At 29.1% G+C, this 144179-nt stretch overlaps 3 protein-coding genes and 1 long non-coding RNA gene across 8 annotated transcripts; 3 read left to right on the top strand and 1 right to left on the bottom strand.

Annotated features, from left to right (window-relative positions):
- Positions 1–17418: 17418 nt before the first annotated feature.
- On the bottom strand, positions 17419–21056 carry LOC136080595 (heat shock protein HSP 90-alpha-like). The gene is made up of 8 exons (XM_065797445.1): positions 20870–21056; positions 20482–20778; positions 19976–20206; positions 19657–19806; positions 19213–19528; positions 18398–18957; positions 17888–18278; positions 17419–17775 (listed from the first exon to the last, which is right to left on the bottom strand). The coding sequence occupies exons 1-8, from the start codon at positions 20999–21001 to the stop codon at positions 17684–17686; spliced, it is 2169 nt and encodes a 722-aa protein (XP_065653517.1). The 5' UTR covers positions 21002–21056; the 3' UTR covers positions 17419–17683.
- Positions 21057–21242: 186 nt separating this feature from the next.
- Positions 21243–33168, top strand: LOC136080596 (uncharacterized). Of its 2 annotated transcripts, none has more exons than XR_010638552.1 (3): positions 21243–21320; positions 30460–31374; positions 32888–33168. It is a non-coding gene; the product is annotated as an uncharacterized LOC136080596 (long non-coding RNA). The 2 variants fall into 2 exon arrangements; XR_010638551.1 differs by lacking the exon at positions 21243–21320 and adding an exon at positions 21766–25164.
- Positions 33169–34277: 1109 nt separating this feature from the next.
- Positions 34278–119552, top strand: LOC136080597 (uncharacterized). Of its 4 annotated transcripts, XM_065797448.1 has the most exons (14): positions 46727–47213; positions 48677–48774; positions 56529–56643; positions 70912–71106; positions 77522–77718; positions 85131–85435; positions 85825–86069; positions 102227–102268; positions 102537–102685; positions 107824–109670; positions 111521–111969; positions 112283–112366; positions 117244–117410; positions 119270–119552. In XM_065797448.1, the coding sequence occupies exons 2-10, from the start codon at positions 48682–48684 to the stop codon at positions 107833–107835; spliced, it is 1353 nt and encodes a 450-aa protein (XP_065653520.1). In that variant the 5' UTR covers positions 46727–47213; positions 48677–48681; the 3' UTR covers positions 107836–109670; positions 111521–111969; positions 112283–112366; positions 117244–117410; positions 119270–119552. The 4 variants fall into 4 exon arrangements, with proteins under 4 accessions (XP_065653519.1, XP_065653520.1, XP_065653518.1 ...); XM_065797447.1 differs by lacking the exons at positions 46727–47213; positions 107824–109670; positions 111521–111969; positions 119270–119552 and adding an exon at positions 34278–34348 and having other exon boundaries at positions 117244–117299; XM_065797446.1 differs by lacking the exons at positions 107824–109670; positions 111521–111969; positions 119270–119552 and having other exon boundaries at positions 117244–117299.
- Positions 119553–123404: 3852 nt separating this feature from the next.
- Positions 123405–125027, top strand: LOC136080193 (tigger transposable element-derived protein 4-like). Its single transcript, XM_065796807.1, has one exon. It carries the CDS (start codon positions 123405–123407, stop codon positions 125025–125027), a length of 1623 nt encoding a protein of 540 aa, XP_065652879.1.
- The last annotated feature ends 19152 nt before the right edge of the window (positions 125028–144179 follow it).

The raw sequence follows: 144179 nt of genomic DNA on the forward strand, positions 1-144179 counted from the left end.
TGAATCTAGTATTTTTCAATTGAAAATTATAAAATATTTTTAGTTTAAAATTTTGATGCTTGAAGAAACAGTGAAGAACATTTTACTCTATTTACGAGCTGACAAAATAATAAAATTAGAGAAAATACTTAAATAGTTAATAACCAGCTAGCATACTTCCCAGCTAGCACACATACATTGAGAAAACGTTAGAACAATGTTGTGCGTTGCGTTGGCCCAACATCGACCGCCAACGTTGTTTTTATATCATTTTGGTTACGAATGCGACGTCGCAAACAACCAAAAAAGCAACGTTGGTTCTACGTTGTATTTTAAGAATTTGATAACACCTCGGAGTCGGTCAGTGACATCTCTGGTCCTGATGTACTTAAGCGAAAGCATACATACAACAATTTGATTTATGTATTTTCCAGTCCACAATGCATTAATGTGTATCTTCAAGGCGCGGCGTTTCTGAACTTGAGCATGTCTTCCAATCTCATACTCAAAACAGGTAATTCATTCATCACAATAAGTCTGAATGACACGACCAAAGCAGCAGCCCATCGTATGTACGACATTAAAACCAATCATACAACTATAACCGATCCAAATAAGCAAAGAAGAACAGTCACTACCGGCTACACAGAAAATGCTAGTTATTCTGGATCAGATGGAGCAGCGTCGTATCGTTTCGGACTTAAACGCATAGCAGCTCTAGCTGACGTTACTGTAGATGATATACTTGATTTCATAAACTTCTTCATGACTGATCAAGCTGGAGATAACGCAAATTTACTAGAAAGCTTAGATGTGGGCAGATGAAAATCATCATATGCTCCGCACATGTGATTTTGGATGCGGATCATGCTGTAGACAAAGTATTAAGAAATGCGGAACAACAAATTGATGTTCATAAGTTTCTGCATCTTTCGGCAGGTAAAAAGTGTTCAGTTCTCCTATCAACAGCATTTACACTCTTAAGCGAATCGCTATTTCTAAGCTTTTGTCGCCAAGCCATGCGGAAAGTTCTGTCTCTCTCTACAACGAGTATAAACAATGGCTAAACGCTTAGAATGAGATCGACGAGTTCTATGAAATTGAATTTCGAGTTGATTTGGAAGATTTGCGAATATTTCCAAACAGTTCATAAAACAGAGAGAGTTAATAATGCAATTTTTCAGCGATGTGGTTGACATAAGTTTTAATAAGTTAGTGCTGGCAGTATCTGTGAACATTCAAAATCATTGGTTTTAGTTGTGTGCCGAAATCTATGTTGAACTCGGCGATATATTAATACTTCCGATAGTGGATCTTCTTGGGGGGGGGGGGGATGACCATAAAATCTCCACGGATGATGAACGATCTTGGGGTGGTGTACGAAGATTTTTTGAAACCAAAATTCGTGAACTCAGAAACCTAAAAGCCTAGAAAACTCAATCAACCACTCATAAAAACCTTTCTTATCGGTGCTATTCTGGAAGTAGTATTAGAAACGCTCAATAGACAGTTATCTGAAATGAATTTCTTCAAAAATCCAGATATCGCTGGCAAAAAGTTTAAACTAGCACCTCTCACAAGTCTAGGGTGTGAATCAGAATTCGCAAAATTGGACAACCAAGTCCACATATGTGCAAGTGGAACAGAAAAGACGTGTGAAATTGGGCAACGGACAAATCAAAATGCAAAAGTTCACTCTTGATGAATTGAAAATTTCTATAAAAAACATTCTCAAGTCTGTGAATGATCTTGTCGACAACATTGATCGATTACTGAAAATTGTTTTAACTTCTGAATAAATACTCAATAATATATTCGGTTCGTGATGAATATATAAGAACAAACTGTGGCTTATTCATTTTGCCTCTGAATCACTGCCACTCGAGTTACAGATCAATACATTAACTTTTGGAATGTCTTAGAATTGCAGCATTTTATTCGCATAGAAAATAAATCATTGTTAATACGTGAATTTTACATTGAACTTTGAATTTCTTGATCCGGAAAACCATAAAAAGGACATATCACAAGGTCTTATTGGGATCAAGATGCAGAAGCCTAAGAAAAAATAGTCATTATAGCGGCCATTATAAAAAATAGCCGCGATTCGACATCAAACGAATTAGTACAGAAAAATGCTTGGTGGATTCATGTTCAGCATAGAATTCGGCCTCAGAAAACGTTTCTTTCAGTAAGACTAACTCAAAAAAAAGTTCTTATGTGCCCTCCCCTAATATTACAGGCAGTTTTATTCTAGTTTAACACGTGTTTTTTGAGGTTTTAAAGTCAAATTAAATGTCGCATGTTTTTATCAGTGGTTACACATTCCTAACGGAAACTCATTATTATATAATACTACGTTTCCATAAGTGTGAAATCATTAATATTTTAACTAGTGTTAAAATAGTTTTTCTTGTGAATAATAAGAGAACAATAGCACTTTGAAAACTTTATAAACCAACATCATCAGTGTGGTAGTGCCTATATGGTATTTTGAGCCTCTTGGGCAAAGCAGGAAGGGAGGATCGCGTAATCTCCATTGAGAGACTTGTCTTTAAGCAATTTATAACTGCTCCGTAATTAATGTGCCAGTAGTGTCGTAAAGCGTTTACATTCGTCTCCAAACCCACCATTATCAACCATTTGTATCAAAAGTCAATGGGGTGAATGTACCATGTTTAACTTCTAGAACTCGTTCTGAGTACTCACGTTTTTTCACTTTTTCGAGTCTATGGAATATCTGATTTGTTGGTTGTTTTTAAGAGGATTCGAAATTTACGTGCGTTACTCTAACATCAAATATGTCTTTTTAACCTTTCTTTTGTTTTTCTCTTTTGCTTCATTTAGGTGCCCCAAGATTACATATCACAGAGCACAACGGATGAGCATTTAATTGGAAGTTACGCCTCCTTCCAAACCGATGTTGCAAAACTTGTACATAGGTGGGGTTTGAACCAAAATTTTTAAAAAGCAAAATTTTTGAAATGGACTAAAAAGTAAAAAATAAACTTTTTCTCGGGACATAAGGTCTTTGTGTAGGTACACAACCGTACACAAATGGAAATATTCATTTAAGTCAATGACTAAAAATGTTGGGCGCCCAAGGTTTTAAATGGTAAAGATATTTTATGAAGTTATGAAAAAAAAATTCCCGCGGCGCCCGGGGCAGCTTGCTCTTCCGGTTGTCCCTCTCCTCCTAGGGACGGCCTCTAACAACACTATGTCATAGGTAAACGATTTTTGATAAATTAACGAATTAAACCAAATAAAAACTTTGAGTTAATAAACCTCCTGAATGCGGTACCAGATGCAATTAATTTGCATCTGGTACCACTTGTATCAATGCAAACAATATTTTGCTATAAATAAACGGCTTTAATAAGGCTTTTATTCCATCGTTCCATTTATTCTTAAATTTTGCCGCCATCTTCGTAAGTTTATTAAATACAAATAATTAATTTTACGGAATGAAAACCGTTCTTGGCACGTGTTATTCTTTTTATTTTAGAAGGTTTCAAACACAAAACAGAAACCATGCGTAACTTTTTTCTGAGTTGTGCCGGCTGGGTAGTTTGTGAACGTAGTTTTTCTCAACTGAAAGTTATAAAATACTTTCAGTTTAAAGTTTTCAGTTTTAAGTTTTATAATGCTTGAGGAAACAATGAAGAACATTTCAGCCTATTTACGAACGGACAAAGTAACAAAATTAGAGAAAACACTTAAATAGTTAATAATATTTATTAGATTGTAAATATTATGTTTAAATCTTTTAATGTATATTTCCTCATAATAAACATAAATAGTTATACATATGATAAATAACAATTTCTTTAATTGATAATTAATTAAAACAATATTTATTTTTTCGAGGCCGTTCCACTTAGATTTTCCCACCTGCCTAAATTTGCTAGTCCACTACTTTCTTCAAATGAAAAAGTATAGTTCACTTAGTTTAAAAAAGTTAAATGTTTATTAGATATTTAGATGTTATTAGACATTTATTGTTTTAATTTGATTTTTTCTGATTTGTCTCAAAAAATAATTAACTAGAAGAGTCCTAAAAAATTTTATAATCCACTTAATGCTTTCAATAGACTCAATAGTAAGATTGGTATTTTGCAGTATTGGAATAATTTTGAATGGAATCGGATTTTTTGTCTTGCTTAAGTTTAAAATGGGTTTCGATATTACACAACGTTTTATATTACTTCAGCTTTGTTTCATTGAGTTTTGCTTGAGCACTATTTATCAACTTGAAGAATGCCTTTATGTATCAAAATTAAACCATATATCTGAAAATACAGTTTTTGTTGTGGTTAAAAGAATTTTTACTACAGAATTTTATTTTAATACTTTTTGGTTTCTACAGGTACTTGCATATAAAACTTAACATAAAATACGTCCTTTTCTGGTCAAAAAAAAAGAATATAGTTTTTGCATCACTGTTATGGAGTAGCGCTGTTTTGATTGGAGTTTTTATTAGTATCTATATAAAGAGAGACAGCGCTCTCATTGATGTTTGCTATGATTTTATAATAATATGTTTTTCCGTCTTCGTTTACAGATATGCTTTAGTTCTTTATCGCAAGAAAAGTGACGTTAGTTGTAACCGACGTGGAAAAAGTTATTATGTATATTAAAAGGACTGCTAGTGCCAAGTATACTATTATCAATCGAGTTTGTATTAGTTGCTATTCCTGATACATTATGGGGATTTTATGTCAGAGGAATCTATAAAAATCCTTTAATATGCATTTATGTTAAAATTTGTTATGGTTTGTTTTTATGGACTGATACACTGGTATACATATTTGCATCACCACGTGTCAGATCTTTACTAAAAAGAAAACTACAACTTTTGTTAACAGAGGAAACAATTAAAATTAAAAATGAATCGTATTTTATAACATCGGTATAAAAATACTATTTTTACTTTGTACTAATTATATTGTTTAAAATAATTCTTTCAAAGTTGTTGTCGATGTTTCTGCTTATGAGATATTTATAAATTGACTTTCATTTTTGTTACAGTATTGAAATGTATGACTGATTAAACTACATTTGTTCAACGATTAAAAGATCGAAAACTTTACAAATTGATAAAAATGTAACCTAAAATTTTGTAATGTAAAACTTTAAATAAAAGTTTTAAAATGAAAATCATAAAAGATGTATTACGAATATTATGTTATGCATCATTATTACGTTGTTCGGAGAAAAAAAGAACGGTTGAAACTTATCAGAATTTTCAACGGAGTAGTCTATTAGCTATAGTATTTAGCTGAGGGAGAATCCTTCAAAATAACGAAGTGGAATTATTACTAAACCAGTATCTTATTAATAATCGTTCAAATTGAAGGTACACTGCCTGATGACAACCAAGCCCTGCGTAGCGATATTTTTCCAAAAAACTAGCATAATTAGAAATAAATTTAAACGCATTTTTTTTTATTCTAAAAAGTTTATTTTTATAAAACTTTTTTATAAAAATATTTTTAAAATATTTTTGTCAAAAACATTAAAAAAACTATTATAAATATAGTTTTTTAAATCATCTGTTATTCCGTAACTTTTTTTAAAAAACTTGATAAAATGAACGACTGCCTTTATTGCCAATAAATCTTTAATGAAGTCGAGACTTAAACTTGCGACTCTAAGATTTCCAGTTCTGCGGTCGTAATTTATACAAAGATGAATGAGTTATTTTCAAGTGGTATCTCATTCTGGATGTTAAACCCTTAGCAAGTTCGTAAACTTTTTGGCGCCTTATGCAAATTGCGTTGGCAACTGCTTCACCATCTTTATTAGTTTGTTCTTTTTCAAAATAATCCCAAAGAACAGAACAGATTTTTGACATTTTATATACAATAAAGAAACTAATATATAAAAAAAATGTCATAAACACCATTACAATACAGATAATATGCTTTACTTTTTATAATAAAAAAAGGACATTTCGAAATTGAAAATGAAATAAATTTTAAATTATCGCAACATTATTTTCTATTTTATGTTATATTTCTAAAACTCGACTCAAATATCAACCCTACAATTATTACTGGAGTTTTTAAAGGTTTCATATCACAAGCCACCAAATTCTGCTCCGAAAAATACATTAACAACGAGATTCATTTTATAATAGATATTTTTGTTGAAAACGGTCATAAAAGATCAAATTCAGAAACAATTGCCGCGAATTACCTTTCAAGTAAAAGCAATCCTAACAACAAAGTTGCAAAAAACTAGAAATAATGTCGCAATAATAAAGCTACCTTGGCTACCAACACTTGGACCGAAACTACGAAAAGCACTAAAAACATTTTATGTCAAAGTTATTTTTACAACACCACCTACTTTAAAAACAATTCTCGGTAAAAACAAATCTAGTTTAATGCCAAACAGCGACCCTGGGGTGTACAAGCTTACGTGTTCGTGTGGGGGAATTTATATTGGGGAAACAAAAAAGAGAACTTTGCAAAGAAGCATAGAACACCAAACTAATAGCATGAGTGGCAATTAGCATACTTCTGGAGCAACTGAGTATTGCAAAGAATGCCATGGGATATTCGCGTGGCTGCACCCAAAAACTTTATCTATAAATAACAACTATCATGAAAGGAAAATAAGGGAATTGCTTGAAATTAAGTATGCACAAACATCTCAGGAGGTTAAACAATACCCGGTACTGCTTAACAGAGATAACGGGGTAAAAGTTGCTTCAAATATTTGGAGACCACTATTTAAAAAAATCATAAAGTAACAAAACAATTTTTATTGACGTCGTCTTTGTAATGGCTTCTTTATGATTTTTAAAATTTTTATTGTAACGGTTTTTAAATTGTTATTTTACGTCCGATGATGGTCTATACAAACTAGACCGAAATATCACAAAAAAGAAAAATTGGTTAGTACGATGCTGTTTTTGATGTTTTATAACTTTTTAGAACAGAGCAATAATAAATTAGTAAAAAACACTTATCTAACTTTTTTCTTCTACTTGAAGTTTCACCATTGCTAGATCATCAGGAAGAGTAGAACTTTTCCTGATGATCCAGCATCCCGTAGAACTCTTCCTGATGATCCAGCAATGGCGAAACTTCAAGTAGAAGAAAAAAGTTAGATAAGTGTTTTTTACTAATTTATATATATATATATATATATATATATATATATATATATATATATATATATATATATATACATATATATATATATATATATATATATATATATATATATATATATATATATATATATATATAATATCAACTTTATAACAGGCATGCGCTAAGGGGTATTTCATAACAAGCATATAATAAAATCTCAGTCCTGCAGACAAGGAAGAAGAATGAATTTTTTCCTGCCCTTATCTAATAATTATTTTTTAAAAAAGTTGATCTTTAAAAAATAAATTTTTAATTATATATATCAAGTGCTACTTAAAAGAAACATTCTTGGTATTTCGAATTTATTTTTACCTATCCAACTCCTGTTTTCAAACTACATAGTCATACACTGTATGATTATCACTGTATAATATGTATACAGTGATAATCATACAGTGTCCTGTATTACAGAACTGTAGCAACAAAACATAGATTGGGTGGGCAATAAAGCTTTCTATATGCTCTAAGGCAAAGCCTTGTAGAGGGAAAATAATCATCTGCTAATTTTTCATCTCTTTATCAAGCTTGACACTTTCTTACTTTGGATTCTATTCTCTATCTCTATAAATCTCAAATTTGTCCTTGTATGGAATACTGTTGCCATATCTGGGGCGGATCTTCTAATGATACCCTTTCTCTTTTAGACAAGGTGCAAAAACGCATTGTAAACATAGTTGGACCTGCTGTTGCAGCCAACCTCCAACCATTATCATATCGTCGTAATGTTGCTTCTCTTTTTCTTTTCTATAAATACTATAATCGGCATTGCTCTAATGAGCTTGCATCTCTTGTGCCATCTACTAAAATTCATTTTCATGTTACTCGTCATTCATTTAAGTCTTATCCTTTTACTGTGACTGTTTCTAAGTACTCCAAAAACTCTTATTCGTCTAGTTTTCTTCCTCGAACATCAGTTCTTTGGAATTCGCTTCCTTCATCTTGCTTTTCTGATTCATATAATTTTCAATCTTTTAAGTCGTCTGTCAATCGTTATCTTGCTCTGCAATCTTCATCTTTTCTCTTCCTGTAACTTCCAACTCTAATTAGTGGTTGCTTGCAGCCTAGTTGGAAGCGAAGATGTTTAAAAAAAGAAAAAAAAGTTACATGAAACTTTTTCTGTTAAAACAATACCAAGCATAATTTGAAGAATTTGGGTACAATTTTTTACAAAAATATCTGTGTGTTTTTTTGTGGGTAGCACTTTATATTAAATATTATTTAAGATTAATTTTTAAAGGTTTTTGAAGTATTGTTAATTTTTTTTTTTGGTTTTTGAAGAATAATAAAATATTATAACTAAAAAGTTAAATAACATTACTTGTATGTTTAAATATTCATTTTAGCTTAAAAAAAGTTCATTTTAAAAGTAAAATAATTTTTGAATATTTAGTTGTTAATATCTTAAATAGAAAAAACACAGTACAAGGTACTCAGTGAAATAACTCATTTTGGAGTTAATATATAGTTTAAACACTAAAAGAATAAAACCTCCACTTTGGTACGATAAAGAAGATTGCAATTTCTTGAAATGTGTCACGATAAAATTACTCAGTTTTGATATTTTGATCCGTTGGCAAAACTCTCCGTTAAACTAACTCCGTTAGTTTAACGGAGAGATGTGAATACGGCTGCCAATTGCAAACCAAAGCTAGGATAACCACAACCACCATCATTGAAACATATCACTGCGAATGTTACGGCTATAACAATAAATAACTTTGCTACAAAAACCTCTTTAGGGGACCGTTTCCATATGAAACTATGCAATGCTTCATTAACGTTGTGTGTTTCACCAGCATTTGAAGCATTTTCTAAACAGTGATGAATAATTGCAGCTTTTGCCTTTTTCATGCTATATATATATATATATATATATATATATATATATATATATATATATATATATATATATATATATATATATATATATATATATATATATATATATATATATATATATATATATATATATATTTATTTCATCCATTGAAATAAGCTTTATAATGTTTTACAAAATAACAATAAAAAGTTTTGAAAATTTCCGACTGGAGCTGGCAAAAGACATGGTCTTATCATCCAGCCCCGTTGTTACAAATTTAGTTATAAGTTTGTATACAAGACAGATGCATAAACTTTTTTATTTTTTATTTTAATTTTTTTTATTTTTTATATATTTTTTTAATTTTTAATTTTTTGTTTAGTTTTTATTAGTTTTAATTTTTTTTTTTCAACTTTTTTTTTTACGTCAATATTATCACCTAACTTTGAAATCCATACATATTGAAGAAAATACATTCAGGGTGGATGCTCGAAATCCGGACAATTTTAAATTTGCAGGCATTTTTTTGTTTTTAAATTCTATGTTGCGAAATTCAAACATTAATCAAAACAAACATTGTACTCTCGGGAAAAAAAAATAAAAATTGCAAATTTAGCACATCATGTCAAAGGTATATGACCGTAGAGTTGCAGTGGTTGAGTCCCTCCGCGCCGGGCACTCTGTCCCAGAGATTATAAAATGGTTTGGCTTCCCAAAAAGCACAGTTTATGATATTGGAAAGAGGTTTAATGATGGTGCAGAGTTTGTAGAACGAAAAGAAAATACTGCTCAAAAACCAATCAGGAATAAGGCCTTCATCAGCAGAGTACAGAATTCATAAACAAAAACCCCAGCACCTCCATCAGGAAACTGAGCAAAGATATGAATGTCTCATTACACCATGAGAAGAGTGATCTGTGATGACCTTAGGTACAAGTCCTATGTCCTGAAAGTCAGGCAGATGCTGTCTGCTTCAATGAAGGAGAAGAGAGTGGCTAAGTGTTCCGTTCCGTTCAGTAAAGCTCGTTATTGATTAAAGTTTGTTTTATACTCAATTATATAAACATAAATTGCTTAAATTAAAATTTTTTCTTTAAATTATTATGAAATTTTTTCATAAATGATTTATGTTTGATTTCAGAGACAAATTAGAATTAATACTGGGATTACATTATTGCAAAGATAGAATGAGAGCTAAGGGTTTTAGATTAGATAAATAAGAGAAATTTATGTGTTGTAAAGTGAAGAATAAGCAAGTAAAAAATACTGAAGAGTGACCATATGAAGTGTGTAGAAAGAGTGGTAAAGAATGCTTTTTTGTTTCCTAATATTAAGAACACAATGTGCTCCTAGTATTATTATCAAATTATAATGGATTTTAACATAACGTGAAAGTTAGAAAATAGATTGAAAATAAATAGTGAAGGAAAGATAAAGTTTTTTTAATCTTGAAGATGATATTGGATCAGCCGGTGGAGAAATGGTTTCTATGACAAGAGTATGGGCTAAGTTTACAAAACTATCTATGTTTCTTACATTATGAGGTGCATTATTGCAGAGTAAAGGAAAGCTATATACTACATGAATCCAGAGTATTAAGATAAGTGATAGTGAAACACTGGTAGAAAGTTATGTACTACATGAATCCAGAGTATTAAGATAAGTGATAGTGAATCACTGGTCGTGAGGGTTGATGTTGTATAGTATCTGGAACAAACAAAGCTAATGGTCAAATTTATGGTGTGAATCTAAATGATAAGAAAAGAAGTGATGACCAAAAAAATATTGGAAATAGTAAGTGTATCTGATAGGATGCATCAGGAAAGATTAAGGTGGTTTAGGCAAGTAGAGTGAAAAGATATAGATATTGGCTATCATAATTTAGAGAATTAGTTTCAGTAGTCGAAGTTAAAGAGTTAGTCAGTTTCAGTAGTCAAAGTTAAAAGTTAATTTTATTTATATATATATATATATATATATATATATATATATATATATATATATATATATATATATATATATATATATATATATATATATATATATATATATATATATATATATATTGATCCTTTAGCATTTTTGGAAATTAACCAATAAAAAACAATCAAAGTTAATAAAAAGTGAAATTGTCGAAAAAAGTTGAAATAAAAAGTTAAGGTTAAATGGGTGGGAAAAAAGTTTAAAGTTGTTAAAAATATAAATGAATTTTACAACTGCTTTTGCAACTGTTTTTATTTTAATAAAAAAAGTCTGGTCAAAAGGCTTATCTACAGCCTAATAACATTTCTTTGGGATTCTAAAATGGTTTGTGCTTCAGAATATGTGTCATATATATATCGTCAGTGTATACAACCTTGTTACTATTGGTAAATATAGCTTCAGCTTTGGCAAAATCTTGGATTCGGTACATTCTTAGATAAAAACAAAACAAACAAAAAAACTATTTACTTTTCCAGAACATTCCGACAAAATTGCAAAGCATGCATTAACTTTCAACTGAGTGATGATGGGAAGAAACTTCAAGTTGTTAAAATGATTGAAGAGCACTCTCATTGTATCACAGAGGTAATTTACTTGTAATAATTTTATAAAATAGTGATATAATGTATTACAAAATGATTTTAAATAAATTTGTTGCAGGAATCATTTATGCATCTCCCACATCAGCGTCAATTGGATGTAGATGAAAAAAATGAAATGACTCATATGCTTGCTGTAAAAGCTAACAAAAAGTTGATACAACAACATATGATAAAATCTACTGAGAAAGTTATTACACTTAAGGATATTCAAAATATAAATCAAGCTTTTAAAAATCAGGATGATAACAATTTGACAACTCTGTTAAGTGAAATGCTTAAACAGAAGGATTCTGTGACAGAGGTTGTTATTAATGATGACAATCAACTTCAGGCATTGTATTATCAGGAAAACAAGATGATGAAGTTATTTGCATATTATCCTGAACTGCTTCTCCTTGATGCAACATACAAGCTTAACAACTTGCGTATGCCACTTTATGTTTTAATGTGTGTTGATGGAAATGGTGAAGGAGTAATTGTTGCACTCTGGATTGTTGCTAATGAGGAGAGAGTAATCATAGAAGAGTTAACAAACATATTTAAAAAATATAACGATACCAGTGGTGTTCAAGTTGTTGTGACAGACAAAGATATGGTTGAGAGAGATGTGATTAGTGACAAAATTCCAAATGCTTCTCTTCAATTATGTCTTTTTCACACCTTGCGCACATTTCGCAGGGAAATAACTGTTGAAAAAATGGGTATAAAGGCAGAGCAGAGACTTCTTGTCTTAGAAATTCTGCAACAATTAGTTCACTCTGATAATGAGGTTGCCTATGATATGCATTATGATGACCTTAAGGCTCTTAAATTGGAGCCTGTCATAGACTATTTTAATGTAAATTGGCATGGCATAAGAATGCAGTGGGTTGAAGGTTTAAAAAAGGAAAAGTTGAATCTAATGACCAGCACAACAAACCGTGTTGAAAATGTAAACCAGAAGTTAAAAAGTGTCATATCCAAACACTCTGGGATGGTTACATTTTTTTCGGATTTGATTGTTATCATAAGAGTATTAGAAAATGAGCGCAGACATAGAGCCATATGTGTTTTTCATAAATCATCCACTAGTTTAATGTCCAGTTCACAGGAAGAGTATGCCGCTTTAGTAACACCTTTCGCAATGACTCACATAAATGCACAGTTGTTAGCTGCAGAGGAGTCTGTTTTAATTCAGCAGGAAACAACCAGTATTTCATGCAACTGTGGTTTTGCTACTTCAATGGGCTTGCCATGCAAACACATTTTTAGATTCAGATTGAATAGTGGAGAGAGCTTATTTAAAGAGTGCCTTGTTTTAAAAAGGTGGAGATTAGATTCTTTTCAAATGACCCAAAATTTAACCGAGTCCACTGAGTATTTGCAGTCAAATTTCATTAGTGTTTCATCAGCAAGATTGTAGAAAGCCTCTGTCACAACAGGCAAAATATAGAAAAGCGTTCTTGATATCTCAGAGAATTGCTGCATTGGTTAGTGAAGCACAGGGAAAGCAATTTGATAATTTGCTATCAAAATTATTAGAATTTGAAAATTCTTTACAGGTTTTTCCAAATAAAGAAGTAAATGATATGGTGTTAGATATTAGTAAAGCTGATGACTTTCAAAATCCAATAGTTTCTAGTGATGAGTTGATTTCCAATTTTTTGGTTCAATCTCATACACAATCTCCATCTGTGAGTCAAAGCAAAAAAATCAGCCTATCAGCCAATGAGTCAAAAGTAAATGTGCTTCCTCATTTACATTTACAAACTCCGTTATTGAATAACAACACTGCAGCTAACTCGCTATCACTTGATGAGTCTATTCTAGGTGAGTATTTTTCCTCATTACGTTATTAAAATTTATAATTGTTCATTTTTTTAGAATTGATTTTTTTCTGCCAGATTTGGGTAATCCAATAACAACAGTTATTGGATTACCCAAAAGGAAGAGAGAAGCCACTTTTAAGTTGTTGTTATTTTTAAAGATGTCCCCAACAGATAAGGATACAAGTACTAATAAAAAATATATGATAGAATAAATAATCCTATAAGATTTACATTACCTAATTAATAAAAAGATTTATATTACATAAATATCGTAATCCTTAAAGTTTTTTAAATATTGTGTATAAACTAAATATGTTATACTTATTTATATATTGCTTTTATAATTTTTTAATTCTGTTTCAGTGCTGCTTGGGTGGTTAATAAAGTCAAATATCTTGGTATCAGTCCTCAGTGGTGAGCAACTTGTTGAGATTGTTTATATTCTACCTTGGCTAAAAATTCCAACAAAAGTGACATATGAGCCAGTTGAAATAAAAAGAGTAAGAAAGTATTTTTCTTCGGTTTCTTGGTCATATCTGACAAGTAAGCTTGAAATAATCAAGCAAAGGAACCTTTGGCTGTGCCAAGCTTGTGACAACCAACTCTGTGACACATTTGTGATATGTTGTGATCATTGTCTAAGTTGGTTTGACAGAAAATGTGTCGGTTTAAAGGCTGCTCCTAAGAGCAAATCGTGGTTTTGCAAAAGCTGTTTAAATAATAAGTCTATGAATTTAATATCCAATAAAAGGTAATCAAGTTTTATGTAAAAAAACTGTTTAATGATGCGTGGTTTATAAAAGACTACAATGTCAGTAAAGTTTTGCAAAGAAAAAGTGTTTTCTTTGCATTGTATTTGTAGGCAGATATGAATGCCTTTAGGCAAATTTGACAAAAAAAGGTAAGTCAGTTGGTAATTAATCTAAAGTCTATTTAATCAGTCATTTAAGTCTCATGTATGGTTTAATGTTTTTTTAAAAATTACTGTCTCATTAACAACTAACTATATAATAGTTATTGAATTAAAATTTATCATGATTGATTTTAAATATGAAATAATGATTATAATAGAAAACTGATATTAATAGATTTAGGGATATAGTACAGTGTAACAACTGTGAAGATTGGTTTCATGGTATTTGTCAAGGCCTGCTAGAAAATGTTTCCGAAAATGAGATTTTTGAATGGTCATGTCCAGAATGTTTAGTAATGTACAGTTTGTAGTTGCTATTAATAATTTTGTAGTATTTGACATGATTATCTAATAATTCTTCTTGTCTTTTAACATTTTATTTTCTTGAAGTTTTATAAAATGTTGATTACAATAATAAGTAAAATAAATGTAACAGTTGTAAAAATGATTATATTCATATAACTAATTGCAATTTGAATAAGATTAGAATTAGAATATTATTTAAGAATATTATTTATCTAAGATTAGATTATTAGTGTAGAACTCATTAAAATATGAGTTGAGAATTTATTAGAATATAAGTTTAGAATCCATTAAAATATGTTTAGAATCCATTAGAATATGTGTTTAGAATCCATTAGAATATGCGTTTAGAATCCATTAAAATATGCGTTTAGAATCCATTAGAAGGAGTTTAGAATCCATTAGAATATGAGTTTAGAATTCATTGGAATATGAGTTTAAAATGCATTGGAATATGAGTTTAGAATCCATTATAATATGCGTTTAGAATCCATTAGAATATGCGTTTAGAATCCATTAGAATATGCGTTTAGAATCCATTAGAATGAGTTTAGAATCCATTAGAATATGAGTTTAGAATTCATTGGAATATGAGTTTAGAATGTATTGGAATATGCGTTTAGAATCCATTAGAATATGCGTTTAGAATCCATTAGAATATGCGTTCAGAATCCATTAGAATATGCGTTCAGAATCCATTAGAATGAGTTTAGAATCCATTAGAATATGAGTTTAGAATTCATTAGAATATGAGTTTAGAATGCATTGGAATATGAGTTTAGAATCCATTAGAATATGTGTTTAGAATCCATTAGAATATGCGTTTAGAATCCATTAGAATATGTGTTTAGAATCCATTAGAATGAGTTTAGAATCCATTAGAATATGCGTTTTGAATCCATTAGAATATGCGTTTAGAATCCATTAGAATGAGTTTAGAATCCATTAGAATATGAGTTTAGAATTCATTAGAATATGAGTTTAGAATTTGTTAGAATTGCAGCAGCTTTAAATTTTTATATTTGCTTACATTTTTATATTTGTATTTTAATGTTTTGAAAATTCTGCTCTTAAGAGCAGAATTTTTAAAACAAGTCCTAAGGCTGTTTGGTACGTAATATTTAATAATCTAAGTTTTTATGATATGAAAGAGGTATTTTAAAAAATTTTTAAGTAAATTTTAACAGTTTTCAAGAAAATCGATATAAAGAAATTTAATTTAATTATAAAAACATATATGACACCTTTTGGATCTTTAATCACCCTCTACAACATGACAAGAGCCCTTGTAACATAGTTGCATGGTGAACGGCATATTGTGTAAATTCCGTATGATCCATTAATTAGGCAATGTGAACACACACATCCTAAGGGTTGCTTTTGTTATGGTTTTTATGTGTGTAATTGTGTTGATGTAAACTATGCTCATTACAGCTAAAGTCTGCACATGCTGATTTATTTTACTTTTTGATCAAATAAATCCTTTTTCTCAATAAATTAAGATTACAAATTTGCAATAAGGTACAATATAACAATCGTTAAAGAAATCAATTTTAGTATTTTTAGAGTGCGTTAAACGTTTATAACTGCCCTAAACCTATTAGTGAACATTATTCTGCGAGTGTATACATATCAGTTGCTGAATGTATTATAATTTTTACGTTTGCTATTTTGCCAGTGTTTGCAAATTCTTTTGATGCGCTATGCCGCTTGTTTATACTTTTCGCCTATTGCATTTTCAAATTATGTTGCAAGATATAACATTTTTAAAATAAAATTCTCATCAAGTAATAAAAAGGTTCCCTTACCCTTGTCTTTCGAGATAGATAGCTTAGCAATAATTACCTTCCGTAAGATCTTTGAAAGAAATTTGAGAACTTTCCAATTTGAATTTCCGACTATCATTTATTGGTAGTCTGCTCGCATATCGTTATAAAAACTTCCGTAACGAAATACTGAAAATTTAAGTAACTGAACCAAATTAAGTCTTTATCGGCTATCATTTTCACCTATATATGGTATTTGTTTTTAAAATTTCGCCTGAGGCTGTAAAGGTAAGGCCAAAACTAATGTTTGATCATAGTCCAAGGACTTTAGTTACATACAGTTTTATGGACAAGACATACGTATTGTATGAGACATTATTCCAGAGCTATTTCTTCCCTCAAATTATTCAATTTTAAGCTATGTTGTGTAATAATCTTTACGCAATCAATAAATAAGAAAAAAAGGCAAATCAATTTCAGATTTGTGTTTTTTTTTTTAATAATGCTTTTCTATTAACTCTTTATATTCTGAGCTTTATATTCAGTAGATTTTTTATTCAGGATAATATCAGCATCTGCCCGACAGTGTTATATCCGCCAGAAGAATAGCTGTCAAGTTTGTAATCCGGCAAGTGTAGCTAGACGTAACCTAACGTAAATACTCGCCGGACGTATATCCCTATCACTGTTTGTCCGGTTGGTCACGTGGTACGCTCGCCGGACGAATATATCCGTTGCTATAGGTCCGTTTAGTCACGTGATACATCGCCGGACAAATAGTGCAAAAGATATTTGTCCGGTCGCCGGACGCGTAGACACTGCCAATTTTGTTTGGATAGCAGAAACCAAGTGAAACTTGCTGGAATTTATGTTCTTTATTTTTTAAGCATCGCGATACGTGCTGGTTTAGGTCAGTAAATTTGAGCCTTAAGCAAAAACGTTAAATACATACGAGGAGTATAAGGTTTTCGCAAATTTTAGTTAACAAAGCTATTTTTTTCTGCTAAAATAAACATTACTGTTTTGCATTGAATTATACCGAGTTAACTCGATACCGAAATAAAAAAGTAAAAACAAAATTAGTTTATAAAAATATCTTTCGTTTTAGATTTTTACATTACAATATAGAAACAAGATTACAATTAGATACAATTTAGATACAGGTTGATTTATTTGGTAGTGCAATGTATCGGTTGGTTTTCTGATTATAAAAACATCTATTTTATTTATTTATTTACACGCGAAACTAATAAAACGAATTATTAAATCTCGCCTTCAGGTTAACTTAAAACTGTATCTGAAGTTAGGGGACCAAGTTAGAATTACATTTCGCAAGGCAGCGTTTTAGTCAACTTCTTCCATTCTGGCTTTATCTTCATCCTTTTCCGAATCACCTTCGAGAGGTGGCACATCGTCTGTTGCCATTTCCTCTACGGCTATAATACAAAAGATGAATTATAATAATCGAATAATGGATTATATCAGTCTACTATTATAGTTGATTACAACTGCGTTACACACTAGACAAAAAAGCCAAAAATAACTTACCACTTTCGTCTTCATCAACACCTAAACCGAGTTTGACCATGCGATGAATGCGAGCAGCATGATTTTGAGGATCCTCAAGCGAAAAACCTGACGACAGAAGCGATGTTTCATATAACAAAACGATCAAGTCTTTTATTGATTTATCATTTTTATCTGCATCAACTTTCTTTTTAAGGGCAACCATTATACTATGCTCTGGATTTATTTCAAGATGTTTTTTAGCTGCCATGTAACCCATTGTACTTGTATCACGAAGCGCTTGCGCTTTCATGATTCTTTCCATATTTGCTGACCATCCATAAGTACTAGTAACAATGCAACATGGTGAATCAACCAAGCGATTAGAGACAGTGACTTTTTCAACACGTTTATCTAATATATCTTTTATAACCTAAAATGCAAGTCAATGCCATCAACAAAAAATTAAAATCAATAAAAACATACTTTTCTATAATATTTTGTAGTTATTATCTCCTTAATAATTTCACAAAACAAAATATCAATAAATACCTTGCATAGCTCCTCAAAACTAGCTTTTAATTCTTCTTGTCTCTTCTTCTCATCATCACTAACTGGTAATTCTAATCCCTCTTTAGTAACACAAACTAATTTTTTACCATCATATTCTTTAAGTTGTTGAACAGCATACTCATCTATTGGATCAATTAGATATAGAACTTCAAAACCTTTCTTTTTAACTTTCTCAACAAAAGCAGAAGTTGAAACAATTTCCTTGCTTTCTCCAGTTATATAATAAATGTCTTTTTGATTCTCTTTCATACGAGAAACATAGTCCTTTAGGGATGTCATATCATCACCAGACGCTGAAGAATGATATCTCAATAAATCAGCAACTTTAGAACGATTTTGAGAGTCCTCGTGTATACCTAACTTAATGTTTTTACTAAATTGTTCATAAAACTTTTTATAATTATCTTTATCCTCTGAAATCTCAACAAAAAGTTCTAAGCACTTTTTTACAAGGTTCTTACGAATAACTTTTAATATTTTACTCTGTTGCAACATTTCTCTGGAAATATTAAGAGGCAAATCTTCAGAATCAACCACACCTATTATACAATATTAATCAATAATTAAAACAAAACTATTAAAACATGACATTTATAGATAGAAACAAACACTAAAGTAATGAGGAACATTTAAAGTGCTTACTTAAATAAAAAAATTTAACATCATATTTACTTAATTCAGTTAACTCAGATATATTGAAGATCATTAGAGCTAAACTCTTCATATATTAAGCCTCAATTGTCATCAATGTTAACAGAAAATTCAAAGAAAAAAACAAAAAAGTTTTTAAATACCTTTGACGAAGTTGAGCCATTCAGGCATTACTTCCTCGCAATTTTCCATTATAAAAACTCTTCTGACAAATAATTTAATTGAATTTTTTTGTTTTTTATTTTCAAACAAGTCAAATGGAGCCCTCTTGGGAACAAATAAGATTGCTCTAAACTCAAGTTGACCTTCAACAGAGAAATGCTTTACTGCAAGATGCTCCTCCCAATCATTCGTCAAACTTTTGTAAAAATCAGCATACTCTTCAGAGCTAATATCATCTGGGTTTCTAGTCCACAGGGGTTTAGTTTTGTTGAGTTGCTCCATTTCAGTATAATTTTCCTACACAAATAAAAAGTTTACCAAAAAATTGAAAATAGAAATTAAAATGTTTTTAGAATATAAATTCAAGAGATTTTTAAAAATTACAATCATATTATTAGAATTAAGAACTCATAAGGTGACTGTACCTTTATTTTCTTTTTTTTCTTTTTGTCTTTTTTTTCAGCTTCTGCATCATCACCAACATCTTCTATTTTAGGTTCATCTTCATCTTCATCCTCCATTTTTTCTTCAGATTTATCTTTCTTCTCTTCATCTTCAGCTTCATCATCAGAAACCTTAGAAAAAGAAACAATTATTTGACAAATTTTAAAACTAAGAAGTTGGATAATGAATTCTAAATAGAATACGTTTCTAATATTTACATAATTTACTACATTTACTTAAAAAAGTATGTTTTCTAGCTAAATTTAAAAAAATATATTTTCTAGCTAAATTTAATGTTACCTCCTTGTCTCTAGTTTTCTGAACTCTCAAATTGATTGGATATCCAATAAACTGACTGTGTTTTTTAATGATATCTTTTACTTTTTTTTCTTCAGAAAAGTCTAGCTGATCTTCTTTCATGTGCAGTATAATTTTTGTTCCTCTACCAAGAGGTTCATTGACTGTGTCTCTTTGTACAGTAAATGAGCCACCAGCGGATGAGACCCATATATATTGCTCATCATCATTGTTCTAAAGAGATATGTTTAAAATATTACACTATGGCGTAAATATCATAACGTAAATTTATAGCACTCTTTACAAATAACATACAATAACATGTACACAAGGCAAATTGAAACTTGTTAAACAGAACGTTAACTTGTTAAACAGAAACTTGTTAAACAGAACGTTAATGAAACTTTTTAAACAGAACGTTAAACAAAACAAAACAGAAAAACATGTGAAAATAAAAAGGTGCTATTTTATAACATGATAGAGACTTTTAAAATTAGATTAGAAATTACTTTAGTTATCACTTCCACTTTATCAGCAACCAGATATGCTGAATAGAACCCGACACCGAACTGTCCTATCATTGATATATCTGCTCCAGCTTGAAGAGCTTCCATAAATGCTTTTGTACCTGATTTAGCAATTGTGCCAAGATTGTTGACAAGGTCTGCTTTTGTCATACCAATACCGGTGTCAAAAATAGTAATGGTTTTTTCTTCCTTATTTGGAATAATGTCGATCTTTAATTCACTTCCAGAATCCAAAACAGCCGGATCGGTTAGTGATAAGTAACGGATTTTGTCTAACGCCTACAACATGAAAGCATAATATACGAATCTTAGTATTGTGAAATGACAAAAAAAAATCTAAGAGCATAGAAATAGCCATGATAAGACTTACATCTGAAGCATTAGAAATCAACTCTCGCAAATAGATTTCTTTGTTAGAGTAAAACGTGTTAATAATCAAGCTCATTAGCTGAGCTATCTCTGCTTGAAAAGCGAAAGTTTCAATTTCACCACCTTCAACCATTTTTTAATGTAGAGCGTATTTCACAAGAAGTCTTCTTAGAGCACTTTACAAGTTTCGAAGAATTACTTGATCTGCTACAGAGTAAAGACAGGTAGAATTTATAGGTTTACCAAATGGCACCGTATTAACGCTTCCTCGAGAAACAAGTCATTTTTGATTGGTTTATAAAAATTCTGCTTGTTATGATTGGATGAATTTTAAAAATTGTAGCCTATCTGGAAAGTTCTGTTGCATAGATCATATATTCGAAACTTCTAGTACAACTATGGAACGCAAAAAATTAGGTCATACGTCAATGGAACTTTTTGATAACTTGAATGTGTGACATGGTTATATTATTTAAAAATTTGCATTTCTTACATTTTCATTTTATTTAATACAAAAGCATGTCTTAAGACAATGAAGATCTTCATTCTACTAGAATGAAGATCTTCATTCTACTACATCTAGTTTTATTAAGAATAAACACAAATGGAAATTTTTATGGAAGTTAAAATGCAAGTTAATATTATTATGCTTCCATTTGTGTATATTCTTAATTAAACTAGGTGTAGTAGAATGAAGAAATATATTAGACTAAATTTTAGTGGTTTTAGTCAACTAAAATTTAAATGCTGCTTTCAACGGTATCGTGTTTATGTTTTGAAAAATATATAATACATCAATTATTTAATTATTAGTTTTTTAGAATGAAACATTGTTTTTTATTATTATCAACTTTCTTTGTTTGAAAATATTAAAACTTTTTGTTTTTAGGAGTCTAAAATAAATATAAAAAGTTAAAAATACTGAAATAGTAATTTAATTTTATTTTTTTACAAACACAGTACCCAGCAAGCACCTACTGTTATTTCAACATTGAGATTTGTTGATATTTAACTATCTAAATTTCAATGTTGTTTTAATGTTAAAAATTACAACCTTATGTCAATGTTTTTTTTTTTTTGAGTTACTTTCTTACATTAATGCTTTTTAGTACTTTCTAACATTTAGTAACATCTTTTATCTAACATCCATCGATTAACATCCGTATATCTAACAGCTATTTAATACTTTCTAACATTTATTAACATCTAAATTCCATCCATTAACATTCATATATCCAACAGCTATTTAGTACTTTCTAACATTAATCCTATGCAGTAGCAATTAAAATTTTATAGACCCTAAAAAGGTCTTCCTAATTTATTTATTTTTAGGTTTTATATTTTAAATAAAATAAACATGGCTTGCGTAATAGAACAGACCGAAGATTTAAAGCTTATAGTTATAAAAGCAAAAAATAGACTAGGGTCATTCCAAGTCAAATGGACCAAAATTTTAGGATTTCAACAGATTTTGATGAAACTTAGTGGGTTTGTTAATATCAATGAGAAAAGCAATTCCTAAAAATTTCAGCATAAAATCTTTTGTGGTTCATGAGATATGGTCATTTGAAATTTCTGATTTTTCCAAAAATAAAAACTTTAGTAGCAAAAACATGATTTGTTCATTCTTTGAAGCTCTATATTTTAAAATCAAAATTTCAGAAAAGCTTCTAGGTTATTTTATTGTATACAACTCTAGACTTACTTTAATAAAACTTTGACATTAAATTCTTGAATGTCACATTATTTCCATAATGGCTACCTAAAAAACCGAAAAAATTGTTTGCAAGTATAAAAATTTGATTTTTGATTAGTCAATATACAAAACCTGCAGTTTAAGAAGTGAAAAGAAATATTTTTTTATTTTCTAAATATGGTAGGCTTCTAAGTTTTTAGAAATTTACTGATAAGATGCAATTCAGTAAAAAATTATAGACCTCTAAAAATGGCTGCAGCTAAAACTTAGGAAAATGTGCCTCCACTTCAAACCATCGGTAACCTAGGATCAACACTCATTTTAAAAAGATTTTTTTTTCTTCTAATTTAATAGACTTTATTACAGTGATTTCAGAAAAAAAAAATTGTGAGTAATCGTGGGAAAGTTACAAAATCAGAACAATGAAAATTACCAAAAAATGCATTACAAACAATAAAAATAAAGTTATTGTTGTACTTTAATTTGTATTATATATTGTAATACAAAGTATGTATTCCTGCCCGCCCCCCCCCCCCCCCTCTACCGATTATTAACTTTTTAACATTCACATTTTTTCCCAGAACTTAGAAAACAATTGTAATTGAACACTTCTCCTTATATGGTGTGTCTGGTTTTATGTCTGATGTATTATGTGATTATGTCTGAAGTGCCTTTATGCCCAAACACACCACTAAACATGCACATATAAAAACTGAAATTTAGTTTTTAATGTTTTCACATAAAACTTATTAGTAGCCTATTAGGTAAAACTGAAATGAAAGTTTTGAAGTCTAATTTATCAAATATTTAATATCATGACTATAAATTTTATAACTTTTTTTCAATACATTCACGATTCCACCCTTCCTCATTAATTTGACTTATTTGATTATCATTTTCAAATTTAGATTACAACTTATACCAAGTTATAAGAGTTATTTGACAACATAATGCAATGTTGATTATGTAATAAATAATATTATTATGTAATAAACAATCAATATAAACGTTGAATCTTTGAAATAATTTTTGCTAAAAAACTTAGACCAAAGTGGTGTATTCCTATTGGAGGTGCTTCAGGTCTCCATTAAGTATGTGTTGTGAGTACCACCAAAACGCAATACTTTTAGCATTACAAATACCAGATATTTCAGACTATAAAGACCTCTTGACATTAGTTGTATGTGACTAAACAAATCAAGACTGCATGCTGCACAGTTGTAATAACTGCCCAGATACCAACACACTAAAAGAGTATCTTACTGCTTAATTTGATAGACATAGCATGAAAGATATCATCTTTAATCAGTGGCAAAAAGCCAACAAAAAACATGATTTAGTTCCAGTCACTCTTCCTATGTATGATTTTATTGAAAATGCTTGTCAACAAATAGACCACATAAGAGACCACCATTATATAGCCAAAAATGAATTACCAAGTAATCATATTTAATCATTACCAAGTAATCATATTTTACATAAAATGTAAAAGTGTTTGTATCATTTCAGATCATTTGCAAAAAACTCAATTCATCGTTTCATTTATGAAGTAATAAAACAAAAGAGTTGTTGCCTTACTTTAATTATTGCATTTATTTTAGTGATGGTGCATGTTCTCAATATAAAAAATTATAAAAACCAAAACTATTTTTTTTTATGAAATCACTGTAATAAAGTCTATTAAATTAGAAGAAAAAAAATCTTTTTAAAATGAGTGTTGATCCTAGGTTACCGGTGGTTTGAAGTGGAGGCACATTTTTCTAAGTTTTAGCTGCAGCCATTTTTAGAGGTCTATAGTTTTTTTGTAAGAGTCACTATACAATAAAATCAACTTTAAATGTATCCATTTTGTTATGTCGTATAATATAATACTTATATAATACTCAGGCAAAGGAAGAGGAGCCAATAAATAATGATCTCTAAAAAACAAAAATAATTTTATTATATATTTATTGTTAATGCCTAGTTGTTCAACTGTAATGGAGTTTAAACATAAATAACGAAAACACTATTTGGTTATAAAATGCATATATTAACATAAATCGTTATATGAACATTATGCAAGTAACAACTAGTGTATGTTTTTTTTTAATTTTTCTATTTTGCTGTCATACATAACTGTCTTAGATATTTCAGTATTGTACCATTCATGGCACATATTTCTGCAAAAATATTTAAACACTATATTATCTAAATTATCGAGTTGCTTAGTTGTTAAATTGTTGAATAAATTTTTTATTTCAACAATAATTAGTATAAACAGCTTTCTTCCAACTGTCTTTTTTCTCAATTTCTTGCTGTTTTAAAGTCTGTTTTTACGAAATATTATTTCGTATTTGAGCATGCTGTTAGCAATTCTTGATAACTCTTTCTTTTTTAATGTGAATAATAAAATTTATTCTGAATAAATCAAAATATAAAGACTATATTACAAAATAAAACTTACAATATAAAGATTACATAATTGTCAGTCCTATTTTTTTTAGTTCTTATTTAATAAGATATGAAAATTGCTTCATTAGGGAAATTTCATATCATTGAACATCAAAACACAGTGCTATAAAGATCTGCGACTCTCCGCAAGTGGGTTGCAAATTTTGGTAACACCCAGATTTTTATTCTTTATTATGCGATGCAAACTCTAGGGTTTTTTAAAAAGCTAATAGTAGCAGTTTTTTTAAAGTTATATGTGTTTCGAGGTATATTTTATTCATTAACATTTAGGGTTATCATTTGATAGCTAAGGTATGATTCGTTGAGTTTTAGTACAAACTTAGGCAACAGTTATTTGCTCAAGTTTCTGTCCAAATAAGTTTTGGCTTATTTTTAAAAAACTAATAAGTTTAAATGAAGCTAGCTAATGTTATTTTTCATACTAAAGAAAGCTAATAAGTATTTAGCATATAAATTTATAACTGTTGTTAAGGAAAACTGCATTGTTTTCAAAATTAAAAAAAAAATATGTTGAAATCATCTTTCTTTTAATGATTTTGAGATTATACTTTCAGATATGATTTTAATAGTTAAATCTCTGTCAGATGTTTACTATTTAAATCATAAACTAAGTAATCAGGCATATCAAAACCTACATATTATAAAAGACAGTTTTACAAAATCAATTTAGGCTAATAGTAATTTTTATTATAGTTTAAATTGCTTATGAAATAACATGTTATATATAAGGCTGTCAACAGATACCCAGGCAACCAGATACCTGCCTATTGATTACTGCCCAAGCAGTAATCAATAGGCAGGTATCTGGTTAAATGAATTCAATGAATTCAACTTGAGCAATTTTGCTCAAGTTGAATTCATTTAATCAGAATGTTGTGCTTGGTCCACTGAAGGTTCAAGTTATCTGGAATTAACTGTATGTTTATATGCACACAACCCTTTGAGTTAGGAAAAATAATGTCGGCAATAAATTGCCGACATTAACTTAACTGTTAGAGGTCAGCAGAAAAAATTTGGTTGACCTCAAACACTTTTAGTTCAGCATTGCCGAATGACGACCCTATTTCGGAGGGCCGTGTATATAAATGTGTCTATATATATATATATATATATATATATATATATATATATATATATATATATATATATATATATATATGTATATATATATATATATATATATATATATAATTACATATATAAATATTTAAAAGCCACTTAATTAATATAATAGTGGCGTCAGTTAAATTTTGTCAAAATGGATCTCCAAGTTTTTTTTTTAACATCATCCCTGTCATCTTGATTTAAAACAGCTTGCCCAATATATATCTGCTAAAGCTGATGTATTTTACATGACCCTGATTGATAGCACGTAAATTATATTTATGTATTTGCCTAACGTTGTATAAAAGTTATTAAATAATAATTTGTTATAAATAAATAAACATTAAATTCTTTTGTTTTATACAAAAAATATAGACTAAATCAAAAACATATTGTTTGTGCTATTTTTCTTTTACAAATGTCTAAAAAAATAAAATTAACATATTTTAAAGATAGTCGTGTTTTGAATTAAGTTCATGGATATGTAAAAGTACAGTGGACACTCAAGCAAGATGTAGTCTTTGCAAAGTTGATATAGCATTGAGCAACATGGGCATTGTGGCCTTAAAAAGTCATGTAAAGAATAGAACTCAAAACTTTTTTGCTACAAAAACTAAAGATGCCACTGAATTATCAATTGAAATATGCAAGACACTCAATTAAGTAGTTCACCAGGTGCAGGTGCAAATAAAATTTCCTTGTACACAATCTCAAACAACAGTTTCATTTATAATAAACAACAGGGGCTGGTATTTGACTGTGGCCAAGGCCTGTTCTAGGGACGGGACTGCATAAACATTGGTGCATATTGATATATCATATCAATATGCACCGATATTTATATAGCCCCAGCCGTAAAACCCGGCTTTTATTTATCATGGAGGTAAACTTATTGCAGAGATTCAATGGATAATTGAGCATGTTGTTTGTGGATACAGATACAGCTCTGTTACCAATAGTGTTTCATTTTAACATTTTAGGTATGTTTTCCAGACAGAAAAATTACATCTACCATGGAACTTGGCAAGGTAAATTAAAATACATTGTTAACTATGGAATTGCACTTTCAGAGAACTTTTAAATTTACAAATTTGTGCATCAGAATGGCTGGGTAACCAAAGTTTGAATAAAGTCATTCAAGAATCTGAGATGGATTTAGTAGTGAGATTTTGTAGTGATGGATTTAGTAGTGAGATTCAGATTTTAGGACTTTAGGATTTTAGGACAAACTTAGTAACAAAATTAAAGTGCGATATTGGAATAATATGTCTCTTGGACATGCCACTGAACCAGACTTACTTAACAAAATAAATCAGGGGTTCCCAACCTTTTTGTACTCAAGAGTACATTCTTAAATATTGGTAGGGTGGCAGGCACCACCTATTTTTAATCAGGACGGTATGAGCACTTCAGGTGTGACTACTTCAGGTTTTCTGCATGTACATGAAGTGATGTGCGAATAGCACTCCCTGTTCTAGGCTAGCGTCTGGCTCGCAACTAGACAAGGTGCAACAAGTACTGTCAGCAAAGGAACCACTCACACATACAATATCTCAAACATATGAATGTATTTAATAAACCTAGGCATTAAAAAAATAAAACTCTAAGAAATACATCAAAATGTTTAATATTTTTAGTTAATATTTATGAAAAAAAATTTCACTGTCAAATAGTGGGGGGCACATACAAATCATTCCTCAGACACAATGGTGCCTGCAGGCGTAGGTCTGGGAAAAAATGAAATAAATAATGGTTTATCTGATTTGGATTTATCTAAACAAGTACAACTATCAATGGATGGTCTAAAGTGAACTGGAAAGTTTTCAGAGAAATGCAAATGAAAAGAGATGAAGCTGTTCTGAGTAAATTAGTGTATATTGGCAGTTGTAACCTCCACATCATTCATGGAGCCTTTCAAACTGCTACAGAAACCACAAGTTGGAGGCTAAAGGCTATCATGAAAGAATTTTTTCAACTTTTTAAGGGTTCTCCTGCTAGAGGTGAAGATTATATTTCTGTTTCAGATTCTAAAGTCTTTCTCCTGCTGTTCCACAAGGTTTGTGAATGTCTTTTAAGGTTCTAATTTTTTATTTTGTCCTTAAAAGTTTTTATTTAGTCTTTAAAATCTATATTAGTAAGAGAACACAGTTTCAAATAACTTTTCAAAAACACTTACATTTTCGTGTCAGTCTTAATAATGTCTTTAATACTATTTTTAGCATTTTAGATGGGTCGAGAATTAACAGGTAGCATCATGATTCAAAGGATATGGCCAAGTATAATAAAGATAGTTGATTTTTGGCAGAATCTACCAGCTTTTAAAAGGCTATCTTCAAAGAGTTATTTGGCTGTAAAAAAAAGCAGTTGAAGATGAACTACTTATAGTAAAGCTTTTATTTTTCTGCTATGTTGCAAACCTTTAACAGCCATATCTTGAAAAATATCTAACAGATAACCCAATGTTACCTTTTCTGGGCAAGGATCTGGAGCTATTGTGTAGATTCTTAATGCAGCTGGTTAAAAGTGATATTCTTCTTAAATGAAACTCTGTTGTTGACTTATTACAGCTTGATCTTACTGATAAGGGTATTTATCTAAAGATAAAAGATTTGCATTTTGGATTTTCAACTTAAGAAAAACTTGGGAATTTGTTACGTAAAGATAAAGTAAAATCTGCAGATGTAAAAAAGTTTAAAAAGGAAACTTCAAATATGGTAATTGTTATATTGGAGATATAATGGTAACTGTTATATCGGAGAAAATCACTCAAAAAAAATTTCCATCACATCACTGCATGGTAACAAATGCAAATGTATTTGATCCAAGTTCAATATCCCCTATACAACTGGTCAAATTATGAAGCAAGATGAAACAACTCTTGACTCATCTAGTATCATTGAAGATTATTAATGCAACTTTAGCAGATAAAGTTTTGCCATAATGTTCAGATCTGTTGGCAGTGCTATCTCAGGATTTTAAAAAGGCGAAATCTTCAGTTGCGAAAGCACTAGACTAGATTAATTCTTTTTTCATAAATCTATCAATAAACAAAGGACTTAAAATCTGTTCTAATACTCTAGTTTTGGTTCTAATTACAAGTCATGGTCAAGCAAGTGTGAAAGGATTTAATGTTAATAAAATGTGTATCCAAAAATGTGATTTGTATTTGTAAGATGTGATTTGTATATAAAGTTAATTAGAAAAAAAGATCTATGATATCAAGAAAGATGATAGTAAATCATATGCAAAAAAACAAACCAATACCTTCAACAATAAAACTAACAAACGAGTTTATAAGTTTAAATACCATAGGGGTTTATTATTCATAGAATTTTTAAAATATAATACCATTGAGGAGGAAGAAAAAAATGATATGAGATTAGTAATTAAAGGAAGCCGTTTGAAAAGGAAGAGTAAAGAAAAACGCGTTGAATTTAAAACTTAAAAAAATCTACTCAAAATTTAAGAAGAGAAAAGGAAGAAAATGATGCGAAACTTGTTTTCTTTATTTAAAAATATTACTTTATTGTAGCTACTTCTTTACTTTAAAAAAGAATTTTTTTTTTTATTCTTTTTTAGCAAAAAGGTACTTAATTTTTTGTTTGTGAAACTTTAAGAATACTTAGTCATAAAAAGGAATATTTTTTAAAATAGTTTAAAATATTAGAATCTAGACGTGTAAGTAACTAAAAATCTTTAAAGAACTTATGATCAGTCATATATACTCTTATATGTGTATGAAGTGTCCAGGGGAAAAAACGGCATAGTCACATTTAAAAAGTTTTGAGAAAGTGTTTATGAATCATTTATAAAAGTTTTAGTATAAAGTTAGGAAAAAAAATTTTTTTAATAAATTTATAATATTTTATTAAACATGTAATTTTCAGATAAATTAATCAAGAAATAATTTTTTCTAATTTACAACTTATTTATATTTTCTAATTGAAAACTTTTATAAATGATTAATATATACTTTCTCAAAACTTTTTAAATGTGACTATGCCGTTTTTTCCCCTGGACTCTTCATATATATATATAAATGTGTGTGTGTGTGTGTTATACGTGTGTGTGTGTGTATATATATATATATATATATATATATATATATATATATATATATATATATATATATATATATATATATATATATATATATATATATATATACATATATATAAATCTTGGACAGCAATGAAGTAAATTAGATGTGAATCAGTAATGAGCTGGTTTTTTTTTCCACTTTGGATCACATAATGTTCACATTCGCTTGTGAACAATGTGAAGTATAATACTTATAAAATGTACGAATACCTTACTTTAAAGATGTTTTCATTTAGATGCAGTTACCCGATGTTTTAAAATAAAGTAATACGATGTACGAAAATATATTGCAGACTGTTTCAAGTTTGCATCATATCGATTGGATGGTGGAAAACGTGCATTAAATCAAAATGAAGATAAAGACACAGATGATTTTGATATTGAGGATAAAGATAACGATGACATGATTTTATTAAGATTGTTTTGAAAATTATTTTAATTTTGTATAATTTTTGTTTTAAAAATGTTTAAATAATTTTTTTGTTTTTATTTGCTTTCAATTATAATATAATTAACAGCGTTTACAAAATGACAAAGGGGCAGATTATTTGTAAAACTATAATAACAAATAATATAATATAAAATTAACTATTATTATTAATAATAATAAGTGAAAGCTGTCACAACAGTTATTTTTTGTTGTTGTTTTTTTGGTAACAAGTTTCTACATCTGTGCAACAACATCTGTGGAGTAGGCTAATATCATCTGTGCACTTTTGTTCGAGTCATCTGTATTTTTTTTTTAATCTAACAACATCTGATTACACTTTGATGATTTAAAAGATGTAACTACATCTGTAGAATTTCCAGATGTAGTTGCACAGATGTTGTTATACATAGATAATTAAAAAGGTGTAACTACATCTGTAATATTCATTTAATTTTTGCACAGATGTTGTTAGACATCAATGAAATTTCAAATATTATTATACTTCATTGTATTTATAGATGTTGTTGGACAGATGTTGTTATACATGGTAAAAACTGATGTTGTTACCCTGACCCGTTTTTTTTTGTTTATTACAATTAATAAGATAAAGATGCAAATACGCAGAAAAAAAAATACAAGAGAAGATATTGGTAATGAACACTCCAAGAAGACAAGTGTTGTCACAGAGAATCAGATTTTGGCTACAATATCACAATATATGGTATATGATATCTATTATAAGTTTTTGAAGAATTATTGTTTCTTAATGATATTTTTCACCAACGCTGTATTGTACACAAAATAAATGTTTTGCGGGTTTAAAGAGTCAAGGCGCAAAAAGCTTTTAAGGTACGAAAACTCGCATATAAGTTCAACGCTAAACCAACGTTGATTTTTGGTTTGTTTTCAACGTTGATCTAACGTTTGGTTTCAACGTAGATTTGCGTTTTCATTTCAACCAAAAATCAACCATTTTCAACCTAAAACTTCAACGCTGATGTGCTTGCTAGGTATTTGCTTTTCTTCATATGAAAGTGAAAGAACTCAGTACCTGTATTTATATTTGCATATACAGTCTCTTGCAAAAGTTTAGAATCAGTTAAGTATTTCTAGGTAAATCCTTAATTTATTGAAAATGACATACTCGAAGCTAAGATTTATGTTGTGTACATAGATGTGTATGTATATAACATTAAAATGAATATTTTGCAGATACTGTGTCTTTATCACGGCAGTATATTGCGCTAAGTTATAAATTAAGATCTTATAATAAATAGACCCTATCTTCAAGCGAATACATTCGGGCGTGTGACATTTTTAAAATATGTGTATGGGACTTTTGTTCCTATCGAAATGACGGGTTGTATCAGAAGCATCGTAGTTATAAAAAAAATTATGCTAAAATGTTAAAGGAGTGACTTTGTATAATAATTACATATGGATAAACGTGTTTTCTTTCAAAATCTCATTTCAAATCAAACGTTAATGTTGAAATATGTTTTTCTAAATGCTTTGCGCACTAATGTTTATAAGTAGAACGTGTTTAATATGCGGAATCTATTGTAAAAAAATCACAGGTTTTAATGTATCGCTCCCAATCATAGATTGCTGTGTTTATTCTCTTCTTATTGCTACGTTTGTTGTTTCATTGTTTTTGTGCAAAGTTTTTTATTTATAATAATTCAGTTCCTAGACTAATTTAATAGTTTTACTTTTATCTTAAAAATTCAATTTTAAGATAAAAGTAAATTTATTTATTTGTGTTATGTATACATAACACAGTACAAAAAAACAAAGAAACGCAAAAACAGAATACAAGGAAAAGAACGCAAAAAATTAGAATAAAGGCCGTTAGAATAAGTTAGACCGTTTTCATTATCTGCTATTAAAAATGTAGGCTTAGGTTAAGGTTTTGTATGATAGTGAATGTTAATTAGTATTGCTAGCAATAACATAAAGGAAACAATTAATTGAATAAAGTATTTTATATTGCATTCATCCTTTGACCAATAAGTTACCAAATGCAGAGTTTGTACAATATATTCCTTTGCAATTTTACGCCCTGCTCGGCATAGGACGTATAAATGTAATCTGTAATCGATAAAAATATAATAGGGTTCTTTTGTTTTTTATAATGATTAAACTTTCGCAAACAGCTAAATATTTTGCAATATACCTTAAAAAAAAAACTATTTTTAGTTAAATTTATACTATCTATTTATGAAATGTTTTAGAAAGTTTCTTCTGTCGAACACAGGTTTCGGAAATTTTGATATTAGCTGGCATCAGAACCATTAAACTTTTTATAACTGTAAGCTCGTAGTAAAAAGAATTACTTAGCCGTTATTAAAGAAGTGCAAGCAAAGACCAATGAGTTGAGCTAAGAAAAATCAGCTTTCGTCATCCTAGCCAGAAAAAATATTTCAAAGGAACGCTCTATTGCCCCATTGCCACAATTACTTAGAAACTTTAAAAACTCGACGAATTTGTATAATCTCAGATCAGTTGTAGTAAAGGAACCACAAACTTTTTTTTTCCTTAAATATTGTTAATGTTTCTAAATAAATTCATTCAACAACAGTAGTTGTTTTTCTGCAATTGTTTTCAATATAACTCCAATAGTTCCAACATGAATAATAATAATTTAGTAAATTATTATTAAAATATGATAAATCCAAATTAAAAAAAAGTTAACGCTTTTATTTTTTTTTAATTGGGATTTATCATGGTTAAATTTATTTTTACGATAAATTATTTTAAGGGAATGCTTTTGCCATAAAGGGACATTAACTTATTTTATTATAATTTATTATAATTTACTTAAAGATAAAGGAACATTAACTTAATTTTGTGTGCGATTCTTCATGCTATGTTAATGTATGTAGTGATCCATAAAGATAAAACTTGAGAAGTTTTTTTGTTATAATATTTTCTAGCTTCAAAAAGCCAGTTAGCTAATTTAGAGTTGATGGCGTTAATGTGTGCATGAAATGCATCAGACGATATTTCGTCTGACTTTTTGAACTTATGGAGGTCAGACAAAAAGTCAGAAGAAATATTATCTAGAAGCGTATTTTTCAATAAGCACAAAAAGAAATTTAGGTGTTTGGATGTTTCAGTTTTTGTGAAATCAATACTTAGTGAGATTCATTGTTTCTAGACAGAAAACTCGGGTAAAAAGTTCAAAATAGAAATGATTTTTAATATGATATTCTAAACTATTATAATAAAAAAACATCTCGGTAACAAAGACGTCAAAACTGCCCTCAACTGGCTTAAACTGGATTAGACTCTATATATTGTTTTTTCATAAGGTTCTTAAAAAGAAAAAAGAAAGAAATTTATTTACTTAAGATTATTAAAAAAAGTATATAAAAATGACTGCTTTAATAAAAACGAAATAAAATAGCTTTCCATTGCCAGTACACTGTGTAAATAGTGCATCGAATTATTGCAAAACTTTGTTAAGGATCAGCAAGCATTTATTAAATTATTTGTTGCTGCATATCAACACTTCATGTGTTTTCGTAAGGTTTTTAAGTTAAACAATCAATTTTTTTTAAACACCAAGGTTTTGCAAAATGTTTACAACATGCTCAAATGATTTCCATATAAAACATTATAGCAACAGTATTTGAGTATTAATGTGTATTAATTTCCAACTTTACTGTAAAGGCTGATTTTCTTTAAAACCGGTAAGTTTGTTGAAAAAATTTTGCATTTTATGGTATCATTATTTTCTTAATCACCTACTGTAAACATTGTTACAAGGTAAAAAGTAAAACCGCAAAGCGGATTCTCTTTTTTCGTTCTTAAAGATTTCAAAACTTATTTTATTACTAAGGCATACTTGTTGGACATCACCTAGGGGAAAGACGCCTAGGATGGCATACTTAACTTAAACGCTTGATAATTTAATATCCTGATTACCTAAAATTAAATAAAAATTTTGATATTGAGGCATTCCTTTCAATATGTATAATAATTATAACACTCTGAGTTTTTCGTTGTTTTGCTTTTTAAGAAGTTATTCCTAATAAAAAAATTTTTAGTATGCCTTCATAGGCAATCAAGTGCTCTTATGATGGCATACTTTAAATAAACTGAAAGAAAAATAATTATTTTTGCTTGTTATCAACAATAACACAGCAACTTTGTTCACATATAAATCTTTTTCTTTTTTTACTTATACCTGCACATAAGCTATGCCACCTAGAGTTGCATTTTTGAAAGTGAATCTAAGGTTTTTTAGAGTAAGATTGTAAATAAAGTTCATCCCAAAATAAACATCCCTTATATCAGACACAAAATCAGTTACATTGTTACGTATTATTTTTTCACTGCAGTATTTATCAAGATATAATTTACTTTTAGTTTTTCTAACAATTTTTTCCTTTTTAACTACAATATCTCATTTTCCTTTTAAGTCATCATTTTTTTCTTTAGCATTGTCTTTTCATTCTTGAATATTTGGAGTAGTTTTCAGATACCCAGTTTTTTCTCGTTTTCGTGTTTTTTTAAATAAAGTTTTAAGAGTCACTATAAGCAAGGGAAACAACTCCTGCATACTCGATCTTAGTCCTTGCATCGAAAGAGAGGTTTTGGCACTGGTGAAAGCATATGTGGGAGAGCTGATTTCTAAATGTGTTGATTTTTCAAGCTCTTGTGTTTTATCAATGCTATTAATTCGCTCAGCTTATTCTGTTGTTAATCAGGATGCCAATATCCATTCTTCAAAAATATTTGGATCTTAAGGATATATTTTGGTTTTAGCAAAAGCATGCGCAACTTTACTGATGTTGCATTTATTAAATATCCATTGTTTAAAAGACCAGGAACCTGAAAATGTGTTACTCTACCTGTATAATTCCTTAGCCATGTCTGAATCCCTTGATTGTAATTTATCAGCCAAAGGACCAAAAAAAATCCAACATCAAGTGGTTAAACACGGTGCGTACAGTGTGCGGGAAAACAGAACTTTACAATGTCACTTTCTTTTGCATAAGCCAAAACTACCAATCTTTCATAACGAATATGGCCATTTATTAGTAGAATTTTTTTGTTATTTTTCAATGTTTTAAGAAAATCTTACTATTCATCCACCCTTTTTCTTGGAAAAATGCTTTACTGCCAACTTATTTTGTGAATCTTTTTTATGAAAAATAAAAACTGGTTGTAGAAATATTCCTATTGCATTCATACAGCATACTACAGTCAATTGTCGATCATGCTTTGCACTACTAGTGCCCCTATTTGTTTTCGTCCTTTAGTGGCCAATAATTTTTCGTTTTTTTTTTTTGCACAGTACTTAACCCTAATTCATCAAAGTTAAATATGTTTTCAGGATAAAACCTTTTTTTTTCTTTAACATTCATGAAGGCATTTTCCATTGCTGATTCCTTCAATCGGTTTCTTTTCATTTTATTAAAAACCATAATAATTTAATAACAGAACTATCAGACCTTTTTATTGACAATATAGTTATTAAACGAGAGAAAATTATAAAATTTTTAGGAGTATATATTGATGAAAATCTATTCTGGAAAAATCACAATGACAGTACCTCCTTAAAAATCTATTGGTATTATATATAGAGCAAGAGACATTAAATAAACAACAATTAACACAGTTATACTATTCCTTTGTTAATTGCCAAATCAAGTATGCAAATATCGTATGGGGTAGCAATAATAAAATAAAACTTAAATCTCTTTATCATTATCAGAAACACGCAGCTCGCGCAATAAATTTTAAAAACTGTTTTACGCACTCTAAACCACTTCTGAAAGAAATGAAAGTCTTAAGTATTTACCAACTAAACATTTATGGCATTTTATGCTTTAGGTTTAAATGTAAAGATAACTTATCTCCTTGTGTATTCCAAAATCTTTGTATTTTAAAACCCAAAATTAAATATGATTTACGTACTGTTAATTATCTCAATGCTCTTTTTTGTCGAAATAAGTATAATCAATTTTGTATTGCTTTTTGTGGTCCTAAACCTATGGAATAAAATAGTTATTCGTAATATCAACTTTTCAATTAATTTTAAACAAAAATTGAAAAAAATTATTTTTTCACAAGAAAAATCTTTATCTATTTCTAAAGATTAAATATCATTAGTTTTATTTTAAATCTGTTAATGTATTTAAATGTATAACTTCACGAAAATTGTAAAATTATACTATTTAAATACTGCTGAAACTATAAATTGTATATATATATATATATATATATATATATATATATATATATATATATATATATATATAGTCCTAGTAAACTGAGTTTAAGTAAACAACGCTAACTTTTTGTCAACATTTTAATTTCCAACAGTGAACTGTTGATGTACTTTTTGGAAAACTTGTTGATTAGAAAAAGTTGTTGTTGATTTGATGGTTAGAGCGCTTACTTTATAAGCAAGAGATCCGTGGTTAAAAGAAAGCTCTGGACATATTTAGCCTCATTGGTAAGGAAGGAGGCGTGAACTTCCTATTTAAATGCTCTACCGTGATGTTCTGTGACAAGACCGTAAGGTCTTCTTGGCGCACCTAAAACAAAAATGAAAAAAAAAGTCCAAGTGAACGGTTTGCTGTAACACTTAGGTTTCTAGTAACAAGAGATGCTCAGTGTAATATTGCTGTAAGTTACAGAATCAACCCTTCTACTATCAGTTGTGAAATGGGTGCGTCATTGTAAAAAACGTTTCGAAATGAAATATGGTTGTGATTGAAAGAGAAAAATTTTCCGTACGTCTCATCAGAAAAACAAGAACTCTTGATAAAATTTAGACAATTACTTTAAGACAATTTATTCAAATATAATAATATTTTATATAATTTATTTTTATTTGTAAAATTCTGTATAAAATAGATGAAAATAAGGCATTATCAAGTGAAAAAGTAAATAATTGATATAAATAAACTAAAGCATTGTTAAATGTGACAAAAAAATCATTATAGGTAGGTAATGAGTTTTAGGGTAATGGCTACTCAGTTACACAAACTTCAGGCAAAATCCTGAGAAACATTTTAACAACAGTCAGTTACTTTATTAACAAAGTTAATAAAGTAACTGACTGATATGATAAAATTAATTTGCAAGGCTAACGTTCAACTGGTGGCACATATACTTTCAATAATATATTAATTACATAATCTCACTTCAACAATAGCGTAAAATCTTGAAGTTAAAAATATTATTTTTTATGTTATTCTAAAAAGATTATATACCTACCAATATATACCTATATATATACCTTATATACCTTATATATAAAAATATTTTAAAGTAAAATTAAAAAGTTTTTATACTTGGTAAAAAAGAACTTAAGATATAAATTTCCAATGTTCTTTAAAACTGGAAATAAAAACATTTATAAACCAAAAAAAAATATAATAGCAAAGTATAATTAACAAATATATATATATATATATATATATATATATATATATATATATATATATATATATATATTATATTAACTGAAGACAATATAGTATTTGTGTATTCATTTAGTAATTTTCGTATTCATATATATATGAATACCATAATTTAAAAATCGAACTAACGAAAAGTAAACCAGCAGTTTTGTACTAAGCAACTCACGGGTACCCTGAAGGTAATCTAAGACCTTACATCTTATCCCATGAAATTTTTTTTTTTTGATTTTGGTAGCAGTCCATATACACATTCCAAAACTTTCAAAATTTAAATAATTTGTTTATAGCTTTTTGAGAAAAATTACTTGCAAAACTTGTTTTAACTAAAAATTTAGCCCCTCTGACCCACCTTCAGACCCTAACGAGGAGATCAAATAGCGATAAGTAATTTGTTTGGTTGTTTGACCTACTATGTTTTTTTAAATGAGGGAATTAAAGCAATTTTACAGAAATACAGGGGTTTAGCTTATAGTTTTAAATTTGGGAGTATTTTTTTTAACTAAAACTATAAAGTATATATATATATATATACATATATATATATATATATATATATATATATATATATATATATATATATATATATATATATATATATATATATATATATATATATATACACTTTATAGTACTCTTCCTGATGATCCAGCAATGGTGAAACTTAAAGTAGAAGATAACAGTTAGATAAGTGGTTTTTACTAATTTATATATATATATATATATATATATATATATATATATATATATATATATATATATATATATATATATATATATATATATATATATATATATATATATATATATATATATATATATATATATATATGTTGTACATACAGACAGCTTCACAAAACTTTATTGAAATTGGCGTTGTGTAATCCTCCCTTGCATTTTTACCAAAACTATTTCCCAATGATTGCTCAATACAATACCCTAAACCTTCATTTAAAGTATTTAAGAAAAAGATTTTTATAAGAATAGTTAAAATATAAACCGTTGATTTTTTAAATACAAACTTTTCTCCTTCAATAACAATAAACTTTTTGTCATGCTGCTCCACTATATAAACTTTAGGAGTAATGTTTGAACCAAGATCTCTGAAACTTAGTATAAATCTTTTAGTAAATCATAGCAGCTTGGGTTCATTCTTTCAAATACATTTCTTAAATCTCTCAAAGTGTTCAAATACTACTTTTGAAATTATTGTGCTCGTCTAGATAAATATGCACTTCATTCTATTTTTACAAGATGGTAAGAACTGTTGATATATCTGGTAAATATATTGTAGACAGAAAACTATTTACAAATAGAAACACCTAACTAGTGTTCTCAAACAAATTTTCAAACAAATTCTTTGAAACTTTACATTCATACTTTTTAGAATATTCTGCTCTTTTCATTTTAATTAAATGTGGATCTAGCTCTGACTTCAAAGTAGTTTATAAGGTAACTTTTAGATTAGATTTTGAAGATAGATTTAGAAAAGTTTTGTCTAATGCCAAAGCCCGCTATTCTCAGGTCATCTCGTATTTCATCAAAGAAATTAGGCTCTCGTGACCTCAAGACAATCTTTAATAGTATCAATAATAAGGGCAAATCTGTTATTCCATCTCTCTTATATGGTTCAGACTTAGTCACCTTACCTAAAGACAAAGCTGAATTGTTTGCTGAGAACTTTTCATCAATATAATCTCTTGATTCCACTAGTTGTGTTCTACCTGATATAGCCAACAAACAGGTTGATCCATTGCTTGACATTCGCATCACTCCAGATTCTGTATCTAAAGTGATTTCATGCTTAGACTCTTCTACAGCCGCTGGCCCGGACAACATACCTGTTATAGTCTTGCAGAAATGTTCTCCGGAGCTGTCGTCTATACTTTCAAAACTATTCAACAAACACTTAATCTCTCATCTTGATTCTAATAACTTACTTTCTGATCATCAATATGGATTTTGATCTTCTCGTTCTACAGCTGATTTGCTAACAATAATAACCGATAGGTTTTATTGTGCATTAGATAAAGGTGGAGAGGTTAAGGCCATTGCTCTTGACAATTCTAAAGTTTTTTTCAGCCAAACTTTATCGCAACAATTTAGATCTTATCATATATTTATATTTATGAACGGTAATGTACTCGATGAGTCATCCACTTTTTATCATCTAGGATTAACTCTTAAATCTAATCTTTCTTGGAAACCATATATCAAACCTATTGCAAAATTAGCATCTGCTAAAGTTGCATCTCTTTATCGAGCTTGACACTTACTTACTCCGGATTCTATTCTCCATCTCTATAAATCTCAAATTCGACTTTGTATGGAATACTGATTGCCATATCTGGGGCAATTCTTCTCTTTTAGACACCTTGTCTAAAAGAGAAAAGGCATCATTAAAACAATAGGTTTTTTTTTCCCCTTGCTTTATTGCGTTTGGACTAAACACACTTCAGTCTAAATGCAATATTATAACGATATAATGTAACGTTATTCGTTTTGACAGCAGTTCCATAACTTGCGTTAATGCGTTTTTAATCGAGAGAACAAAAGTTTGCTGTAATTACATTTTAAATATAAAAAATAAACTTGATTATGGTATTGCAATAACCTAACTGTATTATAAAAACTATATTTTTTATAATTTTTAGTCACATTTTTACAGATATAGTTCAAAACACGCGCGTCACAACGTGACATTGGTTAGTGACGCTCTTGTTTTTGACGGTTTTTGAATTTTACGTCGTCACATCTGACACCATATAATTTTAGTTATAGCGCAGCCAGTATTTTAAATACAAAAAACCTTGATAACATGATTAATAGCACACACCACCATTATTATCAATGAAAGTATATTAGCAAAAACTTCTTTATTTCATAACAAACGACACTTTTAAACATGTCTGAATGTCACGTCCGACACCATGGAATTGCCCCAATATAATATAAACTATAAAAAAAAATTTATAAGCATAGATATTATAAAACTGCAATTCCTCAATAAATGCAAAACAGTGGCTGTGGAATTGCTGATAAGTTATTGGTATAACAATTTGAGTTAAGTTGTTTCCTTTTTTCAGACATAATATAGAAATGATCTTAAAAACTCCATGTCCATGTTTTAGTAGCAGAGGATAGTTTTATTGCAATAGTTATCGAAAAACTGACGTAAGCAATTATTAAAGTATTATACAAAATACTAGGGTTGAAAATTTCCGGAAATTTAAAAAAAATTTCGTTGCAATAAACTTATAGATATTATATAGTTTTATGAAATTTATTTCTTTGTTTTAAAAATATGTGTTTTATCATCGTAGTATTTAGGTATTCTTTAAATATTTCAACAAAAAATATAAAATAATAAAAACCCACAAGCGAAAAATGCACATCTTTTAGTCAAATTTTTATAGTCAATTTTAGAGTTGCGCATTTTTTTAAAAAAGCAATAAAAAACTCAAGTTGTTATATGTTACTTTTACTTACATTACTTTTGTGAAACAACGAAAAGTAGATGTTTTCCGAGTTAGCTAGTCTTTTGAGCTTATGTATAACATATTTCTAACTTTTACTTCTCTCAACTACGATGTAAAATATTCACAAAATACAAAGAATAAAATCTTTTTTAAATTAACAAGTTTTATTGTGTATTATTTTTCTAGAGAGTTTTAAAGAAACAAAGATTTTTTTATGTGTAAAGATTGCATAAAAAGACAAATTTAGGGGAAGGGTGTGTAGAGAAGAGGGTATTCAACCCCCACGAAGAGGTGATTTTCAAGTTATAGTCGGTTTTTGAACGAATTTAGTCGCTAGTCGAATATTTGATCCAGTCGGGTGAATTTTAGTTTTTAATGATTTTTTTTTCTTTTAAAGAAACCAGTCGGTACTTTTTACGGATTTACCCCCCCCCCCCTCATTTTTTAATTTATTAAAATTTTTTTGGTAATATTCAATCAAATCTTTTTATATATAATTTTACAGTTTTCAGTACTTGTAGGCCAAATTAATGGATATTGAAAAATGCCCCATCCCCTTTAGGGATGGAGGTGTACATTATGTTAAGCCTTAAACAAAGCTTGCTATGGTAACGAGCATCAATATACTTCGCAAATAACGGGATAAAACAGTTTTAGAATATTTTGAAAACAAATTATCACGGTTGCTACTTGAAGTTATAATTAAAAAAACTGAACAAAATACCAAAAAAAGTGTTTTTCAAAAGGGGCTTTCTAAAATTTTTATAGTCTGCTTCACAATATTTTACCATTAAGTTGTCCATAACAACTCGTCCCAGCAGTATTATCTTGTTCAATCACCAATAATCAATGTAATAAATAAAATGTTTTGTCTAATACATAAAATAAATACAAAAAAAATTATTTTTTAAAAAATACAATCTTTTATGTAATATAATATATTATATCAGGTAGAACATTGTATTTATTTATATATACTTTTTGTATTTATTTTATATATTAGATGAAACATTTTGTTTATTACATTTGTAGATAGATCAAGATAATACTGCGGGGACGAACTGCCTGAATAAGACATAAAGTTGTACCCGTTAATTATAAAATATTTTATCTTTTTTTGAAATTTCCTCAAATTTTCAACCCTGCTAAATATTTTAACAAAACAACATCGAATCGTGATTAAAACGTGATCGAATATTTATATATATATAAACAATACGTAAGGGATTGTCCATAAATTACGTAGCACTGAATTTATTTTTAAAAAAAGTGTAGGAGATCTTAAGCTCTTTTACGCGGCGATTTGAATTAAACTTGTTTTTGTTTTTTATACGACTTGAGACTCTGTGAGGAAAAACTTATAATCTGCAATTTATGGACGATCCCTAAAGAAAATTACCAGATTTTTAGAAAAGTAAGGTTCATTTTTTCTTGATTTTGAACTAGAACTAAAGATAAAAAGTATGAAATTAGAAGATAAAAACACTGCTATTTTATCGTTATAGCCACTGTTTTTATATTTAGACTTTTGAGGCAATATACCATTTACAACAACTATTAGCGAATCAGAAACCACTAAATATTGCTATAACCAATCGCGTTGTAGCAATTACAGAAGATAGACAACTATAATGACTGACAAAAAATATTATTTTTGTACCAAAAATTGTTATTTATAAAACTTCTGAGCAAGTTTTCTCAAAAAGCTACCAACAAATGATTTAAATTTTTACAGTTATAGAATGTGCAAGTCGACTACTTTTAAATTCAAAAAAATTTCATAAGATGCAACATTAGATCTTAGGTGACCTTCAGGGTACCCGTGAACTGCTGAAGTTTTGTGAATACGAAATTATTAAGTTTTGAATTTACGCCAAACTTTCGCTTACGAAAGTTTTGTAAATCCGCACCCTAATCATCTTATGCAACCTTCCCCTATAGGGAACTTGTAGAAGATTGAAATAAGTCTTATCATTGAGAACCTTAGGGTAATACCAAAATACGCATAAATATTTTCATTCTTATGCACAAATATTTTAAATGTTATTGTGGTCAAATTTTGTTTTGTTTTTTCTAATAATATTAAGATTTGTGTGTATGTGTCTTTATTTATTTATTTTTTTATTATTATTACTTTTTTTTATGTATTTTAGTTTTTTTGTGATAAAAATGGTCTAGCTTTAAAAAGTAAACCAAGATTTTCAGATATTTGAGTGTTGATGGCCTTTATGTGGGCTGTCCATGAAACTTAATTCTTGTGAGTGGGAGGGGGAGGGGGAAGGTTGAGAGGAAAATCGATTCTTACTAAATGCTAATTCTTGCGTGTGTGGTGTGGGGAGGGGGGTAAGGTAAAGAGGGAAGCGTAGAACTGGGATTTGAAGAGATATCAATAGCATTGAACTAATTAAATAACTATAACTATTAAAACTTATTATTATTATTATATATATATATATACATATATATATATATATATATATATATATATATATATATATATATATATATATAAATATATATATATATATATATATACATACATATATATGTATATATATATATATATATATATATATATATATATATATATATATATATATATATATATATATATATATATATATACATACATATATATATATATATGTATATATATACAGGGACTATCAGAGGTTTGGAGAGGCCCCGGCCAGTTAAAAATCGGAGGCCCCAAAAGAAAAATTTGCGCAAAACGCGACGCAAGATAATGCAAAGCCATTTAAGTCTTCAGATAGATCAGGACCAGATAAATATCTAACTTTAAGACTAAATGAAATAAATTAGACAGACCGTCACACACAGATGTGGCGCTTTTTGTACGTTTTATCAAGCCAACTAGCCAAGAGACGCTCTTGTCTACTAAAAGCGCATTTTTGAGGAGGCCTGGGAATTAAGAAGGTACAACGTATGAGTGGAATGTTACACTGTTACTTTATTGAGAATGTTAGAATTCAGATTTCACAAATGAATGATTCATGCATGAATAATTATTAATTGGTTTTTATTATTTGGTTTTTTTCGATATGTAATTATTTTCAAATCACTATAAATGAATAGTTAAATTAATGTCACATTTGAAAAATGAAATCTAAAGAAATTCACTAAAAGTAACTAAAACAGAATGAGTTAGTTTTAATTAATTTTTACAGCAATTATATTTGAAAAATCTAGTTTTCGTGCAATACCGCAATTTATATTCAACATAGCAAGTCCATTCAACCGTTCCTGCCCCATAGTTGAACGATGATAATTTTTTATCTGCTTTAAAACATTAAATGTGCGTTTGCCCGAAGCCGTCGATGCAGGTAAGCTAATAAAAATTCGTAATGCAATTGTAATGTTTGGAAAGACACCTGAAAGACCAAGTCTAAGTATTTCTTCCAGCAATTTTTTTGGTGTGCAGTCTAGTTTAAAATTAGCACCATAGACTCTTTTAAGAAATAAAACCTCATTTTCAAGTTCTTGTTAGATTTCTTTGTCGTATTTGTGCTGAAAATGTTGAGCAGCCAATACAAGATCTTCGTCATTCAAATTTTTAAGCTGCCAGAGAAATCCAAAAAGTTTACAAATTTCTTGTAACGACTGAAATCGTCGCGTGAGGCCAGATTGAATTGAGTCAATGATGACAAAATATACACTGATTTTGAAATACAACTCAGCATCATCTTGACTTGGAAAATGACGATTAGTTAAAAACTCACATGAAACACCAATATTTCTTGCAACAAATTTTGACTCATTTAAAATCTTATCAAACTGTTCACGCAACCTTTGAATGCCATTACATAGATTTTCAATGTTATCCTTTTCAATATCAAGAGTGGCTTGGCGTGCCTCAATTCAATCATTGTGAGTAGCTTCATCCAGATAGACCACATCAAAATGCAATCAAATTTGGAAATAAACTTTTGAATAGCATTGAGTTCCATTTTAGCCTGGGCTGTTAAATGTAGCACCCCAAGTTTATTTAAAGCACTTCTTACTGAGTTCAAATGTGTGCAACTGGTTTAACACCATCAATCCGTGCTGACCATCTTGTTTTGGACATTCCATGCAACGAAACAGAAAGATGTTGTTTTAAAATTTCCCACCTTTGAGGACTGCTACTGAATAAATTGTAAATTTGCTGAACTGTTCCAAAATACGTTACTGCTTCTTTGCATGATTTAGCGCAATCGACACCAACTAAATTTAATGAGTGATCTCCGCAGCTAGAAAACATACAGTTTGTATTTTGTTGTATCAAAACCGCTTGCGCCCCGTTATACTTTTCAGCCATATTAGCACCGTTGTCGTAAGCTTGACCAATGCAGGCTTCGAAATCCAGCTTCAAAGTTTTCACTATTTCTAGTGTTCGAGCAGCGATGTCTCTTCCAGTTTTTTTTGAAAAATTGTAACTACATCTGTAAAATCTCCTGATGTGGTTGCACAGATGTTATTATAATTAGATAATTGATAAGATGTAACTACATCTTTAGTAAACATATACTTTTTACACAGATATTATCATACATCAATGAAACTTCAGATGTTGTTGCACAGATGTTATTATACCTCAGTGTATTTACAGATGTTGTTGAACAGTTGTGGTAACACCTTATTATATTTACAGATGTTGTTGGACAGATGTTGCTAGTCATGGCAAAAACTGATGTTGTTACCCAAAAATATGTTCATGCGCCTTTACTTTAATGTTATAAAAAAACAATAGAATATTGCGTAGTATTTTATTGTTTATTTTTGAGCCTTTTAAAAAGGTTTAAATTTATTTTAACAAAGTTTTTACAGTTTCGTTATTAATAAAAAGAAAGATGCTTTAGAGTAGGAAATAAATTAAGTTTCTTTTAACTCGTACATTTTTATTTAACTTTTTACAAAAGCAGTTAAGTACTCCTATAATTAAACATGTTTAACAAGTAGCTTTCTGCATGATTTTTTAACCAAAGTTTTCTCTTCTGAGACTCACAAGTTCACGGAAAAACAAGTCAGACGAAATATCGTCTTAGAAAACGGCTGCTTTGAATCCTTACTTAAGGTTTAACCGAAATATTGACGCATGATGAGCGGATTTATAGCCTCCTGGCTAAAAAACAGAATTTTTGGAAAAGCGAATGATGTTAGCGAAATTGCGATGAACCTGGAAATGCATTTTTTCCCTATAAGTTTACCGAATAACTTTAACATTGCTCTTTATCATTTCACTCAACAAATTCAATTTAAAATTAGGATTATGTAAACTGTTTATTTAAGATTCTCATTCATCTAGTTGAAAGATCAAGAACTGGTAAAAATTAAAGCTTGTGAAATAGAAGACAGCACTTTTTGTCGCAGATATTTTGCATCTTAATTGTTTAAAAGAGTTTTCGTTTTTTATTTCTGCAAACACTTTAGGCTACCTCAACCAAGTATACTCGAAGGATCTATAGCCTATTTTCCAATTTATATGCATTCTAATTTGAATTTTTTATCGCAAGGCCAACCCTTATCGCAGAAGGTGAACAACAATTAAGTAAATTGAAATTGATTTTAAAAATGATCTATCGGACCCACGTTGAAAATGAATACAACTCTGTATTCAACTCTGGATACAATTCTGTCATAAGGTAACATAATAATAACAAATATAACAATAATAGTAATAGTTTTTGCCAATAAAAAACCAAGAAAAAATAGTTTTCAATATTAATATCAAAGAATCTGTTTCAAAAGATGTATTGCTTAAGTAATATTTAATCCTCATACAGTTCATGAAAATATAGGTGTAAATTAATGGTTTTAGAAATAAAAATACAGTCATTAACTTGTATAATTGTAAATGCTTTTAATTTATAAATATGTATGCTTATAGGGGTGCCTAATTGCTGCTATGGCATAGCAGCAATCAGGCACTCCTATAAGCATGAATGAAAAATAAAAACTCCTATTAGGCACCCCTATAAGCACCCCTAAAAGCTTCATAGCACCCCATAAGCACCCCTATAATGCCTAGAACATAGCCTATGCCCTGGGCATTGTGAAAGCTCTCAGCAACCCTGGGTTCCAAGCTGGCTGTTACTAGGTAGTTTTGATTTGTATTTTTATGTTAATAAAGATCTTAAATTTGGGTTTAATATTTATATATTGCTCTGTATCCTGCTTTTCAGTAGTTTTTGTACCTGGTAATGGTGGTGAAGACACTAATTATGCACTCTGATGGAATTGTATTTTTATTCTTTGAGAGGAGAATACAGTGCCAAACCTGTAAAAATAAATTTTTTTACTGTGTTCTCCTTCGCAAAAGCCAGACATCTGGCAACCCTACAACAAATGATTGCCCTTTTCCATCTACTACTAACGGTTTACCTTTTCTTACTAAAACAACTACAAGTACTAAAATTGCACCACCCATAACTCAATACCCTAGTGATACTACTAAGAATTTACTGGATATTACAAACCATCCACACTGTATTAGAAGCCCTTTTTCTAAGCTTAATTTGTAATAAAATTTAACTAAACAAGTCCTAGCATAAATATACACACACAAAAAAAATATTTGGAGGTTTGAAGACTGTGATATTATGTTATCTTATTTTATATTATGCAATTATATATGATCGTGTTACTGTTTATTTTAGATATATAATAATAACCTTACTAATAGCGTACAACATTTTTTTTTTGATCAGGTTTACAACAGTTTAAATAAACATTTGAATTAAAGTTATATGGTATAAAAAAATAAAGTTAAGTGCTATAAACAAAAGTTTTAATTGTGTCAAAAAATTAAAAGTATCAAATTTGATTGAGAATTTATAATTCTTACCTTTGTACATTTGCCGTTTTTTTATATTGTTAAAATTGTTTGTTACTAAAAACTTTAAAACTAAAAGCTGTTGTTTCTGCTTTTATTTGTTGCTAATTTCTGCAATATTTGTTGCTAATTTCTGTTGCTAATTTCTGCAATATTTGTTGCTAATTTCTGTTGCTAATTTCTGTTGCTAATTTCTGCAATATTTGTTGCTAATTTTAATTTTTTTTATTTTTTCAGTTTTTTGATTCTAATTTTTTATTTATTTTTATTTAGCTACTATGTTCTTGCTTCCACTGTTAACGATTTCTTTAACTCTTGCCATAAAAACAACTACTGGCAATTTTATGACAAGTATGGCTAAAGTAGCAGAGGTATTTTCAGAAATAATTTGTTTGTTATTTTTAAAGTCATTTTTACGACCAATTTTTAAATGTCAAAACTAGTTTAAATTTAAAATACTTTAAAAAATTTTGAAAATAGAATTATTGATCACCGATTTATTGATTTTTTTTTTTGTTATTCACCTCCCCAGTGCCAAGACAGCCACTATGTCAAGTCATTAACTCTGAAACAGGAACCCTGATGAACAAGGCCACTGTACAGAGAAACAAGTTGAGCACATTACTACCAGAGACGTGGTGAGTTTCAAACTCAGAATTTCTTGAATTAAGAAAATGTTCTACCACCACACCACTACTACATTATTGATAAATCATCATCACCATTAATTATCTTTGTTTAAGCATCATTTTAAAATATGTTTGCATAGGTCAGACAAAATATGTTTGCATAGGTCAGTGGTGTTAATAAAAAAGGAAGTGATTTGCCAATGAGATGTCTTTGTTGTTTTCATTTAAAGTTTTCTTGTTATTTAAAGTTTTTTTGCTGTTACACATGTTATACCCTCAAGTTCAAAAATTTCATTGAAATTTGAACTCCTTGTTTTTTTCAAAATACCTTTTCAGATCATTTTATTTTTTATGAATAGTAACACTCTTTGCGAATCATCTACTTTAGATCTTCTCAGATTATCTTTCACTACTGACTTCTGATAACTGTAACCTGATACATATCTTTTTTTTGTTATAATAATTATATTTTTGTGTAATTTTTTAACTTATAGAAATTAATAATAGATAAAGTGAAATAATAGTACCTCTTAACTTTTAAGATTTTAACTTCAAAGGTTTTTATCTATAATATAATGAACATTAATAATGTTGTTTTTCAATAGTAATTAAAAACACAACAGTTATTGCATATTTACAACCAATCAAGAATGTCAAAACTAAATTTTAGATTAGAATTGTTTACCAACAATGAAGGTGATATTCTTCCAAAACTTATTTCATACCTTTCAGAAAAAAGTATTATAGTAAGAAATTACTAATATTCCTTTGCAACATTATTCACAAATCTTTCTAAAAACTACTGCGATTCACTGTTAGGTTGATTAGCATACAGATAGCTGAGGTAATCAGCATCAGATAGCTGACTTGATCAGCATATAGATAGCTGAGGAAAATATTAAGAGCTAACAACAATGTTTACCCATTCCGGAACGAAGTTCAAGACTTTAAAAATCACTCCTCTGAGAACAATTCTCCTTGTGCTATATATTGGAGTTTACTATACTTTTACAGACTCTATCAAAATCAAAATGTTTTAGATTCTGAAGCTTGAAGATATCCATATCACATCTAATACTCAAATCATAACCAAATTCGAACTCAAGAACTAACAAACTTAGTTTTTGAGTTCAAATTTGGTTATGATACAGCTGGGGACATTAAGTATATAACCAGCTTTATCAATGTTAATGCTGATCATATAATAATGGCAATATTTTACCCTCTGAAAGTTTTGAACCCTGATGCTGATGAAATTAACTTGATATAGGAACAAAAAACCCCTAACTTTTTTTTAATGCAGATGTTAAAACATAAAAAGGAAGTTATTATTATCTTCAGTGACAAAAATATAAAATTGAATGTTGCATACAGTTTAGAAAATCATCAAATATATATCAGATTTTTGGAGGTGCCTACTGTGGTTTTTGTGACTTACCTTAAGGAACAATGTGTTAATATTTGTTAGAGTGGGTCACTTTTAAAAAAATTTCAAATTTAGGTTCGGCTGGGCATTTTTCTTATGTCTTTGAAGATATGATACTGAGAACTTTTACTTATTCTCTTTTTTTTTTGCTTTTAATGTTTAGTCAGGTAGTTTTCAGCTTGAAAATATTAGTTTTATCATAAATATGCAAAGTCTGCAATGTGCTTTGCTACTACTCAACATAAAGTCTCAAAATAAAGTCTAAACAAATTAGCTTTAGTTAACCTAGTTAGATTAATAATTTATTTAAGTTACATCAAAAATTACAATTTTATGGTATATTAAGTCCGTACGCGTAATAAGATGTTAAAATACTGATAACAGCATTTTCAGCATATCTTTTTAAAATAAATTGTTTAGTCATAATGAAAAAATACTGATTACAAAAATTTCATATCTTTCTTTGATTGGCACACATGCATCAGCTCTCTATGAGCCATTGTAGCCCTTATAAACCCATCTCTTCTCTCTGTCCCATACATCGATGTTGAAGCCCTGGTGACCTCTTTCACAATGTTTTCAATAGTTTGACCATGAATAGGAAAGTTTGGTACAGTCATTAAATTATTAATATACTGTATAATATCATCTTTCATCAAATAACAAGTAAGAATCGATTCACTGATCTCCTCTGTTCTTCAATTGTTCTTCAATTAGACTATTTGATTCGGTGTTTATCAATGGTATTCTTCTATTTTTGTATTTTCTGTCTCCAATGTTGTTATTTTTTCTTATATCAAATATCTTCTTTATCTGAACTACAGGGCATTGTCTAAAAAATACATTCCATTCAGAGGCAGAGAAGCAGACATGCAGTAATACAATATCCTTTACGAAGTTGTTTTGTTTTTTTACTATGACTAGTTGTTTAAGGATATGACGTGGACCCTGAATCCAGCTATGTTTAGTCTTAAAATTAAGTTAATTTAAAATTTATTACTTTTCTTTAGCATAATTTTAATGTATGTGTATAAAGGTTTATCCTTATATTAATAGGTTTAATGTATGTGTATAAAGGTTTATCCTAATATTAATAGGTTTAATATATGTGTATAAAGGTAATATCCTAATATTAGGTATGCAATTTGCATATATGAGGTTTGCCTATGCACCAGTTTGGTTTGGCTTATTAGCCAATGCTGATTAATCAACCAATGTCATCATCCAATTAATCGGCCAATGATTAGGTCGATTGATTGGTTATTGGTTACCAATAACCTACGCTAGTAGGTCAAGTTACTGCTGATGTATAGGTGCATGTTATATATGTAATTTACATCCTTAATATTATTATAATTCCTTTATATAAATATATTAAAACCTATTATTAGCCATACAACATGTACAATGTTCAAAATCTAAAGAAAATGTTTTAAATCTTGACAATGGCAATTTAATGATGACTCACCATTGGAAACCATTTTTTGTAAAATTAAAAAATGTTGAATATCTGACATTGGAATCTGCCTTTGCTATCGGTACATCGCTAGTCAAAATATAAAGATTTGTTGCTATGTTAATTAATTTTCCAATGTTTCCTGAGATAGGTATTTCCAATGTTTCCAATATTTCCAAATAGAATGTTTTCATCTAAAGCTAACATTAAATGTCTAAATAGCAACTCGTTGATATGTAGCACACAAATAATCCAGCCTAGTTTGAATCCTAGTTTCTTCTCTAAATATTGAATAACTCCACCCTTCCAGCCGATAATAACTTTTTATTTTCGGTAAAAAATATATAAAAAATAAAATTTTAAATTACCATTTAAAGAAATCAAAATAAAACCTGTGTTAAGGTTGGTTGAATCTTCGATCAATTGCAACTAATTGGTTTTTTATTGCTTTTTAACGATCTTTTAAAAAACATGCATCCTTGGCTGCTTTTAATTTTGCAGTGCCTATTGATACAGTTGCTCTGTTACTTATACCAAATCTTAATGCTGACAAAGCAATGTGATTTACATTTAAGGTTAATAGCTGAGAAACTTTTTGTATGTCTGATAAATAAAAATTGTCATTATAATCATTCTTAACATGGTCTGACTCCAAATCATTTTGAGATAATACACCTGAATATGTACAGTAGACCAAAATTGTATATAAAAAAAATAATTTTTGAACTTTATTTGGGCTACCCTTTGATTTGATGTGGTTTGTGGTCAGGAAAATTAGTTCAAAATTGCAAACTTAAATAATGTGTTTAAGGGACAGTTAACTTTACTTTTTAACAGGTCCCTATTATTTTGAAAAAAGAAGTTTTTTCAAAAGTATGTCATGTTGGGTCTTAAAAGTAGCGAAATTATATAAAAATTTCAAAAAAAATGATAATTTCATACTACAATTATTATTTTAGATTTAATTGCACAAAAACTATGGTTTTTTAACTAGAAATAAAAAATGTACATTTTCAGAAGTTTTTAATAAAAATAAAAAATTTTTAATTTATTTTTTATAAAACAATTATTATTTTTGAAATTTACATATTATTTTGCTTCTTTTGAGTACCAGGTTGACCTACTTTTAAGGAACTTTTTTTTTTTAATTTTAGGACCCCATTGAAAAGTAAACTTAATTGAGCTGTTACTAAATATTGGAATAATGCTTTGAAGCTTTTATGATTTACTTTTTTCATCAATTAACAACATTTAAACATCTAGCCACTTAATTATTAAAAAATATTTTTTTTGAACTGGTCTAATGTACAGTTTCGATTCTAACTCTCTTTGATTTAATTTGCTTTCTTTAATGGTATTTTTTTGTCTTGATACTTCTTTTTTATGACCTGAACCTATTTGCATTCCACTTTTAGAACCAACTTTATCCCTCTGCGACTTTAAAAATCTAGGTTCAATATTAGAAATTTTATTTTCTTGAAAACATTTGCAAAGAATATAAAAAATCTGGTTGCAGCCATTACAATCAGATTCTTCACATGATTTTATTGAACATTTACACATAACTATGTCAAACAGTTTATCTAAGATCAATTTATGATCAGAAAGTTGCTTAAATGTTCCCCTATCTAATGCCAGATTATATGCTTTTTTTCAGTCATATACGACTCTTTCTTTTCCTTATTTATCTGAGATAATTGGTATAAGTGGGTTAGCTTTTTGCCATAAACTTTTTACTGAGGTCCACAATTTTTTTAGAAGTTTGCCTTAAATCTTTGTCATTTTCTTCAACCCTTCTAAAAAAGAAACCATATTTTAAAACATCTTTAAAAGATGATAGTTCTGACTCTAATAACGTTTTTCCTGTACCAATTAGCTTTGTTAATTTACATCTAACTTTATCACAAGTTTTTATAACTTTACACTTATTTCTATACAATAATTACATGCGTTATTTTTTCTTCTTTTTACTAATTAACAAAACTGTTACTTGTGGTTTGACTTTAGCATATATAAACAAAAATTTGTGGAAATGCGTCATCAATACGTCGTACAAATATTTTGATTACCTATTTCTATGGTAAAATACCTCCTTAGTTGTTATAATTTAGGATCATATTTTGACATGTTTATTGTTAAATAGGAGACGCTGATTTGATTTAGAGTGGTTTGAAGATAATAATAGTATAAAAATTGACAAAACACTGGGAAAACGAAATATTTATGATAAAACATGTATAAAATCATTTCAAGCTGGAAATTTTCTGACTAAACATTAAATGTAAAAATACAGAGAATCGGTTCTCAGTATCATATGGTCAAAGACATAAGAAAAATGGCCAGCCAAACCTAAATTCAAAATTTTTTTAAAGTTTCTCATCCTAATATATGTAGTGTTAAATAAGGGTTCATTATAAATAGAGATATTAAAACCATTGAGCGGATATTTTTTAACTTAGTTCAAGACGATGGTTCTTCTACTAGTATTTCAAATGATGATGTGTCTTAAAACAACAAGAACAGCAAGCCTAATAGCTTAATTTAATGTAAGATCTTTACAAGTACTCCATGCATTACTTTGTAGATTCTAATTCTAATAAAGATTCAACCACTTCATAAAAGTAGTTGTTCATATTGCTGCAGGAGTGTATGGATTCCTCAAGTTTTAGACAGCCTGTAGTACTCATTTCCTTGAAGAAGAAGAATATTCAGGAGTTAATTAGCAAAAGACAGGAATTAGATGAGATTTTGCAGATTTATCCGGTCAAGTGGGTAGTATTACAACTGGCAATCTAACTAGATGTCTTCTGTACAATGTAAAAAATGTAGAAAACTGACTACATTTCAAATCAGCATGACAGTATATTACCTGAACGCTATGGTCTCTTGTTGTCTACTATTATTCATGATATGTCAGCTAATCAGAAAATTGACAAAAAAATAAACAGACATTGAAAAGATTACCGTTTTTCTTCTATAAGAGATGTCCTGGGTTAACTTGACACCGACTATTCATAAGCTATTAAGACATACTTAGGAGCTAATTGAGTTAATAACACAGAGCTTAGTTCATGGAATGAGGAAGACATAGAGGCAAATAACAAATGACTGAGAATGTTCAGAGAAAAATTATCAAGGAAAATCAGTTGCAGGTTTTGAATAAATGTTTTAAAAGAGGCTGAGTGGGTTCTGACTCTTTAGTTACTGAGTGAAAGAAGGCCAAATACAATGCAAATCATGTGATGAGCTGGGACATAAACAAACATGTTTCAAAGTTCATGAAAATGACATAGTTAATCCTTTCTTTATATAAAACATGCAATAAATATTAGGATTATTTCTGAATTTTTTTAGTTATACAAATTCTCTAAAATATACATCACATTTCTTTTGCTTAAAAAAAAGAGTAAAACATAGTTTTTTCAATTCAAATAATTAAAAAACCAAGTAATTTGTAAAAATATGTGATATACTAAGTTAAAAGTAGTAATGTGTAGTTACTAAATAATAAATGATTTAGTACTACCAAATCTCTAGTTTTTGAGATATGGGATAAAGTATTTTAAAATTTAACAGTTTTTTTTTTTTTTTTCACTTAAAATGGAGTTTTTTTTTGTTTTTTCATTCAAGAAAATTTTAGTAAAAAAATTTTAATGTTATTTTTTTTATATTCAATTTTTAAGCAAATTAAATGTTTTTTTGTTTGCTATTTTTTTACATTTTTTGACTATAAATCTGCTCCATGTTTCCAATTTACGTAAAATCTACTGTCTTAAAGTGCTCCAAGAAACTGCTCTTTTTGTTTGGCATGCTTGCTTCTGTTCATTCTGACAGGCAGCTCTCTAATATCAGAGAAACTCAAATATGCAAAAAAGTACTTTCCTGTATACTTAAGGCATTACAACAAGCAGATACCTTATAATTCAAGAGGAAAATTACAAGTTCAAAATGACAAAGTGGAACACTTTAATAGTATAATATGGAAATCATTTAAATCTTGGTGTTAAAAAATCTACTAGTTGAAAACTGGAAAATCATGCAACAGGATGCATTACACACAATATGATCTTTGCACTGTGCACTGCAATAAATACAACGCTACATGAGAGGTTTTTCATTTTTGGACATGACTGAATGCTTGAACATGAAATTTAAATATAAAATTTGTAATTTTATACCCAACAATCTAAATCATCATTAAATGAATACCATTTGTATCCTCTTTAAATGTTGGCTTATGATTATATATTTTAAATTAAGTTTTCATTTAAAATTTTTATTTTATGCATAAGAAATATTTAAATTAGACTAAATAATAAAACTTAGTGATATTATTTGTAAACCCTTTAATGTTTTCTTTATTGAATTTTTGAGTTTGTTTTATTTCAATTTTTAATTATAGCTTTATTGAGTTTTAATTATTAGTTACCTAAATACACTAATTATCAGTAATCATTATTCGTATTAGTTTTGTTGGTGACATATCTATGTATATTTATGACAATTTTCATATATTTGTTTGACAAAGTATCTGAGAAAAATTTAATTGAATGGAATTATTTCTGTATTATGTAGAGTAGAGCTAGTAAGCTTAACGGTATATTCATCTTTTAGAAAGCAACAAAATACACCTCTAATGTCGGAGACAAAGTTGGCAAATTTAAAACTAAAGTAAATGATTTTAATACAGTCTTGAAATCAGATGAAGGCAAATTGGAAGGGATAACAGGTAAGATAAAAAATTTTTTCTTGAAGTTTATTCTTTTTCAAAAAAACAAATAAATAAGTTTACTGTCACAGGCTAGTTGTGACAGTAGTGGTAAACCACTACAATCAACAAAAATACTTTTTTTAAACTCCTTTCTCGACCCAGCAGATGAACTTTGACGATGTTTTTGGAAAAAGAATTGAGCTGAGTGTGGTACTACCATAGACAATAGAGTTTAATCTCACTGATATACTAGGTTAATCCCTTAATGAAAAGTTTTGATCATGCAAACTCTGCCTAATTTCGAAAATTTATTTTTAATTTTTTAATTTTTTTTTTTAACTTTTAAAATAAAGTTTAAAGCAAAATAATTGCATCAAAAATAAAAATTTTTTATTGAAGTATAAATTTAACAAAACAACTTAATTAAAGGAGTTATCTTCACTAGGAGACTTTTCACAAAAAATTGGTTGGTGAATTCTACATTGCTGAAAATTTAAATTATGTATAAACAAACAAATTTTGGTCATTTATAAAGTGTATAAACAAATTAATTTAATAATAGAACTATTAAAAGTTGAAATATAGTCACTTGTTCGTTCATAGCGTATTTTCAATAAAATAATGCAATGAAAATAAATTTGGTTTAATGATATAAATATTTTTTTGTAATTAAATAATTCAATTTTAGATTATTTTTGAACAAAAAAGTATTTAAAGCAGAATTATAATAATTTACTGAATGTGTGTGAACACAATTTTTTGCATTCAAACTGCTTTTTATTAAAGTGTTAAAAATTTTCATTTTTTCAGCCATCATCTTCTTAATCAGATATTTTTGATTTTTTTAAAATCATTTACTTTTCCCTTAATTTTCATTTGGTTTGTTTAGATTAAAAGCTCCTCACAGTTTCAACTTCTTGTTATTCAATTATTCAATTATTACCAAGGATAGAGTTTCAACTCTATCTATTGGATAGAGGATAGTTTTCCAACTATCCAATCAACTATCTTATAATAAGTGAAATTGAAACTAAAAATTAACATTTATTTTTTAAAGAAAAGGCAATAAAAATTCACAAATTTCTAAAAAATTTAAAATCTTTATCTTGTTATAAATGATAATATGCAACTATGAAAAATTTCATTGCGTTTTGTGATTTTTATTTAATATGAAAATACTTTTTTGAAATGATTTTTAGTTTGAAGCTTCTTTTTTTTTTAAGGCATATGTTAAAACAAAATGTTGCAATCGCAACACTTTTTATCCTAACACTTTTTCAAATAAAAATTTTTAAGCATATTAAATATATATGTTAAACGTCATATCAACACATATATATTTTAATGAATTGTCAAAAAAATAAAAAATTAAATTGCAAAGAATAATTTAAAAAAAAACTAGTTGACAAGATACAAACAGCAATTGCCATAATTTGAGTCATGATACTACTTGTATAGTTTTTTCAAACTGATGGAGTTTAGGTTTAACAACTCAATTGTCTTTTTTCTATAATGCAACTTAAAGAACTTTGTTTTTCATTAAGAGCATTATAGTATTTGTGACACTACTTACTGAACTGACTTTTAAGATCTCTCTGCAAAATCATCAACAACTTTCCATGCACAAAAAGGGAACAGGAGCCACCTGGCTGTTAAGAATAAAGTAATTATAAGCCTTAGATAATTGATAAAATATTAATTAGTATCAAAATATTTTTTGTTTCTGAAATAACATGGATTGTGTAAGTGACTTATATCACAAAGCTTTTGATAAAGTTTGGCATGCTGGTCTTTTCCATAAGCTTTCTTCTTACAGTATATCAGGTAACATCTTTAAGATTATTGAATCCTTACTAACCAATTGTAGTATAAATGTTGTCCTCGATGGACACCACTCATTTACATATCCTGTGACTTCAGGAGTTCCTCAAAGTTCTATCCTTGGCCCTATACTCTTTTTAATTTACATTAACAATCTTTCAGAGATTCTCACATCTAAGGTGGCATTGTTTGCTGATTATTTACACTCTCTAATTGCTTGGACAGGGCATTTAAGCTGGAAAAGTATCTCACTTCTGCAACAGCACAGGGCTCTCAGTTTCTGGTGAACTTTAACTCAGATAAATTTTTTTCAGCTACTCATTATCACAATATTCCATATTTATGAACGGTGATGTAATAAATAAGTCATCTACCCTTCATCTTCTAGGATTAACTTTTACTTCTGATCTTTCTTGGAAACCATATATCAAATTAATTGCAAAATTAGCATCTGCTAAGGTTGCATCTCTTTATCATGCTTGCCATTTTCTTACTCAGGATTCTATTCTTTATCTCTATAAATCTCAAATCTGTCCTTGTATAGAATACTGTTGCCATATCTAGAGTGGATCTTCGAATGATGCCCTTTCTCTTTTAGACAAGGTGCAAAAACGCATTTTACAATGTGCAAATGCCAACCTCCAACCATTATCACATTGTTGTAATGTTGCTTCTCTTTCTCTTTTCTATAAATACTATAATGGGCACTGTTCTAAAGAGCTAGCATCTGTGTTATCTACTAAAATTCATTTTCATGTTACTCGTCATTTAATTAAGTCTCATCCTTTTACTGTGACTGTTTTTAAGTGCTCCAAAAGTCCTTATTTGTCTAGTTTTATTCCTCGAACATTAGTTCTTTGGAATTTGCTTCCTTTATCTTGTTTTCCTGATTCATATAATTTGAAATCTTTTAAGTTGTCTGTTAATTGTTATCTTGCCCTATAAACTTCATGTTTTCTCTTCCAATAACTTCCAATAGTGGTTAATTACTGGAGGGCCAAGTAGATAATCAGTCCTCTCTGCTCTCAGAACAATCCAGACCCTGTCAGTTGCTTTATCATTATGAGCTGGAAATTTTACAAGAAAGAGATTAAAAAATTTATTTTAACAAAGTTCATCAAAGATGTTATATAATACTGCATTAAAAAAATTATAAATTTTAAGACAATTAAAATTTCCTTAAATTTATTTAAAAAAAAACTACATACTGTTCTTAAAAGTTTCCTGTATATGCTTGCAGCACTATACTTTTGGGCAGCACTATATACAATTAGATTAGCTCTAGCAACAAGTAAATTTTAAAAGATTTTTTTGTAATATAAAAAAACTGGGCTTTTTTTTTATGTTTAATCTCATTTAAATAAGAATTTTTAAATCTCAGTGATGATGTTGCTTTCATAATAATATTAAATACGCTCATTACACTATATCCTCAGTGATGATGTTGCTTTTCATTTGTAAATTAAAACTTCTGTTTTTGTAATCAGCTTTATAAAGGTAATTTTAATATTGTATTATTATTGATTTATAATTATATTTAATATTTTATTACTATTAAAATAGTTATAAAAAATAATTAATTATAAAGGTAAAAAAATAAAAGGTAAAAAAAAAATGTCATTTGACATCTTCACTGGCTTACTGATAAGGAAGTGTTTTATTCCACACCGACTTTTTTTATACTTTTTTCTTATATATATCCTAGCTGTCCGGAACTGTAAAATATTGGTCTTCACTAAACCAGCCATTTCTATACTTATCCATTCCACACTGATCATTTTTATATTTATTCCTTTATTTACTTCAATATTTTTTAGTCAACAGTAGAAGAACAATTAATTAAAAAAATTACTTTATGAGCGAAAAAAATTTAACACACACAACTTTTCTGCATGCATAGAGCTTTTAAAAGATTTATGAAATTGTTTGCTTTTGTCTTACATACATAATTTCAATAGCTCAGTGGTTTTGTGCCCTGTCATAAGTATTGTTTTGTGAGGGTTCAAATCCGCCCCTTGACGTAGTACATTTTCAATTTTTTCAATCTGGCCATATATATTTATAGCAAAAAAATAAATATGGCTAAAAAGAATTTTAATTATTGAAATTTTTTTTCAGACCATCTGCAACTTACTAGGACTAGTCACCTGAGCACATTAATAACATAAGTCTCTATCATGACATATGGTGTATGTCAGTATAAAGACTTATGCTATTAGTGTGAGCATATGATTTGTGCAACTAATTTCTAACAATGTTTTGATGTTTTTAGAAATTTTAAGTATTTTCGAAAATCTCTTCCTTTTATTTGTTATAGTATAGTGTAGGGTGGGGTAATATGGATAGAAATTTACACAATATATAGTATTTCTTATTTGTAATAATTTTTTAATCAATAGTTACAAAAAAATTTTTATATGTGTAAACTGTTGGTATATTCCGGGTTTGAGCATTGTGAAAAGATAACTTGTTTCATGCATACTAATTCAATATATCCACATTACTTCACCCTAGCCTATAATATTTTTATATATATTATGTATATGATATCTATAAAACTTCAAAAGTGTTTTATTTTGTATTTAAAAAAATTGAAGAAAGTTTAAAAAAATAAGTTGCTAGTGGTAGGATTTAAAGCACCGCAATGCACTTCAGAAATGCTGTGAGTTAAACACTTCAGCCACTAAGATGTATTGTTCTATAGAAGTTTTAACACTATTTAATAAAGAAAAAAAATTTATAATGGCAAATAAGCTTTTTTAAAATTTTTTTCTTGTTTATTTGTTATAGTATACAATGTCTTTTTATACGTTACGTATATAATATCTATAAAACTTTAAAAGTGTTTTACTTTGTATTATAAAAAAGATGTGCACCTTTTACATTTAACGTTTTTTGTTTTGAAGATTGCACCTTTTCCACATACAAGGAGCTTATAAGAAATTTATAAAATGATTTGATTTTCTCCTATAGGCATATCAATAGCTCCTCAGTGGTTTAGTATGCTGTCATCAGTGTTGTTTCAGAGAGTTCATTAATTTTTAAATTTTTCTGATCTTGCCGTATATATTTATAGCAAAAAAATGTCTAAAGCAAAAAAGACTTCTAATTGGTTAAATAAAGTTTTCTCATATTATACATATATTATACACAATCGTCCCACATACCACCCAGAAACTCAACTTACTCTAAAGACATTTAAACTTACAGACATTTGCACATTACTCTATACAAATGGCACAACTAAGATGCAGTAAACGACTGGGGCCCCGGCCCCAGGTTAAAATGAGACTTTTTTATAAATCTGGCCCCGGCAAAATTGTAAGATTTAGCAGGGGTTTATAGCTGGGACTAGAAATAAATTTATAATTCTTTATATATTATAATTTTATACTTACATTTACTATTTATTAAATTCTGGCATATATTTATGCCAGTATTTAATAAATAAGGACAGGTACAGTAAAAGGATGCAACTTGTTGACTAAGAAGCCAAGCAAGAGTGAGTTTTGGTTTATTGTAATAGAGATGATAGCTCATTTGAGCATTGACCATGATTAGAGAAACAGCATAAAAGAGGAAGGCTAAAGCCTGCTGATGGTGATGATTATGATGATGGTGTTAATGATGATAACAATAATGATGATGATGATAATGTTGATAATAATGATAATGATGATGATCATGATCATGATAATTATGATGATAATCATGATCATCATCATGATGATCATGATGATGATGATCATCATCATCATTTTGATCATAATGATATTTATAAATGCATATATATAAAAAATCAAACATAAGTTTAAAAGAAAATGTACTTTAGGATGTATAAATGTTTATGCAACCCCGGTCACAAACCCGACCCTGGCTATATTTTACCAAACCCGGCCCCGGCCCTGGTCAAATATCAACCCCCGTTGTTTACTACTAAGATGATAAAATTTTAGGATAAAGAAATTATTATAAGAGGGGAGAGTTATGGCAAATCTAAAAATAAATTTTTTACCTGGATGAGTCAATATGTTTCGTGTTTTTTCAATAATGTCAACTTTTTAAATTCAATAACATAAATACAAAAATTCAAAACAGAAACAGTTTAAGCAGAAAAGTCTTGAATTATTAGAAAAGTTTTATTATATTACACACAATCCTGTATATAACGTTCAGGGCTCCAACTAACACAAAAAAAAATCTAATTGCAAAAAAAAAAAAGAAATTTTAGTCGCTTAGCAGTAATGAGGGGTGGTTGCGTTAGTATAAAATCTTTTTTTAAATTAGTTTGTAATTGTTATTTTTTTAACATAACATCTCTCATATTATCTTATTATTTTCTTGTTTGGCGTAGTTTAAAATAGCATAAGTTACTGTTACAGCTTAAGTTACTGTTACAGCTTAAGTTATAATTTAAAGTTTAAGTTGCAGTTACAGTGTAATGAGCGTATTTAATATTATTATGATATTACTTGTAGTAATTGTTTTCACTATACTCTCTATACTTATTATACTTGAAAAAGTAAAAGCAAAAAAGTAAAAGTAAAAACGCAAATATTACAAATATAAACCACTTAAATTAGTTATATAAAACTATTTGATACATTCATGCTGGCAATAAAGCACGTGTTATTTTTAAAGAATATTGAATTGTTATTGTAAAGCGCTCTAAAACAACAATAAAATAAACTGCAAAGTTGTTTTGACAATATAAAGAGCTTGTATTAGTGTATAACTAGGGTTGAAAATTTCCAGAAATTTTATGGGAAATTTTCAAAAAATTTTCAAAAAATTTTTAAAAAAATTTCTATTGCTAACTATATTTTTAAATAGTTCAAATTTAGCAAAAAAATTTTTTTTACTTTTTGCCTTTCATTAATCAATAATGTCTTTAAATCAAGAAAAAATTGTAAAATACTGTAAATACGTAATCAAGTATTTTATATACAATTTTACAGTTTTCAGTAACTTGTAGGCTAATTTAATAGACATTGGAAAATGCCCTATCCCCTTTAGGGGTGGGGGTACAAATTATGTTTAGCCTTAAACAAAGCTTGCTACAGCAATGAACATCAACATGCTTAGCAAATAACAGGATAAAACAGTTTTAGAAAATTTTGAAAACAAATTATCATAGTTGCTACTTATAGTTATAATAAAAAAACTCAACAAAACACCAAAAAAAGGTTTTTATGCACAACATTCTTCTCCCGGTGTTTTGATAATTTTAGAAATTTTAGGCCTTTTTATATGTTATAGTGTTTAATATCTTTATATATGCTATGTATATAATATCTATAGAACTTCAAAAATCTTTTGTTTTGTATTTTAAAAAATCAAAATTGGTTTTAAAAAAAAAAAGTGCAAGCGCAAGGATTTGAACCACGGCCATACACTTCAGATTGGCTGCAAGCTAACAAAAAACTTTATAAAACTGCAAATAATTTCTATAAATCAAAATAAGGAGATGTTGCCGCAATGCAATTTTCAAGTGAAAGTAAAACTGTTCAACTTGATATATGTTTTAACATTACATAACTCGAAGTTTACACAAGTTAGTTATTTGCATTCACTTTCGTTCGCATTTTCTTATAAAAAAAAGTGCTGCGATTCTTTCTTGCTACTACTTCAGCTGCAATGGCTGCCAAGAGTTCTGTGTCAAACACGCACAAATGGGCACTAATAACAGCAGGTTTAAGTTCATCGATAAGATATTAATTAAAGCCCAAAACAAAATATCATACCATTTAATTAAAGTTATTTATATATTGTTACCATTTTATAATTCATTGTTGTAATTAGTACTTTTTTACATATGAGCCGTTTATTTTGAAAGTGGCATAAGTCACTTATTTTAAAAGATTTTAAAGGCAGGAGATTTTAAAGGTTAATGTTTAAACATGTACCCTTATACTGTTAACTGGCAAAACTTCGTTTCAAAATATTTCAAAAGTTTTCAGCACAATTGGTTTAAATTACCAGTTGAACATGATGAAATTCAGCATCCTTTAATTACATAAAAACTACTCAACAGATTTTTGTAATTTTTTGACACAATGAAGCTAATTGAATTATTTATTTCAATAATTTTTTACATTTTTTACTAGACTCTTAAATGGAAACCGAATATCATTGCGAGTACTTTACATCATCTTCCGAATCTTGCTTTGAGTTACTTTTTTTGAGGCAGCTATCCATTTTTTTTTTAAATTTTTTTTATTTGTAGCTAACATCTTGCTTTTCAATAAGATTCCTCTTATAATTGATCAACAACTTTCAATAACTCGCTGCTCAAGACAACTTGGTTGATTTGCTTCCTTAGGTACAAGTTTGACGCCAATTTGTTCATACCATTCTAGAGACTTCTTGGAGTAGTAAATTGAAGCAAAAAAATTGTGGGCATTTCAGGCTTTTTAAAAAATGGCAAAAGGTGTTTCTTTAAGCATTTTTCAATACATAAATCTGCGTTCAAAGTTTTATGAGTAATATATAGTGTACTTTTTAAACCACAGGAGCAAATTGCTTGCCATATAAGGAACTTAGGAGCAAATTTTACAGTTTGAATATACTTGAATTTTTTGGCAACTTATCTACCTTTCGACTAATAAAAATATTACTGCCCTGGCAATTGTGAAAAGTTATTTTTGCAATAGGTTTCATCGTCTTCAATTATGCACAAGTTTTCTCGGTTTATATGGATTTTTTGAACAACGAATTGCTTTAATTTCTCCATCAATGAATTGCTTTGGAGTTTAGGTATGTTATGATATACTTTATATTCTTGAGATCTAAGTACTTTTCCTATCAAAGCTTGGCTGCATTAAAATTTTCTTGCGAGACAATGAAGGATTTTGGAGAAAAAATTTCTAAAATAATTTTTCTATTTAATTTTTGTTGACTCATTTTAATCCGATAGCAGTAATAACCAATACTTATTACCTTTACAATCAAACAACAACACTTTCGCTTCTGTGTAGAAAAAAATTTGTCTAGAAATTTTTTTAATTTTTTCATCTTGTTTAACTGATATTTCACAAATGAAGAGATACTGTTACATTGTAATCAGGCTTGGACAGGAATAGCATGCGATTGAACACTATTGATGACCAAGCAAATAACTTTTTTTGTTGAGAACATTACCATAACTGTTTAAATGTTTTGATGATTTAAACATTTCAGAAATGCACTAAAGAAAGAAACACTAAGCTAAACTTAAACTAGAAAAAAAAAAATTAAAAGACTAGAGAAAAAAGTAAAAACTTACAAAAAGGAAAATATATAAGCTTTAAAATAAAACTAAAAAATTTCTAACTTCAAACGAAAATTACTTCTTGCTACGTTTTTAGTTATGTTTGAAGTAAATTACTTTAAAACTTATTATTTGAAAGGTTTTATTAAAATTACACAAAACGCTTTTACAAATTACTTGTAATGGTTGTTTAATGAATGAACAAATTTTATTTAAATTATTGAAAAATTAAATTAAATCATTGAATAGAAAAAAAATAATATTTTTAAATTCTATAAACATTTTTTTCAAAATTTTTTTATAATAATAACGTAGTCTTTTTAAAATTGTAATTTTTATTTATTTCATTAGGAAGTCAAGTTTAAAGAAAAAACTTTTAAACTTGACTTACTTGACTTTTTTAAATTCTTTGTAAAAATAGAGACAAACAAATAAAGCAATTAAATAATTCCATTGCAACAGGTAGATAATGTAACTTATTTACAATTTAAAGTAACTTGAAAAAATAATATTTTAAAAGATTTTTTGAAAGGCACGGAAAAGTAGTTTCAAATGTTTAAATTTAATATAAAAAATACATGCCTACTAAACATATTTAAGTATAACATTTAATTTACATAAAAAAAATGCGTTTATTTTAGATGATCAATAAAAATAATAATTTTTTTAGTTTTATTTGAAGTCTTTGCCAAAAATAAAAATTTTAGAAAAGATCAATGAATAAAAGTTATTCACAACATAAAGATTTTTTAATTGTATTTAAATTGCTAAAACATTAAAATAAATGTGGTCAAATTGTAAAAAAAAAAAAAAATGTTGTAATTGTTGTTATCAATAATTTGATTTTTTTTTTGAAAAAGTGACTTGTACCACTTTCAAATAAACTTCTCATTTATAAGTTGAAATTAGTACTAATTACTTGTTGTAATTATTACTGATTTCACATATATATAGTTCATACATGTGAAATTCTATAATTTTACATATATAAAAGGTCTTACAATAAAATTAAAATAGAGTTATAATATTTAACATACAGAGTTCCCATAACCCATTTTTTGGGTCCTTTTTTGCTAAATATATAATAATAATAATGGAATGCAATTTGAACTTAAAAATAGTATTATGCTAAATAATATTCATTCAAAAACCAATTTTGATAATTGTTTTATTTTCCTAAAAGAATTTTTCTAAATTTTTATTGTTTCTGGGTTATTTTAATTTTAATCTTAAATTTCTTTATAATATAAACACAAGAAAACATCATTTTGATATATTTCAGGTTACAGTTTTGTTTTAGCACATATAGTTATTAAATTATTTACATTTTTGTGTATTATGAAAATGCACGTAGTTATATGAAAATAGTGTTTAAAAAATCATAATTTATGCAAATCATTTATTTGGGAAAAGTAAAATATACATTAGGGTGAGCTGACAAACAACAATTTTTAAAAATTGCCATCCAACATCTCTAAATACATTGTATCTAATAAAATAACACTATATAAAAAAAATTTTGAATTAAAATACTTTTCAGTTGGGCCCAAGAACCTTTGTTATTGTTTAAATATAAACATAAATTTTTTTTTTTCCTTTTTATTGTGGTTACAAATATCACTCAACTTTTTAACTCCGAAACATTAACCTTGACAAATAAGGTTGTTGTGCCGAGAAACAATTTGATCACGGTAATATAAGGAATGTGGTGAGAATTAAATGTCTGTTGGCCCACCCTAATATACATCATAAACTAATTTAGAACTACGCAATAACCTGCAAACAACTATTTTTATTTATTTAATTGAAAGAGAGCTATTAACATAGTTGTAAATATAAGCTATTAAAAGTGATGAGAGTACATTTTCTGTTTAAACTTTTGGTCTAAAATTTCACAATACAACATCCAAAAATGGTCAGCCATCATGCTTTTATTCCAAAATCCTTGGTAATAAACTTTCATAGCTATATTGTCTTGTTGAAAGCGTTCCCCTTGCTTGTCATTTAATGCACCAAGGTTTTTGGGAAAGAAGTCTAGATGGGAATGCAGGAACTGCATTTTCAACAATCCATTTCTCTATAAGCATCAATGAGTTTTGCAACTCCATCCTTTTATGCATGGGACCTTTTATCCCCCAGAAAGTTTGCATATGTCCATTTGAAAACCAGTCAAGCTTCCAATTCCAACGAACCAAGTTTCAGTTACTATGAAAGCAAAATGTTATGTGCTATTGATGGCTGTTGTATTTGATTGCCTTAAGCAGTATATCCATATTGTTGATTTATATCCATATACTTAACATTTTCATTATGCAAAAGTACTGCTTTCAGGCTTCTCTGCAACAAATCAATGATGAGATGCCAATCAGTGTTGCATACACCTAAGATAATTCTGTGATAATTATTCATGTAAATCATGGCAATTACAAATAGGACTCACACATGCCTCCAACCACTTTTTAGTTTTACGATTTGACCCCAGCCATTGTAATACATCATTGGATTCATTACAATGAGTAGATTTAAGTTTGATATGTCACCAAAATTATAAAATTTCAATTTCAAATTTTTTTCCCAAATTCATGAAATTTTTTTTTTTAATAAATTTATATAACAAATTTATCAGTTGTTCAAAAATTATACTCATTTAAGTTGTGAAAATGAGTGAGTCATAAATAGAATATATCGTTTGGATATGACTGTCATGAATATGTCATTTCTAAAATACAAACCCATGCACATTACATATATATACAAGCACGTTTTCTAATGTTTTATATTAAGATTCTGTTTATTAATATTCTTAACATACTTTTGTGACATAGGCATAAAAAAGTTATTATTGAATAAAGTTAAATCATAAATATATTTTCAGGAGCATTTGTAATATTTACAAGATTTTTTCTGTTGAAGCTGATAACAAATTTTTTTAAATGTTCAGAAAGGGAACTGTTACTTTTGGAAACTTTGAATCTATTCCAAGATTCATTAACAAAGCTGTAATGAATTGCTTCAACAGCTTGTTCAGAGTAGCAGCCTAATCCACGCTCTCTTACTGCACCAAAAGCACCTATGTGTTTTAAAAGTTTTTAATATGTGTTTGAAAATCATGATGAAGTTTTTGTCCAAAACAAGATTCAATCAAATTGTTTAAAATTCTAAGCCCTTCTGCCAGTGGTTTTAAGTTATTGGCAATGCACGCATGTACTTTTCATAATTTTTAAGGATTTTACAGGAGGCGTTTCCATTCAAGGCATTATTCTGGACCTCTTTCGAAATGTTTAAAATCATTGACACTTCATCAACTTTGTTTTCACCACCACTTTTCTCTATATGATTATAAATATGATCAACAGCTCACTCCAATAGATGTAACTCTTGCGGGAAAAGATAATCTGCCACTAAGTGGTTGCTTATTTATGTGTGTATCAATGGAGGATTAATAACGTTGCAAAAATCTTTAGCATTACGTTTTATTGCACCTGATTGAGAAAATGTAGTGTATTGTTCTTCTAAAGAACCAAAAGTTCTAACTTTTCTACTTTAAATAGTTGCATTAGTTTCCATTACAAAATAAATGGCAAGGTTGTGTAGTCAGAACTTAGAGATAAACCACACATATATATAACACACATTATTTGACAAAGCTTAAGATCAGCTACAAATGAGTGTTTTATTTTATCTAAATTGAGACAGTTCATAAATATAGAAACATTGTAGTGATGTTCAGGAACATTCGTAACTAAAGCTAGTAAAAAGAAAGCTTTTACAGAACCTTCTATATATTTTGAATTCTGAGGTTCTTCATATGTACTCACTGTAGTTTTGTCCTCATGATTGTTTTTCTTAAGTTCTAAACCTTCGCTCTCACAGTCTGACAGTTGGTTCAAACAGATCTAAAATAAGATTTTTTTTTCATTTTTATATAGTGTTGTACCATTTTTTTTTTGTTTTGACTGAATCATAATTCTCATAAACATATTTAGAATGAAATTATTTACCTTTAGAAAGCCTCTTCCTCCATCAATCCAAGTTTGACAGCTTAAGTTCTCTTCTTTAATCTCAATAAGCAACTTTACTAACTCCTTAATATTGGTGCACTTACTAATAGGGACATTTTCCTTTTTTTTTAAATCTCCTTTTTTAACATCAAATTCTTAATAATCAGTTATAAATAAATCTTCAAGTGCACCATCAATTACCGGAAGTGCTTTTTGTAGGTTTGCTTTTATGCAAGTTTTCCTTTTAATTGATGCTTTATTTAAAATAACTTTAAAATTAAGGTTAACTATAATACTTAAAAAGAGTAAGAAATACTTTAAAAAATCGTTCTTACTTGAGCTCTTTTGCTAGCTGTATCAGTTTCTTGTTTGACAACGTAAGTCTTGATTGAACCCTTAATAAATCAATCAAAGTGACCTGTCTAGGTTTATTTTTTAAGGATCCTACTGATATTTGTAAAGGTTTTGCTCCTGTAGCAAGTTTAATTCTTTTTGATCCTTGTTCATATAATTTTTCTGAGATAACTTGAGAAGAAATGTAATCCTTAACTTTAGCTGAGAAGTTTTTTTACTATTTTTACAGCTAACATTTCCACATTTGTACTTCTTTCCCTTTCCAATGTTTGAAAGACAAGATTTATATATTTTTTCATAGGGTGCATGCGAGGGAGCCAAGATATTTAAAAGGCCAAGCAGAGCTGATTTAATGCGATATCCATGGTTTATTTTGGTCATCTAGGTGGCAACCAAGATAAACCTGTGTGTTTGCATATATGCTTTTTTAAAACTGATATTATCATATATTATCATGATATTATGATTTTATTATGATTTTATCAATTAATATTATAAGACAATAATGTGTTTTAGCTTAGGTTTGTTATAGTATATTAGTTTAAAACTTCACATAAAGTTCAAACTAAAAACAAACAAGAAAATTCAGTTAAACTGTTATATAAACTAAAACTAGATGAAAGATAATGATGGTATTTGTTACCCAATTATAACATTAACAAATAAACAAAAAACTGTATAATAAAGCAACTCATTTTTAACAAATACTATATGTGCTACAAAAATTCTAATTGCAATTTTGAAATCAGCATCAAAAATTGTATCCAGCCTACCAAAAATTATCTTTTTGTTGACCTGTGTTTTCAGTTTTAACTTTTTTAAGTTCAGTTATGAATTTTTTTTTAATGAATTTATTATTAGGTGCAATTGATAGCGTTGGTGGTGGCGCAGTAAAACTAGTTGAAGGTGTAATTAATGGAAATTGGCAGGATATGATTGTTGGTGCTCTTGGTATTATTGGTGGTTTAGCATCTTTAGCTGGTCCAGTTGGAGCTATTATTGCATCTGTTTTGAGTGTAATATCAATGTTATTTGGGCTGTTTGGAGGAGAACAAAGTAATGTTTTTGTGTTACTTATTTTATAAGCATTTTTATTTTATGTCATAAAATAAAAATGATAAAGATGAGAGAGGTTAAGGTTAGATAAAGGTGGAGAGGTTAAGGTTATCGCTATTGACATTTCAAAAGCTTTTGATAAAGTTTGGCATGCTGGTCTTCTCCATAAGCTTTCTTCTTATGGTGTATCTGGCAACATCTTTAAGATTATTGAATCCTTCCTTTCCAATTGTATTATAAAAGTTGTCCTCGATGGACATAAAATTGCAGTTATTTTAGTTTATGTCAAATAAAATTGCAGTTATTTTAGTTTATGTCAAATAAAATTGCAGAGTAATTATCTAATATGATTAATTATCTAATAAAACTGATGTTGACAATTTAAAACAAATTATTTAAAAATTTTGCATAAACTTATTTTTGTTTTTTGTTTAATTATAAACTATTAAACAATGAATTTTAAAAATGATTATATTTCTTTGCTATTTGTTTTTTAAAATAATCTTTTATATAACGTAATGGTCTTTTGTTTGCTTTTTACTGTTTAGTAAGTTATTTTTTTATATTTGATGAGGCATTTGTTTATGTGCGAATTTTGTAACTGTTGATTACCTAATTTTTTATCAACTATTAAATGAACTATATTAATAACAATTACAAACAATTTATGATATTTTATCATTTACCAATAAAATGTTCAATGACAATAAGAACTTGCATGATATTAAATTAATAAAATTGATAATCAACATTAAACTTGGTTGAATTGAATTAATTATGAGCTGGATATACTTTGGAGCTAAAAAAATTAAGATAGGTATATTTGTTATATATTTTAAGAAAGTTTTAAAACTAAGTTCTATAAAATATTATTGCCTGGAGGCCTTGCTCATAATTTATACAGTAATACTTTTATAAACAGTTAATCATAAGCAACAGGATGGAAAAAATTAATTGATTTGAAACTACATTTAAATAAACAAAAATCATGGAATGGAACTATAAATTAAGTATGATGAAAAGTTTAAACCTAAAGTGTTTTTTTTTTTTGCTGTAAAGAAAATGCTTGAATTTTTGGAATTTTTAAGTAAAAAAAAAATTTCTTAAAGTTAGATTCTCGTAATACTTTTTATATCTACCTTCACTCCTTGATTTGTGTCTTATCTCCGACTCTAGCTTGTGTTTCAATTTTTTCACTTATGCAGTTCCAACAAGGCTAAATCTTTAATCTCATACTTCTTTAGTTCTCTAAATCTTGCACTATTGGTGAATTAAAACAATCCATTGTGTGCATACAGAAATGTCAAATATATTTTTTCTGAAATACTAATATTGGAATAAAATACAAAAAGTGCACACATTGTAATTTGCAAACATGATAATTGTATAATTATGTTATAGATTATTGCATACTTATGTAGTTATATGCATAATGAGTGTGCCTGATAGTGTGCATCAGAAAAAGTTAATATGGTTTAAACATGTAGAGAGTAAAGATGCAGACAATTGGGTATCAGCATGTAGGATGTTAGATAACATGTTGAAGCATATATTTATCTAGTATAAATAGGAAATTTTTTCCATAAGTTTTTTAAAAAATCCCACAGCTTCTATTCTTTAATGAAGAATAAAAAAAAATACGTTATGTGCATTATAGAACATGGATTGCTTGTTCTAAAGCATAAAAATGCTTCATGGATCTTCTAGACTCAATGCACAGATTTTGCTTGTGTCTCTGTTTTTATGACTAGGCAACTCACTCTATTATTTCCTAATGATGGAACAGCTCTAAAACTCAGTTTTATGGTTCTAAGGCTGGCTGGTAGTCAGGTTTAATTAACTCTGTGGTAGCTTTCAGAGAGGCTAATTTCATCAACAGCTGTAAAGTATCAGAGTACTAAGAGTGGCATGTTGCGCATGGATGGTGTTCCTGTTCAAACTTTTGTTGTGCATTGTCTAGCCCTTTGAAGCCCTTTGTTATGGCTTAGGGTTTATTAATAGTATTGAGGCAATTGCTTGGACTATTAACAGATAGTGTACTGATTGCTATTTGTGCTTTGAGTTCTTTAACAAATTTAAAAAGTGACTAAAGCATCAAAAACTATAAAACACAAAAAACCATTATTATTACCAAGTTCTTTAAATCACTCACTAATCTTCTTGGTCTTTGAAGTAACTTTCTTTCTGTTGAGTCTTACCGTTTGCAAAGTTTATCAGACCTACTTGCTCTTTGTGAGACTAGTTTGAGTTCAGCTGTCTCATCTTGTGATCATGTGTTTGTAAAGTATTGGTTGAGTTGATTAGTTGTTATTTTAGTGTTGAATTCATAAAGACTCCAATAGTCACATACTTGGCTTGGGCATTTGCATTCATAAGAGTTTACCAAATTGTCAGGAAACTAGGTTTAAATCTTCAGATTATTTCATATGCTCTTTAGCACCACTTCACTCTATCACCTTTCTCTTTGTTCTATATTGCTCTCCTTCATCTAAATACTGCACTATTTTCAATGTTATTTCTGACCGAATTGGCCAAGCCCTTTCTCTTTATCAATGAGCCAATATTGTTGTTATTGGTGACTTTAATGCTCATCACACTGAATGACTTGGCTTTAGTGTCAGTGACTCTGCAGGCGTTAAGGCCCACAACTTTTGCCTTTACCAATTTCTAGAACAAGTAGTTAACTTTCCAACCCCCTCCAGACAACCGGAATCATTTACCTTCTCTACTCAACTTATGCCTTTTTTCTGATCCTAGTAAGTGCTCAGTGTCTCCACATTCACTCTTAGGTGCCTCTGATCACAGCCTTTGACCTCCTAAATCTATTATCTCCTTCTTTTTCATTATCAGAATTCCCCTATCATTTTACCTTCTACAACTAACTTAAAGCTGTCTGGGACTCTTTTCATGATTTTCTTCCTACTGACTAATGTGTTTCTTGTATAACTTTTTGGATTCAAGCTGGCATGTAATCTTTTATTCCTTCTCGACGATTTTAAGTCAAGCTTCACTCTTTTATTTATGGTTTTCTTCTGATTGTGCTGCTGCAATTTCTAATCGGAACCATTTCTTACATATCTATTGCCAAAAAAATTCTCCAGAAAACAGACATTTGTTTACTATTGCTAGAAACCAGTGAAAAATGATTTGTCTAACGCTAAAGCTTGCTATTCTTTAGTTACAAAATCTTGTATTTCATCTCAAAAATTGGCTCCATAGACTTCTGAAGAATCTGTAACAGTGTCTACAACAAGGGCAAATCTGTTATTCCACCTCTCTTGCATGGTTCAGATTTTGTTACCTATCCTGAAAACAAAGCTGAATTGTTTGCTAAGAACTTGCCATCAATCTCACCTCTTGATTTGCCATCAATCTCACCTTTTGATTCCACTAATCATGTACCTGATATAGCCGACAATCGGGTTGATCCATTTCTTGACATTCGTATCACTCCATTTTCTGTATTTAAAATGATTTCCTGCTTAGACTCTTCTAAAGCTTGTGGTTTGAATAATATAGCTGTTATAGTTTTGCAAAAATGTTCTCGGGAGCAGTTGTCTTTACTTTTAAAAATATTTAACAAGTACTTATCAGAGTCTTGTTTTCCGACTTGCCGGAAAGTGGCATCTGTTATCCTTATTTTCAAAAACTCTAGAGTGCAATCTGACTTGTCTATTTATTGTCCCATTAGTCATTATCCTTTCATAATCAAAGTTTTTGAGTCTTTATTTAACAAGCACTTAATCTCTCATCTTGAATTTGATAACTTACTTTTGATCATCAATATGAATTTCCATCTTCTCATTTGACTGCTGTCTTGTTAATAATAGGTTTTATTGTGCATTAGGTAGATTCGGAAAAGTTAGGTCTTTCGCTCTCAAAATTTCTAAAGCCTTTGATAAAGTTTGGCATGCTGGTATTCTCCATAAGCTCTCTTCTTATGATATATCAGGTAACGTCTTTAAGAATGTTGAATCCTTCCTTACCAATCGTAGTATAAATGTTGTCCTCAATGGACAGCACTCTTCTTCATTTACTGTAACTTCAGGAGTTCCTCAAGGTTCCATCCTTGGCCCTATATTTCTTTTAATTTACATTAATGTTCTCCCAGAAATTCTCACTGCTAGGCTGACAATACTGCCATTTATTCTTGTATAGAAGTTTAATTTTTTTCAGCTAATGCTAACACAACAATCTAGATTTTTCTATATTTATGAACAGTAATGTATTCGATGAGTCATCTACCTTTTATCTTCTAGGATTAACTCTTTGTTCCAATCTTTTTTTGAAATCATACATCAAAACCATTGCAAAATTAACATCTGCTAAGGTTTTATCTTTTTATGGTGCTTGGCACTTACTCCAGGTACTGCTCTTAATCTTTATAAATCTCTATATATAATCTTTATATATAATTGTCTTTGTATGGAATACAACGACGGACACTGTTGTCATATCTGGAGCAGATCTTCAATGGTGTCCTTTCTCTTTTAGACAAGTTGCAAAAACACATTATAAACATAATTAGACCAACTCTTGCAGCCAACATTCAACCATTGTCACATCATCGTAATGTTGTGTCTCTTTCTTGTTTCAATAAATACTTTAATTGGTATTGCTCTAAAGAAGTATTCATATTTGTGCTTTCTACTAAAGTTTATTCTCTTGTTACTTGTCATTCAATTAAGTCTCATCTTTTAACTGTGACTGTTTCTCTTGTAGTAACTTCCAACTCTAATAGTGGTTGCATGCAGCTTTGTTGGAAGTGAAGATATTTAAAAAAAAAAGAAACACTTAATAGTGGATGCTTGCAGCCTTGTTAAAAAAAAAAACACTAATGCAATTTAAATTATAATGTAAATTAAAATTTGTAATATAAAGTTATGTAATGATAGTTATAAATATTATGTTACAATATTCAACCCTCAGAATTAGGGTCGGCATTCGGCAATGCCGACCTTAAAACATTAGAGGTCGGCAAAAAATTGTCGACCTCATTTCTATATTTTATGGTAAGACCTTTGTATCAAACTTTTTTTGCCAACCTGATGTCGACCTTTAAAAGATTGAGGTTGGCAAAATATTGCCGGCCTCATTTTTCCTAATTCCGAGGGTTGAATATTTTATTGTTATAACAAATTTCTGTGATCAACATCCCATCCCATCTTGATTAATCCCTAATTACTTAATGTCAGACAATCAATACTGTTTTCAATCCTCTGGCTCTATGGCTGACTTGATAACTGCTGTGATTGAATAATTTTATTTTGCATTAGATGGAGGCTAGGGCTGTTACTCTTGATATGTCTAAAGCTTTCAACAAAGTTTGGCATGCTGGTCTTATCCATAAATTTGCTTCATATGGTGTATCTAGGATTTAGTTTTTGATTATCAAATCTTTTCATTCTAATGCTTTATTAAAGTAATTCTTAAAGGCCAATACTCTTCTTCATTTCCAGTAACTTTGGGATAACTCAAGTTTTTATTCTTGGTCCTGTTTTGTTTCTTATCTACATTAATGATCTTTCTGGCAATCTTATATCTAAAGTGACTCTTTTTGCTGATGATGCAACATTATACTTTGCATCTGATCTCACTTTTTAAACAGATTTTGGCTTGCAGTGGCTTGTAAATTTAAACTCCAACAAAACTTAGTTATTTACTGCAAACAACTATCGCAATACTGTTAACATTTCTTTATTAATGAAGGGTAACCCTCTTACTGAGTCCTCTTCTTTATGTCATCTTGGATTATCGTTTACTACTGACCTTTCATAGAAACCATATATACAATGGATTGCTAAATTAGCATATGCTAAGGTCTTTACAAATCTTTTATTTATCCCTGTATGGAATACTATTGTCATATTTGGGCTGGTTCTTCTTATATGCTCTTTTTTTTCTAGACAATGTTCAAAAATGCATTGTAAACGTAGTAGGACCCGCTCTATCTGCTAAGCTTGAGCCTCTTTTTCATCATCCTAAAGTTGCATCTCTTTCTCTTTTCTACAAATACTATCATTTTTGCTGTTCAAAGGAGCAAACATTTCTAGTTCCATGAACTTAAACTTATTCTCACTTGACTTATCATTCAGCAAAGTGTAATTCATTTATTGAAGCTGTCCCTGCATGGTATAAAAATTTTTATTCATCTAGTTTTTTTCCCTGCTCTTTAACCCTTTGGATCTCTCTCCCATCTTCATGTTTTCCTGACTTATACAACTTACAACTTCTAAAGTCTGTCAATGATTTCCTTGCTCTATTCTTTTTTTTTTCCAAGTAACTCCCAACTTAAAATTTTTTGTTTGCAGCCTTGTTGGGAGTGAATCAGAATTGTAAAAAAATTATTTGTATAATTTTACCTACATATTTATTTTTTTATTATTTAAAATTGTATTTAAAAAAATCTCTTCAGAGGCAGAAGAAAGTCAAGAATCAATGTTAAAACGTGTAATTAATGAAGCACTAACTAATGCACGTGCTGAGGAGCTAAAAGCTGATGGTGAAGGCTTGAAAAAAATGATGCTATCTATTCGTAACTCAATTAACCAGTTTCGTGAATCAGGAGTAACTGAAGACCAAGCTAATGAATTGTACACTCAAGTTTTCACGGTTTGTTTTTATATGTTTTAATAAAAATCTTCACAGTTCAGATCATTTGATGCGTTTTTATATCTCAATAGTATGTCATAACTCCTTATGTGCAGAATTGCATGAAAAAAGTAAATGCAAAGAAAAATTAAGTAAGCATTCTTCAAAGAAACTGTTGTTTTTGTTAGATTTCTTTTTTCATCATAAAGACATTGATTTAGCAATATTATTATATAAATAAGTTTATTTAAACTCTTATAAGTCTAAAATTTTTTATGTTTATGTTTATATTATAAAATATCTGAGATAAAAAATTTAGAACAATTTCATATGTGGAGTGTAAAAGCTCTTATTATGTGTATCCTTCTTTCCTGAAAACTCATATTTAAGACCTTTTATAATACATTACAAATTTGTTATGAGTTAAAATTTTCACATATCACACAGTCTTGAACATACAGTATGGTGCAAAACTGAACCAGAGTTTTTAAAAAAATACAAAACTATGGTTTATTTTTCAATATATTAGCGCTGTCGGGATTATTACAGTAGTAAAGTGCTAATTTTTACAACTTTTTACGCCTCCTCCTTGTACCCCAATGCACAAGTAATTTTATCTAGTGACAAACATCTTTTGACTCAGTTTTGCACCATACTTGATGAAGGCAATATCTTTATTATTTTTCTCAAATTAATTAAATAAATTTGTGTGCAAATCAATTGATTATATTTATATCTAAAATAGTTTTCTATTTTCATAAATTTTATTGTTTAAATTTATAGTTTTTGATAGTTTTTTTTAATATAATGGGAATTTCAAAGACAAAAGTGATTTAATAAAAAAGATAATCGAAGAAGGAAATACAACTCGTAAAATTGCTTCTAAATTAAAAGTTAGTCAAAGTACTGTGCAACGAATTAGAAAAAAATGTGGACATATTCTAAAAAAAAATGTTGGCGGTCGACCAAAGAAGTTGAGTGCGATAGACAGTAGAAGACTAATCAGATATTTTACTACTGGAGAAGCAAAATCGACATCTCATGCAGCTAAACTTTTGCAACGTGATATAGGAAAAAATGTGAGCAGGTGGACAGTGCAGCGAGATCTCAAAAAAAGTAAATTTTGAGCAATTGAAAAGAAAAAAAAACCATTACTTAGTAAAAAAAATATCAAAGCAAGATTAAACTTTGTAAAAAAATATGAAAACTTTACCGAAGATGATTGGAAGAAAGTTATTTGGTCAGATGAAACTAATTAATCGGTATACCACTGATGGCTGCCAATGGAGCTGGAAAAGAGAAGGTGAACCATTAACCCAAAAAGATTTTATTCAGACAGTAAAACATGGGGGAGGCAATATTAAACTATGGGGGTGTATGACGGCTTATGGATTGGGACCAATTCAAATAGTTGGAAACATGAATAAGGAAATGTATCTTGATATTTTACAGCATGAATTATTGGAAACTGTTGAAAATATGCCTTACCCAATAAATGAGGTCATCTTTCAACAGGACAATGACCCAAAGCACACTGCTAAAATGGTTAAGAATCGGTTAGCTTCGCAGGACTTTCAAGTGCTAGAATGGCCAGCACAAAGTCCTGATTTGAACCCAATAAAAAATTTGTGGTCACAATTAAAAAAAGCACTCTTTAATAACTATTCTGACTCTCCAACATCCATTAATGTGTTATATGAACGAGTTCAAGAACAGTGGGAAAATATTTCATTAAACTTTTGCGAAAATCTTGTAAAGAGCACAAATAGAAGATTAGTAGCAGTTAAAAAAGCTAAAGGATTATGGACAAAATATTAAAAATTGACAAAAATTGACAGTTCTTTTCGCGTGGTGCCAAATTGATTCACCATGTTTTTCATTTATTATTTTGTAAGTAAATATTTTTCTTCAATAAATACTTAATAAAAATTGTTTTTTTAATAATAATTCCTACCAGCAATATTAATTCTCAAAATGCTAAATTCTTTATAAGAAAATAAAAATATTATGCATTCTGGTTCAGTTTTGCACCATACTGTAAATGGTGTGCAATCATGCGCTGTAACTGACCATGCATATAGTTTTTTTTCTTTACAATTTGACCACAGCTGTTTTTATGTTTTAATAATTAAAATGCAATTAAAAAATTGTTACCTTATGAATAACTTTTAATCATTGATCTTTTATAAAGTTTTTATTTTACACGAAGGTTTTAAATAAATTAATTATGATTAAAATGAATGCTTTTTATTTAAATTAAATATTATATTTAAATTTTTTTAGTAGGCATGTATTTTTATAATAGATTTAAACATTTGAAATTATTTTTCAAGGTCTTTCTAAAAAATTTTTAAAAGATTTTTTTTAGGTTACTTTAAATTATGAATAAGTTAAATTAAAATCTTCCCGTTGCAATGCAATGATTTAATTTGTTTTTTTTTTTTTTTTTTTTTATTTTTACAAAGAATTGTTTAAAAGCTTTTTTTTAAAACTTGACTTACAAATGAAGTGATTAAAAATTACTATTTTAAAGAGGCTACGTCATTATTATATAAAAAATTTTTTTTAAACTTTTAAAAAAAATGTTTACAATTTAAAAATATTATATTTATTTCTTTTCAATAATTTAATTGACAAAAATTTAAATAAAATTTTTTCATTTGTTTAACAATCGTTAGAAATAATTTGTAAAAGTGTTTTGCATAACTTTAAATAAAAAGTTTCAAAAGATAGGTTTTAAAGTAAATTTATTCAAGCCCAATTAAAAAGGTAACAAAAAGTTATTTTCACTTTGAGTTTGAATTTTTTAAGTTTTATTTTAAAGCTTATATATTATCTTATTTGTAAGGGATTGTTTTTGTTTTTTCTGTAATGTTTTTTTTTTTTTTACTAGTTTAAGTTTAGCTTAGGGTTTCTTTTTTTATCGCATTTCTGAAATCTTTAAGTCATTAAAACATCTAAACACTCATGGTCAAGTTGTCAATAAAAAAAATCATTTGCGTGGTCAGCAATAGCGTTCAATCGCATGCCATTCCTATCCAAACCTGATCACAAGTAGTCTATAACAAAAACATGTTATAAACATTAAATATTTAAGACTTAAAAATAGTTAAAATAAACTTATATAAAGCTAAATCAATGTCTTTTTTTAAAAAAAATTAAATAAAATTTAAACAAGTGTTTCCTTTAAGGATGCTTTCTTAATTTATTTGTGTTATTAGATTTTTTTCATTAATTCTGCGCATAAGGTCTAGCAACCATTATTTAAAAAATATCCAACAGAACATAAAGGTGTTTTTGTGGCCAGGACAGCTATTATACAACATGCTACAACATAACCTAGGCCAGGACATACCAAATTTCCAAATTGCAATTGTTTTATTTGTCAAAGGGATATATATATATATATTTATATATATACACACACACACATACACACATATATATATATATATATATATATATATATATATATATATATATATATATATACACACACGCACACACACATACAGTACTGTGAATAAGTTTTAGACCACTTGTATAATTAGACGTGTTTACAATTTTTTTCCTATGTAATTTTTTTAAAGCGTACTTAAGTTTAATAATATATAAGAAAAGTTGAAAGAATATATATTATTTTGAATAAATAAACAAAATTGATGAGGAAACATGAGGGATTTGTTTGTTTATTTATTAAAACAAAGTTTTATAACAACTACATCCAAAGTAGGATATTCGAAGGATGCTGTTACAGAAATCAGTGAAACTGGCTCCCTTGAAGACACAAAGAAAAGTAGTAGACCTCCTAAGCTAACAAATGATGACAATAAATATTTAAAAACCCTATCTTTAAGAAATACAAAAAAAGCATCAACCGAGCTGGCAAAAGACATTAACACAGCAACCGGGTGAAAATGTCAGCTTTTCTTTTATTGGACGGCACCTACTTAAATCGGGATTAAGTGGGTGTGTTGCAATTCGAAAACCAATATTACGGTGTGGCAATTAAGAAAAATGATGTAAATATACTACCATCAGAATTAACGTCAGCATTTGGCAATGCTGACCTAACTGCCGACCTGAAAGTGTTTGAGGTCAGCAAAAAGTTGCCGACCTCATTTCTATGTTTTATGGTAAGACCTTTGTATCAAATAGTTTTTGCCAACCTGATACTGACCTCTAAAAAATTGAGGTTGGCAAATTATTGCTGACCTCGTTTTTCCTAATTCCGAGGGTTGAATATGCAAAACAACACAAAGATTGGGCCCAGGAAATGTTTAATCGGGTTCTGTACACTGATGAGTCCAAATTCAAAATTTTTGGAACAAAAGGACGCCAATATGTTTGAAGAAGAATTGAAGAAGCCTATCCGCCTGAGTGTTTAAACCCTACTATTAAATACAGAGGAGGCTCTTTACAAGTTTGGGACTGTTTATCTTCATCTGGAGTAGTTGATTTGATCAAAATAGAGGGGCAACTCACTAGGGAACGTTATGTGGATATCCGAAGGCACCATGCTGTATCATCCGGATAAGAATAATATGTCATATTTTTATTCTGCAGCAGGATAATGATCCAAAACATTGTTCTCAAGTGGCAAAAAATTATTTAAATGAAATGACAGAAAAAGGAGTACTGGAATTGATGACTTGGCTTCCCCAGAGTCCAGATTTAGGTTTAAATGAGTATATTTGGAATTACCTGGACAGAAAGAAGGTCGTCGAAATGCTTAAGAATGTATTAAAGTACTTCAAAGAGAATGGCTCAACATACCCCAGGATTTAATAACTAATTTGTCTGAATCTATTCCCGAGTGAATATTGGCTGTGATTAATGCAAAAGGAGGACGTTTTTTATGAAGTTTGACATTAACTAGTAATTATTCCATATTTTGTGTGAAATACATGTGTTTTAATAAGTTTCTAATTTAGGACTACAAACTTAAATACTAGAAAAGAATTCTCCGGGATTTTTTGAAAAAATGTAAGTGGTCTTAAACTTATTCACAGTACTGTATGTGTGTATATATATATATATATATATATATATATATATATATATATATATATATATATATATATATATATATATATATCTGTGTGTGTGCGTGTGTGTGTATATATATTTAAAGGGTGTTAACCTGGAATAAATTTGATACAGTGTTTTGACTAAAATGCGAATTTGTCAAAAAATTTCCTAATCTCGATCCTCCCTCCCCCTCGCATCCCCGGCAAGATTAAAATGTGTTCCAGGAATGCGTTGGGTCATTTCATTTTCTTCTTTCCTTTTCTACTCCAAATGAAAAATACCATCTGTAACATTTATTGAAGACGAATATGAAATCAACACAAAATTAAATTGACTTCACAACAACACACAAATTAAACTTCAATTATCAAGAGTTATATATTTTTATATTATTTTAATCAGTATATATTATTTCTTATTAAGAGTTATATATTTGATTTGATTTTAATCATAATATATCATTGCTGCTTTTATTTTAAGAATATTCTTTTAAATGTCTATTTCTTTTTCACTGGTGGGCATTGATGTTTTTTTTTTTATACACAAGCAAATCGAGAAAACAACTAAATCATTAACACATTTCTCAAACATAAAGGAAACCCTTTATGGACGAACCTTTTACCATCATAAAATAAATTGTATTAAGAATATTGATTGCAAACGATTGCACGCTATTGTTCCAACGAAATACACTAGGAATTATTTTTTCATTCATAGTCATAAAATGTTATTAAGACTATAGTTCATTCAAACATTCAAATTTGCGTTTACTTTTTAAATTCAAGCAAGTGGTGAAGCCAGTTTTCTTGTTTTTTAAATTTATAGTAAAAGTTTGTTGTAATAAAAAAACATTTTTATTATTAGGCGTATTTAATTTACGTTTTAAATCCAAGCAAGCAGTAAAGTAAAGGAATCTATTTTGCTTGTTAAATAAATTTCTAGTACCAGTTTATTATAATCATAAAGCATTTTTTGTAATTAACTTATATTTTAATGGTGTTTTTTTTTTAAAAACTTAACTGAAAACTAATAGTAGGTAGATAAAAGAAGATTTTAGTTGATGCCGATAAGTAAAAAAAGATAATAGTTGATGCGATCATTTAGTTAGTATAAACTAATTGATCTTTTATACTAATTTAGTTAGTATAAACTTCCAAACAAAAAAGACGATAACTAAAAGACTTACCCAAATACTTGCATTGATCAAAATTTCCAAAGTATCTGACGCCAACGGTTTCTCGATATTTTGAATAAACTTAGTTGACAAACCGCATGTACTACTTGAAATAGAGTTTGCAGTAAGACTTTATATTTTTTAGATATAGAGGACGTTTTTCAGAAATTGACAATTGTGCCCCTCCACTTTGAAACCCATGTTGTTGGCCATGATAATTTAATTTTCAGCCAAAATAGGTGAAACTTTTAAAGAAATAGCATTTGCGGATGTTAAACCAAACATATTTGTTATTTTTTTAGATTTTACCTTATTTCTTGCTAATTTTTTGTATAATATTTGCTGTTGTTAAAAGGCATTGCAAAGAATTATTAGCAAATTTTGAGAAATAAATTTTACAAACAAGTTGCCAAGAAAATCCCTAAAATTGCTGGGAAAATCCCAACTCTCAAGAAGTTTTTCCCAAGAGACATTTTCACAGTTATGGTGAGTTTCCACTTATCTGTTCTTCTACAGGAACGGGATAGGAAAGGGAAGAATAATCACGTGAGCAGGCATAGTTCTACTTTGAACAAATTAAAACTTATTATACGCATACCCACGTGATTATTTTTCCTTTCTTTTTCCTGTTCCTGTGAAAAAATGGACGAGTGGAAACTCACCTTTATTTAATCGCGTAGTTATACCAATAACAACCATTTTGTTTCAAGGTAAACGCAATTACTAAATTAGAATTTCTTATGTTATTTTTCTATTAGTATTTAATAACAATTAATTTTCTATAATTTTGAGAATTATTATTATATTTTAATTTAGGATTTAGCAAACTTTATTAGGAGAATGGGATTTTTTAAATTAGGAATTTAATTTTATGAGCATTTGAGAATACCACATTTGACGGGACTCCACAGGGCTAATTTACACCCTGATATATGCACACTACTACTACTACTACTACTACTACTACTACTACTACTACTACTACTACTACTACTACTACTATTATTACTACTAAATAATATTAGAATTGTATTATGCATAATAATTGGTAGCTTAAACAGCCAACTAAAAGAACAAAAACATTTGAACTCAAGAAAAAGTTTTAGTTAATTAACAATTGGTTAATAAATAAAACTGTAATTGTATTAAATAATATTACAATTGTATTATGTTTTTTTACAGTAGTTTCATTTTTTAATCTGTTATGAGGTGCTATTTTATTTTTTAGGGTTTGGATTTCTTCGGCAAATTAAAGTATGAGATTAATAAATATTGTGACTGTTCAATTACAGATGTTGTCATTACAACTGAAATACGTGATACAAATATTAAGAAATCCGAAAAATGTTTGCAATTTCTTAATCTGTACTCTGATCTCTCCATATACAGGCTGTTGCTTATTACTGACATGGCTAGTCTCTTCAGTTCTCTTAAACTAGAAAAAACTGGAAAAAATGTTTTATTATTGAGTGAAAAAGAAAGACTTTCTGACGTCGAAATTCTTATGTTTTTGTTTGATCCAATCAATAATCAGTATGTTTTTAGTTTACTAATTTATACTAATTGTATTAATTAATACCATATTATATTAATTATTAATTATATTAATTAATACTAATTTATGCTAATTATATTAGTTGTTATTATTATATGGTATTTAGTTTACTAATAGTTTATTAATGTAACTATAAGAAAAAAAAAATTTAATTTCTTATTTAGAAATATTTGTATTTTGTAAAAAAAAAAAAAAAAAATTAGTAAATAACAAATAGCACATTTTACAGTATCCATTTTAAAATTTTTGTCATAAATTTACAAATCCTCACAATAAATTAACATTTAAAGATGAATTTTTAATGACATTTTTAAATTTGCTTAACACTAATTATTTGCATCTTACAAATCTTTTATTTTAATTTTAGTCGGCAACGATTTTGTATTAGTCAATATTATGCTGCACCAAATAAATATCCCACCATAATGGCTTATACTGATGTTTTAAGAAAAATTCCTAATGAAAAAAAACCTTCTAAAGATGTCACTTTTTGCAGTGGTGTGGAATTACTTGGAGTGTGCTACAATTTTGAAGTTAAATCAAATATAGAATTATCTTCAAGGAGTGAGTTTAGAGGATGGGATGATGGGATACAATCAATTTATATTGCTGGTTAGTCATTTGTTTATCTATATGCTAAAAAAAGTTATTGCTATTATTACACAGCTCTGTAACTAGAAATATATCTTTAGGTAGGCATTCCAGAATTGTCTGTGGGCCAAATAAGATTACACAACAAAATATTGAATAAATATTTTAATAACTTAAGTAAGTTTGCTTGAAAATTAACTAAAAGAAAATTAAATTAAATCTTTTAAGTTTTTTCAATAGCAATCATCAGATAAACTGTAAAAAAATGTATATATGACAAAAAATATTAAGGAGTGTAAAAATCCTAATATCATCCACTTTGATGACATTGAGGTTTTTAATTAAAAATTTCTATATATTACAATTTTTGTATAGTTGATTTTTAACAATTTTTATAAAATTGTAATGCAAAATTTGATATAATACAATCGGTCATCAATAGAAAAAAATTGATAATAAGAAAAATCTTATCAAAGAGATATATCCAATCTTAACTTCTTAACAGATCAAATTTAAAAAAATGTAAATTTTCTTGATGTCTCACCTTTCTGAGAGCTCTTTTCAACCTTATAGAAATCTTTTTGTCCTTTTAATCCTTTTACAACTTGATGGTTAGTTACAGCTGCCTTTCAAGCATTAAGAAAATTATCACTTCTTATAATAAAAGTTGTATAATTGTCAACAAACCACTTCTAGCCCACTGGAAAAGGCCTTATAAAAACCTTATTGATATTTGCAACATAAAAAATCACTAAGAAGAGAGATTACATAAGATTTTCTTAGAAAACATTCAAAGATAAATGGTATAAACATAAAAACTGTTTTCTTAATGAAAGTAAGACCACCTCTGATTTTGCCAAATTTATATGGAAATGTTAAAGTAAAGAACAGAGCTTATACTAACATGGAGTATTCCAGATCAAGCAGAACTATTCAAAACTTTTGGATTATAATTTATGCATAACAAAAAATTATTTCATTATTACATCACTCTTGAATTTGCCTAATAATCTAAATAACCTTACGTCAAAGTGCTGATATGAAAATAATTTTGTAATTTAAATTTAATGTCATCAAATTGAACACTCCATACTATTTTTTAAATATATTTATTGTTACTATATATTTTTTTTTATATGTTTATAATATTTGATGATCTCTGTTGCATAAAACTTTAATGTTAATAAATAGTTTTCAATATAACATCTGCTCTACTTATAAACATGCTGTATTGAGTACACTTACTGAAAATAATAATATAATTTAACAAAATATTGGCAATTCTGCGAGAAAGAGGAAGAACAATAAAAAAAGAAAAAAAGTTATTAAATTACATACTAAACTCCATAACTCTTTTTTTTAACTATTAATACTTTAAAGCAAAAAATTTATTAAAAAAAAATCATTTTATCATACCACAGCATGGTTTTAAAGTTGTAAGGGTTGTATAAACGTGATTTGACAGTCCTGTTGTGTAGCATTAAAAATCGTGTCCTACATCCTTAATTGAGAAGTTTGATTGATAATGCTATAGTGCATTTTTCAAACATAATATACATGTTTTTCAATAATCATTTATACTTTTTTTCTTACATCATTGATTGTTACGTTTTATTTGTTGTTTTTGAGCATTGGATTTTTGATATGACCGTCACAGTTATGATCGTCACAACAACAAAAACATAAATATGCTAGTAAAGCTTCAAGGAAAAACTATGAAACTCAGCATATAATAACATCAATATGTGCTGATTACACACATCAAATGATTTTTTTATTTACCATGCCATTTGCTGCATTAAGTCTGACAAAGTTGTTTTGTTCAGAAGTGGTAAAAAGTAAGTATTATGACTGTCATGCTACATAGTTACTATATATATATATATATATATATATATATATATATATATATATATATATATATATATATATATATATATATATATATATATATATATATATATATATATATATATATACATCCTTATACTGTATTCAAAAGAGACTTTTGGTAAAAAAGTCTTTTTCAACAACATTTAAATGACTTCAACAATTAAGCGACATTTTAGTGTCGTCTAAAAGTTAAAACAATTGAAATAATGCATTAGTACATTAAGTTATTGTTTTTTAATAAACCGCAATTATAATGACTAAAATTTTGTTTAATTAATAGTACTTTTATTTTTTTTTAAACATGTGCAGAGTGTTGCTACATCGACTATCTTATAGCTTGCTGCTACAAGTGAGTGTTCCTACATCGACTATCTTATAGCCTGCTGCTACAAGGAAGTGCTCCTACATCGACTATCTTATAGCCTGCTGCTACAAAGGAGTGCTACTACATCGACTAACTTATAGCCTGCTGCTGCAAGGGAGTGCTGTTACATCGACTATCTCATAGTCTAATGATACAAGAAAGTGTCGCTACATCGACTGGAGGTTAGGTTTGGGCAAGCAATCTATCATTTTTTTAAAAAACTTTATTCAAGTTTTTAAACTTTTTCTGGTCTGGTTTATTAAGGTTATTAAGTTTTATATATAATAACTGATATCTTATAAACTATTCTTTGATGAATTGGTAACCAATGAAGAGGTTTTTGCAATTTTTCTGATTTTAAATGGAAAGGAAAATACGAGGTGGTGCGAAATAAACTATTTTAAGTACATTGGAGTTTTTTAAGATTTTTTTAATAAGAACGTGATAAAAGACTGTCAGAATAGTCAGGTTTAGAGTTAACAATGTTACAAGCAATTGCATTGTGCTTTGGTGAGACTTTGATGTATGTGACAAAGAACACAAATATGGTATTTGCAGGATTTAACAGTATTATTTATATGTTAGTCTAAGGAGAGTGTTAAACCTAGGGTAACACTTAGGATTCTTACAGAATTTACTGTAGTTAGTGTTGTTTGATGTATGTTTGGAATCATTTTTAAATTTTCCAGTTTGTTTTCTAGATCCAAAGAAGATAACTTCTGTTTTGCTTGGGTTAAGCAGAAGATCATTTTCTAGAAACCATTTTGTGACTGCATTAGCACATTCAGTGATTTTGTTAATGTTATCTTTTCCTGGGTTAATGAAAGTATATAATTGGGTGTCATTGGTATATTGATGATAATTTGTTCCATGTTTAGCTATAATAGGATATACTGATAAAACAAACATTGAAAATAAAAATGGGCTTAATACACTACCTTGTGGTACTCCTGTTGAACTTCCTGACAATAACCCAATAGAAGCAAAGGAATTTCGAGAGTGCAAGTATGATGTTAGCGGATTGAACATTTTGAATAATCAAGTTTAGTGTAGATTGTGCAGGTCTTGGCGAGGTTCTTTTAATTTTTCTATGTTATTTATGCAGATTTAATTTCATCCATTTTTTCCATTGTGCGCATTGTACTGTTGCCTCCCATTTGTTCCCTCAATTTCCTCAGTAAGTGCTGCATTTCTAGTGTTTTAAATTTTTCTGACCAAAACCTCAGTTGATGTAGCAACACTTTCTTGTAGCAGCTGGCTATAAGATAGTCGATGTAGCAACACTCTGCACATGTTTTATGGTAAAAAAGTTAAAACATTTAGAATGTTTTTAAAAACATTCTAAACTTTTAATTTGCGTTTTTGTGGGTTTTTTAAAAATGTTTCTTTAAGTTAAGTTTAAGTTCTGTTAAATTAAATTAATGTGTTTTGACATCTGTACTCAATTTTGTCTTGTTAGATGTCATAGAGTATATATATATATATATATATATATATATATATATATATATATATATATATATATATATATATATATATATATATATATATATATATATATATATATATATATATATATTGCTTTAATACATTTAAGAACTCTTCTTGGCATAGACTCAACAAGATTTTTGCACATCGCTTCTGGGACCCTATACCATGTCTCCTTAAGGACAACTTTCAGCTGGTCAAGTGTGGAAATTTGAACCTTTGCCAATTTACGCTCAATCCAAGCCCAAATGTTTTTAATAGGGTTCAAATCAGGTGAGTATGGAGGCCACGGTATTGTCTTGATATTGTTATCGTTGAACCACTCCTTTGGATAGTATGCGGTATGTGCAGTAGCGCCATCTTGTTGAAGTTTCTATGGTTTATCATTGAGCATAAGCAGGTCAATTGATGGAATTAGGTTGTTTTCCAGTACTTCTACATATATTCTGGAGTTGATTCTTCCGATGTATGTTTGGCACATACCAACACTTTTGTAATTGACCAGATTCCTATGGAGCCTCCTCCACTTTGTACAGTCGGTCAATGTACCTGACGTAATACTTTTTGTGAGCCATTCTTTTGACTGTTATGTTAGATTTGCAATTGATAAGCTCAAAGTTACTTTCATCACTCCGCATGATGTTTTTCCATTGTTCTATTGCCCAATACCTTCTTTCACGACACCATTTTAGGTCTCCATTGTTTATCATATAGATGCAGTAGCAGTTTCTTCAAAGCAGAGTAGACTCCAATCTTGTATGTGATAAGTATTCGACAGACTGTGCTTTGAGAAATAGATGTATTTCATGTTGTATTGAATTCTGTGGTCAATTCTTTGTAACTAATTCTTGGATTAGCTCTGACAGCTCTAAAAAGGGCACTATTGTTCTTTCTGGTGGTTGACAAGGGTTTAACTGGCCTCGTTTTCTCATTGGCACCACCAGTGTGAAGAAAGTTTTGCTTCGTTGTTCGAACGCATTTCTCAGAAACTCCAATTAACCTGGCGATTTCTCTATTACTTTTGGTTCCTTCTTTGATGTGAGCAATAATTTGCCATCTTTCACCTTGAGTGAAAGATGGCAAATTATTACGTCTTTTGCCCATTTTTCGCGTCTTTTTAGTGCAAAACTAACTTAACTTTTGTTTATTTATTAAATAATGATTAACTAATTCCAGGTAAGTCATATTTATATAAGGTTTTTTGACAAAATCAATTAATTTAGGCCTATTAATGAGAAATATGGGAAAAAAACTACTAATTAACTATCAGTTAACAAGATATAAGACTTTTTTGATTGTGCGTCTAAATTTATGAATAAAATAAAAATCAAGCTTATCAATTAACTTTTTTGTGTTAATTGGTATAGAATGAGTAATGAACATCCTGTAAAAAAAATTAAGGTACTCTATAATAAAGTTTCACTTCCTCTATTAAATTATATATCAAACATAGCAGTAGTACTTTTATTTTTATTTTAAGTATTTTCTTACATATATGTAAAAAAAAATGAGTGCGTCTAAATTTATGAAAACCACTGTGTGTGTATATATATATATATATATATATATATATATATATATATATATATATATATACACACACACATATATATTAGGGTGTCCCAAAAATGTATCATAAATTGAATTTCAATATGCAGAATACTGCATTTGGCATCATTTTGTCTATAAATACCAATGACAAAAAAGATTAAGTCTCTAGCTAAAGCAAAAGGTTATTAAGGTGAATTTACTTTTATTTTATTAAGTAAAATTTGACTTAAAAATGACTTTTTTCATATAAATTCATTGTAGCGTTCTTTGAAATCTTTTGCTGGTTCCTCTGAACTAATTAATTACAAATACATAAATTTATAAAAAGTGTTTCTTATACATTAACAATCATTATTATTAATAAGAACTAAAAATCACATTTATATTTTGTGTTATTGAACAAAATACATGGAGAGTATCCTGAAGCCTGTCTTCATTGGGTGGTCTCTCAAAGAAATCTTAAATTAACTTAATGTGTCGTTCATTTACAACTGCACGGTCATTTACAACTGCAAGTGTTCTTACGCACATTGAAAAGTAAGTAAAAGACTGTGAAACTTCCTCATTTTCACATGCTTCAATGCCTTTCTCTTTCCATAGCAGAATTTCCTTCTTAGAGATCTCCAATAGGAAGAACAAAAGGTAGGACTGCTCAATGACAAAGTCTTCTAATATTGATGTAGGAATAATTTCAACCTTAGTTTCAGGCCTCTTTTTAATCTGATCTTTCGACTCCGGGATATCATAAGAAAGCAGCTTGTTTAACGTGTTGGTCTTAATTTTGGTTTTCAGATCCTTATCAGCAAGAGCAAAAATGACTTGTTGCAGAGACAGATACCAAGTATGACGCATAAGACTTTGGTAAAGAACTTTTCCTATTGCTGCAAATTCTTTAAACTTGTCTATTGTTTGTAGCTGAAAAACAATATTGAATGCAATTAAATCATTTGAAGGTGCTTAAGAAACATTAGGGCTTTTTAGAAAAAAGAGTCCATGAAGAAATACAATGTAGTTGGTTGTAGCTTTCAGATGGTTTATTGTATTTTTTCTAACTGTTTTGAAATCAGCATGGTGGTACATTTGAGTCATCTGAATAACCAGTAAGTAGATACAGTCAGCCATAAATTTTGCTTCATGATGAGCTCCAGGCTGTTTAAATGAAAAGTTCATGAACTCCTAGAAAAAATGCCAGAAGCTCACAAAGATACTTGTAATCACCTCTCTAAAAAGTATTCTTATGAAAAGCTGTGATACAAAACTCTTTAGTATCCAAGGCAAGTTTGAACAGTAATGAGCCGGGCCTGATAGCATCTTGAGACCAGTCAAACTTTACAATTCTCTCAAGTTTGTTTACATCTTCGTGAATCTGCGGTCATAAATTTTGGAGAATTACATAGTTTTTTGCTGGGACCACTTGTGAGACCAAAAATCTCTTTCATCATATGAGCCACGTGCCTTTCATAAATGTGATGTCTGCACATTAACCAGAGAACTGGTCTTTTAAGGGCATGGGAAATAATAATGGTTACGGCACCTTTATTTTTACCAGTGTTACTGGATGTTGTGTCAGAACACGATTCGATAATCTGATCTGACATTTTTTGATCCGAATTGCAATGGCTTGATTACATCACTTGTGGCTTTCGATTTTTAAGATGTCAAGAAAAAAGTCTAGTGGACCAGACTCTGGTGAGGATGCGCTGTTAGCAGTTCTATCCTTATATTTAGATATTCCTTTTTCCGAATCTTATCTCTTCAAAATCTTGCTATCAAAATGTACCACAATTTTTAAACCTCTTATTTTATCTGTTTTCCTCTATTATTATCTGTGCCTCAGACTCCACAACAATATGAGTTATCCTGTTTAGAGTTGATCTTGATATCGACATATTATCAATATTAACTCCACCAGACTTGTAAAGAAAAGACAAAAGACACATACCCGGCCTGACGCCTATCCCAAATCTGGTCATAATTGGAATCCAATTGTTAAGAATATCTCCTATACTTAACTGAAGGCAAACTTTGATGTCACTCTGAAAGAGGTAAATATAGTTCATCGCACTCAGTTTGATTGTCACTATCTGTGCTTGAAAAGTAACTGTCCGAATAGCTAATCTCTTTTTTCTTATTTTAATCTTCATGTCTTTGGATTTTATCAGACATCTTAACTATTTTTTCTTGTGCCCTGTGAGTATTTTCACAAAATTTATTGTCCATGTTCGCAAATTTGATCATATCCCCTCTCAGACAAGGTTTCAAGAATTTTATGTCTTCCTACTTGTTTTATTAAGAGAGAGCACTGCTCTTTTTTAAAAAAGTGTTTTTAGCATTTTTAAAGTGTGGATATCCTTGATTTTCTTGGTGATTCTGGTCTTCATAGTTTGCTCCGTCACAATGAAAACATAGTTAAACCCAGCCTGCTCCCATAAATTGACAAGCTCTCTCAGAATACAGACACCAGTAATTATCTGCTTGGTGTTCTCTCTGCACACCCCATCAGAAAACCTGGAGCATCTTAAATGTCTTCCTGGAAGCAACTGGACAACCAAATTTGATGTTCATCTGTGTGGTGCTAAAATACTTAAAAAAAAAAACATTAAAAAGTTAACATTAAACATAAAAAAAATTTAATGCTTTTGTTAATTAATTTTACCTAATGTTGATTAGATTTACCTATTGCTTTTTTCAAGGTAAAGCCAGTTTCTGAGCATTTCTCCATTTGTTGGAAGTCAATTAAGGGTAAAAATCTGTAAAAAGAACCCTACTAAATAAAATTGTCTCCTCTTCCTTGTAACTTCTTCCTCTTCCTTTTGACGCATCATCAATATCTGTTCTCAGTAAATTAGTGTGACAATTAATGTCTACAGACATTTTCTAAAATCAATTTATTTCATTTAAAAAATCCACATTAGGCGCATTTAGTTGTAGTTGATTGAATCAGAATTACAGTATACAACTAATGATGAAAAAATAGTGAAATTAGTAAAAAAGTTTTATATACTATTTCAAACCTGTGTTTTGGATGAATTTCTTGGTTGAAAACAACTTTTAAACTTGATTTCTACTTTAACTATATATTGACTTTAGTTAAATTTATGCATTATTAGTTTTTATTGTTTATAAAACAATCATCGTTTATTTTTATTGTTAGCCATGCTTTTGTCGAAACATAAATAAAAATTGACTCAGATCAAAATCAATTTAAATCAAAATTTATTTATTATAAATTGTTATATAAAAGTGAATTTATCTAAATAACCTTCCCCTTGAGCTAAAAACTTAATTTTTTTGTTTATTTTTCTTTATGAATAAAATTATGCCAAATGTAGTTCGCACATTAAAATTCGATTTACAATATATTTTTAGGACACCCTAATCTCTCTCTCTCTCTCTCTCTCTCTCGCACTCTCACTCTCTCTCTCTCTCTCTATATATATATATATATATATATATATATATATATATATATATATATATATATATATATATATATATATATATATATATATACATATATATATATATATATATATATATATATATATATATATATATATATATATATATATATACAACCTAATATATATATACAACCTAATATATATATACAACCTAATATATATATATATATACAACCTTATATATATATATATATATATATATACATACACATTAGGTTATATATATATATTAGGTTGTATATATATATATATATATATATATATATATATATATATATATATATATATATATATATATATATATATATATATATATATATATATATATATACATATATATATTGGCTTCTTATCATGACAAGAATAAATGGTAGTATCATCAGCAAACAATGTGACCTTAGATGTGAGAATATCTGGAAGATCGTTAATGTACATTAAAAAGAGTATAGGGCCAAGGATTGAACCTTTAGGAACCCTTGAAGTTACAGAATAAGAAGAAGAGTGACCTCTCCACCTTATCTAATGCACAATAAAACCTATTGGTTATTACTAATAGCAAATCAGCTCTGAAGAACACATCTGCAAGACTATAACAGGTATGTTGTCCGAGCCAGAGGCTGTAGAAGAGTAGAACGCAACTAGTGGGATCAAGAGATGATATTGAGGAAAAGTTCTTAGCAAACAATTCAGCTTTGTCTTTAGGTGAGGTGACAAGGTCTCAACCATACAACAGCGGTGGATTAAAAGATTTGCCTTTATAATTGATACTGTTAAAGATTCTCCAGAAATCATGAGAGCCAAATTTTGAGATGAAATACGAGATTTCATGATCTGAAAATAGCAAGATTTGGCGTTAGACAAAACCTTTTTACAATTGTTTCTAGCAGTAATAAACAGACGTCTGTTTTCTGGAGAATTGCTTTGCTGATAGATATGGAAGTAACGATTTCAATTGGAAATTGCAGCAGCACAATGTGAGGAAAACCATGGAGAAGAGTGAGGCTCGACCTGGAATTGTCGAGAGGGAATAAAAGTTTCCATGCTGGCCTGAATCCACGAAGTTAAGTAAGAAGCACATTTATCAGAAGGAAGATGAAAGATTTCTACCCAAGTGCCATCACGAAGAAAATCAAAGAAAGAGTGCCAGTCAGCTTTAAGGTAGTTGTAAGTAGTAACCAGACTAGTCTATGGATAGACTTACAACACAGACATAGACAATTCTGTATGTTGTAATGGACACAACAAATGTTTAATTTTTTGTCCTTGTTGTGTCTATCAAATTTGTGATGGTGTCCTAAGATTGCTCAGTTAAAAAATAATTTTCACTTCATAAGTCTACAAAGCATAATTTTTTGTCTATTTGGTGTCTATGATTTTGTCTAAATTTACTTGATTTCATAAAACCAGAAATATTGATTTTTGCCACTAAAATCTAAATTACCCAAAAAATCCCTTAGAAACAAAAAAACTCCTTGATCACATATTTTTAAAATGATTTTATTGAAGGTGATAAAGATTTTAGTGACTAAGGAAAATTTTTTAAATGATAAACTTACCTTCAACTTTTTTGAAGTAATCCCAAACTGGAGAGGGCATTTTAAAAATAAATTTTCACGCACATTCACTGAGAATTGAAAAACAACTGAACTGAGTAATTAATGAACTTCAATTGAGCACAAAATAGTCCATTTTGAGGTTTTTAAATAGACATTAACTTTTTAATCAACAGCACACGCTGGACAAAAAATAAAAAAATGAACTTCTGTTAGAAAAATTGTATTTTTAATTTTGTGCTCGTTTTCAGTTTTTGAAATGATGCTGCAGTGAAAATTTAATTACTCGTTATAAGTCCAAATTATATATTAAATAGATCTTCTATACCTCATTAAAAAATCGAGATTGTTCATTTAGTGTCCGTTTTTAAAATGGTTGTCGAGAAAGACAAACATTTTTTATAGACAATTCATTTTTGATAGTTGTAATTAAAATTGTTGCATTTAGTGCTTTGTCGAAGTATATTTTTGTCCTTTTATAATAAGTCCATTAGAGATTGTCTGGTTGCTAGTTGTAAGAGGTAGGATGATAGGTGGATTAAGATGATGAAGAAGAATGCGATAATACTTTTAGAGAGATCAAACTGTGATCAGAAGCACCTAAGGGTGAATGTGGAGAAACTAAGCACTGACGAGGATCAGAAACAAGGCATAAGTTGAGTAGAGAAGGTAAATGATTCGGGTTGTCTGGAAAGCGAGTTGGAAAGTTGACTATTTAAGTTAGGAATTGAGAAAGGCAAAAGTTGTGGGCCTTAATGCTGCAGAGTCACTTATACTAGAGCTACGCCATTCTGTGTGATGAACATTAAAGTCACCAACAACAACAATAATGGCTGATGGATAAAGTGAGAGGGCTAAGTCAATTTGATCAGAAATAACATCAAAAAGAGTGCAGTCTTGAGATGAAGGAGAGCAATATTGAACAAAGAGAAAGGCAGTATAGTGAAGTGGTGCTAAATGAAAGCACATAAAAGAATAGTCTGTGGATTCAAACCTAGTTTCACGACAAATGGGTGAATTCTTATGAATGTAAATGCCCAGGCAAAGCATGTGACTATTAGAGTCTTTAAGGAAGATAACCATCATTCAAATTTATGGAAAATAACCATCAACACTAAGATCACAAAATGAGACAGCTGAACTCAAATTAGTCTTTGTAAGAATACACATGCGTATACATATTCAATACAATATTAAAAATAAATAAAATATATTAAAAATTAAAAATACAAAATTATTTTAATTTTTTAAAAAAATGAGAAAATATACGTAATGTTTAAATTTAGCAAGTGTTTTTTTATAGCTCTTTTAAATGTATCAATAGATTTCATTTTTTATTTATATTTTCATCAAGAACCGAATTCCACAAGCGTGGTCCCAGGCATATAATCGAGAATTCAGATTTTTTGAGTGATGTTAGTGGGATGTAGTAATTACTCATTGAGTGTCTTATTTCATATTTATGATTAATTCGAGTGAAACTTTTAAAAAAGAAATTTTTAATCATTCTGAAGTTTAAACAAGTAGATCTGGTGAACTTTGTAAGAGATAAGACTCAACAGAAAAAAAGAACATGAATATTAGTGAATGCTTAATAAATCCTAAGCCATAACAAAGGGCTCCAAATGTGGTCTTGACAATGCAGACCAAAAGTACAAACAGGAACACCACTCATGCGCAACATGGTGCTGTTAATACTTTAATATTTTTCAGCTGTTAGTGGAATCAGCCTCTCTAAGAGCTACCACAGAGTTTGGGAAACCTGACTACCAGCCGGCTTCAAAACCATATAGCTGAGTTTTAGACCTGTACCCTTATTAAGAGATAATAGAATGAGTTGCCTAGTCATAAAAATAGAGACATAAGCAAAACCCATGCATTGAATCAAGAAGATCCAGCATTCAATATCCTAAACTTAAAACAATGAATTAAAAATACATACATATATATATATATATATATATATATATATATATATATATATATATATATATATATATATATATATATATATATGTATGTATGTATGTATGTATGTATGTATGTATGTATATTAGGGTGGTCCATAGGTTTATGGAAAAAAATAAACATTTTTTTCTATAAACCTATGGAAGTTTTGTATCATTCGGTGAGTCTCTGAAGTTCCACCGGACATGTCATTTTGCTTTCAGTCAGTCCGCAACTCCGTGTTATTAGTTTACTTTCAAGTTACTTGATGACAATTATGTAAGTATTCACCATATTGTTTGATATAAGAGTTACTATGAGAAGTTCATTAAATTTATGATTATTTTCTGCAGAACTGCATTGCTGCATAAGTTAACTGTTTCATTCAATGTATAAAAAGGATAAATTCAATAATTTGCATTGCTAAATTCAAATTGAATTGCTGTTACTGCATGCATATTGCAGGTCACTATAGTTGTTTAGTTTAATATATTTATTGCATCAAAAGTTGATTACTTAATTAGTACGTGTTGTTTTCCATGTGCCATTGCATCATTCATTAATAATTCAATATTCTATGATGATGTAGTATTCTATGCTGCAGTAGCAACAATATTGATGTGTAGATAATGATTATTTGATTCATATAATACAATTAACAAAGTTTAATTGATTCTGAATTACACACTTACACAGGTAGTAACACTACGTATTATTGTATAATAATCTTTACTTCTGAAGATATACAAAATATCTATGACAAACTCTTGAAACTATTATGAATTATACATAATGTAACAGAATAGGCCAACCTCACGGGGTTGGAGAAATTACAATTGAGAAGTATGCTCTTTTGCTATATTATCAACGCTGTATTTTTTTTTTGTTGTTGTTTCAGCGGTCACTGGTTTGCAATGGCCACCACCACAACTACAAATGATGAAGCCATGAAGAAAAGACATCAGTCTCTGTTGTAGCTGATTGGAACACCAGCCTCTAACCTTAATCAAACTAAGAAGTTGCCCTTATTGCAAGAGACTTTGTCAGTCTTCTTTTATCACCACAAAAAGCTGAACATAGTGTTGAAAAAATGTGCCGAGGTAACAGTGCAATAGGTTCTTGATGTTTGGGAGAAAGCTGGTATCCCAACTGCCGATCAACATGATATAGTCAAACGAGTTCTGAAAATCCACAACAAATGGCAAGGGCTGAAGAAGGCATGCAATTATCGAGCTGTTACTCAAAAATGGAGGAGGCATTTTGTGAACATTTGGACCAGATTTTTGATATCGCTTACCAGAATGCCCAAGCACTGATCTAGATCCCTAAGGTTTGAGCCTTCTTGAACGCTTAGAGATAAGGCAGAAAGGGTTACATGGCAGGAGTAGATAAAATTATAAAGCAGAAACTGGAATAAAAAGAAAGTAAGAGGAAAAAGGAGGAAGCTCGATGTATGAAATCAAAGAAAGATATTGAAATTCTAACCAGCAAGGTTCCATTATTGTTGAGCAGTAGCACTGTGACAGATGAAAATGATACAGCAAGTGAGGGAGAGCCAGTTACTAGAAAGAGATTGAAAAAGCAACCATTGTCATTCAAACCAAGCAAAATCACACTAATTACAAAACATGTGGCAGCAGCTTTGGATCGAGCAAAAGGAACAGACAGAAGCTTCTCATCTGTTGGCTGCTACAGCTGATGCTCTTGGCCAAGACATTCAGGAGTTGCCACTGAGCCGTAGCTCCATCCGTCTGGCCAGGATGCAACATCGGGAGGTGTTCGCAACAGACACAAGAAGTAAATTCACTCCTAGTTCAGCATTTGTTGTTCACTGGGATGGAAAGCAGTTGTCCGACAACACTGGGAAACAAGGTTGTTAGATTGCTGTTAAGTATCTGGTGTTGAAACAGATCAACTATTTGGCGTTCCAAAAGTTATTTCCAGGACAGGAGAAGCACAGGCAGCTGCTGTAGTACGATGTATTGGTGACAGGAATGTTTATGACATTATAAGAGGATTATGTTATGACACAACTGCTAGCAACATGAGTCAGTATGCAGGTACATGCAGTCTGATACAAAAAGCTCTTGACTGTGAACTTTTACATCTTGCATTTAGGCATCATATTATGGAAATTGTAGCTGATAAGACTTTTTCTATAATGAAAATATCTACATCCACAGGTCCAGATATTCTGTTGTTTATGAGATTCCAAGACAATTGGAATCGGATCAACCAGAGCAACTTCCAGACAGCTACAGATGCTGTAGAGATGTTGATTTTAAGTTGATTTTAAAGCTCATATAATTCATTTTGCCGAGACAAATATTGAAATCTATCAATCTCAAGATGATTACAGGAAACTCTTGGAACTAGCAATCATATTTTAAGGTGGAACTCCACGGTGTGGTGATCGCTTCACAGTACCTGCAGCTTTGCACCGGATACGCTGGATGGCTAGAATCATTTATTCGTTCAAAATGTGGATGTTCAGGTCTCAAATCAAACTGAAAGCTGGTTATGGAAGGAAATTTTCCAGTTTCTTGTTTATATGTGAAGTTTACATTGAAGCATGGTTCCAGGCTCCTCCTGCAGTTACAGCACCTGCCAATTATCTTTGTTTGCTACCCAATTGTCTGAATACAGAAATCAAGCCATTAGACAGGTTACAGTTACAGCATTCAACCGCCATCTGTGGTATTTGAGTAAAATAACTATTGGTTTAGCTTTCTTTGATCCACAAATTGATTTCAGAGAAAAACAGACAATGATCAGCAACATGCAATGTGTACAAGCTGGCTTAGACCATCCACCACCAAGACTTGATTCTAGGTTTGTCGATGCTTCACAGTCACTGAGGGCATTTGTAACCTCAAACATCAGAAAGTTTTTTAAGATCCTAAAGCTGAGTGATGCGTTTCTAAAGTTGTCACCAGAGCAGTGAAAAGAAAACAGTGACTACATTGCCTCAGGACAAATTGTGTCGACTCTAACCATAGTTAATGACTCAGCTGAAAGAGGAGTGAAACTCATACAGGATTACAATTCACTGCTAACAAAAAATGAAGAACAGAAACAGTATTTATTACAGTTTGTTCAGGAACATCGCCACAAATTTCCAGGTTCCAAGAAAGGCACTTTGCTTTTGGGACTTTCAAAAGCCAAATAAGTTTGTAATGGCACTGAAGATTGACTGTATTGACTACTGTTTTAAACATAAGCTACGAAATGACTAAAATAGATTTAACTGTCAGTTTTACTTTTGTTGTTATTTAGGAAGTGCATTGGTACAGTTGCAACTGTTGAATAATAAATTATTTTCTGTTGATATTCATGTGAAATACTTTAATCCACCGAAAGGTCACTTTTTGCCATGTAATCAGAAACTTTGAATGACTTGTGCAACCATCTAAAAACGCCCCAAACCGCTTCAAATTTTTACAAAATGTATATGCAACCCTCGGAATTAGGAAAATTGAGGTCAGCAATAATCTGCCGACCTCAATCTCCTAGAGGTCAGCAAAAAAATTTGATACAAAGGTCTTACCATAAAACATTGAAACGAGGTCAGCAATTTTTTGCTGACCTCAAACACTTTTAGGTCGGCATTGCCGAATGCTGACCCTAATTCCGAGGGTTGGTATATGTGTACATACGTGTTTGTGTGTGTGTGTGTGTATGTGTATATATATATATATATATATATATATATATATATATATATATATATATATATATATCTATATATATACACACACACACATACACATATGTACATAAGAATTATTTACAATAGCAAAAAAAGCAATAAGTGCAAATTGAATACAGTTAAATTAAGTATCATTTTAAAATTTTATCATAATATAAGAAAAATATTAGCATAATAAATTCATTTTTGTGTATTATATTTTCTTTCAGACAAACTTGAAGTTACTGGATATGGAGGAGCAAATTATCAAGGTAATTCATTAGCATTACATATAGAATTTATTTATAATACTTTATTTACACTGGATATTATTCTTTATACAAAATTTTATTTACAATAAATGTTTAAACAATGAAAAACATTATGCATGTTAGTCAATCTAACTTTAGCAAATGTTTTATTAAATTGACATTTCTTCTAATTACTTCAAATTCTGGAGACTTGGTTTACATACATTTTTTGTGTCTGGCTCAAGGCAAATTTATGATCTATAAATAATTTGTTCTAAAAATAATTTAGGGGATGTATTTGGTCCCTTTTACAGACCTACTGTAATTGGATTGGTACCACGTGATTATTATGGAGTCTGGTTCTCAATGAAAATTAAAATAGTTAATAAAAGTGCACAGAAAATGGTTCGCGCTTGCAAGAAAGAAAACTTTAATCAGGTAATGTTCAAGTTATATTAAACTATTCAATATCATTAGAGTTAAATCTGGAGCCAAAGCTATAGACCAATGCTATAAGGAGTTCAAAGTTCTTTTTGGGAAAAAAATCTTTCAAAAATGCTATAAACCAATAAAAAAATTTAAAATCGCATAAATGTTAGGGTTAAGGTAACAACATCAGCTTTTGCCATGCCTAATAACATCTGTCCAACAACATCTGTAAGTATAATGATGTATAACTTCATCTGTCCAACAACATCTGAAACTTCATTGTTGTCTAATAACATTTGTGTAAAAATTTAATGAATATTACAGATATAGTTACATCTTTTAATTATGTAGTTTCATCATCATGTATGTACATCATGTATGTACATCATGTATGTACATCATGTGTGTACATCATGTGTGTAGATCATGTGTGTACATCATGTGTGTACATCATGTATGTACATCATGTATGTACATCATGTATGTACATCATGTATGTACATCATGTATGTACATCATGTGTGTAGATCATGTGTGTACATCATGTGTGTACATCATGTATGTACATCATGTGTGTACATCATGTGTGTACATCATGTGTGTACATCATGTGTGTACATCATGTGTGTACATCATGTGTGTACATCATGTATGTACATCATGTATGTACATCATGTGTGTAGATCATGTGTGTACATCATGTGTGTAGATCATGTGTGTACATCATGTGTGTACATCATGTGTGTACATCATGTGTGTACATCATGTGTGTACATCATGTATGTACATCATGTGTGTAGATCATGTATGTACATCATGTATGTACATCATGTATGTACATCATGTGTGTACATCATGTGTGTAGATCATGTGTGTACATCATGTATGTACATCATGTATGTACATCATGTATGTACATCATGTGTGTACATCATGTGTGTAGATCATGTGTGTACATCATGTGTGTACATCATGTATGTACATCATGTATGTACATCATGTATGTACATCATGTGTGTACATCATGTGTGTACATCATGTGTGTACATCATGTATGTACATCATGTATGTACATCATGTATGTACATCATGTATGTACATCATGTGTGTACATCATGTATGTACATCATGTGTGTACATCATGTGTGTACATCATGTGTGTACATCATGTGTGTACATCATGTGTGTACATCATGTGTGTACATCATGTATGTACATCATGTATGTACATCATGTGTGTAGATCATGTGTGTACATCATGTGTGTAGATCATGTGTGTACATCATGTGTGTACATCATGTATGTACATCATGTATGTACATCATGTGTGTACATCATGTGTGTACATCATGTGTGTACATCATGTGTGTACATCATGTGTGTACATCATGTGTGTACATCATGTGTGTACATCATGTATGTACATCATGTATGTACATCATGTGTGTAGATCATGTGTGTACATCATGTATGTACATCATGTGTGTACATCATGTGTGTACATCATGTGTGTACATCATGTGTGTACATCATGTGTGTACATCATGTGTGTACATCATGTATGTACATCATGTATGTACATCATGTGTGTACATCATGTGTGTACATCATGTGTGTACATCATGTGTGTACATCATGTGTGTACATCATGTGTGTACATCATGTGTGTACATCATGTGTGTACATCATGTGTGTACATCATGTGTGTACATCATGTGTGTACATCATGTGTGTACATCATGTGTGTACATCATGTATGTACATCATGTATGTACATCATGTATGTACATCATGTGTGTAGATCATGTGTGTACATCATGTATGTACATCATGTGTGTACATCATGTGTGTACATCATGTATGTACATCATGTATGTACATCATGTATGTACATCATGTGTGTACATCATGTGTGTACATCATGTATGTACATCATGTATGTACATCATGTGTGTAGATCATGTGTGTACATCATGTGTGTACATCATGTGTGTACATCATGTGTGTACATCATGTGTGTACATCATGTATGTACATCATGTGTGTACATCATGTGTGTACATCATGTGTGTACATCATGTGTGTACATCATGTGTGTACATCATGTGTGTACATCATGTGTGTACATCATGTATGTACATCATGTATGTACATCATGTATGTACATCATGTGTGTAGATCATGTGTGTACATCATGTATGTACATCATGTGTGTACATCATGTGTGTACATCATGTATGTACATCATGTATGTACATCATGTATGTACATCATGTGTGTACATCATGTGTGTACATCATGTATGTACATCATGTATGTACATCATGTGTGTAGATCATGTGTGTACATCATGTGTGTACATCATGTGTGTACATCATGTGTGTACATCATGTATGTACATCATGTGTGTACATCATGTGTGTACATCATGTGTGTACATCATGTGTGTACATCATGTGTGTACATCATGTATGTACATCATGTATGTACATCATGTATGTACATCATGTGTGTACATCATGTATGTACATCATGTATGTACATCATGTATGTACATCATGTATGTACATCATGTGTGTAGATCATGTGTGTACATCATGTGTGTACATCATGTATGTACATCATGTGTGTACATCATGTGTGTACATCATGTGTGTACATCATGTGTGTACATCATGTGTGTACATCATGTATGTACATCATGTATGTACATCATGTATGTACATCATGTATGTACATCATGTGTGTAGATCATGTGTGTACATCATGTATGTACATCATGTATGTACATCATGTATGTACATCATGTATGTACATCATGTGTGTACATCAGATTTTAGAGATTACAGATTGTGTAATACATGATGTACATACATGATGTACATACATGATGTACATACATGATGTACATACATCATGTATGTACATCATGTATGTACATCATGTATGTACATCAGATTTTAGAGATACATCAGATTGCACAGATTTTATTACATGTAATGTAATAAAATCTGTGCAACTACATCTGCGGATTCTACAGATGTAGTTGCATCTTTTCAATTATCAAGGTGTACTAACATCTGTGCAACTACATTTGAAGATTTTTAAGATGAAGTTACATCTTTTCAATAATCAAACAAAACAGCATTTGTAAACAGTCAATTAACAGATTACAACTTGATCAAATGGATCATTATATCGCTTATATTCCGACAGTTTTCCCCTAAAATATTGACCATTATCAATATTTTAGGGGAAAACTGCAGGAATATAATTTATTTTTATAATTAACTGCTAAAGAGTAATTTTTATATTTTACATTGCAGCGTTGTTACATAACAGCGTTATGGAATTTAAAAATAGTATGCAATTGATAAAAATGGAACAACATCAAATACATTAATTATTTACTGCGTTATCTATGCATTACTGTGTTATATATGCGTTACTGCAATCAAATACATTAATTATTTACTGCATTACAAAATCAGGGAATCAGTGACTTGTGTTATTATATTATAGATAAACCAGTATTTTTCAAAATGTTTTTGTATAAAAAAAAAAAATTATAGATGATTCTAATTATCAGTAATTCTATGTGGGAAATAAAAACACAAAAAAAATAGTTCATAATTCTGCTTGAAGACTATTTCAAAGTCAAATACAAGTTTCATATTTAAGAGTAATAAAACAGGATTTTATTTTTATTTTGTCCTAATGGCATTGGTGAAACTTTTTTTGAAAACTTTTCGTTTGTTTTTGTTTTTATACAAGAGTTTTTAAGAAGTTGCAAAATTGTTTTAGAAATAAAAAAATATATATAATAATATAATATCATATATCAATAATATCAGGGGTGTACCCTCATGGTAGTCCGGTCTACTCATGGTTGTCACAGGACTGCTCGTTTTCTCCAAGGGCGACAGAAATTTAAAAAAAAAAGCTTGTCATAAGCCTGACAGGACACCCAGAAAGTTTGTTACTAGCAAAATTAGTTAATAAAATCATATGAAGATTTTATTACTTAATTTTTTTTATTATATAAAAGAAAACTTTAAAAAGCATTTCAAGTAGTTTAACAATGAGTATGCTACGGTTTCTTTATTTCACATAACTTAATAAAATGAAGCTGACACGTGATTTAATATTGTTGCGATTTAAAATGTGACTGTGCTGTTTTTTTAAGCATTGTTGTTGCATTTTGAAGCACGTTTTTTCTTAATTTAAAATGAGTTCAAACCTTGTAGTCGCATTTTGAGTCATGTGAATGGGCAGTTTAATCATTAATAGCACTGAATCTATTTTGTTTTTCATTAGTAAAATAAATTTTTATTTCAACTTGATCAAACAAAATTAACAAAATAAAAAACATTAAGATGCACGTAAAAAATCATTATTAGAACGCAATTAACGATGTACGTGGAAATTCTTTTTTTTTTTTAAAAAAAAAAAAGTCTTATTATAATGAATATTATTTAAAAGCATTAAAAACATGCTTTAAACATTCAACTAAATTAAATTTGATTGAAGATTGAGAGAGAATAATCAAGTATTTTTCTATATATAAAACATTTCTTTTGCAGTTTTAGTTTTCAACTCTTTTGCTTCAGATAATGAAATAATAATAAAAATAAAAACTGTTTCAGTCGCTCGCAGGGCAACCAGGAAAAAACCATAGGGTACACCACTGTTTATAAGAATATATCTGGAACAGATCTTGAATGATGTCCTTTCTTTTTTAGATAAGGTGCAAAAATGCATTTTAAAAATTTACAATGCTTTTGCAGCCAACCTTCAACTATTGTCACATCGTTGTAATGTTGCTTTTCCTTCTCTTTTCTATAAATACTGTAATGGGCACTGCTCGAAAGAGCTAGCTACTAAAATTCATTCTTCTTGTTTTCCCAAGTCAAATATATATATATATATATGTTAGGGTGATTCAGATTGTAATAGAAAAAAAAAAATGTTTACAAAAAGCATTCTCCTCAAGGTTGCCTGTGTTCATTTATCACCTAGGATCATGTGTACCAAAAATTAGACTAAAAGAAGCAATTTTAGGGGTTGCCATCTTTTATAAGATGAATTAACCATTGGTAAAATTTTGTGGTTCTCTCAAATTTTGCAAATTTGTTTTTTTATTTTAGATATATATATAACAATATATTTTGAATAGAAATTATTATGGCAACCACTAGATCTTCTGCTGTGGTGTGGCTTGTTGGTAAACCTACACAAACTCTGTTGACTTCCTTCCAGAGGAAGGAAGTCAACAGAGAAATTCTTTGAGTTGGAAGAATTCCAACTCAAAGAATTGACAATGCAGAAAGAAAGTTAAAAATAACTTTATGACAAATATCCTTGAAGAATTTTTTGATATATCAACCAAAAATGCATCAGAAGTTATGAAAAATGATGAAGATAAAGCATTTTTACATCAGCAGCAAGAAGATCCATTAAGTTGTAGCATGGCAGGAATTAATCGGAATTTAACAGCTAGGAAGGCACGGAAACGAGTCCGAGAAACTAAAATGGAATTGAGGCGTCAAAGCAGTAAAGCGGAATTGATGGAAAAAACAGAACTTATTTCTTTTTCATCAGCAGTTGACATTGTGAGTGAAAGTAGCTCAAGTTCCTCGGATGATGATGAATATCAGACTACTTCCGCTTCCAGCACACTTAGCACAAGTGGTTCAACGAAAAAGAAGATGAAAGTTCTAACAAATAATGTTGTATTGTCTCTTGATTGTGTTAATATTTCTGATCGTCGTGCACTCTTTGTGGTTGGAACAGTTACTCAGGCTCTTGGTCACTCTCTAAAAGATTAATCATTGTCGTACAGCACAATCCGCAGAGAAAGGCGATCTGTTCGTGAAGCGCTGACTACAGCTGACAAGGTTGATTTTTCTCCTGATGATCCACTTCTTCTGCATTGGGGTGGAAAGCTCTTACCTGATATCACTGGTGGTCAAAAAAAAGTGGATAGAATTGCCATCCTTAAGGCTGGTGGTGGGGTGGAAAAATTGCTGGGCGTTCCTAAGATTGATTGAGGTACAGGTGAGCAACAGGCTGATGCTTGCATGAAGGCTCTTAAAGATTGGAAATTGGAAGAACTTTTCCAGGGACTGGTTTTTGACACTACTTCATCCAACACTGGGTTTAACATTGGTGCCTGCACAATAATAGAGCAGAATCTTGACCGTAATCTTATATGGATAGCATGCAGACACCATGTCTTTGAAGTCATGCTTTCCACCATTTTAATGACTGCATTTGGTGGAGGACCTAAAGTTGGAGTTTTTAATTGTTTCCAGAAGCAATGGCCAGCAATCAACAAGGAAGTGTTCACTATAGGGAATGAAGAATTGTTTAACTGTGATTTTTTTCTCAAACTCTGTGAAGAAATGGTAGTGTATTATGGTGAAGCTATTAAAGGTCAACAACCTAGGGATGATTACTTAGAACTCTTGAATTTGTACCTTATTTTTCTTGGAGGATCAACTGCTATATCGGAGTTAAATGTAAAGTTTCGGGCACCAGGTGCAACACACAATGCACGTTGGATGGCAAAAGCTATATTTGTTATTACTGAAAAGGATAAGAAAGGAATAACAGACATAAGTCTTTTTGTGGCATTTATATACGGGCAGTATTGGAATGAAGCTTCGTTAGCTGAACAAGCACTATTCAATGATGCCGAGCTTCTTCAACGAATTCAAGAATATCCAAAGCGTACAATAGCAATTAATGCATTCAACATATCTTGAAATGAAGCACAAGGTTCGTCAAATGAAGGTTGTCAAAGATTGCGCGAAACGAGACATAGCACTTATAACATCCTTCAACAAAAGCGTTATGAAAGATGAAAACCAAAAGCAGTTTTTTCTTCGATTGATTGATCTTCACCGGAAGAAATTTCCAGTTGCATCAAAGTCTCCTCTGATGAAGATGACTGTTGAATGATGAAAATGACATTACTTGGACATTAGTGAATGTAAGTTTATGAATGAATTTTTGTTTTTTAGATTTGTTATTGAATGAAAAAAAATAAGCTTTATGTGTATTTACATTATATAGTTTATAAAATAATCTTTTTTTAAATGTTCGTTTTGCTCCATTTTTTGTTACTGCATAATGATAAGCTTTGCTAGAAATTTAGTATAGTTATACTAATATTAGGTTATATATATATTACATATAGGTTGTTCTATAGTTATAGAATAAATATGTTTAATTACAATAAATTATCTTAATTAATTGTAGTATAATTGTATATGTAACTATAATATATTATCATTGTAATTACTATAATTATACTAGAATTATAGTAATTACAATGTTTTATACGTTGTGTACATGCTTTTAATTTTAAGTAATTAAACAAATGAAAAAGTAAGAATTTTTATATTGTTTTATTTTAAATTATATTTATCAAAATAAAAAAATGATATATGTAGCAATTCAACTTGTCTACCACACAGGCACTTCTACACGTGTCTATGTCTGTCTCTAAACACATTTTTTTAAATTCGCTTACCAATTGTAGAAGATTTGTCTTTATATACAATTATTTTTTGAGTTAACCCCAAAGGAAGAAATCTGGAAGTAAAAGGTCAAGTAAACAAGCAGGCTGTTTGTTTGAACCTTGTCTGCCTATCCATTGTTGAAGGAACTTACTTGACAGGAGTAATTAGCAGATGCTGATCATGTTAAAAATAAATAGCACATTTAACTTTAAACCATAACAATTCTTCAAACATTTGTGAGTACCAATTGCCTGTGACCAAATTGCCAAAAAAGTATGGACCGATTAGAATACCAGAAGTTATTTCATACCATGCCATTGCTCCATTCTTTGAGTTAAGCAAAGGTATTTGTTTGTACTAATTAGAGTAGGCCCAAAAGCAAAAATTAATAAAAGTTTATAATAATGTTCGGTGTGAATTGGCTTTCCTCTGACTAAATAATTTTGTTAATCAAATACTGTTCAGTGTGAGTTGGCTTTCCTCTGATCAAATAATTTTGTTTATCAAATTTTGACTAATTAATAATTTAAATAATTTTGACTTATCACTAAAATCCATACTTTTGTTAAAATCGTCTTCACTTAACTCTTGTACTGTACTTGGTCTGAATAGTTGAAAACCTACTTCTTGAATAGAACTTTATTAGGTGTTCATGCTCATCACCATTCCAATAGTTCCCTTTTAAAAGGAAAAATGGTCAGTTTCTTTGACCATTTTTCCTTTTAAAAGATTTCTTTGATAATTCGAACAGCTTCCACTTTAATAATAGAACCGATCTTTCTTGATCATGAACACTGCCTTCTAACATTTTGAAAATTTTCAAATTTTGCAAATAAAAAAGCAATTTGAATTCTTCAATAAAAAAGTTGTGAAATCATGCTCTTTTATATATATATATAAAAAAGTTATTTGACTTAATATATATAGATTTTTCATAAATATATTTGTATAATTAGGAGCAATTTTTAAAATAAGCACAATTACTCAACTTACCAAACATCCTAAATTTGCATAATTACAATAAGTTATTCTGAGCACTTTTTAACTACAATGTTTTTTTTGTAGATACTTTTGTTCTTTTAGTAGAAATTTGGTTCGTATATAAAAATTTTAAAGTGTATATCTTTTTCTGCATTAATTGTTGTTCCCACTAGTATTATCCAAAGGTCACATTATTTACCAAGTTATTTACAAAGTTATTTACAAATAGAGATCCCCAGAACTTTTTTTTAGTGTTTGGGATTTAATGTAGGGGCAAGTATAGTATTTGGTCTATGTTCTCTTGTATGGTAGATGTAAAATTGTTTGATTCTAACAGGCAATGATGCTACAAAGATGATATTGGGTCAGTTTTAACCAAGCAATGAATCAATGCATCATTTCTAACATTGTTGACTTTTCAGTGTTTTCACTTTTTGGCAGCATATGATCCAGTTTTGACATTATGATCAAGGAAGTTATTAACAGAATACAAGAAAAAACTTCTATTGCAGTTGTTCTTATTTCAGTTCTTGGTAGATAAAATAACAACCTTAGCAACTTTGTAATCTAAGATGTCTGATTTTTTGCCCATTCTGCACCAAAAATAAAAATTTGCCAAGAGTTTATGCATTACACATATATACTTGATCAGCTGACTAATTTCTGATTGGATAACACTTAATCAAGCCATGTATATGTGGTTAGTGGCATGACACATTTTTTTAATTTTTATTAAAGTTTGTTTTGTCTAGAGAAGACCCACGATAGGGGAGTGGCCTTTCTAAGGTAATCATGTTTTATTTTAATTGATTTTCGCTCTAATATGGTGAAGACATTAAAAAAATTTTTTTTTTTAGGGTCATTTTAATATACCTAAAAAAAAAGTTTTTTAATGTCTTATAATATTTTAATATGCATATTTCCAAAAATAATATTTATTAATTATAATAAAAGTAAAATATATCTAATTAGTTTTATTAATTTTTAGTCTGTCTTGTTTCAAACTTATTACTGCACAAAAAGTGAATTGCTCTATTGTAACTTAATTACAATAGAGTAATTCACATTACTCTACTATGTAACAAACATTTTCTTTTAGCCAAACAATATTCTCGCGTTATAAAGTCTCTTATGATCCCAGAAGGAGTTCAAGTAGAAATTTTTTCCGAGACTGGTTATAAAGGTCAGTATTTTTATTTTTTATTGTAAACTATTTTGTTATTTATTATTTTAGAAAGAGGAAAAAAAAATTTTGTGAATTTAAAAATAAGGATCTAATATGATCACCATTTAACATAATATCATAATGTTGCAGAAATGAAAATATTATTTTTGACTAAACGCAACAAATTTTAGCGCTCTTTAATTTTTTTTTTACTCAAAAACTACCTACCAGATTTTTTTCTAGTTTTTTTTGCACATGGAGGCAAAAGGTATTGTTAATGTGTTGCATGGAGGCTAATGTGTTGTTGTTTGTTTATATTGCAGTTAAGTATTGATCATTTTTATCAAGTTAAAATGAGTAAAAAAATATTAAATTAAGAAAAGTGTTTTGAAACTTTTATTCAAAATCCTTCTTTGTCACAAGTTGACAGTTCAAAATTAACTGGTATTGCTTGATCTTCAGTTGGATTTAATTTGTGGCAATATAAAAAGACTATTTATCAAAAGAAAAGCAGGAAAAATGAAGAGATTTTAAGATAATTATAGAATTAAATCTGTCATTTGCTCCATAAACACAAATCCATGTCAGTTGCAGAGAGAGCAATTTGTTGTTCAAAAAAGCTATATTAACTTTAAAACTGAAAAAGCTTGTGCATTATTGAAGATAATGAAACTTATTGCAAAAAATAAAACTATAAAAAATTCCAAATATATTTTAAAACTAAAAAAGGCACTCCCAAGTTTTTTGTACAACAAGCAATCTGCTTCTGTTATGGTGCACTGTAAAAGTGCACCATATATTGCTTGTATAAATTTGAGCTCAAATTTGTATTTAGAAGAATGGTTAAAAAAATGTCATTTGCCATTCATTGAAAATCATGATATGCACACAATATTTTGGCCTGATTTCACTACAATCCAACATTTAATGAGTCTCTAGAATGGTATGAACAAAATGACGTACCTTAGGAAGCCAATTCTCCAAATTTAGCTAAAAAAACTCAGCCCAATTAAAACTACAGTTTAAAGAATTAAAAAATTGCAAGGTTATAGACCCCATTGTCCTTCAAAGCTTCTTTATTAATTGTTGACAAAACAAATGCATGCATTATAATGGACAAAGAAACTTACTGCACTTGTTTTTTTAACCCATTACCTAGACATTATTTCTACTCTGAAATTAATTAAGCCCATATTTACTCATAGTTCAAGACATTGGATCTTAAAAAATTTGGGGAAAATGTTGCATAATTGATGTTTTTAAATTAGTGTGAAATTAGCCAAGCCAGTAACAAAATTGTACAAGCATTGATGGCGAAGGTTTAACACAAAATTGGCCAGTTTCAGCCTCAACCAATCAAGAATTTATTTTTTGAAAATCATCAATTAATATATTATAAAAGAATAGAATAAATAAAAATAAATAGAGAATATTTTTAAAGAGACATGTTTTAAAAGTCAAATTAAAAAAGTATAGTGGGGAAAATCCTTTAAAAAAAAGAATAATCTTTAATCTAATTTTTTTTATTTTACTAGATTATTACAAAATATATTAGTAAGATTTTTAAATGTATCTTTAGTTTTTTTATTAATTACTATTTACAGTATTAATTTAAATATAGTTTTCACTTATTGTGTGTTTAATTTATTCATTTAAATGTGACAAAGTTTAAAATGTGTTTAATATTGTGTTTTTTATCCTTTAGAATCAGGCTATTTAACTTTTTTTTTGTTTGTTTATCAATGGTGCTCTATGGCCTACTTAATAACAGGCCTGAAAGACACACATTAAAATAAAATAAAAAATGTAGGCAAATAATTTGTAAGCAAATTAGTCGACTATAAAATTAAAATGAGCTGCTAAATTGCTTGTTGACAAAAAATTAGTTGTTTTTTAAAAATAACTTTCAAAAAAATAGTAATTTTTATTTCACAAATCAACAAACTTTAAAATATAAAATTTTACACCTTGAATAAGATTTTTCAAAAGATTACTAAAAAAAAACTTTTCTTCAACAATGTAAATTAGTTTTTCTTTTTAATATAACAAACTTCAAAAAATGTTTTACATTTATTTTTATTTCTATTTAATAACAATCAATAGAAGTTATTTCAATCATTTTTATGACAACTTAAACACTTTTAAAGCAGGTTCTTTTGTTGATCGAGGTGTTTAAAACTTGCTATAGTTGTTAAATAATATGTTAGATATTTTTCCATGAAATTTATCTATGTTTTCGAAACCATAAAATTCTGCTATCGCCATTGTTATATTTATAAGACTTGTCCAACAATCTGAGGACATGATATGATGGAAAAATATATAGTAATAAATAACCCATTGACACATATTGTCTCCAGGTAACTTCAATCCACCTCTGTTAAGTTTTTTTGTAAAATCTCCAAAATCATCTAAATAGAAATTTGTATCACTTTTGTCTCCATTGTTTCTGTTGATGTATCCTGCAATAAAGACATATTAGTGCCATTTTTACTGATTTAGATAAGACAAACTCCTTATTTGAAAGATTATGAAACACATTAAAGGTATTGTCATCTTTTGGTAAAAATTCACATTTCAAACAAGTATGTTCACAACTTGTTTGAATTCTATTAAAATCGGTGTGTAAATCAAAAGAAGCTTTGTTTTCTTAATGTTTACTTTTTGTAAAGTTTGTTGAACATTGATGAAATTTTTCAGTGATCTCATTTTTTCAATGGGATCACTGAAAACGTTTCCTAGACATACAAAGTCATTTGAAGTACTAAGGAGATGCTTTGTTAACTCAACCACTCCTGCATTTCTGGATGAATCTTTAGTGCAGTTAATGTTTATGCACATAAAATTTGAAGACTTTATGCAATGTTCTGTTGTTCTATGGGTTTTGGAAAGATAGACACTTGATTGAGCTTTGATAGTTTAACAATAGAATTGTTTTCCAACTCAAGCAGGTTTTTTAAGTCAACACACTTTGCAGTTTTTTCAATGTCACAGTCAGAATATCTTCAGTTAACCAATTATTTCTAAGAGATTTGATTAAATGGACATAATCATAGAGCAAAAAAATGTTTTCAGTTGTCCCCCATGTACAAATCAAACTGAATTTTTAAAAAAATGCTTGATTCACTCTAATATTATCACAAAAAGTTGCAACAGTATTGCCATTACACGAAGAAACTAAATTTACCATATCAACAACTTGCTCATATTGAAAATCAGCACTTAAATGATACACTGGCAGAGATTTGTACAAAAATTTTTAACCTCCAAATAATGAACAAATCATAAAACTTAAAACAGTAGTAGTTGCAAATGTTCTGAATTATTTACTGCTTTTCCAAATAAGTTGATACATTAGTTGTAGTTTTACATAAACTTTGTCAATTATAATAATGACATTTTTTTGTCAAGGACCTTCAAGATGCACAAAATATTTGTTAAGGAAATCAACATCCTCTAATTTAGCAACTTTTGATATAAGTTTACCAAGTGAAAACACTTTTCATAATCATCTCTAATACGAATGTAAAAAGATCTTGAAATTGCAAAATACTCAAAACCCCTACTTAGAATTTCTGATGAATATTTTTTATTACCAACAAATGTTAATGAATGCATGGTAATAACTTGTTAGAGGACATTTTTTTTTAATGATCCATTTCAATGGAGTGTAAATATCGAATAGCTTTAATATTTTGTAAATAAGATGAAATTTTATGTATTCGGTTACTTCATTACATGCACTGCAGTGGTTTAATTGTGCATCTAGATCCACAATGAAAACCTTAAAATTGCATATTGGTTTTAATTTTTAAAAGAAAATATGGAGTGGCAAAGGTATCAATATAATCTTTAATTTGGATTATTACCCATCATCTACTATAAAAAAAATTACTGGAAAAGAAATTTTGCTTACTTTTTTACTAAGATCATCAATACAACTAATTTCATACAAATCCAAGTGAGATGAAATTTCATCAGCTTTTACGTTACGTGTAGATGGTAGTGATTTTGTTGTTATTATTTTGGTGGAGGTTTAGGAATTTGTCTTGGCAATAAACTGATAAAAATAGTTTATGGATTTAAAGGACAAATTTTTACTATGAACTCGACAGGTTTCATAATCAAATGGCCAATGATTTTCACAAATAAATTTATTTGGATTGTCTGGAATATTTCTCTTGGTATTGCATGAATATATTTGGTGTGTATATATATATATATATATGTATATATATATATATATATATATATATATATATATATATATATATATATATATATACACACATAAATATTTCGATACCATTTTTGATACTATATTAACTTAGTTTTTAATATATACAATATTTAAAATTACACATGATGATTACACAAAAATAAAAACTAACAATGTTAAAAACCAGCCAACAATTTCCATTTTATTCTTATAAACATCTGCCTACAGTTTTTTTTTATTTTGCATATCTTTCAGGCCTGTTATTAAGTAGGCCGTGTTGTACTCCTAATAATTAACAATGAAAAAAAAATAAATTGAGGTTTTCTTTGTTTGCAGAGACATGAAAAGAATATTCATGTTAGTTTTTTTTTTTTTTTTTTTTTTTTTTTTTTTTTTTTTTTTTTTTTTGCTGTTGTAAAAACACTCAGGAAAAATCAAATATAGGTACAAAACTCACAGACAAGAGAAAAGAATTTTGACTAAACTCTGCCGAAATTATCTTCAAAATTTTTTTGTAAACCATGATTTTATTGTAAACTATGCTAATTGTTAATTATACCTACTGTTTGTTATTTTATAACACTGTATATTTAAAAAAAAAATAAACTTATATTTTATTGGATCTAAAAGTAACAGCTAGAAAGTAAATTTCTTTTTAAGTTTAAAATTTGTTTAGGTGATAAATATGGACCATTTTATGGCCCGAATTCAATTGACGACTTTTGTCAAAAAGACACCACAGTATCTATGAAGGTTTCACATCATAATAAAGAAGTTTCAAAGATGGTGAAGATTTGTAAAGGATTATCTTTTTCTCTTCAATGCGAATACCTTGAAGTTAATGTAATGAATTTAATGACTTTTTTATCTTCTTTTTTTTTTAATAATTTTTTTTTTTTACTTAAAACTTTTGTTGCCTAAAGTTTTGTCCTGATTCGATAATTTTATTATGTTCACTTTAAACTTTGACCGTGGTTCAAACAGTGTAGCTTACAGTTTAACTTTGCATCTCATCCTGATCAACATATTGGAAGTTCTCTGCAATCAACCAATATTATACATTCTTTGTGATTTAATAACTTTTTACTATCTTTAAGGTATTTGGCTTGACTTAAAACTATACGTGAACAAGGTTTTGGTTGCATATAAGTTTGATAAAGTCTATTGATAAACCTATTTTATGCATATAAGTTTGATAAAGTCTTCAATATTGGTTTTTTGATTAATTGGCGTAGTTCTATCTGTTTGTTGCCATTCATTAATTGTTATTTCTTTATTGTTACTGTAAATTTTTACCGGTAAGAACACTTTTTAAGCAATAATGCCAGGGCGTGACGAACATCAATGTAATATGCACGTTGCATTATCCCTATTGCAAACAATCTTTCCCATCAAATTTTTATAGTCTTCTGTTTTAGGAGCATTAGCTAACGGTATAAGGTTCTGAAGATATTGGTTGGCGTCTATTCATTGGTATTTGGCCATTGGTTTAAGCTTAATAGGTGACACACCGATTGTATGTAAATTCGGACTTTTATTAGGAGCTGGACGTTTTTCTTGTTCAGATTCAATCTGACTATGCTTTGATCTATTGATTTTACTTTTTTATTTATTTTTTCTTCTGTAACAACTACTACACAATTTCCACCCAGGTAAAGCAGGAATGTTTTATTTTTTTAAATTTATTACCATTGATAGCAATATCTTCCTATTTCCTATAAAAATGCAACAAAATTAATATTAAGTTTAGAGCAGACGTAGTGGCGTAGTGGTTAGAGTTCTGGCTCAGAGTCCAGAGGTCCAAAGTTCGATTACGGCTTTAGCCCAATAAGTAACATTGGTAAGGTAGGAGGCCTAAACTTCCTAGTAAAATGCTCTTCCGCTGTGTTCTGTGGTATGGAGAAAAAGTTATAAAAAATTATTAGTAAACTTTTTAGTATATAAAAGAATTAAATTCATAAAACGATTTATATTGTCTACTTGGAAAAGCATTTATTTGTATTACTATTTCTGTAAAATATTGCTATTGTAAATAAATCATTTTTCTCATTTAAGGATATTAATGGATTTTTCTAATTACTATTACTAATAGTATGTTATGCTATTATAAACTTATTGTTATAAAGATTAAATCTTTAAAAATACCAGACTCGCTCATAAAAATACCAAAACCCCTAAAAAAATTTAGGGAGTTTGGGAAAAGTACCCTATACCCTCTCTACCCACCTCCCCGTCCATAAGCCTACCCTAGGTACAAAAAAATAGCATTGATATATAAATGTATATATAACTTCAAAAAGACCTTTAAAGTAACTATTTACAACATAAAATTAAAATGTAGCTTAAATAAGTTAGCAATAAATTTTAATGACCCATTATTTAAATAATAAAAGGCTGTATTTAGAAAAATCGAAAAATGAAATAATGTCTGAGTTAAGAGATTTTGAGTTGAGATTTTACGTTGTGAAAAAGCCCATAAAAATAAATGAGGTAAAATCTATTGTAAACTTTTCATTTAAGCATTTTTCAAAATCTTGTTAATTTAAAATGTTTTAAAATTCGGCGTGACATTATGCTTTTGTTGTGGTAGATATTTTTTTTTTCAATTTAAAGTAAAAATAATTGTTTAGAATTTTTTTTTTATTATCCCAGTAATATTTTATTGTAAAAATACTAAATATGTGTTATCTATTATTTTTCAGAATTATCCAAATACAAAGATTAACGGGTGCAATTATTACGGCGTTGGTGGAAAAATAAAGAGTATGGCGGTTCCAGCGGGTCTAAAAGTTGAAATGTGGTCGAATGTGAATTATAACGAAAAGGAATTAGGACCTTATATCGGACCTTTATCTCTGTCAGCTGTTGAAGGAGTAGGCAGCTCATTTGAAATTAAGTCAATAAAAGTTACAAACATAGAATAAGTAAATAATTTCAGCATGTAATTAATTAATTTATAAAATATAGTTATTTATATTCTATAAATTATGCTATTTTTTTATAGCAGAGCGTGATAAGGCTAGGTGACTGGGAGGCTAAAGCTAGGTTACTTTTAAGAATAATCAACTATTGCAAATATCAATAAAATATATTTAAGTTATAAAATAAATTAAAATGATAAAATGAAAATCGAATTTGTATGTGTTTTTAGAACTCATTTACCCTGGGTATGCAAAACTTGTACATTCATTTCTTAAATACTTTGAAAAAATATCAACGCGCTTGGAAATTATCTTGAGGTGCCCCAAGACCTAAAAATGAAAAATGTACATTTTTTATTTTTAGTAAAAATATCTCATTTTTTATGCAGCAAAATTTAAAGTAATTATTTTTTCATAAATTGATTATTATTTTTGAAATTTTTATACAGTTTCGCTTCATTGAAGACTCAACATGACATACTTTTGAAAAAACTTTTTTTTATAATATTAGGGACCCATTAAATTTTCAAAGGTCTTGGGGGCACCTTATAATAATTTCCTAAAGCATTATTAATTTTCCAGATTATTTCCTTAATGATTAGACAACCTTTTCACAACCAGTAAAAAATTACTACATCTGTCCAACAACATCGGTGGAGTAGTCTAAGATCATCTGTACACTTTTGTCCAAAATCATCTGTATTTTTCTTTAACTCTTATAACATCTGTCCAACATCATCTGAAAATTTAACGAATCCTAACAATATCTTTAGAAAGATGAAACCACATCTGGTAATTTTTCTCCAAGTCTAATAACATCTGGAAGAATTTTCTCCAGATGTAGTTTCATCTGTAAAAAAATTTTATAAGTAACTACATCTGGTTAAAAGAATGCATTATTAGTTTATTCATCTTATAATCTACAGAATTATTACACTTTGATAATTTTAAAGATGTAACTTTATCTGTAGAATCCACAGATATTATTACACTTTGATAGTTTAAAAGATGAAACTTTTTTTTTTTTGAATCTTTTTTATTATTCTTATTACTTTTTATCCATTTATTTAACCAAAAATTGAAAACTCCAAATTTTTATAATTTTTACAAAATTAGGTTAGGTGTCACTCATATAGTTAAAAATTAGTCATTGTAGTGACACCTAAATAAAATAAACAGCAATATTAATAAATAAAAGCAAGCGTAAATTAATTTAAAAAAAAGGATTAATCTATAATAAATTAAATAAAAAGACAAAAAAAATATGAAAACACTCAATTAGTAACTACAATAAAAATAATTAGCAACCACAACACAAATAATAAACTTTAGCCAAACGAAAAGGCAAGCTCAACAACTACAAAACGAAAACAAAAATTACATAACGAAAAGGCAAACATAAAAACTTCTACGCAATAAAATAAATTATATTTGTTATTCTTGGCGGAAACAGAAAAGCGTATAAAATTTGTAGCGAATTGTTTTTGTTTTTAATTAGTTCTTGTTAACGTATGTAATATTCATTTAATTTTTTTTTAAAAAAAAAAAAAACCGGTATTGCGCGGTATTTATAAAAAAACATTTAAAAAAATTTAGAATAATCCTTAAAAAACTTTATGAAAAGAAAATTAACATATTTTTCTTTTTCTATATTATTTTATTTTACTTTTTAATATCTAAAAATTAAATGTTTTATTTAAAATCTTAAAAATATTTTATCAAGTAGTAATAACTCAATAAATAAACGTTCCAGAAAATAGTATTTTGAAAATATTTAATATATCAAAATTCATTCGGCTTCAAAACTTAGTTGAAAATTTACCATCAACTGAAAAAGTTCTTTCGCTGGATGTTGACTTGGGCTGAATTGTTTAAGGAGCAGCACTAATCTAATTTAAATTCGATGCTCGAACTCCATTTGCTTCAAACAGCTTAAACTCCCTTAATACATATGAAAATGGATCAGAACAACTAATCTTGTAAATAAACCATCTTTGTTAGTGATTGTTGTAACTATTTCTTAAGGTTTTTATTGGTTTCTCCAACAACTTCTTCATCCGATGACACTTTCCCACGGCGTTAGTTTTTGTTCAAAAATCTCCTGATTGCCAGTTTGCGCGTGTTTTCTCACTTACAGTTTTAGTAAGTGGAAACCATGTAAAAATAACAATAAATTTTATTAGACCATTCAATATAAGGATCGCCGGTTACAGTTAGTGATCGACCGAAACCGAAATTTGAGCCGAAACCGAAAGTACCGAAATTTCGGTTCAGTGAAGCCGTAGCCGAAACCGAAATTTTGGCCGAAATTTGTAAAAGAATGATTAAAATCCTTAACCTTTTATGATCACCGAATTAAAGCAAATTAAGCTATTTTACATATATCTAAGCAATCACCATGAAACATAGTTTAAATTTATAATATTTTAAGACATTTCAATAAATAAAATTATTAATTAAAGTAAGTTTCTCTGTGGAATACATTTTTTTTCCTGTTTTCTGGCAAAAGTTTGTTTCTTTCATTTGAAAGAATGTCTCCAGCAGTTAAAAACAACCTTTTTACTTCGGTAGATGTTGGTGGAGGTCTAAAGAATCTCTTTGCTACTTTTGCCAAACCAAATTTTGCTTTTAATGGTGTTTTCTAATATAAATCTATGAAACTTCAGACCTTCTTCGAAGTTTGAATCAATTTTTGAGATATTGTCAACCCAGCCAGGCATTGCAAATTGCAACACTTCAGCCCTCTGCCGTTTTGTTCTGGTGTCAAATAAGGGTATTGTTTTTTTTTTAAATTTTAATAGACTCAACTTGATCTGAAGTTGGTATATTTTCAGGACTGCCGGTAGTTTTGAGTATTGCTTTTTCAGTTAGGAGATTTTTTAGAGTAAACAACTTCTTAAATGTGATGATTTGAGATTAGTAACTTAAAACTATTATGTAACGTGATTTCAATTAAAATTTCTACAATTGTTATAATTAAAAATTGATTTACTAACAAACGATTACAATTAGGAAGTCGTCATGATCCCACTCTAAATTAAAACTTAAAAAAAATCTTATAAAAGTTTTGGTTCATTTCGGTTGCGGTTTGAACCGAAATTTCGGCCGAAACAGGAAAAGTAAAAAAATTGTTGAAGCAGAAATTTCGGTTTCGGTTTCGGCCGAAGCCGAAAGTTTCCGTTCACTAGTTACAGTAGGGGAGATGGGGGCGCATTGATCGCCGGAGCAGTATGATCTTTTGGCTTTTACTCGTTCATTTTTGCCTTACTAGAAGTGAGGTTGCAATTTAATTAACCATTATGCTTCCCTAATTGATTATTCGTAATATTTTTTCATAAGGTTATCAGCGTCAAAAAAAATAAAGAAAATATTGTTTTTCGTCATAAAAAGTGATTTTTTTAAATCGTACTATAATTCAAATATATTTTTATTTAGATGTCTGTATGGGTTAACAACAATTTTATTTTAAATTTGTAAGTGTTAGGTGTATAATATAATATATAATTTTTATTTGACTGCAATTTATACAGTAGATATTGCTATCAATATGTTACCTATACCTATTGGGGTACATTGATCTTTGACTATGCGGGGGCCATTGATCGGAGGATCAAAGTGCCCCATAGAAGACGAAGTGCCCCATGTTTTTGTTTATAAGCAATACAGTTAAACGAATGGAATTGTATTTATAATTTAAAAAAAAACTATATATAAACAAACAATAGCTTTTAGCATTTCATTTTTTAAATCTACTTATGTTATAAGCTAGTAATAATAATACTATTATTTTATAATATCAAAAGAATAATATTTAACATAACAATTAAAAAATATTTAACATAATATTATTATGTTAAATATTAGCATTTATTAAAAACATATGTTTTTATTGATATATTTTTTTACAGATCTTAAAATGGTTAGAAATAGAATTAAAAAAACAAATAAAGTTGCTATACCAAGTGAAACAATGAAAGTAGCTGTTAATAAAGTTTTAGAAGGAACACAACTGAATGTTGTAGCACGTCAGTTTAACATAGATAGAATGACTTTAAAAAGATATTGTCGTAAAAAGAGGCTTAATCCAAATGAAGCTTTCAAGCCTAACTACAACAATAGACAAGTTTTTACAGCAGAAGATGAAAAAAGTTTATCAAGTTATTTACTAATTGCATCAAAAATGAACTATGGCCTTTCAACTAGGTCAACGCGATTATTGGCATATGAATTTGCTTTAAAAAACAATAAGATATGCCCATCATCATGGATCAAAAATAAAATTGCAGGCATTGATTGGTTGCAAGGTTTTATGAAAAGACAACCAGAGTTGTCTCTACGAACACCTGAAGCAATGAGCTTCGCTCGATCAACAGCTTTTAACAAACACACTGTAAGAGAGTTTTTTCAAAATCTTAAAACGGTAAGAAATCGATATAAATATAATCCTAACTGTATATATAATGTTGATGAAACTGGTTTAACAACCGTTCAAAAGCCGGTAAAGGTTTTAGCTGGTAGAGCAAGCAAAGAAGTTGGAAGAATCACATCTGCAGAACGAGGAACATTGGTAACTGCATGTTGTGCCTCTAATGCTATTGGAAATTCCATTCCTCCATTATTTATTTTTCGTAGGGTAAAGTTTCATGATTACATGATTAAGGAAGGACCTCCTGGATGTGTGGGATTTGCAAATCCTTCTGGTTGGATGAACTCAGAAATTTTCATAGAATGGATTAAACATTTTGTTAAATATTCAAACTGTTCTCAGGAATCTCCAGTTTTGTTACTTCTCGACAGTCATGAAAGTCATATTTCCGTTAAAGGCTTGGAGCTTTCAATTCAACACGGAATTACAATGATAAGTTTTCCTCCCCATTGCAGCCATAAATTGCAGCCATTAGATAAAACTGTTTTCGGACCATTGAAAAGGTTTTACAATTCTGCATGTGATAATTGGATGGTTTCAATGACCATTTATGATATTGTTTCAATAGTTCGAGAACCGTATACAAAAGCTTTCTCACCATCTAATATACAGACAGGATTTAGAGTAGCTGGCATTGAGCCATTCAATTCTGAAATTTTCAAAGATGACGAATATTTACCATCATCAGTTACAGATAGAGCTGCTCCAGATACAGTTACTATCACTCCTGTCAACAACATGGAATCTGAAATGATACCAGCACATGTTAATCACATAGAGTCTGAAATAACTATAGTAAATATTGAAACAAGTATTTTAAACAAAGTGTCAACAAGTGTTGCTTCTATAATCTCACCTGAGGTTTTAAAACCTTACCCAAAAGCATCTGCCAGAAAAAAAAATGTTAAAAGTAGGCAGTTAAAAACAAGGATCTTGACTGATACTCCTGTCAGAAATGAAATTCGTTTGTCAAAAGAAAAGAAAATTTTGAAGCAAACCAAAAATCAACAAAAAGTCTCCACAAAAGATAAGAAAGAAACTAAGAATTACTTGCTTAGGAATAAAAAACAATGTAAACCAAAAGCTGCTTCACAACTTGACTTTCACAAATGATGAAATATTCTTAATCAAAATATATTGTACTTTTAACAAGTTTTGTAAACTTAAAAGTTGTATTCTTATTTCAGTCTTTATATTTCAGTTCTTATAAATTTCAAGTTGTTGTAAAGTTTTAAACGTATATAAAGCGGGTAGCTTATAGCTGCTGTGATTTATACATTTTTTAATTAAAAATTAGACTTGGTTTAACTGCTATATTTAAAAAATAATTAAAAAATTTAGATGTATTATATGTTATACAATATTACCCTTTGACTAAATTATTTACAAGATTTAGTTATAGAAGTGTTAAATGTTTAGATAATATTACGCATATAAGATCAATGTGCCCCAAGTCGGAGATCATAGTTCCCCATAGTTTGGGGTACATTGATCTTTTGAGAGGGTTGTTTAAAAGTTAAAATTATTCATATTTATCATTTTTTAAATCAAAATATTTATATATTCCAAAAGCCAGATAGTTCTACATGTGTTTCGTAGTTAATAAATTTTTACATCTCTTTCAGGTTCTGCGCAATTTTCAAAACACTGCTACGGCGATCAATGCGCCCCCATCTCCCCTATACGGTATACCAACTTTACGGTAAACTTTACCGTATATTTGGTATATTGAATTTTAGTATACCTATATAATTTTTTTTTATGAAATATTTCTGGACTGATTTGATAATTTAATAATTATATTTTGATAATGTATTAAATAGTTATACAATACTTATTGTATTATCATAATTAAAGTGTTTTCACCTATGCTTTCATTAACTCGTCGTCTTTGTCTGTTTTATTCTGTGAGTATCAAATCTTCCAATCAATTTTTGAGTCATTTCCTGATAATATATTTTCTTCAAATTTTGCATACATACTCTTGCTTGATGACAATACAATATTCAATAATTAGTTTTGTAATAAGTAAATTATCTTAGTCAATTTTAATTAAGTTTATTTTTTATGTGCAAAAAAGAACAATAATTTTTAAAATTGGTATATTGATTATTGCCTTACTAATATTGATTATTGCCTAATATTTTTAGTATACCGTAAACTAGCGATCCCTAATTCAATATCAAAAGTTTTTGCGAGTGGTTTCTATCGGTACAGACATTTTGTGCTTAACTTAAACTATATTCATACTGTTTTATATATATATTTATACCTACTAATAAATATTATTTTTATGAAATATATTTTATCAATTATAAAATTAAAAAAAAATTTTTTTTAATGTCAAGCGACAAATAAATAAAAAACTATATAAAATTTACATTTTGACATTCTTAAAATTAGTTTGTTTTTAATCAAATAATAAAAATATATATTTCAAATCGAAAACGTCAATTTTTACATGAAAAAATAAGATAACTCAAGATATATTTATTAAATTTCAAAACCTCTAGCTAAAAAGAAAGATATTAATGCAAGTATCAATTGTAAAATGTAAAACTGTGTGTATAGAAGAGGTAACATAGTGGTTTATCGAGCATCTATTTGTAGACTTATTTATTATGATTAAAATAATACAAATAATGTGTAAATATACATACTAGTATATTCTTCCATGAACAAAAAATATAACTCCTATTTAAAAATATTAACAGATTAAAACATTCAACTTTTGACTAATCAAGCCATGATCCTTGGTTTCTTAACTGCATATCTTAGTGTTGACTGTACCAAACGTAAAAATATACCAGTCTACACGACATTTAGTTTCAATAGTCGCGCGAACATTTCCGCGCTGAAAGATTTTTGGCCAAATATTAACGCCGTCATTATTTGTTATTATTATTATTATTTATTATTTCAAGAAAATCAGAACAAATTAGAAGCCATTAGTTGTGACGATTATTAGGCCTGAAAAAAAAAAGGGTTTCTGTTTCCCAATTAATAGAAATAAAATCGCAACTCACAAAATTCGTACTTAGGTAAAATTATGTTTAACTATATTTTTTGCATATTGAATAATTGTTGACTTTGATGAATATTTAAAGCCATTGTTACTTTGTGACGTACAGTATTGGACAAAACATTTGCAACCAACATCGAACAATGCTAAAAAGTGTTCCTAATTTTACATGTCTTAAAAAAGAAACGAACTATACTACCACAGCAAACAGTTCAGGAGTCTGGAGTCATAGCATACCATGACATGAGCAATCAGCTGACAGGTGACAGCACACAGGCAGAATTTTGCTGACAAGTGCCATTTTGCAGCGGACAAATCAAGTGCAACTTTTTTGGTTTGTTTCATTTTCTTAGGTCTGGTCCGTGTCAACGTCACGGAAGTTTTTTAATAATTAAAGGAAGTATCCAGAAGTTTCCAGAAGTTTCCAGAAGCATGCAGAAGCTTTCAGAAGTTTCCAGAAGAAGCATCTAGAAGCATCCAGAAGTATCCAGAAACATTCAGAAGCATCCAGACGCATCCAGAAGCTTCCGGAAAGCATCGAAAAGAAGCATCTAGAATCTTCCAGAACAGGTTCACACAGGTTCATTTTACTATATAAGAGACATGTAAATCGACATGTAATTCAGTCAGTATATGGAAGTCAATCAATCAGTATTATCAAAGTGTTTTATCAAAGAACATCAATACAAGAAGTGAAATACAACAAGTGTTTCATTACATCAATACAGTCCACATCCAACCAAGACGTTGCGTTCCACAGAGCATTATTGTATCATCACAAGGTAAATGTAACACGGTAAGCCTTGAGAAGCGTGATTATTTATTTTTATTATTTTTATGACTTCAAGTGCAAAAATGGCTCCCGACTTGGATTGGAACTAAGAAAGAAAATTATTGGCGATTACGTAAGTGGAATGTCACAAAAAAATATTTGTGATAAATATTGCTTGAAAAAATGGACCTTATCAAGACTATGTTCCAAATATCGTTCTACGGGGAAGTTGGCAGCAGATAACAAAGGTAGAAGACCGCGTTCCACCACTTCTAGAGAGGATTCTATGATCGTCAGATCCGTCAAGAAGGATCCCTGGATATCATCAGTCGAGATATCGAGATGCACATCCGCGGTGCTCTGTGACAAGACCGTTAGGTCTTCTTGGGGCACCTAAATAACAGTATAAAAAAAAAGATACAAAAGCAATTAGAGCTGTATGTATCGGATCAAACAATCAGACGACGTGCTGTTGAAGCCGGATTGTTTTCTCGACGCCCTGCAAAAAAACCGCTGATTTCACTGAAAAACCAGAAGAAAAGACTCCTGTTTGCTACATCTTATATTGACTGGAACGTGCAGAAATGGCGAACTGTCCTGTTCAGTGATGAATCGAAGTTCAACATCATTGGGAGCGATGGCATTTGCCGTGTACGTCGACCGGCCGGAAAACGCTTCAACTTACATTACTGCCATAAGACCGTGAAGCATGGTGGAGGCAGTGTAATGGTCTGGGGGTGTTTTTCTGCTAACGGTCTAGGTCCAATACATCGAAACGATGGAATAATGGACCGTTTTATGTATGAAAATATCCTGAAAGATATTATGTTACCTCATGCTGAATGGAATATGCCAATAAAATGGGTTTTTCAGCAAGACAACGATCCGAAATACACTTCAAAAGTAGTCAAGCAGTGGTTTCAAGACAACCACCTATCGGTGATGGGATGGCCGCCTCAATCTTCGGATTTCAACCCTATCGAGAACCTGTGGGAGATCGTTAACCGCAGAATTAATAGTGAAGTTGTTCGTAATAAGGATCAACTGTTTGAACAAATCCAAAAGGCCTGGGCAGCGATTCCACAAAGTTTCATTGATCACCTGATCGAATCTATACCTCGAAGATGCAAGGCTGTGATCGACAACAAAGGATTCGCCACGAAATATTGATAGCAAAATACAGCTTGGTCAACATTTTGTCGAGTTGCACTTGTTTTTTGCACCATAAAAATAAAGTCATAACTTTATTTATGTAAACCAACCGGAATTTCCGCGTCAATTTAAAATTATTATTTTATATCAAATCTGTACCGAAATTCGCTGCAGGATTTACATGGTGACTATATAAGTAAATTTAAAAAAAAATTATTTTTTCAAAATTTACATATAAGACTTACCAAAAAGTGGGCCCCAAAGTTCTTCTTTGGATGCGTAACATTTATCGTAAGCTATTGGGTTTTCTTTAGCAACCGTTTTTACTTTAGTTTCTTGATCAACATCATCGTCAAATAAAGACAAAACATACACTTCATCTGTCAGATATCATAAATGCTGGCAAAACTTCTGTAAGGCTGGTTTGGAAATGCTTTTGTCTATTGTTTCGTAAGCTTTCATGGACTTCAAAAAGTTTAAGTTCTGATAAGGTGCTTTTACTGCATTGGAGCCAGAGTTTGACGTAGGGTGTCACGATAAGCAGACAGACATCCAACAGAGCTGCCTTATCCTTGTTTAAAATTCTGAATTGGGAGCTTAGTAATGATATTTTTAACAAATAAATGGCTCTCGACATTTACCGAACTTGGTGCACAGCACCTTGAGGCCGAATCTTAAGTTTCTACTCTGTATCTCCACCAAGAAATACTATTAAAAGCTCAATTAAATCACAATAGTCATCTCGAGCTAACTTTTTTTTTTTTTAGTCATTTCAAATTAGTAGAATTTTAGCAGCTTTTCAATTTCTGAAACATTTAAACAAGGTTTTCTGTACAGATTTGTATTTTTTCGGCATCGATATTTTTCCAGTTTTCTTGGAACTTTTTAAACAACGGAATGACTAGGCACAAGCCTAGTCTTTTCATTGTTTAAAAAGTTACAAGTTACAAAAAACTACCGTTGTTTAAAAAGTTACAAAAAACTACAAAGTTACTTCGCTAATTTTCACTTCAAACACACTTTTTAATACTAGTTTGTAGACGTGATGACGGCAAGCAAAAATAAGCATATTTTTATACAGTTTTTGTTCGAGAAGCACACATACACCATTAATGCGGCCTGTATTTAAAGCAGTAGTATCACAACTGAGTATTTGCACTCTATTTTCAAGATTCCAGTTGATAATGGCATTCCAAACAGCCCATGCCTGTTCTTTTCCTGATGAGGCAGTCCTGATAAGTTGTTCGTTATCATCATTTGAAATAACTATCGGGAGGCGTTGTTCTTTAGATTAACGTGAATCAAGGGTGGAATGCAAGAAGCGAACTTGAGTGAAGTTCGACTTGACCTTTGAAGTCTGACTTTGTCAAGTTAGACTTCAAAAAAAAGCTTGAGCAAATGCGTAATCGAGACTTGAAAATTTTAAGATCGCTTCTTGAATTCGGAAAAGGTTTTTGCTTTTTCAAGTTAGCTTTTCAAGTCTTACTTAAAAACGACCGGTTTTCAAGTATAGTTTGAGTTCAAGTTCGCTCTTTTTATTTGCTCAAATGAAATTTCAGACTTGAAGTATGACTTCAAATTTCAACTTCGCTTTTTGCATTCTACCCTAAAACCTGATTTCAATTACATTACCATATGATTTATCTATTACTATTTTAGTTAAATTTTTTTTGTCTTTTGTTTTACAATACTAAAGTATCGTTATTTGTTAATAATGGCGTTGGTAGCAGACTTTTGGAGGCGAGCGGCTTTTGTTTTTTTTTAAGTTGTTTTTGTTTGATTATGAAAAAGCGTTTCTTGATTAATAAATCTCGTTTATTATGTCATGATATGTAGATAAACCTTTTTTTTCGAAACTTCTCTTGTACACCCAAAATTCATAGTCTATATAAAGGTAGAAGATAAATACATATTAAAAAATTGCACTCAGATCATTTTAAGTGCTTCCTGTAAAATTCCTAAAACTTCTTTTTTTTTAGCTAGAAAAGACCAAAATTAAATAACTGACAGTATAATTCTTTTATTCATAAATATATCTCATTATTATCATTAACTGATAATATAATTATTTTATTCATAAATATATCTCATTATTATCATTAACTGATAATATAATTCTTTTATTCATAAATATATCTCATTATTATCATTAACTGATAATATAATTCTTTTATTCATAAATATATCTCATTATTATCATTAACTGATAGTATAATTCTTTTATTAACAAATATATCTCATTATATATTATCATAGAGAAAGCTTTAAATTTTCATAAGTTCGTTTTGAGTTACTTTCTTTGTTACTTTTTTTCTCTCCTCTCTCGCTATCAATAGTATATATTGAAATTGTTCTTCTTTTTGAAAACATTTAAAAAAATTTATTAATCCGATGTTCCTTTCAGCGCAGTCGTTAGTTACACTAAGCCCTTTAACAAAATTTTCACAAACACTATATGATTCAGTTTTCGAGAAGTTGGGATGAGAATGAACCCAATCTTTGACTTGATATAGGGTTCCTAGGCGTATAAATAAAAGCCAGCTATCAGTAGTATCAAGCTCTGAAAGCTTGCTGTAAGATTAAAACAGGATTAGGTTTTCCCATATTTTTTTTTTCTAGCTCTAGAACTGGAAAGGAAGTTAAGGACTTCAAAATCTGATAGTTTACAAACATTTCAAAGTGAGAGTCAACTAGTGAAAAAATAACTACTGCTGGAGAAAGATACCACGAATGTTTATGAAAACCTTTAATCAAAGCATTGCCAACATCAGCATAAATTCATCCTTGAGAGCATATGCTGCTTTAAATGCATTAAGATCATTAAGTACAGCATGTTGAGCGCTTCTAGACTTGAGGTACCATGGAGCATAACAAACTGCAACAATAAAGGCACACGTTTCAATTTCCTTTTTATTTTCATCAGGTAAAAAGATTATAATAGTGGATGTCATTTCTAGTGTAAGAATATACAAAGCATCATTTTGCTTTATGACAAGCTCCAGGTTGATGAATTTTAAATTCATTAAGCTTATCAGATTCAACGCCTAGATAAAAGGCCAAATATTTTACAAGGTGATTGTAGTCACTTCTTGAAAAATTTTATTCTCTAATGAATACTTCGCATAATCTTTAGCTGCTAGCTAAAGATGTAAAGATGTAAAGCCTGCTACCTGTTTCCAGCTTATTCTAATCAAATTTTTTCAGTTCTGGAGTTCTTGAATTTACGGATTCATGAAAAGTTTCCCAGTGCTTTTGGAAAGCTAAGTAAATAGACTTGCTTGGACCCTTAGATTTAACTTTTGATGCCTATATTGCATGAGTTATATGGAGTTTCTATATGTGGTGACGACACATAAACAAAAAAAAACACTTATTAAGAATTCTACTAATTATTATTATAGTCCCATTTTGTCTACCTGTATTACTTGATGTACAGTACAGACTCCAATTATATTATCAGCTATTTCAAAACGCTCTAAAATGTTTTGAATAACAATAGCTTGTGTTTTCCTTTAATGCTCTCTACAGCTATATTTCCAAGTAGGCGATCATCTTTTGTATTGAATTCAGGACTGGTAACATATCGCAACCCTTTCCTTATTAACTGTAATTTTCTTTCTTTACTTACTTATTGTCAAAGTGCAAGATCAAATTCTTTCCCAACATTTGTTCATAATAGTTTGATCTGATGGTGGCTTCTAAATTAAAAAAGAGTTTTTTTTCTTTATAATCATTATTTTTATTTAATTATAAATATTTTAAATATAAAAAAATGTACTTAAATCTTCGATATACTTGAATCTACTTTTTTCTATTGAGCTTCTAGAAATATTTAAATGAACATTTAAATATTTCTATTTAATTCTACATGAACATTTCCCCTTACAGCTTTACAGAACTAAATGGAACAATTGATGAAGATATAAAAGTTAATGGATGAACAGTAAAATTTTTATTTAGACGGCATCTATTCTATTTTTATTTTATTTTATCTAGATAAACTCTTTTTACTTGACATAAACAACAACAACAAAAAAGCAAACAAGTAACGAAATTGTTTGCGTTTGCATTTCCTAAAAATTAAATTATTCTACCTTTGCAGTTTAGACCGGAAATAAAAAGAACAGTTTATTTTTGATGACTTTATGCTACTATCTCACTATTTACTAATAAATAAACAAATCCAGAATAACTTCTAAAAAAAGTGATCAACCTGTTGCTATGAAGTTGCTAAGGAGTTTTATCTGATAACGCGGCTCAAGTTGAGCAAAATTAGGCTATATATTAAAAGAATAAACTCATTGGTTTTTCAAGAAAGTCAACTTTAAGGATCAATCTTTTATAAAATGAAAAAAAAAAAAAAAAAAATTTGTTTTTGGTTTTTTTCATGCAGGCGTACCACCGCTAAAATTTATTTCGGTATGCCAAATTACGCGCGTTTAGTTCGTCTTAAACGATATTTCATTTGGCTTTTTATGAATGTTCCTTTGCAGTTATTTCGTTTGGCTTTTATTAAATATTTCTCATTACAATTTGTACTATTTAATACTCTTTTAACTTGTCGTAATTAAGTTTTATTTGTTTCTTCCATAGACTAAAACATTTGTCTTAGTGCATGTTGAAGTTCTTTGTGTGATGAATTTATCCTAAAAATTAGTCTTTTAAACCTTTTAAGACATATGTGTAATATATGTAAATGTGTAAATAGACACATATGTGTCTAATCGGAATGAGCAGCCGTGACGCAGTGGTTAGAGTTCTGGATGAGGACAAGAGGTCCGAGGTTCAACGCGTGAACTATGCAATTAAATGCTCCTTCCGCGGTCATTTGTGAAAAGACCGTATGAACTTCTCAGAGTACCTTAATTACCACACACGAACACTCAAAAAAAAATTTTGTTATACATCTTGACTCGAGTTGATAATTCGAGTTAGTAAAAAGCGCTATTTAGGTCTAGTTTACAAACAGAAGAACCTGTGACTTGATTAAATATATTGTCTTTTAAAGGGCCAGCTCATATACCGTCTATTATAAGGACGGCAAACAAACCCTTATATCTTTTCTTTTGAAAACTATGACTAATGGGTTTACCCTCTGTGTTGGAACGCTTTTCACATCTTCGATTTTGTCTTGCTCTTTTAACTCTAAAAGTTTTTTATTTACTAATTCTCGTAATGCAAACGGAATCCACTGTTTTCTTTGAACAACTGGTTTAATATTACTATCTATTTTTAATTCGATTACGTGTTTTTTTTTTAATTTCTTTTTTTACCACTAAATAAGTTGTTTTTGAAACTATTTAACATTTTCGTCAATTTTTGTGGTATGTTTGCATTTTCTTTCATTATCGACAAAGACGACGTTTGTCTGACTTTACACGCGTGAAGTTCGGGAAGCCAGATGAAAAACTTCGATTCACAAAATTATTTGTTGAACATTTTTAGTAATAGCTTTCGTTAAAAATGTTTAACAAATATTTTTTCTAAACTAATTTGTTATAATGTTTTGTTTGATATTTTTGTTACTTTTGTAAAAAGTTAAATAAAAATACGAATAAAGTATTATATACGCATAAATGTAATTGCTAAAGAGTTTACGAATAAAATATTATATACGAATAAAATATTATATACGATTAAAATATTATATACGAATAAAATATTATATACGAATAAATGTAATTACTAAAGAGTTTGATAAAAATTCATGAACAAATTTATTTCGTACTTTAAAACATTTTATTTTTTATTATAAAGCAACAGTGAAAACTTAATTAGAACTTTTTTATTTCAAATTCTTTAAAAAGGCTAATTTAAACAAAATTTTTTAAAGAGACTAGAAAATGAACACTAAAACCACCATAAGACTACATCAAAGTAAATCCACAAGAATATATTTGTTCCGACAGATAAAAAAAATGCATTTACAAAATAACACAAGTTTTCGCGTCGAACTTCTTAAACTTCACGGAAAAAATTTCAGAAGAAAAATTGACAATTAATGAAGGGGAAGGAGGGGGGGGGGTAATCAACTGATTTAAAAAAAAATTCAAAATTAATAAACGGAAATGGGTAGCATTTATTTTACACCTCAGAGTCATAGCTTAGAAAAAAATAAATAGGTTCCATTAGCAATACACAATAATAGGGGAGACCGGGGCTAGTTGGCCGCAGGGGTAAGTTGACGAACTGCGTTTATCTTTAGAGCCTTTCATCAGAAAGCGACAAAAATTACTCAGAAACTTCCTTATTAACCATTTCATCATTCACTGTAGTCTTGTCAGGATTCGCGCATGCGCATAGGAGATATTGAGATTTATGCGTTTTTTGGACAAAAACGTAACTTTTAGAACATCGCTTCCTTTTTACTTTACAAAGAAAATATTTAGTCGTATGAAAAAAAAATTATTGTAAAAGTTCCAGTCACAATTGGTTTACTATATCCAGTCAGACTTTTTTTTTCAAAGCTGCCGTTTTTCAGTATCTATAGACTGTTTATTAAAAAAAAAGCTTTCGGGGTAAGTTGACAAATTTTTCACGGGTAAGTTGGCTCATAGCATTTACTATGGAAAAAAATATTTATTTTTATAAAATTATTTTTTTTAATTTTTTTTATTTTTAACAATATTGAAAATATTTATTCTTACAAAAAAATTTAAAAAAAATTTTGTTTAGTTTTTTTTCCACAGATAAAAGGTGGGTTACTGTTTGGCTTTTATACGGACTAATATTTGGTACCAGATAAAAGTAATATTAAATTTTGGGATAAAATTGTTGCAAAAATTAATTTTAAAAAAATTTCTATTAATTTTGCACTTAATAGTGCATTAATAATCATTTTTATAGTTTGCGCCAACTTACCCCGTGGTGGGGGAAGTTTGCGCAAATTTTTTTTTTTTTTTGAGGGTCCGGAAAGGCCCCAAGAATTTTTTTTTATAAATGAATACAAATTTTATAAGATACCCTAATCTATACTCTTTAAGACTACACTTTAATATTTTTAAAAAAATGTACTGTAAGGGCTACAGAGCTAATAGAGTAAAAACCGAGCCAACTAGCCCCGGTCTCCCCTACCAACGAATACTTTTATATATTACATTCTATTTTTTAAAACAGTTAAGGTGTATATTTTGGCTTATCATTAGTATTTAGTTGAAATAGTTTAACACCCTTTCTATAGAAGAGTTTTACACTCTTTTCGAGAGCACTATGTTAAATAAATATTTAAAATTTGAAAAATGTCGGAGATACAACAGTTTATCAAAACAACATAATGATCATAACAAAAAGTATTACAACTAATATGACTGAAAAATAGAGTGGAGAAAATAGAAATTAATAAAACTTTTCCTTACTTTGTTAAATTCAACTTTTCCCCAACTGTTAAGGAATGAATAATATAGCAAATTTGATTTCATTAAAATTTACGAAGTTTAAACCATATTTTAAAATTAAACTAACTAAATAAAAAATGAAATAAAATAAAATATGGCAAACGTAAATATAAAAAACATACATGAATTCACTTCAATACTATTAATTATCAATTAAGGTCTAAAATTATTAAAAAAAAATTATCATGTATATGTATTTTTATATGTAAACGTGTATATGTATGCATTTATTCATGTATGTACTTATATATCTATGGGTACGTGTACATTTATGTATGTATATATGTATTTGTGTATAAATTATGAATGTATGTGTTCATTTTTTTTTTTGTATTTATGTGATTGTAGTTATGTATATATGTGTATGTATCGATGTAAACTTAAACTAAACTGTTTTTTTGATTTTCATAACCAACTTGTCTGTGCATTTTATAAAGTCGAAAAACGAAGGACGGACATAAAAGAACTTTTATGACGAGCCAATTAGGAAGTATTTATCAAATTAATTATGAAAAAAAAACGACAGAATGGAATATTGCATAGATTTTGAATTTAATGTTTAGTTCAGTTCAAACAGACGTCTTTAAAGAACTAGAAACAAAATTTTAAATGGCAAAAAATGCGATTTCGTTGTTCAAGAAGTCTAACAATTTGAAGCCTTGGCGTTACCGCATTGGCGGTTTGCAACAGAGCCGTTTTTTTTTTTGATTACTCGATAAAAAGCGATAAACAATTGTATTGAATCTCACGTGATTTTTTTGACAAAATTGACTCGCAAAAAATCTTAAGCTGGCTAATCGATATCACAAAAAACCCCATCGCACTTAACTAACTAAATATTGCAACGGTAACTAATCGCCCTCAATTCCTTATCTAAATATCGCTATCAATATTAACCGCATATTTCGCCAGTGCTTCATGTATTTACATAAGAATACAATATTGACAATTTTTAAATACAAAATAGAAAAAAATTTGTAATACATAAGAAGATAATAAAGCTTTAAAAGTTGAAATGTACATAATTTGATTACTATAAGCACCTTAAACACCTAAAAAAAAAAGTTTAAATTCAAATCTTAGCGGTTCTCTTAAGACCTCACAGTCCTTGAGTTTTCGTATTCTTTATTCATCATTTTGTTGATATATTTATGGCCGATATAAAAACGATATATTAAATGATCGTATCGATTGTTTGTGACGTATTGAATAAATGCCTGTATTTATTAACTATATTTCTAAAAATAAAGTTTATAAATAGGGCCAAACAAAATGCTTTTAAAACACGCGCATTATTTATCTTTATTTATTTATTTATTTACACTTTTGCCAATAAAAAAAAACTTTACAGTCGTAACCAGAGTTGTTATCAAGGCCAAATGCAGCAAGGCAAAGGTCAAAAGTAGCAGGACCAAGACCACATGTTACAAGGTCAAGGCTATGACCAAGGCCAAATGTTACAAGGTCAAGGACAAGAGTTTAAAGAAAACAAAATTGTGTTTAAAATATGAAAAAATTTATTTAAATTGTTTATATAAACGAGAAATAGAAGTGGTCCTAAAATTGATCCTTTAGGAACACCACATTTAATTGTCTCATTATTATTTTTGCCTTTACCATATACTGCTTCCTATTAGTGAAATAGCTCTCGAACCGGAACAAGTTAGTATTTTTTATACCATAACTTTTGAGTTTCGATGGAAGGGTTTGATAATTGACTGTATCGAAAGCTTTACTTAAATCAATAAAAAGGCCGAGGGTATACTTGCCTTCATCAAACGATTAAAATATGTCGTGAACAAGGTGAATGATCGCATGTTCGGTGGAATGGCCAGATTTGAATCCAAATTGTTTATGGTAAAGAATATTATTTACATTTAAAAAAGAATAAAGCCCATTATACATAATTGCTCTAACATTTTAGAAAAACAAGTAAGAATTGAGATTGGACGATAATTTGCAACTTCAGAATGGTCGCCTGATTTTAAAAATCGAATGATTTTTGCGATTTTTAGATTTTCTGGAAAAACACCATGTTTTAAAGATAAATTAAAAATATATAATAATGGGTTTGTGATGTGTTTTATTGTTTGATAACGATATTACTACTTATAGCATCGAAACCTACGCTTTTATTGGGCTTCAACTAATAGACTGCGTCTAATAATCTTTAACAAAGAGACTGGGTCTAATAATTCTTTTTCCGCAAGTTTAGGATTAGTCATAACAATGTTGTTTGAGGAAACTTAAGAATTAAAGAATATTTGAGAAATTGCTATATTTGATGATGATATAGGACCTATATTTACAAAAAAACGGATTAAGTGTTTCAGCCACTAAGGATTTATATCCAATACAATTGTTATTAACTTTATTATTGTTCGGAAGTAAATTTCCGTATAAACATTTTTTACCGATTACCACCTTTATAATTTGCCACGTCTTTTTTTGAACCATTTTTGTGTTTCATTAATTGTTCCAAACAGTGATGTTTTTTTGAGCGTTTAAAAACTGATTCATAAAGCCGTTTATAGGTTTTATAATTAGTTTTTTTTTAAGAAATTTGTTATATAAACGCTCTGTTTTTTTTGGAAGTTTAAGAATGCTTCTCGTGATCCAAGCCCTAAAAGTTATTTAATCTCAAAAATTTTGGATCCAGCATAATTATTTTTGAAAGTATTCCAACTTTCGAGTAAGTTGTTCATTAGGGTGGAGCGATTTTCATAGCAAAAAAAAAAAAAGAGTTTAAAAACCAATATTACTGAGACACGAATCGATGTCTATTAATTATAAGATAAAAGTAAAAAAATATTTTTTGATTTTGATGAGATCTTGAGGGTCCTCTTTGGAATTTAAATTCTTGACAGGTCCTAATATTTTTGAATTTTTTTTTTTTCTAAACCATATCAACCTTGGACTCAAAAAAACGAAAAAAAAAGCTTGTTTCATAAATAATAATTTTATTAAAAAAATTTTTTAGTGAAAAAAATTCTTGCAAAAATATACCTTAAAACCCCCGTTTTGTTGAGGACGGGGGTTTTTAATGAAAAAAACAACTCTACTTTCTTAATTTTAATTTTTTAATAAAAAGAAATATTATTTTCAAAATCAGCATATTATTTTGCTTCTTTTAAGTATCAAGTTGATATAGTTTAGAAAAAAAAAATTTAAACAATATTAGGACCCATCAAAAATTTAGAATCCAAAGATGAACCTCAAGAACTCATCTAAACTAAAAAAAAAAAGAGTAAGGTTCTTTTTTCACCAAAAGATATTGATTTGCTGCTCAGGCAAATCAAATTTCAAGAGTTTTCAAAATCGCTCCACCCTAGTGTTCATATTGCCCTAATCTACCCTATATAAAACTTAATATTAAACGAAAAACAATGCTTTAAAAGACTTCTCTTTAAGCAATTAACGCTCGGAGTATGTGTCATTTAGCAAAGTTAAAATTATTTAAGAAAACCCAGTGGGCAAGTGTCATCCGAGGTCCGAGGGTAGTTTGACAGACACCCCCACATGTTTGCACCCACAAACAAGTATATATATATATATATATATATATATATATATATATATATATATATATATATATATATATATATATATATATATATATATATATATATATATATATATATATATATATATATATATATATATATATATATATATATTATGAAACTTTATATATTACAAAATTAAAAGTTAAACGTTATATATTACAATTAGAATTACGGTGGCGTGAGTTCTAATGTCTCCATGGAAACAAAATTTTAAAAATTTAAAAGTATAACTAGGCGTAAACCAACCAGGATCAAACTTCGGTATCAAATGAGGAAATAATGAATTTATTTTTGTGCCTACACTTCGAGATTATTTCACTCCTTGTATTAAGTAGGTTATCTCCTTTATAAAGAGATAACCTTCTTAATACAAGGAGTGATATTTCTCGTTCAAACAGAGGTTGCAAACTCTTGCTGGGTTGTATGGTTTGCATTGTTTAACAATGGAAAGACAGTGGTTGGAAAGGCAGTGGTTGGAAAGGCAGTGGTTGTTCATCGGACATTTGGATTTGTCAAGGCAGTTGTATTTCATTTCATTAATTTTTGCCTCCTTATGTAAAATGCTTTTATTGTGAGAGTTGATAATGAATTTTATGTTTGGCATGCAGGAATAACTTATTTTGATTGTGTTTCTAGTAAATATTTTACGAAGTCTGTGATTAACTGGAAAGTGGAGATCAATGAGGTTTAAAAAACATTTACCTATTTTTGTTACAACATTTGCACTGAAAGAAGGATTATATCAAATTATCTTGCGTTTATGATTGCCGTTTGTTGATTTTATACATGGATGGTATGCAAAGTCGCAATTGTACCCTGATTTTTCAAGGCTTTTTGGTAAGGATAAATATTTTCTTTAAAAATTGATTCACTTGACGATGCTGCTGATAATCTTAATTCAATTGTCTTAAATACTTTTTATTACACTCTGTGGATAATTAGAACTAATGTGTATATAATTCAGTATATTATCTGGTTTGCGGTATAGCTAAAAAGAACCATCGTTAAGGTTTAGCGTTAAATTGAGATAGGTAACTATTTTCAAGTTACATGTAATAGAGATGCATAAACATATGTCAACAATTGATACATAAACATAAGTCGTAATACAATTCAGCGTACTAACAATATAAAGCTAAGAAGATATAACAGTTCCAGTGCTAAATAATAATGGTTTTCTTGCATGGTGTATGATTTTCGTTTGTTTACTATTTATTGTTAGATGTTGTTCTGCAAAAGTTATTGCATTTTTTAGTAGGTTTTCATTAATCGATGAACAAAAATCATTAATATCAAAGACTAAGAACTTACAGAAATGTTTTTCTTTTATGGTTTAAAACCAATGTATAACATTTTGAGTGTTTTACCATTGGTTCAAAAATAGTTTCTTTCTCAGCTCGGAATTAATGTTGGATAAAATAGATTTTGAAATTCTTCCTATCTCATTTTTAGCAGGATTTTAGAAGTTCTCTTTATGGTCTTTTAGAGTTATGAAACAATCTGCAGTACCGTTAATTTCAATTTTATTGCATACATCATGGTTGATTAAGATTTTTTTACCTTTTTTATTTATTTGATCTTTGAGTTTAGTTTATATCACAAACATGCTGAGTCAGCAAAAAGCATGCAATTTTAACTAGATTTTCAAACAAATCTTTTTAATAACTAGTCAGAATTTGAGTCTAAAATTTTGTACAAAGATTAACAACATGTTGATTAAGGGATTTGACAAGAAGGTTTTAAGTTTTTATGTAAAATGTGTGTTTCCAACATCAATATCTCAACAATAGCAAACTATAAAAATCTAGTTTTGGTGAAATCCCTTCATAGTAATTAGATGAACAATTTCTAACATTTTAGCCAAAATCCTCAAGTAGTTAAAAAGATATTCTTGTTTAAAGTTGAATAAAACGTTCACAGAGAAAACGCAAAGAAAACAAGTTAAAACAAATATAAGCAATAAATATCTTTAAAAATTTCTGAATACATATAAGTCATCCTTACAAAATCCTTTTCTTATACCTCTCAGCTTATTCCTTCTCAGTTTTTGTTACTTCTTTTTCTTTTTTTCTATATGACTATATGCGATTTTTTCTTTTTCCCAAGAAGAAAATATTTTCCCCAACGGAATCCAAAATGCTAAAATTTTCATCGATTAATGAAAACCTCCTGAAAAGTAAATTTTGCAGAGCATTATCTAACAATAAATAGTGAACAAAAGAAAATCATACACCATGCAAGGAAATCATTATTCTTTAGCAGTGGAACTGCTTGGATTAAGAAAAAGGGAGGATTGTTTGATGTCACTAAAAGGCCTCGGCTTTGATGGCGCGGAGGTTTGCGAATCAGTTGGGATTTTTATTTTGCATCAAACCTCGCAGTTTTATGATAAAAGCAATTTCTCGATTTAACGCTAAACCTAAAGGTGGTTACCACGTAAAAAAAAAAATTTTATTTTCCAACATAATCATTTACCAAAAACTAGTTTAAAAGAAAAATACTTTAATTTTACTTTCAAAAAAAATTGAAATGCAATAAACAAAAGGTTACCAGAAAAACTAAAAATAAAAATTATTTTTAAAATGGCAGCACTTTTAATTTTAAAGGATATTACCGATACAAAATCTTAAGGTAAAACAAGTTTAAGATTAGTTTTAGTAAGGTATTGCAGTTCTATCTATAAAGAAACAACCCTGAAAATTAGAACATATTATTGCATATCTGGTTAAATAGATATGAATGATTTGCTGTTCATAGTCAGACAAAAAAAATACAATTGAGAAATCAAGCTTCAAAGTTTAAAAACAATATATTCATTAAAAATTTCCTGAAACATAAAAGTTTTCTCCCTCTTTTTCTTTCTCCTTATCAATGTAACCCTTTTTGATACATCTCCTTTTCCTTCTAGCCATTTTTTGCTTAGGAATTGAATTTTCAATCGTTTTCTTTACTCTCGATATGTTCTTCTTCCACGAGCCTTGGATCATAAAACTTACAGGCAAGAGCTGCAAATAATTGAAAATTCTTGTGAAACCTCTTAAACCATCATTATAATTTATTACAGCTGAAGCAACACCTACGGTTAGATGATTTGTTATCTAGATAGGCATCTTGATAACAAATCATCTAACCGTAGTGCCAAGAATGTGTCTTTAAGAATATTTTTAATAGCAAGAGGCAGATTAGTTGATGACTTATAATTTTTGTCATTCTGCCAATACTTGCACCACCTTTCCTTTGTACGTGGACAAAATTGTTATATCTCTTCGCTGTTGCTTTTATTCAAGCAATGCCACAATACAGCTAAAACAGATTTTTTCATGTTGTATAAGGCTTTATTACGGTCTCCACTCCATGCTGCTAAGGTATTTTGCCAAATGCTCATGCCATAAAAGTTTTGCATTTTATTAATGATCTTGTCTGTCAACCTTCCTTTCCCTGATATAATCTTTCCGTCATTTAACTTTTTACCCTTAAGTCACATCGAATTTGACGTAGCCAAGTGCCTCGGCGTTTTTGGATATGACCAACGCACTCTATCTTAACTGGGAAAAGATCATCTCCGTATGGCTTTGCCATTACAATATTCTTATAGGATTTAGTATCTCCACCTCCTATATAATGAGAATAACTCATTATATAGGAGGTGGAGATACTAAATCCTTTACAGAATCATTGGCAAGGTACATTGTACCTTGCCAATGATTCTGTAAAAAATGATAAAGCACCTGTTTCCATGATAAAGCACCTGATGACTGAAAGTGCTTGAGGTCACAAATATGTGTATTCAAAAACTTTCCATAACCGCTTTTATTGTTCTTACTTTGCCACAAAGCACACCCACGATAAAACTTTGAAAATACATAGTAATTAACAACTTTACGGTTAGTTTTTGCAACAGCAGTGCATACACCATTTAGAGATGAATGACCGCGTTTCTGCCATAAACCTTCAATTCCAATTTGTATATCAACAATATCATTTTCAGCTGCAGTTGGAAAATCCTTGTTTCTAACCTCTGTCACAGCATCCTTCATGCTATCACAAGAAGCAGCTTCGAAAAATTTAATTAGGTCAGAGTTTATTTCATTATACGAGAACAAACTCATTGGTGGGGGCATATTTAAAATAGATGCAAATAATTTCATTGCCTCGTGACCTTGTCCAACTTTTCTTAAGGAAATAACAGTTCTCGCATTATTTCTTGAGATTCTACTACTCTGGTATCTCTATCAGGCATACTAAATACTCGTGATGAATTAAAGAAGTATGTCCATTAACAAATTGCACATTTAATACAAATATTTTGTTGAAAATCCCTTTGCATTTTCATCAAGATATTCAAGAGCAATTTCCTTA

The sequence above is a fragment of the Hydra vulgaris genome, chromosome 05 (assembly GCF_038396675.1).
Source record: "Hydra vulgaris chromosome 05, alternate assembly HydraT2T_AEP".
NCBI classification, from domain to species: domain Eukaryota; kingdom Metazoa; phylum Cnidaria; class Hydrozoa; order Anthoathecata; family Hydridae; genus Hydra; species Hydra vulgaris.

Excerpts from the sequence above, each read along its gene's own strand:
- LOC136080595 (XM_065797445.1), bottom strand. The coding sequence starts at position 21,001 with ATGGTTGAAGGTGGTGAAATTGAAACTTTCGCTTTTCAAGCAGAGATA. Across the intron at positions 20,207-20,481 it reads AAGTGGAAGTGATAACTAAA|AACAATGATGATGAGCAATA; the intron begins GTAATTTCTAAT and ends ATATCTCTTTAG. Across the intron at positions 19,807-19,975 it reads AGAAAACTAGAGACAAGGAG|GTTTCTGATGATGAAGCTGA; the intron begins GTAACATTAAAT and ends TCTTTTTCTAAG.
- LOC136080597 (XM_065797447.1), top strand. The coding sequence starts at position 48,682 with ATGTTCTTGCTTCCACTGTTAACGATTTCTTTAACTCTTGCCATAAAA. Across the intron at positions 48,775-56,528 it reads GTATGGCTAAAGTAGCAGAG|AAAGCAACAAAATACACCTC; the intron begins GTATTTTCAGAA and ends TTCATCTTTTAG. Across the intron at positions 85,436-85,824 it reads TTTGATCCAATCAATAATCA|TCGGCAACGATTTTGTATTA; the intron begins GTATGTTTTTAG and ends TTTTAATTTTAG.
- LOC136080193 (XM_065796807.1), top strand. The coding sequence starts at position 123,405 with ATGGTTAGAAATAGAATTAAAAAAACAAATAAAGTTGCTATACCAAGT.